At 32.5% G+C, this 124998-nt stretch overlaps 1 protein-coding gene and 6 non-coding genes across 7 annotated transcripts; 5 read left to right on the forward strand and 2 right to left on the reverse strand.

Moving 5' to 3' along the window:
• The first annotated feature begins 60740 nt into the window (after nucleotides 1-60740).
• On the forward strand, nucleotides 60741-60812 carry Trnam-cau. The gene has a single exon. It is a non-coding gene; the product is annotated as a tRNA-Met (tRNA).
• Nucleotides 60813-60896: 84 nt separating this feature from the next.
• On the forward strand, nucleotides 60897-60968 carry Trnam-cau. The gene has a single exon. It is a non-coding gene; the product is annotated as a tRNA-Met (tRNA).
• Nucleotides 60969-61046: 78 nt separating this feature from the next.
• Trnam-cau lies at nucleotides 61047-61118 on the forward strand. The gene has a single exon. It is a non-coding gene; the product is annotated as a tRNA-Met (tRNA).
• A 5013-nt stretch (nucleotides 61119-66131) lies between these two features.
• Trnam-cau lies at nucleotides 66132-66203 on the reverse strand. The gene has a single exon. It is a non-coding gene; the product is annotated as a tRNA-Met (tRNA).
• An 84-nt stretch (nucleotides 66204-66287) lies between these two features.
• Nucleotides 66288-66359, reverse strand: Trnam-cau. Its single transcript has one exon. It is a non-coding gene; the product is annotated as a tRNA-Met (tRNA).
• A 6102-nt stretch (nucleotides 66360-72461) lies between these two features.
• On the forward strand, nucleotides 72462-72533 carry Trnaa-cgc. Its single transcript has one exon. It is a non-coding gene; the product is annotated as a tRNA-Ala (tRNA).
• Nucleotides 72534-83007: 10474 nt separating this feature from the next.
• LOC119832833 lies at nucleotides 83008-121297 on the forward strand. The gene is made up of 4 exons (XM_038356620.1): nucleotides 83008-83479; nucleotides 117234-117293; nucleotides 118762-118836; nucleotides 118922-121297. The coding sequence occupies exons 1-4, from the start codon at nucleotides 83351-83353 to the stop codon at nucleotides 119918-119920; spliced, it is 1263 nt and encodes a 420-aa protein (XP_038212548.1). The 5' UTR covers nucleotides 83008-83350; the 3' UTR covers nucleotides 119921-121297.
• The last annotated feature ends 3701 nt before the right edge of the window (nucleotides 121298-124998 follow it).

Below are 124998 nucleotides of genomic sequence, written 5' to 3' on the forward strand. Positions count from 1 at the left end.
ACAAATTCCTTTCAAGTTTGTACATGTAATCGTAAGATAAATTTTATAATTTAAGAATAATCACCAAATCAGGTTACTTTATTAGATAAATTTTTACTTAAATGACATATAAATCGTTTTTCTCCTATAAAATAATGGTACCTATATGTGATTGCATTTCAACCAATAATGGAATTCGGTTGAGTGTGCAGGATGCGGTTGCGTTGTGGCTTCAACAATCGCTTTGAAAGCCTGAGAGATCATTGGTTAGAATTTTATACAATTTGACGGTGTATGAAACCGATTGATGTATATTCAATACTTATTGGAAGAGATTTTATCTTGATATAGAAATATTGTGTTATAAGTGTACATTTTTTTACTTCGCATAAATGGATCCGGGTGAATTTTTTATTTATTTTTATTTACTTTTTTAAATAAAACGTAACTGTAATATATAGCCTGTAGCATTCAGGGATTACTTTCCTACGTCCAACATATCCAACGGTGAAATCAATATCGGTACAGTACTTAGTTCTTGAGATTAGCGCGTTCAAACGAATAAACAAATTCTTCAGCTTTATGGTATTAGTACAGATTCAATGATTTGACTACACTAATAATTGAACATTTAATGGCATTATCATTTTAACAAAATTTATTCTAGTTATCCAGCTAATATTATAAATGCGAAAGTTTGTAAGGATATGTGTGTGTTTGTTGCTCTTTCACGTAAAAACTACTGAACCGGTTGCAATGAAATTTGGTACATAGATGTAGCTGAACAACTGGAATAACTTATAGGCAACTTTTTATCCCAATATTCCTACGAAATACGAACTTGCGCGGGTGAAACCACGGGGCGCAGCTAGTTGAAACATAACTGTTTCTTCGAAATCTCTTTCTTCAAATAATCTAGCTTTCATAATTAGGCTTAAATAATGACGGTTAAACGGTACCGACTTATGATTTTTAATGAACGGTAATCAATCAAAGCTTAGAGCTATGTATGGCGAATGAATTCGAAATGAATTTAGCGAGCTAGTTCAGTGATTAATCATACGATAAATAACTAACGATTAATTCGGGAATGGAAATGGTATTGCAAAGTATTGTGCTTTAGCCTTCATACGACGTACAATTTCAACGATAGACAATTTAGTATGAGAATAAATTTAAATTTAGGTCATATATAATGATATACAGAAACAAGAAGTTACTATTTTACGAGTGATGAGTTATGATAAAATCATCATCATCATCAGCCCATATATGTTCCCACTGCTGGGACACAGGCCTCCTATAAGGGTTCAGGCCATAATCCACTACGCTGGCCAAGTGCGGGTTAGCAGATGTCACATGACCGGGCGAGCGTGCAGGAAATAAATTGATTTTTCTATTTATCTGCACATGTGGATTACATCACCACTGCTTAAAATGGTGAAGGAAAACATCGTGAGGAAACCGGCATGTCCAAGAATCAAAAGTTATGAGAATATACGTACTATTATAAATATTATAATGATGTACAGTTAATAATGTATTTTATATAAATACATAAAACAACACTAGCTTATCATCAGCGAATTTGTCCGCGTAGTTTAAGGAAAATATAGACAGTCGCGGGGTTTTGTCCGCATCCGTTTTACTCATTGTGGTGTAAAAAAACATGAAACCCCTGATAATATTATTGTCCTTATTGGAAAAGTAAATAACTGACAATAATAAACGATTGTAATAAACGGAAATTAATGTTATCTCAGCTAAAATAGGATTCGACTGCAATCTCTGAAGCAACTGAACTTATAAGAAATTCCTTCCCAACTATTTTATCACGAAGCCAATACAGGCAACTATTTTTTTGTGAGAATAGGAACGCGATTTAAATTGTTTAAAACTAAAGAACGAAGCTGAAATTGATGTCTATATCTAGATTTAACACATGATTAACTAAGCCAAGTAGGCAGTAGATAGGTGTGTCGTAACTGTGTTACTATGTAGTAACGGGTAGTATCTATCTATAACTACGATTATTTCTATCGTTTATCTATTATATACTAACCTCTTGTCACCGCCTCGTCTGTCTTGATCCGTAACCGCAGTGTAGTATTTTCTGTTTTCTACTAAAAATCTCCGCCTTTTGTTTTTGGAAATCGATTAAAAAACAATACTGTTCCAGAATAATCCATTGTCATAACCTTTTGCCAGTTAGCTAGCATTTAAAACACGTCCACCCCAAATTGTTTCTGAATCCAAGACGTAACATTCCACTTCGTAATGTATCATGAAATTAGAGTCATAAAATTACCAGTTGCGTACGAAATAATCAACTGAGAAAACGCGGCAAGGGGTTGAAATTAAAATAAATTGCGTTACACTTTAATTGTATTTCGGGATAATTTTCCAAGCGTCTGATTCCTAGTCGTCCTAGCTATAACCGTGAGGAACAACCAAAACAATGGAGCTGCTTGAGGCTTAATATTTTTTATTTGATATCCATATTCACAAAACTTGTAACAATATTGTTGGGATTTGGCAAGCCGCCAAGTATTTTTTTCCTTGTCTTGAGTCACTTTTAGTAAGTGTTTATTAAAAGAATTAGAATAAAGTTAATATTAATATATTATATAAAAACCAACGCCTTTGATTTATCCAAGCATCATACATATTTTTAATTATAACTAATTTCTTCTTCACTGTAAAAATGTATATAAATATTTAAGGTTTTTATAATAAAGGAAGTCTCTATGCATTATTTGTTCATTAAGTATATTCTAAATTATATTAGTGAAACAGGAGATGCCGTCGGGTAATTGCTTATTTCCTTCCTTATCTCATAAAAAATGTCTTTTTATAAATGCATTTATAAACGCCATAATAATTCTTATTATGGAAATGCCTATGAAAATATTTGTCGGTTTCGGTGACACACGGTACGAAATTCGTTTTTTGAGTTAGGCGTGTTGATTTATTTCCTTTGTTTATTGTAAATGGCTAAATTATTAGTGATCCCTACTAATATTATAAATGCGAAAGTAACTCTGTCTGTCTGTCTGTCTGTCTGTTACGCTTTCACGCCAAAACCACTGAACCGATTTTGACAAAATTTGGTATGAAGATAGAACTGAACTTGGGAAAGGACATAGGATACTTTTTATCGCGAAAAAAGGGTAGAAAGGGTTGAAAGAGGGGATGAAAGTTTGTATGAAAGTTCGTTATTGTCAAACCGATTTTGATGAAACTTGGTATGTAGATGGAGCTAAACGTGGGAAAGAACAAAACATACTTTTTAATACGAAGAAAATATTCCTTACCATGTCGCGCGATATAACCGAATTATACGCGGGCGAAGCCGCGGGCGAAAAGCTAGTTTGAAATAAATATCTTATTTTATTACTTATCTCCATATATAGTATACGACTTTCACCATTAAAACAGTTTATTGAGGTTATAAGATTCTTAAAATGTATTGAAAATTCTGTTAAATGTCTGGAGTTATTTATATATCAACACTTATTATGAATTGTCTGATTCTCAAAAAGTGTCAACTACTGAAAAAGCATGTATACCTATTAAGTTGCAAATTTACTCAAAACAATAATTACGTTTTCTTTTCACTTAATAACCACTTATTTCTATGTTATTATTTATCGAAGGTTTTTCATTAACAGATCGGATTTCATTCCACATCGGATCATTGTCACATATAACACTCGAATAGCTAGTTAAATATCCAATCCTGTGACCTTTTTAATTGAAATATCAATTACAATGCTTAGTGATGTGAAACTTATTGAATTCGTATTGGCACAATTCAATATTCACGAATGAAATCAATTGAAATCATACACCGTTAATAATTAGAATTGGAACACAATGCGGTGCGGGATTGTTTAATATTTCGTATTGATCCTCTGATTAGACGTTTAAGAATTGTAATGTGAAACGTTCGGAGCACATTATTGGCGTAATGGTTATAGCGTAGTGGTTTAAATTGAAAGCAATATTCCACTTATGCTCGTTTAAGATCGTAAATAGATGTAGATATGTAATAATTATTTCATTGTAAACGTGAAAGTTAAAAGTCTGGTTATTTTCAATTAATCATTATAATAAACCTTATAGCTAAACATATTAGTTTTATAGACAGTGTCTTTGCGATACATAAACAAGGATTAAATATGATTGGTTTGTTTTTGTTCACACTTCTATAATATAAAAACATGTATACACATTATTTATTACATTACACTACAAATATTGTTTATTTAGATGTTACATCCATTTAATATTAAAACACCCAAAGCGTGATTTTAAATTCAAACAAAAAGCAACAAAAGTATAAAGTTCAATCAGCGAGTATTTTCTCGCTTTTGTTTCCAATGTTCTATTAGGGATGCTCGTTTCGTTGTAAATTGAAAAAAATATATCCGCACAATTAAAAAACTCATTACTTTATAGCGATATCAATGAAGTGCATTCTGGCTTTACCGAAGCCGACAGGAATTGAATTAAAAAAAGGTGCACTTGCAATTACTCCATTGAAATGGCCTCTCACGTTTCAATCTTTTATAGCGGCCTCTATGAATCCGAATGGAGTGCAATATGAGATGAGAGGGCCAATAATGAAATATAAAAACAGAAATAAGCACTCATTTCCAATGCTATGGCCCGTCGAGTAGTCTCCATTCTTCTCATTCAGTACATTTGCTTTGACGAGTGCTTAGCAAGCGCTTAACTTTATTCTCAAAGGTCAGCCCGATTGGACTGTGTGATGCAAATTGACTGCAAACGAAAGATAAGTCCGATAATTGTGAAGTTTTTATTGAAAGCAGATACGACACACAATGGAAATATTTTAATAGAGTACTCGACGTTGTTTAAATAACATAATATATTGTTCAACTACAGAACAATGCATTCTCGTGAAACGTTTATCGTGTCTGTTTGTGACATTAAATTAAATATTATTTAATTTATTATAATAACGCATACGTCATTTTTAATAAATATCTGACGTAAAATTTTATTAAATAATAACACTACGTACTAACCAAAGCAAGTTCTATACTATAATAAAATTAATCAGCAGTTAACAACGACATCTATATAATACGAACGGTACAGGCATTGTTCACAATCTCAACATTCCATTTCGCCTTTTTCTTATTAAGATACAATCATCGGGACCATTTTAACTGAATGAAACGTTTCATTCATGTTGCTATGGGGGGAACGCAACGCATGCAATGCATTAAAACGAAAAGAAAAAGTCCCATCAAAACGCTCTGTAGAGCAAATAAAACTGTTTCCCGTATCCACTGCGTCCATATTGTCATCATTTAAACGATCTAGCTTATTGTCTAAACGCCTGTATGGAATAAAGGCTAGAAAAACACGGTTTAAATTGTTCCTTTGAATTTATTTCAAGCGTTATTAAAAGTCAGTCATGCATAAATATGTTAAATACTGTATTGAGTATGCATGACATAGAAAATCAAAAATATGTTAAGAACTAATATTGCCTATATGAATTACCTTTAAAATATGTTCATAGGGTGTAATAGATACACCTATATTTAATAAATTCATTCATTAATTTTTCATTTCAATTCTGAGCAAAAAATATTTGTGTATAAGGTATAAATATGTTCGAATTATAGTGCCATTGAATACATTGAAAACACATTTAAAAAAATCCAACCTACAAACATAGACATAGAATTCAAGCCTAAATTTTAGGCCAGCAATAAGAAGAGATGTCTGGCCGTCACACTGGCTTTATTGAGATTCCGCGCACAGCCACTGACGGACTATACGAACTCCAGTCGATTGTTGACATTAGATTTTCACTGGCATTTATATTTGTTTCAAGGCAGATTGATGCAGTTTCAGCACTGTGTATTATTTTGTGTATATATTCGAAAATTAACCACGTGATCCGTGACCACGCTCGCTGTAAAGTGTTCGAAACGTCGGATTAAATAATGTAATGAATAAATCACGTTATGAATCCGTTAAAAAGTCTTAAATTTCTAAATATGTAATACTGGCGTAAAATCAAACACGAGAAAATACTTTTCTTAAGGTATTTTATTATTTTGTAAAGAATTTTTATCAGATATTAAGGTTCAATTATTCACAAGATTCGACCGTCTCCTTGGTACAGGTTAACGCGTGAGCGTAGAACCGACGGGTTCTAGGTTCAATTCCCGGTGGGGACGCCCAAAACAAAATATCTCGGTCTGGCAGGACACAGAAGACTGATCACCTACTTGTCCGTAAAGAAAATCGATCATTGAAACAGATGTTCATAATCTGCCCCATACCCCACTAGGGGACACGGGACTTCACTTTTAATTTACAAGATAGATACAAAATGATCACCATCGAGAATCGCATAATTTACTTTATCATTTAAGCTGTTAAGTCCGTTAAAATTTTCTAGCTTTGTCGTTAGTTTGAACAAATGAAATGAGAGACATTAGGGGTTCACAAAGAGCTTAGTGCCTCATAATTATTACGGGACTAATTTACAGTTGAAATTTAAAGGGAATATCAACAAGCTTAGTAAGGAGGTCGCGACATGAACAAGCGCCTGATGACGTCTAATTAATTTGGGTTTACAAACAGTTTTAATAAATTAGTTGTGGAGGCGTAAGTTTATGAAAATTTTAGCACTGAATTAATTGAATATGTGTGAATGAACATACGTATGTACCTATTGTGGAGAATGGGAAATATGAGACAAATTCAATTATTATTTAGGATATTTGAAATTTTAAAATATAGGCAGCATATAAAGCCAGAGAAGACAGTTTAAAAAATTTTAGAATATAACATTAAACCTTTCAATTCATTCAATTTAGTTCCACGTATCCAAACTAGTATTAGTTGTTAAAGTTGTAGAGCCTTACAGAGAAGATTTGGGAACTTAGTTAGCAGCTAAGTTACGGTCTCAACCAATTTGCATCGGGTCCGTACGAGCAGTAAAGGCTTTAGATACTATGTGGAATAAAAGCACCTGGGGTGCAGAATTGGTAGTATTTTCACCTTTAATACGTGAAAAGTTTTTAATAAAAGAAAATAAGTTCATGGGCTAGAGTAGCGCTTACCATGAAGCGATCCACCATCGCCTTGGCTGACTATGAGATTAGAAAATGAGTTTTCAGGCTAGAGAAAGTATAGTGGACAACTGATCCAGATTGTGATATCGTAAATGAAACAACCCTTTTATTGATTGAATTCCTTCAGAACATTCTTCATCTCATTTGAGGACAAGTATCACATCAATATTACAGTTCTTAATAAAATAATCAATCGATGATGGCAAAAATAAGTATTTTTATCGAATACATTTGTCTCATTCCCCATAGTAAATCAAAATGGATGAATTAAAATTATCACGCAACTAAAAATTTGCCTTAATGAGCTAAATTTGATCTTCATATTAGCATTGGTTGCTGTATATTATTATTATAGTATAGTGTATTGCTACTGTAATTACATACATATAACTGACCTATAAAATAAATTGAACTGAAATTTCTGCTACGCATTAATACTATTTTCGTCAATTAAGAGCTGTACGTATAGTTCAAACGCCCACTTCACATTGTATGTACAAAAATAAAACATCAGAAACAATTTTGTATCGGATTCGTATCAACTAAATAAATCTCTATCTGTTATTTCGTACGGTCTTTGGGACGTTTTTGCGTCACGGGTCAAGTGCTTCCTCACAAAAAAGAAAGGCGAGCCGTCATCAGGGCTCTATCAATAAGGGACGACATTGTTAGGACTGAATGGGGATTTGTAAAATGTCTTAAGAGACACTTTAGTATTTGGAAATTTATTTATTACATCCTTTTTTATTGGAATACTAGTCCTAAGCCTCGCTCCCGTGGAGGCAGGAATTTGTTATATTGAAATTGGAGATAAAGGACTATTTTTGGAAATTGGAAAGGCTAGAACCGTAATCAAAATTTGATATATATATATATATATACAATATTAATACATAAAATAGTAGAAATATCAAATGTACTTGTATATAATTATACTTAACCATACATGCTTTATGATTCTCATTGCCTCTCCGCCACATCCACTTTATTTGCAAACGAGGTTTACTTTGTCTAGACGGCATAATATAATTATGAGGATCGAACGCTACTGAGAAAATGAGCATTAAAAATAATATGGTCATATGGTTGACCTTATAATTATAAAATAAGAAACCAATTAGTAAACAATGAAGCAAAGGCACAATGCTGAATTATTTGGGTAGATTTTTGGATAATAAATTGATGAAAATCTCTGTAAATTACACTTTATAGGACACAATTTAAAAACTGCATAAAATACATTTTAAGAATGTACAGAAGGCGGACTTATCGCTGACACCGATCTCTATCAGGCAACACAAATGACAAAGAAAATTTTTTGTGTTTGTATTATTATTTATATATCGTACATCAGGATAATTCGAAATTTTAAAACGGAAGAAATTAATTACACTAAATTTTAGTTATTACAAAGTATAATTAGTCAACTCCAGAATTTTGTTATCGTGAATTTTAATATAACGAAGGTTCAAATAAACTTATCGTCTGTATAATTAATAATTGTTAATTAATTTCTATTTTCATATCTAACTCATTATTTATTGTAGCTATTATGTTTGAGAAAGTTGATGTTATTTAATTATTACACGGTAAAAATAATTGTTTCATAACTTTATATCGAATTTAAGTTAACTTCAGCTTAATCTATGTATTAATTTATATGTTATTAGTATTATTTTTATTGTTTTGTCGATTATTCTAAGATGTGACTATGGATTTCTTGTATATGTATTATATTGTATATGTATATGTATTATAATAAACATTATTCATCATCTTTAGCTCATACAATATATTTTCACATTTGAATATGCCCATTTCCTCACGTTGTTTTCCTTCACCCTTTGATCAGTAGTGATGTTATCCACATGGGCAAATATTTTTTTTTGCTACACGCTTGCCTGGTCTCGAGCCCTCACCACTGAGCTACCACTACTTTCAACACATTACAGTTTATTGCCTACAACTATATTAACAAATTTTTAGAGCTCACACCTATCTCTAAAAAAATGGCGAATCGTTATGATATTATCATTATCAGTATACAGTATCATTGATAACCTACTGCCCCTTCAATCTAAATACTTTTAAAATATCCTTTTTATATTGCTACAAGAATGAATTTCACGAACAGTCGCTTTCAATTATAAGCATTCCTAACGTGGAGTCAAGAACACTTGCCTTGCTTGGGATATTGAGGGCTGATGATGGATCGCCTGTCTGACATCGTAGGAAAAAAGTTTTGGTCTGGTAAGTAACAAAAGGCCTTACTCGAGCGTAAATAGAAAACGAATTGCAGAAATGCATCTCGACATGGAGCTCGTTTTAATTGATGAACGAGCGTTCAACTACTTCCGAAAAGCAATAAGGGAGACGAATTGTTGGGAGCTTGTAATAGAAAACGATTGAATTTTTGCGTATACAAAAAGGAGTACCTCTTTTGATATAAGTATAATACCTACGGTGTTTTAATATAGTTTTGCAGTACTTATCTTAGTTACTACTTACTGATGATATCATCATCATTCCATATATGTTCCCACTGCTGGGACACACGCCTTCTATGTGGGTTCAGGCTATAATCCACCACTGGCCAAGTGCGGGTTGGCAGATGTCACATGTCGTCGAACTTTTGATTCGTGGACATGCCGGTTTCTCCACGATGTTTTCCTTCACCGTTTTAATATACGTTTTTATGTATTTGATATTTATACAATAAAAAACCAAAGGTATAAACAATAACATCTGTGTTTTATAATTTTATAGGAACAGGACAAGAATACTTATAGAACCGTTTGTTCTATAATAAAAAATATAATATGAAAAGAAAAAACAATGTAATGGATATTACACTTATCAGTTAAATGTTTTCTACGTAGTCAAAATGTTTGACTTTAGAACAGATAGTTCAATAAAAGCAATAAATGGGAAACAGTTCGGACGATAAGCCCGTGACAATTTAAATAAACACACTCCCTTACAAGCACATTTCAAAAATGCATAACAATACCGCCATTCATCTTCATTACACGCGGAGCATAAATTCCCACAACATAGACTATTTACCAAGCAACAGCGTACGGCATTTTAACGAAATTAAAACAGGCGAACCCACAAAATTGTCTTATTATCGCTTATTAGATTTTCCCGATACACGTAGCTTTGTCGAGTCAATTTAACGTCGGCAAGGCGAGGGGAGCTCTCTCAATTAGTTAATTTTGTTAAATATCCTTGATTGAGCCGGCCGGCAATCAGTGATGCAAATTGTACTCCGTCATTTTACGAGACTTCAACGGAATTTCTATTTTGTTACTGTTTCATATTGTTGTTGTAAAGACGTATTGTTCCTTTAATTTTTATTTAATTAAAGAACTGTTTATAAAGCTTATTTAGTATGTGGCTTCGTAGCTTAAGTAGTTGAAATGTGTTTTTCTATTGATTGTTTGTTTATTCGAGGTTTCTTATAATTATGACTTATATTTGGAAAATTTATTTACGTTGTATTGATTTATATGCAAATATTTTTTTTATTAGACGTTATGCGCCTATTATTCAATTATATTAATCAAGTTTTGCTTAATAATATTGTTATTAATAATTCTCCACAATAACCACCGCTTATGCATTTTAGTTTATTAAATATCTTGAATGTATAAAATCTAAACAAAGGCAATCTATTAATTTTAAAAATGTAATCGAATAGCTTCATTCAAACTGATAAGTATATATCTCAAATCTCTATTTTATGTGGTGTATTCCAGAGCTTATCAGCACGTGATTCAAGCACCAAGGGCTTCCGTTTCATTAATTAGAAACTTCATCGTGATGCCGCGGATTCATTTTGAGTATAATAGAGTGTTATAAATTCTCTTATCCGACCCACATCGCGATATTTTATTGTGACAAAGATTTTGTCCGCTTGGTAAATTTGGAATTTCTTTTTGTGTAGGGTAGTTTTGTGTGAATGCTTTTATTATTTAACTAACCTCACAATTAACATTGTATTATTTTGAAAATAAACTATTTAATGTGCTTTTTAAATTATGACCAAGCTTATATTCATAAAATATATAACAGTGGTGGCTCAGTGGTGAAGACCTCGGACTTTAAAAACGATAAGTCAGGGTTCGAGACTAGGGGAGCGGGTAGGAAATACATGATTTTTCAATTTATCTGCACATGTGAATAACATCACCACTGCTCGAAACGGTGATGGAAAACATCGTGAGGAAACCGGCATGTCGGTGAATCCAAAATTCGACGACATGTGACATCTGCCAACCCACACTTGGCCAGCGTGGTGGATTATGGCATAAACCCTCATAGGATGCCTGTGTCCCAGCAGTGGTAACATATATGGGCTGATGATGAAGATGATGATGATGATGATGGTGGTGATGGTGATGATGATGATGACGATAATGATGATGTTGATAGAAACGGTGTGTTTTTATTTGTAAGCAATAAATTTTTAATTAACATACTAAAGAATATCATTGTTTGCACTTATAATATTCAAATTAGAATTTCGCGAATATAATGATAAGTGAACATCCCAAAACTAGGCCGGCCAGAAGTCCACTCGGAATTTTCTTTGTTAAAAAACAAGAGCAATCAACGGAATCTTTGACAAAACCACGGCTCAAAGACTTAGGTAGTTATAACTTTATCGTTATCTACGGTATTTCCGCAATTAATCCTATCTCAACGATAACGCTGTTTCAAGTTAAGGGCCAGTCACTGGGGATCTAAGCAATCTTCACGGGTGACTTGTCAAAGTGAGAAAGGGTCTGAAGAGAGTTTCAACAATGCTCGTTATCTTAGAAGCTAAGAACGCACTTATTATATCATTTTAAATACGCCCAAGAAACCAAAAGAACAGCATCAAAGGATCTGATAGAACTTTTGCACGAACTTTTTACTATTAATGATAGATGTATGTATTCGTGCTAGCCCTTTGAGTACCACCAGTTTAATTACTATTTTACCTTCCATTGTGGTTTGCTATCTTCCATATTAATTTAGAGAGGTTTAGAAAGGTATTTATTATTATGAAATCTTTTCCTTTTGTCCTTTCTCAGATCTCAAATTATCTATTTACCAATAAATCTATATATATGTGAAGAAGAGAAGGATGGACAGACAGAGTTACTTTCGCATTTGTCATATCAATAGGAATTATGTTATCATGTTATGAGCTTCCATAATTGTCAGTGAACATTGCAGAGAAATTGTGGCTTAAAGTATGACAACTATCGCTTTCCATTAGATGTAGGGTACTTGTGTTCTACTCCTCTCCTATGGAATAATAAAATCTAAAAGGGAATACCTTGTTAGATTCAACGGCGCAGTATTGCTATCGTTACAATTCCGTCATACAATCGAAGTCGCACTTACTCCAAGTGGCCGAGCCAGGGATTGTCAACACAAGTGTATAGAAATAAACCGTCACGTCACCTAAAGTTAATATGTTTGAAGCGGAGTTCAATAAAACGATTCGTGCCCGTGACAGATGACGACAGGGGTTGTGAACATTTGCTTTTATTTCGCACAACTCGTTTAGCACATGCCGACTGACAATCAATCTCAGTCAATATATAGGACAAAGGACCGTTGTTTCTGCGTTGTTGCTGTTTAATGAAATTTTTCAGCGATGTGACCGTGTAGCGTAGAAATGATAAGCTTTCATATTTGAGTAGCGTTGTATTTGGAATGGCCCATCAATTTCAAAACGATATAATCGTTCAACGTTATAATTGCATTGTAAAAAATCAACAATCGAGTAAACATAATTCATAATGTTTTCTACAATACACATGAGAGTCATTTTCATTCCAACGATCCTACAAAAATACTTCTAATCTGTTAATATGCAACTCGACGGCAATAAATCTAGAAACTTCCCCCACAACAGGAGAAAAACATTAAAACCTCACTGTCTGGCGAACAAATTAAATTTTATGCACATTGATTTTCATCGGACTGAGTAATTACTTAATTCAGCGATTAGTTTACACAGCGCCCATGCAGGTGAGGGGACTTATCTTCCATTTTCTATCAAGGAAATTTAATTAACTGCTACTTAGTAATTTGCTGTTATTACGTGACGTTCCGAGAACAGAAATGGTTTTATTTACTACAAAATTCACTCTCATTTTTGCGTACTTTTAAAATAAGTATTCAAAAAAAATGGTAGGCATGGTATACTTTTTTGGCACAAGTATTGGCCACTTCACAGTTTTAAGTATTGTTTTGTTATTATAATAAATACTATATATAATATCATTCATTAAGACATTTTTAAAACAGGACCACTTCTCATGATCAATAAACAAAAGTATCGTGTATTAATTTTTTGTATAAACAATTTAGCATATTGAACGCAATAGCCATCAAACAGTACACTACGTCAAAGCTGACGTTGGATTTGTGTACCCAAGTACGATTCACTTTTATGAGGAATAAAAAATAGCTCCCGTTTGTTTAATCTCAAAGGCACTCCATCCTTTTGATGTAAATGATAAACGTCAAAAATGATTCTCTTTATTATGCCGTGAATAAAAAAACGTACTCCGAACTAATGATATCTACTCGCTTTTTTTCATTTTGTGATTCGCGAATTACAGTGGAGCTGTAATATTGGATGGAAAAATGTATTTTCACATTCCTTCATTTTTGTACTTCCACACTGATATCGTTCAAGAGCGATAAATACTCGTATTATGAATGTAGTATGGCCAATAGAATAGTACGATGTTCGTAAAAGTGAATATTTCAACGCGAAATGTATAAGAGATAATAATATAATGGTTTCACATTTCATGTCAATATTATAAGCAAATTATTTTTTAAAATGCGTTTTACACATTACGTGTTAGTTTATGATATTTGGAATAAAACTCAACTTCTTTCCGAATAATAAAAATATATCAATAGTAAATGATCTGTATCATTCATTAGTTTATTTTATGCTGTCTTAAGTGCCCAAACGGTTGCAATTAAGACCCCATTGTTTGAAGTTACACTTGTGCATACTATCCTGTGTGGTCGGTACCTTTGGCGACCTTTTTACATCATGCGGGTTCATTATACTTTCAACCAATTTTTATGGTAAATTTCTAAAGATGTCTTGCCATATTTTACGGTGTATTGCCATAATATTTGGTAAAGTATACTGATGATGCATTGCTAATTTCTGTTATTTACAGAGTGGGTTCTACTTCAGTCATAATTTAGTTTCACAGACATAATTAATTTATATACAAATTTTGTTTCTGGAGATAGTTAAGAGGCTAAGGAGTAACAAAGGCAGTAAGTATTTTTTTTTTTTATGTTATAGCGGACAGCTGAGCTGGTGGTTCGCCTGATGTAAAGCGATCACCACCGCCCATAAACATTCGCAAAGGTAGTACCTCTGTGAATGCGCTGCCCGCTTTTATGGGGTAAGGGAAAAGGAAAGGATTAATGACTGGAGAGAAGGAATGGACTAGGACGGGTGAGGAAAAGGAAACGGGCCTCCGGCTCCCCCACTCACCGTACGAAACACAGTGGCATGCCACTATTTCACGCCGGTTTTCTGTGGGGGTGTGGTACTTCCCCGGTGCGAGCTGGCCCAATTCGTGCCGAAGCGTGCTCGACTCCCACAATAAAGTAGCCTAAGTATCTTACTGCGGTCAAATATATCATTCCCATGGGAATATCTTTTAGTACGAGGGTCAAGCCGAGGAAGGGTACAAGAGGGTGGAAGCGTGTATATAATATATTACTATCTAATGTTAGGGTTAGGCCCTCCTTTTTAGCGAGTAACATAGACATCATAAATAGGTTTCTAAAAAAATAATGCAATAATGAGATATTACACAAGGGATTGTATTTGATATATTGAGGATGAAAGGTTTTATTTAAAGCTGTTTGTTTTTAATTTCTACACAAAAAATCCATATCTATTTTTGAGACTTAAATTTTATTTGTAATTAAATAAAATTTAAGTTGGCTTTTCCCGAGTAGACTTTTGACTTTTTTGATAGTTTTTCAGAGTTTTTTAGTTATTGTCCTAATTTTGAATTAAATCGATAAATCTGATAAAGCAAACGTATTAATCCATTTACCCGTTACCGAGTTACAAGAGATGTAATTAACACCGCTTTTGTATACATAGACTTCCAAGTAAAAATCGCTAACGTAAAACCGAAATTAGGTAAACGTTCATTTAACGAATACATGGTCTTGGGCGGCAGTTAGTGGTATATAATTCTTGTATTAGCAACTGCATCAGCTACTCCACAAAGCTACCTAACTCGATGCATAACTAGCGCCATCTAGTTCAGACAATTATGGCGGAAGTTTATCATTTCAAAGCACGTTCACCTGTTATAGCTAACTTCATTAACACGTTATATTCAACTGGGGATTCAACTTAGTGACTGATAATCAGGTTACTGTACACATTACAGATTACATATACGCATTTTTGTACTTATGAGTCGATTTTAACATGGAAATAATTCATAATGTAAAACTAAATGGGCTTTATTAATTGGTCTAAAATATATCTAAATCGATCGTAAACCAGTATTTTAGGCTCTAGACCAATCCAAACTAAAATGAAGAATATCATATGTTTCATTACCACAGATAACATAATACTGTGCTATTATTACTAACACTAGAAGGGCAATAACTGAAAATAATATTTGTTTTTGTATTAAATATGTTTTTGAAATGGTACAGAAAAATAAAAGAGTTTTTAAATAGAGCTTAGTTACATTCTCATGATGAATATAGGTTTCTAGGCTATGTTAAGTCTTCATAACACAATTTTCGTTTAAACCAAAACTATTCATTGCATAATATAAAATAAAAATATTACGCAAATAATACCAGAATGAAAGCGCTGAAAATGTTGAATTCAAAAATCCATCACCGAAAATTTAACAAAGATGTTGTATTCAGGTTACCAAATTATGGAAAAAGATTAAAAAGAAAAGATCCACAACATGCACTTCAGTGTTTAAAGTTCTCGTTTTAAAAGCGTCACGGGTGTTGGGACTTGGGACTAAAATTTAGAAGTAAAATTTTCGTAGCACGAGTCAAAAGCACCTGAACAAACTGCAACTCGCCTGAGCTATGGCGACGTATTGTGCCGAAACATCGGATCCATTGTTGAATGTAGGTCGCCTGCATTTTAAACTTTAAACATGCCATTATGCGTTGTGTGGGGTTGCTCTAATGCTGTGAAGTTTTGCTCCCATGTTGTTGTCTAACAACGTATTAAGTGACCAGATCTATATTCAGAGATTATAGAGTTTTAGATTTAAAATCAGCTTTTTATAAGCTTTCCTTAGTTCACCTCTATCTTTGTATGTTACGGGTAACGGACTGCTTCAGACTCGATTATGACCCACTATATATAAAGGCATATACTTTTCAGGGAGAAATTTTAATGTGAACAGATATATTTAATATCATTCTGTCAATTAGATTGGGCAAGATTAAATAAAATCCTTACTCTTCAGACCAAGTATATTCATTAAAGTATGCTTTCTTTAATGATATTCATTAACTTAATTCAGTACCGGTATCACTTATTGAATATTGTGAATAATGACAATTAATTTTCAAAAATTACAAATATGCGTCACGTTAAACAATTACAATTCCTTTGATTAATTTCCTAATAATTATCTTATTAGAAACATTTAATTCAATTCAAACATATTATAAAATTCCAGATTCTAGCCCTAAAAAGGTCAGCGGTGCGACTGCAGCTCACTTAATTATATCTGTAAAGATCTAACATTGATATTGATGTTCATTGCGTCATCGCTGTACCACAGAGCAAAGAAAACGATCTTGGTACTTAAGAGTAAATCACATTACTCTCTATCACTCAGGAATCATGTACATATCCTATGGTTAAAGAATATTTGAAATCGATGCCAATAGTTCCTGAGATTAGCGCGTACAAACAAGCAAACAAACTCTTCAGCTTTATATTGTTAATATAAAAAACAAACTCTGTAAAACAAAGTATGTATCCGATATTATTATTCATACAGCAATGAGGATAAATAGAAAATTGAAAAAATAAAAAGTATTCAACCATGTGTCACAGACAGACGAAGCTCCCTACCACGATCGTTTAAAAATATAGCATTAATTTTATACAGTCATGTAATAAGAAAACCTTGGATGAAGACTTGAAAGATGCTTTTATAGTGGAATATCTGTTATTTACTCAAGTAAATTGCTTTACAGAACCTCCGGCGGTTTAAAAAATGTTTTCCTCCGTGAGCGACTGAAAACACAATCTTGTCGACGATGGTACTTATTTAGGCCAGTCCAAGTAAACGTTTATTAATATTTCCGTAAAAGATTGATATGTTTGTTCTTTGAAAATCAAATATAACAATACTAAAAACATAATTTCTTTAAGTAGGTTTTAGAAAAAGGTTTAACATTCGATTGATTGTAAGAAAACAATGAGTTAAATTAAGTATGGATGTAGATAAATAATCATATATTGTGTAAAATAATTTTTTAATAATATAATATATAATATATTTACATTCTTCTTTCATTTCTTTATATGCAAAGATAAATATTCATATTCATAAGTAAAGATATATACATATCATATGTACATTGTGTTTGGATCGAAGTGAAAATTAATATTAAATAAATTCGGTTTAACTATCGCTGCGGTGTAATTGGACAGACAAAAAAGTACTTAAACAAACACCACCATGATCACAACTTTATGATTGTGCTCAGGACTTGATCATTCAGTTTATAATTAAACTTCGGTCAAGTTGTAGTTGACTCCGTAGTTTCTACCCACTTTCTTTGTTTAACTACAGCTACCGCTTTAATTATGTTTCAAGTGCTTTAAAAATTAATTATAAGAGTGAAAGAAATGTTTTAACTGCGAAGTAAATAAAGCTATTTCGTATTCTGATGTTTCTGCTCTTAAACTAATTAAACAATTTTTTAGTTTTAGTTGAAGTGACCTACAATGACTCCGTATATAACTGAGGGCTATGGAAATGCTGGTGGTATCCTAGATGACACAATATTTAGAATTTATGGAGGGACTACGTTATATAATTTATATTCTAGCAAACATTGAAATAGTCATATGAAGTTTACAAATTGTGTATTAATTTTGTTTTATTATTGAAGGTATAAGGATGGATATTAGATAATTGTATTTCACCAGACATAATATGTAGGTATCGAAGGCAAAATACTGCTTAATTAAGTAATGACTTATAGCGAATAACGCTACTAATACCCACTCTATACAACGTCACGTGGTCCCTTACTGCGGGCATTGTGCACAAGCAGTGTTGCTCAGCGAGGTATGCTCGTAGTTTCTTTGCAAGATCGAATCAGAAATAAGAAGGTCCGCCAAACAACTAAAGTCACCGACATAGCCCACTGGATTACTCAGTTGATGTTGCCCTGGGCTGAGCACATAGTCCGAAGAACCGGCCAGTTGGGGCAGAAAGGTTCTCGTGATAATAGAGTCATATAATATATTTATAGCCAATGACCATATAATATCTCAAACATTTCACTCAATAAAGTTAGACAATATATTAATATTAATATATTGTCTAACTTTATTGAGTGAGAATGTGAATTATCACATTTCGTGTTTATTAATCGTTCAATAAATATAATTCAGTAACATAAGGTGAGATACTATATGTGTAAGGTTAGATGTTGTATTATAACCCATCCATTGTTTGAAGTCTTCAACCAACTTGAAGTTTATCAATATCGAATTAGAAAGTGTTTGGAACAATAGAAGTAAATCCAGCTCCCGATGGATACCGAGAACGCTAATTCCAAGGGTATTAAAATTTCCAAAGCCGAAGTTTGGGGTGCGCGGGATGCGTCATGGTATGCACATAGCTATCTACCAAATGTTTGTGAATTGTTAGTCGCATTTCGAAACCCGTTCAACCCGAAATGAAACCATATTCTAATAACCATAAAACTCAATATCCGTTGCTATATTTGCGCATTTTAATCGCTAGGAAGTTGTTGAAATATTAATGAGAACGCTATGCTCAATTTCCTGGCCTTCAACGAATAGCCATTGGTTAGTTCGTCCTTTAAAATGTTAATCGCTGAGCTTTAGCAATTACATGGACATTAATTATGAATACAAGACTGATGTTGAAAAATGCAATGGACCATTATAATTTGATAGCAGTGAGCGATTTATTTGAACTCATCCGGGCGGAGCGCTTGCGGAAAATACGGCATCGGCTCATTAGGAGAAGAGTTCATGCCTTCAAGCTAGTTGTTGATTGAACACAAGTACCTACTGATTCGATCATAGTTTTTTTTTTTCAGTAAATCAATCAGCGTTCGTTCTTAAAACGAAAAAAAAATCATTTACAATTTTGCGTTCAAAACAAAAAAATAGGTATATCGCCGAAGTATTCGTTTTCGTTTACACAGCGTCAGTAGGTCAGCGCGGAATGGAAAATCCGGGCATGTGTTGACCAGGGTGCTTTAAAAATTACATTTATTAAAATTTGAGCGTTATTCACACTGCGTCCGTTGATTATTCCAATTTTTCGCATCGTCCGCTACCGTTAATTGTTTTCGTAGTCCAATTTGTCCTTCAGTTAGCTTTACAATTTCAAAGTGTCATTTGATTCGTGATGGATTTCGATTTTTTTGGCAATTTCACGCTCTGTGGCGATTCACCGATGAATTCCCTTTTGTTTCACACTCCGCGAATTGTTAGAGTAATTCGCGCGAATCTGTCTACTTGAAAAAGCAAATTTCATTTTCGCAAATCGGAAAACGATAGCTGAAAAGCGGATGAAAATGTGAACTGTTGAATATCTATTGAGAAGAGAAGGTACCGGGGATAAATTAACAATAATTTGTTATGGCGACACATCGGAATGGCACAATTTATAAATTGTAAGCGTGATAAAAGCCGTAAATGCGAAATGGTCACTTAAATCACGGGAATGCCACGCCTCTACTGAAATTATGTTTGCATGGTAATGTTGTTCAACGGCGTATGTTATTACCACACATTCCAAAATATATTAAGCTAAATTTTTCGTAAGTGTTAATGTGTAGGTAAACGTTTAAAATGTCATCAATGGGACATAAAGATAAGATGAATATGCACGATTTTGTTATAATACTTTGATTCTTATATTTTTTCTATGTGAGAACTTTAATATACTTTTCAGAGTGTTATAGAGTGGGCTTGTTGCATATTTAGGCCAAATCGTATCAAAGACTTACTTTTGTATAACTTTTCAACCACTGAAGAGATAGGGTTTGAATGCTGAATAAACTCAAGCGATTCCTATTGTGTTATTCTTGTAACTATCTCGAGGTAGCCAAAAAGAGAATTGTTTGTCACTCCCATTGTTTATTCACAACAGCTTGACAGAAGCGTAATCTCCTTAATGAAGAACACTCATCTCAGTTAATCTGTATTATTTTCTTAAAATAATTTATTTTGACCAATCAATAATATCCATTTAAGAAGCTAAGGACTCTAAAATAGGATTTATTATGGACTATGGATTTGTTTGTGTATATTTTGAACTTTGTTATAAACGTATATTATTTGAAATCTTTGTATGTAACATTGTTATATATTTATGTTTTTTTTTTTATAATATGACACGATTATAAGAAAAAAGAATCACTATATCTATGTTAATTTTTTTTTATACTCAAAAAATTACTTGGCTTCAAAAAGCACTACGCATCTAAAGCATTTACTAAGAACATACCAATTCAACGGACAAAGATGCCTCTAATATTAATATATTATGAATAAACTGTGCATTTTCTCATTGTATGAAATAACAATATGTGCAGTATAAAATTATGTTAAGTTATTGCATACGCTACATATTATTTAAAAGTAGGTGTAACAACATTTGTGTTATAATTTTGCAATAATAATTCGTTCCACATAATGCATGCATTAAAAATAAAAATATAAAACAAATTACTACGTCCGATAGTCGGTAACTGTATTAAAATTCAAAGGATATTGCACAGTAGTGGCATTACAGCTCTTATGGTTTGCTGAAGGCTAAAATAATTTGCATATTGTAGTCCGTGTTTCTCTCATAATCATTAGTTGCCAGAGAAAACTAGACCCTGAGGTACTCTTGCACACGACCAGCGACGTTTTATTATCCCTCAAACGCCTTCACTCATGCTAATTCAGGGTCTTTGATGTGGTTTATAGTATCGCTACAATTAAATACGGTGAAGTTACAACACTCATTACCCTCTTCAGTGGATATGAAAAGATCCATTGGGTTTTTGTGCATAATCACGTCTTATGTTTTATGGCAACTAAATTGTCAGTTTCGACTGCCGTACGTTTCAATTACCTATGCTAAATTGGGTTTTATTAAATGTAGGTTATTTGGAAAGTTCTGGAAGTTTAAAATTTGGAAAGAAGGTTAATCCAGCCTCGTTGCTGCGTTACTGTATAGCTTAGATAATATAAATTTTTTCTTACTTTAACCTACATGTGCGGATTTAAACTGTTTTTTCGTCGCAAGATTTTTAAACCAGGTTACCTACATTATACGGATTTGGCGTTTAAAATTCGCTTCTTCGGAATGCATTTTAATAGCGTAATCTCAGAAAATCTGCAGTTTGCGACATGTATGCACGCTCGGTAAAAACTTTAGGAGTTTCGGCTGCACCATTTGCCGCCCTCGCCGACTTTTTAATCTGTTGATCAAACAGACGCCAGCTGACGACAAATTTATTCTTGCATACAAAGATTCTAATCGTTTTGTTTGCTTTGAAGTGGATTTTTGGAGTACTATGCGAAACTTTCAAAGAAGTCTGTCAAGGCTTCTCATAACGTTTATTTTTAAATATGTTGTTATAATCATAAAAGTTTATTCGTAAATAGACATAGTTCGAAAGAAAGAGAATAATATAATTGGAGAAAAAATTATATAACCACAGCTATGAACCTTTATGAGACATCCCATACGTAGAATGTATGGGATTTCTTTTCGGTCTAGCTTCTGACATTTTTTTACATAGAGCAAAATTTCTCACAACAGGGAGACGTGAACTCAGGGAAAATGGGCCCAGTAGTGGGACAGACAATGATAATTATTATAAGTTTTATGTTATGTGTTAAGTTGTATGTTATATGTTATATTGTATTTTATATTATTTTAATACAGATAAACATAGTTTAATTCTCCTTATTTCTTGCATATATTATATATTCAAGAAGAGTATTAAGCTATTAAGTATTTATTTAATAGTAATTCAATGTCTAAAAAACCTAAAAGTATTTTCATGTATTGTATTTATTATGCTTTATTATTGCTATTTTATTCAATTATTATGTGAAAGTATAAAAAAAAAATGTCTCGGTCTGGCAGGACACAGAAGGCTGATCACCTACTTGTCCGTAAAGCAAATCGATCAGTGATACAGATGTACATCATCTGCTCCATAGTCCATACCCCACTAGGGAACACGGGATTTCACTTTATGTGAAAGTATAATTATTGAAAATGTAGTGCTTATTTTATCTTAATTAATTAAAGTTGTCAAAGCGAATGGAATATATATCTAATTCATAAAATTACTATATTCGTATCTATGAAATAATTAAAAGTACAATAATTTGATTTAATTCTTTTTGATTATGAATTTTAGAAATAATAAAGTAAAAAAAATGTAATAATTCGAATGCTTTTTAAAAGAATTTATTTATGAAATACAAGGAAATATTGTGTGGTTCTTTCATAATTACATTCATAACTATATGCAACTTATCTCAAATATTATCCGGCAGATAAGCAAGACTTTATTTAGATGGACTTTAATAATTTTACAACGTTGTTTACACGAGTGTACCCGAATTTTGGAGACCCGTAAACTGTGTCAGGTGGGATTCATTTTAAGCTTGGCAAATATCCAACTCATTGTATTATATTCGTTTTTCTTATGCTTATGCTTTAAGAAATATGAATTTATATTTTGTTTGAAATTAATGGCCGAGACTATTAGACAAGAAAATATAATTGGTTTTACTTTAAAATTCTGTGTAAATTTATCAACAGTAATAATGTTCATTTGTAATATTCATTGCTAAAATATATAAAGTTTTCACATTTTATAATTATGAATATTCTGCGGCGATGAAACACCGTTGACAAAAGGAAGAACGAAAGCCCTTAAATCCCTGTGCGGTTTTAAACTGACGAGCTTTTTGGATAATTTCAACCATAGACATGAAAAAATAAAAAAAAAACATTTTACGTGAAAAATCTGTACACTTGTATATTTTCGCGCCGCGAAGATTAAAATACTACGTAATTCATAATTTCTTTTGGAGAACCGCGATCATTGCACACCTTTATTCGAAATGGAAATTTAATTTAATAGTATTGCGGAACTCAATTAAAATTTTAAATGGATACCTCTTTACTATAATAGAGCCTTCAAATTAATCCAACTTTCGCACGAATAAAAAATAATTGTCGCTGCATAAGCTATATCCTGTTATATAAATTAAATGACTATTATTTAATTTTGTACATGGACGAAATAAAAGGTTCATGGTGCTCAAAAAACTCAAATGCACTATTTAACATGGCGTCTGATTTTTCCCCTTGCTCTTGCATTGTTTAGAATAATTCTTAAAAACTAATCCAGCGTAGTGCTATTAAAACAAAGTACTCTTCAGACCCTGACATTCCCTCATTGGTCGTTAGCTCCCTAGCAAATACACATTGTTCTACAAGTCTAGTATTCCCCCACTATTTTCCTTTATGTGTACTCATTGAGCTGTAACATTATAACCATTTGTATGCAGTCTGCGTTTATTTTTTAATTTATAGTGGATAGGAGCATTTTTACTCTTTTGTTCGCTTTTTACGAAGTGGAAATTTTAACTGTTTTTTATTAATCGTCTATTTTATTACTTGTGGTTGCCCCTAACAGATTAACACTTAAATCCGTTACGATTTTCCACTGCGTAATTATTTTATAGCATCATTTATTAACAAAAATATGTTTTACTGGTATTGCGGGAAATGTTTTTGATAATTATGGTAGTACAACATTTGTAAAATCTATGTACCTATATACATAGACATCCATATTACAATGTTCTTTAATTATTATATCAAGAATAAAATGTATAGCATGTACTTGTGTACTTATTATAAAAATTAGTGCATATATTACGGGCCAAATAATACTTTATTATATCATACATCCACAAAGAAAATAATGGATATATTACATAACAGTATTTAGTTCACACATATCTACATTGAAGTAATATCGTTCATAACTGAATATACCTGCAAAATAAGGCTATTTATTTTGAATAAACAGCCATTGAAAGTAATCGAGTTTGACATATCCAGCAGGCATGTCATTGTCTGCACACGGCAGCCATTTTGGTAACCGATACAGAGGCTCCATGTCTGCAATATGACACCAAGCAGGGGCTCTTTCACTTGAACCGTCGGCCAATCAGGACCCTTTGTTTTGTATGAGTATTATTTTACATGAAAACAATTACATGGAAGCATGTAATTCGGTATGTATTTTATTTAATTATTCTATGTATTACTGGTTTTGTAGCTCCGAAATGTTAAATTTATTAAGATAAAGGTTTTTCACGATTAACTAATGACCTAGTCTTACAATCGGATATTAAATATATATAAGTATATGGAATAATTCTTATCCGCTTTTTGATGTCCCGGTTTAAAATTACAACAATATGATTTGGATTATGACCAAACATTATTCCTGTGTGATTATAATTAACTTCATGAATATTTGATAATAATACTCAGTTTATCAAACAAACATGTAACCGAGCGTGAAAATACGTATACAATAATTAGTGTACTCGTATAGAGCTTTTATTTCCATGACAGGTATTTTTAAAACACTATTGAATTTAGAAGTATTCATAATATGTCATTGCTACAAACAAAATGTATGTATACAATCGGGTATCATTGTCACCTCAGTTAGCAGTTTATAACGTTAAAAATATGAAAAGGTTAACTAGAAAATTAGTCCATAAAGCTTTTATTAGTTCTGTTTTTCCCTAATACACCAACATCAACGGTAAGTATTGATAAACGTTAACAAAATATTGCTTTATAGCTCCCCGTCGAGGATCATTTAACACACACGTGTCTCACTCTGTATAGGGTTGTCCAAACTTCGAATATGAATTTATTTATAGTCTGCGGTTGCAAGGGAGAATACAACAGTTGTTGTTTACTTAATAAAAATATATTACAGCATACTTTACGGTTATTTCGTGTGTTTATTGAGCACTGATTTACATCTCTATACTGTTTACGCAGCGTGTGTTATGATAATGTCTTAAGGGAAGCCTGTTGTAATTGTATTGGTTTGGACAGCGTAAGTGTAAACAGATTTTATTTGAATTAACCGTACGTGATACAAAATTTTTATAAGCAGTATCGTTTATGAGGTGCAACATTAATCATTAATTATTAAATTAGATCATACAATGTTGTGTACATGTTTATATTACACAATATAGTTATATTCTGTTAGTCACGTCAGTTCTTTTAAGATTACAGGTTATATGATATAGCAATGATTAAGAAAATAATTATACGAAATAAAATGTACAATAAGATGTGACATAAGTATCCAAAAGTAGGTGACTATAAAAAGGAATATTTTTTTCTTGTGCTTTGAAGAGAAATCGTTTATTATGTATAATTTAAACAAACTAAAGCTATTATTAGATAAAGTGTTAAATTTCGACAAATTAGAAACACTAGTGAAGCGATCATTGCATTGCATATTAAATACATAAAACAACGAATGTCGTATCATAAAGCATAAATTTAAAAGCAGAATAATATATTCTACCCAATTGTGATATATTTGACTCATAATGTTTAGGTGGCGGTAGTTTCGGTCATTAATAAAACACTCCACCTCAAATTATTACCGGTCCATCGAATATTTTGTTTAGTTTGCTTCGGTTAGCGAACAACTTTGGTTGTTTTGCCCATAGTTTGAATAAATAATTTGTTGACCCTTGTTAAACATTAAAGCGCTGGGAGGCGGCAGGCGAAAATTAACGACTATTAAGGAACAATATCCATGAAACAGAATTTGTGAATGATTTTTGCACGAACGATGTATAAAATACATTGTTTGTCAAAGTTATGTGTTGTTGAGCCATTGCTTGTATGCGTGAAGCACACAAATAATATTAAATGGATTAAATGTGAATAAATTAAACTTATTTTATCCCGTAGTCTGGTTAAAATACGTATCAATTATACCTAACTATACCGTATAATTACAGACATTGTTTTAAATTATGCATTTTTCTAACGTGTCCGCACCATAAACTTCCGCATATTTTATATTCATATAATGTACATTATAAGTGTAAATATAAACAACCTTTTTTATAATGTCTAATAGTTGGTAATTTTAATCTTTCACAAGGTCGTGAAAGATTAAATTACCTTACAGTGAAAAAAAGTACTTTATGACTTATTTTCAGACCTCTTGTTTTTTAGTTGGGAAATAGTAATAACTACTTGGGAAATAGAAATAGGAAATAGTTGGTAAATAGTACCCACGGCCCTCGGGGACAGAGCCTTGTTTGTTTAGTCGGATTCCTACCATAACCCCACTGTTTTCCGTCGAGCCGCTTCAGTGAAGTGACCATTATTATTAGACCGCGACATGACTTATTCTCCGACCTAGTCAATTTCAAAATCCATTTCATAGGAGTGTGACAATGACCACCACCGTGATACGAATAAATATTTATATCAAACCAACAGCACCGCCACAACAAAACCAGCACATCTATTTAAAACATAATGAATGTTTAATAAGCCCAAGATAAACACGACCGGGGAGATGTGAGATGTACTCATTATTTTTGCGACAGTCACTAAAACACCACAATTCGTAATCCCCTCTATTTGCTATGCACATACGCGGTTTTGTGCCTATTTGGAGCCCACGGTATGCGTAATTACAGCGTAGGGACTTTCGGAGATAACGGTGGAGATGTAGATCAAATGGATATGGTTTAACAAGGTATTGGCATTTCCATTACAATGAAAGAACAACAACACTTGGAGAAACAAAAGTGAAGCTCCTTGTCTTGAGAACACTTCAAGGTGCACTTGACAACGACAACTGCAAACAACAACAACAATTGCAACAACAATCACAACAACTGCAATTACAACAACAACAACTGCACTGTCTTCTATGGAAATGAAAAATTAGATAAGTGAAAAGTGATGTTACATAAATATAATTCTAAAAAATTGGAATTTAATATATGTAATACGAAATTACTTCTCCTGTAATAAGGTACTTAGGAAAAAAACTCCATTCTTCTTTGTTACTTACTGCTGTAGAAAAACTAAGATTAAAAATAAAATAGGTTGCAGTATTACATATTTGTAACACGTAGGTACCTATAGTTTTATAATGCACGTCAATGGTTGAAGCTTATTGTTAACGCAAAATCGACAATAATTATATGCGATAATCATTTAAGCCACATTAGAGGCCGTAAAAGTGGTCGGTGTGAATATTTTAATCTAGCTTGTGGTTTCGTCTACAATTTCCACCTTTATATGGTTTCTTTATATGTAATTTATATTACATATTACATTTCTATTTCGTTTGAATATTTACTACATAATAAGTGAAACAAATAATAAAACAACTTTTTTTAAAATAATTTATTGAAATATTTTATCAATTAATTTTCATAACCTGCTAATAATTTACATACGATATCTATACAAAATAATCTAAATAGGTTACTTTTGTACGTTGTTACTACGACAAAAACAATTAAATTAATCTTCTTCTGTCGTATCTAGTCTTAGAAAACTTTAATTCCTTGTAGATCCCATAAACGAACAAAGTCGGTCCTGTTAATTCTCAGCCTACCTTACCTATGTGGCTCTAGGGGAAATAAATAATATACATATCTTAATGTTCCCTTCCCTCTCCTCTATCTATAAACAATGTTGTCGAAGCGTAAGACAATGAAATGTGCCTCTTTATACATGATATAATATAACAATAATAAATATGGGTCGAGTAAATAAAGTTATTTTTGCGACAGTAAAGCTATTTTGATAGAACATTAGTAATAATTGAGAATATCAATAAATTGAAAAAAAAAAAAATTTTTTAAATAGAACAAAGTAGAAGAAGCTTTATAAATTAATTAGCGTTCCTCACTGATTTCCACAAACGATAATACATATTAAAGCCAATAGTACTCTTGGATAACGAAGATGTCCAACGGTGGAAACATTTTTGAAATCGATCCATTAGTTCCTGAGATGAGCGCATTCAAACAACGAACTCTTCAGCTTCACATAATTATTAACAAAGATAGTATAGATAACATACACATAAAAATATTATATTTTTAACAACCAATGTTTTATCTTGATGTAATATAGAAAAATAAAAAATCCTAATCATTTCTAATAGCTTCATTTAATAAAAAAACTGCTTTAAGAAATAAGGTACCTCTGGTTCAAAGTAGACGCTTAATCGTATTACTACCAAATCCCCATGAAAAGGATTCCATCCACTTGTTTGTATCGAATGTTGTTCAATTCATTAAAGCTTTTTCTTCCTTTGGGTCTACTTAAAAGTCAATCCAGCCGGGGCACTCGTTCCAATCAATCACAGTCCAATTGAAATTCAATCGCAATAAGAGATGACTGAAGGTTTACGTGACTACATTAGGGCGGCCAGCTTGAATAAATGAAACGCTTGTAACGCCAATGTACAAAGTAATCTATTGATAAAAAATAAATATAGTCGGAAGGCGGTGCCACACTTGTAAACTAACTTATTTTTAAGATTTTTGGTTTGGTTTGCGCTTCGATTGGGATAATAATTGTTACAATGATGGAACACCTACAAATGGAATCTGTTCGGACAGGAATCTATTGGAGCGCGCAGTAATGGTTTTGTATACTATTTCAGTGTCAAAAATAGGTGTTTTCAACAGTTTTAACACGTATGGATTTGATTGTTTATTAGTATATATTATTTCGTTATTCCATATAAGTAATATCAAATAATAAAAAGGGAATTTTCGAGTAAAGTTTATTACAAGGAGATGAAATCAATATTTTTAAATATAATTGCTTCGGCAAAAGAGTTATGAGCGTGCGAAGTTGAAGCTTGCTTGTTCCCATTGTGTTGTTGTGAACGGTTATATTTTATTAAAAGTTTTATCATTTTTAAAGTACTTAACTTTCAAATGTTTATGATTGAAGCATGAGTACAAATAGTAAATAAGTTCATTGACTGTAACAACAATCTGATTAATGAACTCTTGTTAGATGTAACGATTATATATTCATCAAAGTTTTCTACTCTGATTAATAACATTTCCAGCTATGTGAAATAACATATGTGAACTACTGAATTGAAATTGACTATTGTTGTTGTATATGATATTGATGTTAAATATTTGTAATTCTCTAAGGAATTACAGTCTAAATCTAAATCAGACTATCTAAATAGACACATTTATCAAGAACTCTTTATGTTTTCCATTACTCTATTACTACTACCACTTATTTTACTACTATTAATACTATAAACTACTACTATATTGTTCTACATATTTATTTAAATTTAAGTATCCTCATGGTTCTTCATCAATATTCATCAAACTAAGATTTAGTTAAATATTGCAGAGACGGACAAGTAAATTTTTCACTACAAAACCCGTGTCGTGTAACAATAGCACTAACTCGATCGGTATCGCCCTCAGTCCAAGCGCGTGCGAGTTCGGACGAACCCGATAGCCATCTATGGACGATATGCAGTTAATAATACGCGATAAATAATGCAGGTGGGATTGTAACTTCCTAATGATAGATATAGGGTGGCATCTAGTTCTTTTTTCTGTGTACAGTGAGTTCTTTAAATGATTAGGTATAACTAAATATCTATATTTATAAAGAGATGTTGTGTTTTATGTATTTTGTCAATTGTTTAGGAACTGAAACTATATTCTACCAGCATTATAATATCATGTAAAACTGCGTACGTTCTGTTACCACAAGCATTTTGTTTAGTTTTACAGTTAATTAATCATAAACCCTATCATTTACAAGATATAACAGTTCGATTGTCCATCCTACATGTAGTAATCCATAAACTGATTTAAGTTTGAAATCTATAGATTGAAGATATACTGCACTTTTCTGTAATTTATTTATCAAATCCAGAAAAATTGTGTAATTTAAGTATCAGTATTTAAATTAATAATTGTTTATTGATCGATGTCTCACCATAGTTTCCTATTTGTTCTTATACTGTTCTTAAAACAAATCATAATTAATACACCGTGCAAAAGTAGGAGCAACAAGAAAATATAATTAAAAGCATGCTCTAAGGTCCTCCGTTATATTTTATAGACAGTTTATACATTCTCCGTCCATCTACAAATTATTATTTATTAAAGTTCTCACGTGCCGTATTCGGTAAAGGATTCAGTCCGTTTTAGGAAGAGGTTTCTTCGAGTCTAGCTCTACTTCCGTGGTGTCACCAGAAAATAGTAAATCGCTGTTATTTCATCATAAATTGCGAAAACCGTTATCATCCTTTATAGTTTAAACAAGGAGTTCTGTTATTTTTTACAGCAGTTATTACAGATCAATATACGTGAAAATTATAATATTTTTGTAATTTCAAATAAGTTATGTTTGAAACTGACCCCAGCGGGATTGAGGAGTATTGTGTATTTTAATGTATGTGTATTTTAATTGATGCCATTTTTAAAGATGAAATGCTTCAATTTTCAAAATGAGTTGTATGCTCATTTCTTATGTAGAGTATTTAAAATTTATTCACGAGTGGCAAATTACGGATAAGACCTCTCGATCTGGAACTAAAAAAAAAAACCTTATTCTGCATAATAAATTTTGTGATCTATACTAATACTAGCTGCACCCGGCAAACGCTGTTCTGCCTTACTCTTATCGTTTAGTGGTATGAAAAATAGATGTTAGCCGATTCTCAGACCTACCCAATATGCTTACCAAATTTCAGAGGAATCGGTCAAGCCGTTTCGGAGGAGTATAGAGACTAACATTGTGACACGAGAATTTTATATATGAGATATACTTCCATGATAATCATAGGCACAAAAAAATCAAACGAAATAGCCGAAAAAGGTTATACTACTTAACCCATAGATAAATTGATTTATTTTTGAACGAACAATAAGTTATTCCTATTGAGAAATATGAATAAACTTACAATAATCGTAATTCTTATCATTTAAAGGTTCTCTTTCAGATAACCCGCCTATACTACTTAAAAGATTCCGCCTACTGACTTTGAGATATCAAAGACAGATTCATCATGTGTGAAGAATAACTATACTTCCATAGTTAAATCGTGAGCAAATATTTAGCGAAATTGTGTTTGCCAAACAAATAGCACAATTTTTCATATGCCATGGTACCATTATAGGTGATTCAAGCTTATGCATCATAATAAAAACGCTATAAAATTGTTTTTATTGGCCATCATCCACGCACGAGTGGAGCTCTAAATTAAATTATATAGTGTTTATTAAATTTCAGTTGGCTCCGAAAGCATATTTTGATACTGTTATACTCGTAAACGATATATATCTTCGCCAAATGACCTATTTTTAATTGATTGCCATTAGCTTAAATGGTGATTATGATTGATAGAGCATAGCAATATCTTTTTACCGTTTAAGGACATATAAACGTGGGATGTTACAAGAATATTAAAGACAGCGATAAAATAAAATTATTTCTAGTTGTTATAGCGTTGTATCTTTACAATTTTCAACTTAATTTTTAAATAAATTGCCGTGCAGCAGTTTGACGACTAAATAAAATCTAGGTGGCGCGGGTTCGGACAATTGGTAGACATTTGAATTGATGAAATCCTCTTTTTTAAGTCGATTGAAAAGAGCAAAGAAATACCGACCAATGTATTATTAATATAACGATCAAAATATAAGCTAAAATTTTTACCATGAACTAGTTTATACTCATAAACATTTATTCGTTTCATATCTGTAATTGTTCATGATATTATGACAATCCCTCTGTACCATTTGTTCTAATAATTCCTTTTATAATTATTAGCGACTTATGCATTGTCTTCTACGGCCTGATCAAATACAACAAAGAAATACAGACGCACTACCTTATAACGGTTTTATTGTGTGAAAATTGAAACCTTGCTCTTGACCAGTAGAATTATTTCGCTTGTAAGTGTATGCACGTGTTTTTTAAACATAAGAACAACATTTAATACTTCCTGCGTCAGTTACAAATGATTCCACTTTGAGCTGATCCTTATTTTTGATAGTACAAGTGGGTTTAATGTCTTAATGGTGTTAAGTGGGAACATAACAGTTTGTTTAAATATATTCACATTGAGTGGTAACGGGTTCTTTTATATTACTAAGGCTAAATCTATACTAATATTATAAAGCTGAAGAGTTTGTTTGTTTGAACGCGTTAATCTCAGGAACTACTCGTCCGTTTTGCAAACTTATTTCAGATTTCGATAGCCCATTTATTGAGCAAGGCTTTAAGGCTATATATGTACCACGGGCGAAGCCGGGGTGGACCGCTAGTATACTATAACAGGCAGCAAAAATGTTCACAATGTTTGGTTGATTTCTAAGATTTTGGAACTAATGAATACTTTTTACGTAATGTAATACTTAACGATTTCAATTTATTTGATTTTTATGTCAAAACGGACAACCGAGTTTGTGATTCCCAGGGCGGTAAGAAAACACCACCGCCCATGATCATTAGTAGAGTCTCTTCAAATGCGTCGCCCTTTTGAAGGATAAGGAATCGGAAAAGTATTGACAATTTGGTGGACGTTCCATGTACCCGGACTAAGCGGTTCGATTCCACATTCTTTATTCGAACCGCAAGGGATTGGAACATGCTTCCTTAGTCTGTGTTACAGTACAATGTGTACTTGACGGGGAACACAGAGGTCTTCAAGAGAAGAGTGAGTACAATCTGGAGGTCTTCAAGAAGAAATAATTAAAGAGTAGTCAGGGAAGAGTGAGATTTTCATATGAAACGAACCTCTGGTTCCCGCATTCGTCGCATGGGATACGTTTGCATGCTGTGTTTAACGTCAATCTCGTGCTCGATTTATTTTCATACTACTTATTATTATTGAATGAAATAGAAAGATTTTCGTTTGAAAAGTTATATCCCTGATTTTATTCTTTGTTGAGTTATATGGCAGACGAAGAGAGCAATACTTTGTTAATTATCATCATCAGCCCATATATGTTCCCACTGCTGGGACACAGGCCTGGAATGAGGGTTCAGGCCATAATCCACCACGCGGGCCTAGTGTGGGTTGGGCAGATGTCACATGTCGTCGAACTTTTGTTCTCAGACATGCCGGTTTACTCACAATGTTTTCCTTCACCATTTAAGCAGTGGTGATGCTATCCACATGATAAATTGAAAAATCAATTTATTTCCTGCACGCTCGCCTGGTCTCAAAACTCGACTATGCGATTTTGAAGTCCGAGGTCCTCCCCACTAAGCCACCACTGCTATACTTTTTTTTTATAAATAGGATAGATTGTTATATAATTATCAAATAATTGTATTTAATTATTGTAAATAATTATATAAAAAATAAAAAGAAACCCTTTTACAAATATGGACACTAAAATCTACGACTCAATTTACCTTATTTGTGTTACCCAACCCAAAAATAATTTTAATTAATGAAATAATTAAATCGTTAATTCGAGTGCATTTAAAATACGCATTAAAATGACTATAAACTTTTTTTCTGTAACAAATGTTGGACATCAAGGTATATATTTGAAGTTTTATTAAAGTAGTCCGATACGTATGCCCAATAAAAGTCTTGAAAACAATTCTCATAAAATCGCGAGGTTTATTTGGGTATTATAATCACGTTTGGATTCTTATACAAAATAAGGCGGGCATTATTGTTAATCGAAATCTCGATTAATTTAAATAACTGGTTTAAAAAGGTTCCACTGGTCGTTCTCTTTTCGCTATTATTTTCTTTTATTTGTAACACATCTTTGTATGCTTCTTATATCCATCGGTGATCAAAAATAGCTTTTATTAAAATAGATATAGATGTACGTTTTCTTTGACTAGCTGAAAAGCAAAGCTTTGTATGAACTTCAATTTGGTGATGTAATATTTTTGTTGCTTTCGACTGTATTATAGATATATCGAGGTAGCAGCTCTACTTTTAATATAAGTACTGATATATTATAATTCATATTTATTTCTTGAATAACTTAATTGTATGAACCCATTTTTATTTCGGATTAATTGCTTTTACTTTCGTCTTTTTATCTTTTACATACAGAAAAAAAAATCCAATATATGCAGCCATTACAAAAAACCCTGGCTGTTTAATTAAGAATCAAGGGATACCTTGCGTATACACCCTTTACATGAGTTCTTGCCAAAGCTATAGCATCCGACATTCGTATGTTATTGGAAAAAGTGTATAAATAAATTTTTGAGTATACATAGTGCTATTATACCTTACTTATAATATATGCAGTAAGAAAATCAAACCCTTGTAGGTTATTCCTTTTGGCTAAACATATTAGCAGACTTTATTTCTTAAACTAATTTTCATAACATTACACCTACACTTAATAAAATTAGCTAAGCGAAACGTTGTTTAAAAAGGACATAAAAAGGAAAAAGCAATAGGAGACACGATCGATATACCAAGCCAAGATAAACTTTACATAGAATATCTCCATAGCTATGCTAATTCACCTTGTAGACGCTTTGAGGCGCATAGTGGATTACGACCTTAATAGATTTAAGGTATAGGATACACTGTTAGGGAAGTGACCATATCGCAAGATCTTATAGAGGATAGAGTAAAGGTTTGGATCGATATAATGTAATATTACACCGCAGAGCATTAAAATGTGTATGTTTATTATTATACTATATACGTCATTTTATGCATTAAGTGCGTGTATTAGAGACAAAGTAACAAAGTGAATAACGGATATACTATTCCATCCCAATACCTAAATAAATCTGAGACATGCTTAGTTATTACATTCCTGGCAAAAAGAATCGCATATAAGTATCATCTTCTTTAAAACCACATTTGAATCGGTGCATATCTTTAACATACATTACCTCAGACACATGAAGATACTTACACATGTATTGACTCGTTTGTGAACAAATCTTAGGTTGATATTTTTGAATTGCACACATCGCTTTCGTGTAGAAAATCGATTAGCGAGACGATTGCGAGATACAGTGACCCATACGTCACAAGGGCGAACGGGACTTACCTACACATTTTGCCTACATAATGGCCGGTTTCACAGCTTCTATGCGATATGTTTTGTTCAGCTGATTTGCAAGTTAAAATGACTTATAACGTATGAATATATTGTTCCAAAAGTCAGATGGACTAACAGGAATCAGTAAGTAAAACTGGCACTTAGTGTTAATTAGGCTTGAATTTATAGGAGCTATCTAGAAAAAATTATCTTGAAAATATTCATTATGGGGCGAGGTTCGAACCCACGTCATTTCACCGTAACTTGGCGACGCCTGACATTGGCAATCGAATTATTTCTATTAGTTTTATATAGCCATGGTGCACCCTACGCCATGCCACTCAGAAATACATTTAGCAATACCGCTCCATGATCCTATGTTTCAAAATAATTGCGAAGTAAGTAATTATTTACTTTTTTGTCATAGCGGGCAGCTGAGTCGGTAGTTCGCCTGATGATAAACGATCATCACTATAAACCTACATCTTTATAACCGCTTTTAAGGGGTAAAAGATAAGGAAAGGATTGACAATTGAAAATAAGGAATGTACCGGCATGGGTGAGAAAAAGAAACGGGTCGAAATGCGAATTTATTTCCTATTATTGTGTTATAACTTATGAAAAAGATCCGTTAGACACAGATCTTTTTCAAGCGTATTTATAACGTAAGATTTCTTTTTATTTCTAGCATAACATAATAGAAGCCCACCCACGACCAAAGCACTACAAATCTATAGATCCATAAAAGTTTTCAGAAATAGCTTTCGATTCCCGTTTTCAGTTGTGATAATAAATATATCAACAACAACAATCCATTCTCTTTACAAGCGTTTCGTAGAATTTTTATTTTAGACGTTAACCTAGTTTGTGACTGTACAATATTTTTGGAGAACAGTTGAAACAAATATACTTCATTTCAGTAATGTTTGTTTTAATTTGAACCTATCTTCGTATTATGCATAATCATATGAATGTGGAAAAATAGGTATATGTATGTATTAATATATTACAATAACAGATTTCAACAAAATACTGTCATTTATATATAAGTTGTGATTAGATTCAAGACGATAACAGAGTTTACTTAAAATGGCTTTTAAGCAAATTTCTTTGTAATTGCTTACTAATTTCCTACCACAATTTTTGATAATAAACTTATTTACGACATTATTATGCCTAAATCAAAGCTGTCATTGTTAGCTACTAAAAGTAGCAAATAAATTATATTTATTAATCGGGTATCAATTCGACTGTTATTTTTTTTTTGTTACTTGATAGTTTCGTAAGTTTTGAAACGATTACAGTTTTTTTGTTTTCATATGAATCTGGAGTGGAAATCTCCCTCCCAGTCAATGAAGTTTTTGGACAAAAAAAATAACAAAACATATTAGGTACCTACACGTAACAATGCTTAAATGTAACCATTGGTATTAAAAGATATTCAATTTTATTGGCATTATTATTTCATTTCAAAAACAAATATTAAGTATATTATAGATATGCATAGAACCATGTCAATATAAGTAACGCTATAAACGATTAAAGTAGCCTCAACAATTCATAGAATGAAAAAACACGAAATTTTTTCAAACAATGTTTTAAAAACGTAGCTTTACGTGCCTGTGACTTTACTCCGACACGACGTATTCAGATTAATCTTATTGCCCATTAATCCAACAATATTTGAGTGAATGTTTCCGTCGGAAATAAAATATTGCGTGGTTGAAGAATAGAAATTCATTCGAAAGCCACGGAATACTATTGGTTCTGTTTTTAGCTTGGCTCTACTGTAGCTTAATGCGATTGCTTTGAAGCGAGTTACTATGAACCGAAGTATTTATTTGTGAGTTTTTTTCTTATTATGTATGTTTAGTTATTTTTAGTAAAATAATGTTCAAGTAGCTGTTGGCCGCAGCTTTTCCAGCGTGTTCAGAATCATGGTACAATCTTTTATCCCCTTTTCCCCTTGGGGGTAGAATTTTTTTCTAAATCCTTTCTGAAGAGATGCCTACATCCTAAGCCCTATTTTTATACCAAATTTCAGCCGGATAGGTCCAGTAGCTGAGGATGTGTGTTGATATCTATTAATCAATCAGCCAATCAGTTAGCTTTGCGAATTACATAATATTATGATTATTAAAAGCGCACTCTTTATCTTCAAAAACATATATTTAGAAAGATTGTAATTATTGTTTAGGTCGATATCAAACTGACGACATAATAAATAATCCGTTATGTATATGCGTTTATTTTAAATGTTTATAGTAAATCGCAAGTGCACATTCACTGGAAATTACGACAAAAAATATAAATGTATGTATCCATTATTTGTACTTCCTATTTGTCATACAGCTTGCTGGCTTGTTAAAACCAAACAATAGTTAATATGGATACAATAGAGTTGATTGGATGTACGGTCAGCATCGAAAGCCGCTTAAAATTATTCATTTTTACATAACACATGTAAGCCAAAAATACATTTTCATTTTAACATTTTTAATAATGTATAACGTTTTATCAGTCACTTTTGAATATATCGCTAACTATAATACAAAAAAAAAAGTGTGTGTGCGATTCACACATGATAGAAGTGAAACTTCAATAAATCGTCAAAAGAATGAATAAAATAGTATGTATATTTCTGTCTCATTCTTTGCTGGCTTCATTCTACACATTTTTGTATTTCTGTCTCTTACCTGTCGTTTTTCCATGGCATCAGGTTTGTAATCACAACGATTCTAAAGAAGTTTCACTTCAAAAAGATAAATTGAATAATTCTACTTTTCTGTATCGTTTGTATCCTAACAATATATTTTATCACAACTGCTGTTTCAATCCATTTCGAATTCCTGTTGTATGATCGAGAACCAGTGTTAACGGGTGACAGGAAGCAAGGCCCTGTGTCCCCGAGTACGCTGAGATTAATTCACTGAATAAATAAAAGTCAGCGGATTAGGCCAAAGTCGTTTCCTCCCTCTTAAGCTGACCTCGCGTGCTTTTGTGGAAAAATGCCCTACACATAAATCGGGACAGCTCTGAATCAAATATATTACTCAATAATAAAATATTATGAACACAAGTTGAGCAACAGTTATATTTTTCGTGGTAATTTTTAGTTTGATTATTTGGTCAAAATAACAGCTTTTTATAACGTATCCATATGTCGGAATATAGCTAGAGAATATGTCTATTATTACACAATACAGTGTATTAGAATAATTAAAAATGTAGTTTATCTTATCACTTAAATAATTATATAATTAAAGAATACAAAATACATAGTTGATCATGATGTAGAATTTGAACTCGCGTCTTTGGCCATACCCTAACAATGCTTGACAGCTCGATTACGAATAGTACGAATATCGGGTAAAAAGTTGCCTATATGTTATTCCAGTCGTCCAGATATCTACGTACCAAATTTCATTGCAATCGGTCCAGTAGCTTTTGAGTGAAAGAGCAACAAAAACACACACATCCTAAGAAACTTTCGCATTTATAATATTAGTAGGATAGTAGGATAGGATGAGAAGGACCAGTAGGATAGAATTTAATAATTTTGTTTGTATTAAAACTGCCGTCGACATATGGCTAAAATGTGTCAAGGTTGTGCTGACACCAAGGTCAATTTAGACCATGTTGTCCGGATGTTATTTTTTATAGAATTCCAGGCATTAGAGTAGACATGTCATCTCATATTAAGCATTAGACGGAAACTGTAAGGTTAAGCAACTAAAAGGTGCTGCCATTTTTAAAACATTTTATCTAAACCAAAAACCATGGAGATTGCTATTAAGTTGTCAATAAATAGATTATCGTTACATTTAATCAACAATTAATATTTGCTGTTGTAAAATATAGTTTAGGTACACATCAACACCAATTAATCTAATCGTTATTAAGGTGACTTAAAAAGGATTTCCTGAAATGACCTGACATTTAGAACGACATTAATTAGTCATTACAATAATGAAATACTTATAATTATGCAAAAGATCTCTCTAGAAGTACTTACCTTAATCTCTTTAGTACAATTGAATAACGAAAACATTCTACCTACTTATGACTGTAATCTACGTTTCGATATCAGCTGCCTTCTAATATTGTTCTACTTGTCCCGGTAGGCTCAGGAGAAAGGAGCTTCCTGAGCAACTTGGCCCCTAAATATGAGAATTATTCTAATCACATACTAGGAGATCCGATTACTCGTTTATGTCTTATAGGCATTTTGCTTTTAAAACTTAATCTGATAGAAGGTCTGGCAATTGACCTTACAAAAGTATAATAAGCATTAAGCAGTATTTATAACATATAGTAAAATATCAAGATTTTTCTTCAAATCCATAACATAATAGAGCAATAAAAGCAATATAATGTTAAACCGGCTTACATTAAGAGATCGTAAACCCAATGGGATGAACGTAAAAATATTTCGAGTCTACAAATCCTTTAAGTTGAATATTTATCATGTGAAATTGTATCGTGAGAAATTAAGACATATTACAGTTATATTCATAGAAAATATATGAAATGACTTGTATAGACACTACAAATATCAAATAATACATATTTGTGGGATTAGTGATTAGAATGAAATTTTAAACAACATCCCGGTATAATAAAAATAACAGAATTTCCTTCCAACATTGTTATTAAAACAAATAATGATATCTCAACGCAATTACGCCATAACTCCGTGCATTGAATGAGTAGCAAGCGAAAACTGATCGTAAAATCGCATTATTACTTCAATCCAATAGGCGTGCGTTCAATTCCGATATTTTCGAGAGAACTACGAAATTGTAGTGACGTGTGCAGTCGTCGGCGCCGTATCGTGGTCGTGGATACATTACCGCAAATTGCATTAAGGCTCATGTGGATATTATAAAGTATAGAGAGAAATGACAGATAGAACGGACGATGTTTGTTCGTTTTGTATACAGTTTTTGAGATATTAATAGCTGGTCCAATTTTAAGTGATGAATTGTCTTACAGTGGAGAATCAGGAGTAATTGCATTTTTATTTTTAAATAATTTTTCGTATACATTCGTATACATTCGATTATAATTTCTTTTAAATTTGAATATTACAAAATGCATCAGCTTTTTTCATTATATATTTAAAGTATTGGTCTTACTAATAAATTAAAACTTTGTAAAAAGTAATAAGTTAAACTGAAAGAACATTGAATGTAGTACATTAAACAAATAAAAAAATCCTCAATATTAGATGGATGAATTCGAAATCAACATGAAATATGTTTTTTCTCAACAAGTACCGAAAACAAATTACTCAGCCCCTTGTTTATAGTCTTATCGTAAACATTTAATGTTCAATTCGCGCACATACTATATTATTAAAGTTAGTGATTGAAGAAGTAGAACGGATCATAAAATGCACGTCGCTTGAAAGACAAGTCGCTTCAATCAATCACAGACTAATCGAAAATTCCGACTCAATAAGAGAAGAGGCGATCGAGGGCGGCTTATGTGTCTCATTATTAGATATTACTCGGATCAATCCCATCGTTCGTTGGAAATCCTTTTATTTCTCCGAGATCAAAGCCAACTAGGAAGGAATAAATTAAGGCATCCTGAACGCAATGTACGCCAAGAGAACAGGTCGAATTGTCTTTCGAATTGTCGATTGAAAACTTTATGTTCCATTTCGCGATTGCAAACAGAGAAATGTATTGTACTAATCCAATGTTTCAAAAGTGCTTTTAACTATTTGAAACAGGTACTGTTATCAGGAACAATTTATCGTGGATTGGAAAACAATCTTATAAATATTGTAGGTGTGGTTTAGATAGCGCAGAGTGAGTTCGCTTACATTCTTAGATACGTGAAACTAGCTTTTGCTTAATAATAGAGTGGAGTCTTGTTTTGTAACTTCATTAGTTTTGAGTTGGGTAAATAAGAGCTAAGATGGAGATCATGAATTAAACATGACATTCAATTTATTTGAACTACACATTAGAAATTCAAGTAGATTGATGCTCCTGGGATATTATTTCTAATTTAATAGTCTAACACTATTGTACTAACACATTCTAAGCAAAACATAACATTCATTTACATAGCATGTATTACAAATCGAATTCTGAGGAGGGAATAGAAGCATCCTGAATCCTCCCTCAATTCTACATATATCTAACATCTACTAAATCACAAATATGAAGAATTTATTGGATTTCATTGCTTAGAAATATTTTTGTATGGGGCAATTTCAAAAATCATGTACATTTCCCTAAAATTACTTCCACCATTGTTAAGAGTGAAGAGCTAGATTAAATATTTTGTATTACTTTTGGTTATTGCTACAATTTAAAATGAAGATAGCTTAAATTTAATTTTTTACAACCCGAGCACTTTATACTTCACATATTAACTACCTAAAATAATATTACCTAAAATAATACCTAGCAGTCAGGACAGATGTAATTAAGTTTCAAATTAAGAATTCTCGCGATCCCTATTTTCTTTCACGCAATTGTTACTCTCCCACGAATCTATATTTAAAGGGCTAATACCCGGACACAAGGGTACGAGTGTGACCCCGCACGGAGTATGGGGGCGACATTTTATTGAATAACGACCAAGGAGCGTACAGGAAGATAAGCGGTCAGAGTATCTTGACAACCACACGTTGTAAGAAGTGATATATTGTGTTTGGAAATACTAAATCCAGTAGTGATATTACCTAAAAGAAATATAGGACGGAATAAAGTTGAAACAGATGTGAATAAATTCGTGCCTTGACGAAATGTTTGAATGACTCAGCATTGTATATACATTCATAGTTTTAAGAATTTGTTATTTAAAAATGATTTCTAATGCGGTAAGAAGAAAAAATCTTTGGGTCGACAACATCCGTCTTTATTATAACATAAGGATAATTATAATTTCCCGCACTGATGATTTCATACAAAGACAGTATTAACATAATTTGTATCTTTAGAATCGTGTAATTCATTTTGTTTTAATTACTCGAAACGAAATAATTATAATTCAGCGAAATAAAAAACCTTGTCCGTTATTATGTTCAGTTTATTAACCATTATATTAATATACTCTGATTAAATATGCAAAAAGTAAACGACTAAGATTTTAAATAAATAAACAAACTTGAAATTTTATTGACTATCTCTATTAAGCTTGATGACATTTTATATGATGTGAACTGAACAAACAAATAAAATATTATGTATTTTATATTGAATAAAGAACTTTAAATAGTAAATGTATATGAAAGATTTTCATGAAATATTACCACCTCTAAGATCAAAAACACTTAATAAACGTAAACACAGACTGTATTCAATTGTTCTTTTTTCAGACAAAGACTTCGAGTTATTATTAATTAATGAGCAGCACAGACCGATAAAGATATTCATACTCATTAAGCGTTGATTATTGCATCCACAAATTGGTTGCCAAAAATAATATAATTTTTGTTAATTCTGATTGTGTTTTCGTGCATAACCGATATCATATTAACTTTGATCGAATTTTACAAAATTAACCACATTTACAATGCACGTACATTACAGTATTTTAAATGGTCTGTTTCAGCGGATTTAATGGTGGATTTAATTTAACTTAATTATTAGAAGTAGCCCAGCCTTTATAGCGGTCAGTTAAAAGCTTAATTTTCATTATACCGATAATGTTGATTTTGATTATTATATGATTATATGCGTATGAGTCATTTATTAAAATAACATTTTTGATGTTTTCATAAGAAAGAGGAAAAGAGATAAAGGAACTGTACTTACTGATTTATCAAATTGTAGACGAATTAATATAAAAAATAAAACGCAATAGAAAGCTGTATTTTAGGATAATTACGTATAGGTGTCAGGATAAACATTGAAATCAAAGGACTGTTCTAAGAACCTTTTACGGCCAGTGTCGTTCATAAAGCATATTAATGCGAAACAATTTGAAAGCGAATGAAATTTTATTCATCCCTGAGGACAATTTCCTCTTGTCAAGTGGCGGCCACCCGGGCATTCGGAGTAAGGAGAAAACGACGAAATCAACTTGGCCTAAATTAGACACAAGTGATGCAGTGAAGCGCCTACATGTTGATGTTTTCAAAATATTTTTAGAGCGTTTTTACGTTAATGTGCTGTTACTGTTATGAAATGTAAACAACAATATGGAACAGTATATTCATTATATATTAAATGATAAATTGAAATTATAGCTTAGGTAGTTTTGTTGAGCTTTTACTACAAAATTCTATCAATAATTTGATGATAAAAGTATATATGCTATACTATAAAAGTAAATTTAATATTCCGAGCATTTATAATAAAAAAATTAAAGCAATTAATGCAGTAATAATTAATGCAGTAAAATAAAATGTGTTTAGAAGGGAAAACAATAACTACAAACAATAAGGTGTTTAATAAAACGATAGATATCTAATAAATAAGTATCATTATCAATCGACAGTTTCAATTATCTTACATTAGGTCGCACCCCTTTTAACTGTCTTCCTTTGTTAAATAACCCGTGACACCAAACAATCGATGTTGGAGTTACAAAAGTTGGACGATTATCTGAAATTAGTTGCCTCCATTAAAAGCAACTTTCTATTCTATTTGTGTTTTGCTGTAATGTAAATTGGGTAATATTTTATGTTTTTAATTTATTTGATAATAAAAATGGAATAATTTATTTATGTATAAGGTTGAATATTTTTAAACATGAAATAATATCTTCTTTTGTGGCGGTATATCTTAATTGGTGCGAATCGCATTTATGCGTAATTCAAAAGGTTTGAATAAACATAAATTTCAAATATGTTTCATATCCATCCGAGAAAAAAATTATTTTTAATAAAAACAAAAAATAAGACATTCCATCTTAAATTCAAATCAGCATTTACTCGTGGTACCAATTTTTAAAATTAAGCATCAATCAAAACGTTATCATAATTGGAAATTTACTATTTCGAATTTATCTGCTTCCTGATTATAATAAAAAAATATATTTATTGAGTTTGTTTATTTATAAGTTTTCTCGTACACAACTGGGTATTAAAAAAAATACCGTTAATTTATGGTTAGCCATGTATTAGCGTCATGTAATCCCAAGCCAAAGCCACTTGTAGATGAAACGTTACGTTAGCGCCACGTACAATTAAAGTCACGATCAGTATCTGTTCGCTGAAAGTCCCTGGACTTTCATAATGTTGCCAGACGAAAATAATCGTTGACTGTCACCCGTACGCGTTAAACGATTAAACAATGGTGAATAGTAATGATAATTGTATATGATAGGCACAATTCACGCTTGGTAAGAAATGTCAGGGTGCAAGATATGCATCCGAACAAAAAAAAATATTGCAGTTGTGCAAATGTATCTAAGTGTGTTACAGAGACTACGTATGTATTTTATAATACATGGGGTTATCTCCAGAACTGATATTAAAGAGGAAACGATTAAAATGAAAAAACAAATACTACTTACACTACTATTAGTAGTAGTGAAGTAGTAGTAGTACTACAACTTATGTTAACTTGAATAATAGTATGCTTTATACCCGGGAGAAACACCCCTATTCAAAAAATAATGTTTTATATTGAAGGCGAATTCAAACATTTAACATAAAATTAACTTTTTAATCACATTTTTGGCTCTCAAATCAAAATAGTACTTTACAATAAATAAGGCATGCAAAGTAAGAGTTATTCAATTCACAATCACGAATATCACAACCGTTTATACCTCAACTATAAATTAAATAAAATTAAAAAAATATCTGTCACCGTTAGATATTGTTTCGGCGTCAACTCTATATGTGATCCAAATCTATTTTGAAGCGTTATTCAAAAGATTAATACGCCATCCGTCGTATCAATGAGCGATTTGTCACCAAAGGTAGCCGGCGCAATTAGTGGACCACCCACGGCCGCGGCTGTCGAAACCCGTTCGCCGAGGCTGCCATCCTTTTAAGTAGATTCACTGATTGATAGAACGGAATTAATTGTTTAGTACTGCAGATTACGTTCACATTGACATATCTTTGAATTTGCTAACCGACTTCAAAAAAGAGGAGGTTATCGATTCGATTGCATCTTTTTAGCAAAAAGTTATTTTACCGAACCGATTTTTATGATTATCTCTTTATTTGAAAGCTGGTGCCTTTCATGTGGTCTCATTTCAATTTGGTCTATTTCTGTGATTTTGAAGGCGGTGAAGCGAAATTTCAGTTTTTTTGTTAATTTACATATTCCTATTATTCTACTTATTATTGTGGTAAGACAAAGACCGACATGAACGATAACAAACGATTTGGGATATGGAATTTCATGTGATATGAAAGAACACAAGAGATTCATTTGACGTATTCTTGTATCCTAATAATTTGTGATTTACTTTGCCGCTTAGTTATTTTCAGCGGTTATTATTATTTGTTTATCGCAAATGTGATAAACAATAACGAGAAAACTAATAAAAGAACTTTACTCTGAAAATACTCCACTAGATACGAAGTACCGGTTGTAATTACATTTGTCCGTAAAGATCGAGAATTCTTTGAAAAGCCAGAACAGAATATCAGTTACGACTATTAAAAGTAATTTAAATTAAATGTAATTATAGTACACGAGTTGATGAGACACCTTGAAGCCTCGAAGAACCTTTTGAATGACATAAATGAAATGAGAGTTTCTCATTATTTCAAAGAATAATAAAATTGCATTATATACACGAGCTGTGTAGTTTGCGACATTTGCAATTGAAGTATGCATTTTCTTGTACGCGACATTTTCTTTCATATCATTTTTGAATGCAAACCTCAAAGCAAAATGATCATACATTAGCTAATTACCTACAGCGAAGTCAAAGCAACATCGAGATAAAACAAATGATGTCAAAGCGAAACTAGTGCCAAACTGTACAAAAAACCGACCAAAGTGCGACGTAAATCTTCTTATCCGGAGCAGATGTTATCTGTAGCGTCAAGAATAATATCCCCATGAGCGATTTTCTTAATTTCGTGAGTCGAATCAAGGGATCGATCCGCCCCGATCGCCGGTTTGTGATAGCGGTTGAGGCACATTTTTATATACGATTACGATACGATGATTATTATAACAGTTTAACGCTCGCAACTCGATCGTCTTTTCTATAAAATCACACAGAAGTTTTATAGCTTTAAATACATTTAGATCAAAAAACATTACTCATGGTCTGAGCAGTAACAGCGATAGACATTTCATTTATTTAATTCATTCCCTATACATATTTTCATTATAAGAGCGGCATTACTATCCAAAAATTATAATTAGTTACAACAGGAACCTTAATTGTATATTATGAATAAAACAATTCATTGTTGAATAAAACAATATAAGGAGAGACTACCTTAAGCATAAGTATTGTATAAAAAAAAACACTGCAAATGTACACAATGTTTTAATCAATTAACGTGGAATTAAAACTCGCAGTTTATTATTACCTGCCGTATTGCGATGCTACGATACATCGCATCGTACGGTATAAACTGCTGTCGCAGCGTCGGTGCGAGAACAGCAAAAGATCCTTCTTTCATTCGATCACGACGTAGTATGGTATTCGTGTCTGAATGTCAATGCTTATGTGATTTTAAAAGTGTTGTATATTAATTATGTTATTTATATAACCATACATATTTGAAAAAATAACATTGACAAGTTTTATTCTATGTAGCCATAATTTATAAACGAAATTAATGCTCGTCGATCAATACAAGTTTAAATTGACCGTTGGCTATCAACCTTTTCGATATCAATTTTAAATAGGAACTCAAAATATATCACAACATAGTATAAAACAAAGTCGCTTTCTCTGTCCCTATGTTATATACATATATGTATGCTTAAATCTAAAACTACGCAATGCATTTTGATAGTTTTTTAATAGATCGAATGATTTAAGAGAAACGCTTTATAATATGTATAACAACGCGGCCAATAGCTAGTTAAGTATAACTGTTTGTTTCTTGACATATCGGATGAAATAAAGGTTCAGATCCAATCGATACTATTTAAATAGTCAATTGTCTTGACAAATCCTTGAGAAGACATCGTGCAATATTTTGACCTTTCTGTACTCGTAAAGTTTATAGTTCAAGAAATCATTAAACTTTATGTGACTGAACAGTGAACGAGCGAGAAGTAAATGTTTGGAAATAAAATGATTCACAAGAAGCACAGCAATAAAGGATCATTCGGCATACTAACTAAAACTCAAATTTGTTAATTTATTGCGATAGAAATGAACTGAACTGAAAATGAACTCAAAAATATGGATTAACATTAAAAGAGACTAAAGGAGTTCGATGAGAAATCTGTATTTACGATATGCAAAACTTCATCTTCACAATATATTAAAGGCACTATTTTGAATAGTGCGACGTGTATGGTGTAATCCTATACGTGAAGTGTGGGGTGGCACAACCAATCAGCGACAAGTCCTAATAAGGGGAGGCTTTGTGTGAATATCAAGATAGTTAGATGCCTAGGCTTGCTTTGTTCCACTCTGTTGTAAAAGCCCTTAATTGAAGCCCTTTAACGCCTCTGTCATAAAGTCTGAAGCGTTACCTACGTTGATTTGAGCAAAACATTATTATGAATTTATACCGGACAAGAACACTGTTTGTTAATAAATACCAAATGAATTTGTCCTGATTTCATTGCTGTTTGAAATAATATTTTGTAATGACTACAAGTTTAGGTCTCAATCTCTCTAAAATATTATTTTCGTTAAGAAAACTTACTAAATATTATTATTTGTCTTGGTACTCATGTAATAAAATAAAACGTATTTTTGTGTTTGCAGGCGACTTCAAAAAAAGCACTACATATTTTGTCTGGCTATATTCTTAAAGCTATATCATTGTTATCATAAATACATAAATCACTTATTAACACAGGCTTACAAAAATACTCCGCTATTCGTAATAAGATGGCAAATTTATGACTTCGAGTTTTGAGAGTTTTGAGACAAGAGATTGTTATTTAATAACGTGACTTTATTTATCGTTTTTACACGACGTCTTTCATCTCAGAGGCCATTATCTTATTATATAAAACGCAATGGTTACTGACTGACAGATGTACAGATGTATGAAGATATAGCTCATTCTACTAGACCGATCGGGCTGAAATTTGGCATGATTTCGTTATTTGCTAAGAAAAGATTTTGATAAGTACTGCCCCAAATAGTAAATTAAATCTTGTACGATGAAAATTGATTTTCACCACGCGATCAAAGCTGCGGCAACAGCAACATAATTTTATAAGGTTGCAGTGACTGTCTACTTAAAAAACGTTTTTAGTTATATTTGACAGCATACGGTGTAAATTGCTTCCAAATACGACAATAAAATGAACATTTCATGAAGCAATTAACCGCCCAAATGCTGATGACTGTCAATGCTAAAGGGCAATTCTCGATAATTCTGTCGTCGTTTTCGGAATGAGCCCACCCAGTTCTTTGAAGCTAAAAGGGGTCAATGGTGAATTAACCATGTGTACATTCAATGTGAGATGCATGGGAAGTGAGATTTAGCTTCTTTTGCATGGCATGTTTGTACATGTTCCTTTCACGCAAAGATTTTTTGATAAAAGCTTTTGTTGCCGTTACACTGATCGATTTTCCGATATTAACTTAGGTATTAACAGTTACTCTTTTAAATGTTTGTCTACAAATTATTTACTACAATGTATTAAATAAAAAAAAATCATCTTAATTATCAATAGCAACAATAACTTATGGTTTTATTTTCTTAAACGCACTTTACCAATAAAAAATGTGCGACTCAAACGACTTCCAACAGCTTAATAAAATTATTAAACAAGATATCAGTACAACGCGTGTCAGGCTGAATACACAAATCGATTGCATCTGAAGGTGACACTACTGGATATGGTTGCGGAGACGTATACGATTTGCATAAGAAATACTGGAGCGAATAGAAATCTGTACAAACGGATCGCTTCGACGACACAATCTTTATTTAATAAAATGATAACGGAGTCTGGGATTGCAATTGAATTACACAAATCGTTGGTGGATTATTCGTTATTATTGGGTTTTCAAAATGAAAGCAAAATGAAATTAAGAATGTTATACTGTTTCATTCTTATCTTGAAAATTTATGCAACAAAATAGATTATATTTAAGAGTCTTAATAAGTCTTAGCAAGAACAATTCTAGTTTGTAGTACCTAATTTGTTATGCAACTTATTATTTACTAGTAGCGCCCCGCAGTTTCACCGCAGTCTGTGTCCCGTAGGAATATCGGGATAAAAAGTTGCCTATATGTTATTCCAGTTGTCCAGCTATCTACGTACCAATTATGTATTACGTAATCTTATCGCAATCGGTTGAGCAGTTTTTGCGTTCAAACTTTCGCATTTATAATATTTACATATTTACAATATAACACAAGAATTTGTCCATTTCGTCTCTCTATTTTTTCGTAATCGATTAAAAGAGTATATATACAACATAAAAACACTATGTAACAATATAGGTAGTCTAGTACTTATAGAAATAATATGCGGAGCAAAAAAATACTAGATATTGGAGAAGTTTTGGTTCTAGATACGAGATAACATATTTTTATACGCAATAAAATAAGATCAAGAAAATCTTACGTAACTTATATAAACCATCGACATATCATGCCTCTTACGATAATAAGGTCTCTGTTAGTGGTAAAAGTTTGCAACATTCGATTGAATTAATGACAATAGTAAGTTTTTAATCATTATGATATGTATTCTATTTAGTCTAGCTTAGAAAAAAGTAATTATCTTTACTTAATATTATTAACGTTATATGTCTTTTTTTGTTTTCTTTCACATCGGAATGGAGCAATTTTATGATATGATTTTTGTGCTTGAAGATAATTACGAGTCTAGAGAATGACATGTAAGGTTACATTTTATTACCATTACATTCCCATATTTATTTCTTTTGGCAATGTTAGTCTTTAGATTTATAAAAGATAAAAACAAAAATAATATTTGGTCCATGGTTAATGTGCGAGGCGTAAAATTGTTGGGTCCTAGGGGCATATAGCGGTGGAGGATAAAAAAACAATTGGCCAAAAATATCTATTAGTAATTGATAGAAAATCAGCTAGTGAACCAGATGTGCAGCTGAGCTACATGATATGGAATTTCACATCCATAAATAATATAAGAAAGTATAAAATTTCATTAAATTACACTCAAATCGAAAGTAGGTTTCATTTAAATATATGGCAAAACATATGTAAAGGATACTAGATGTATTATATAATTACAATTCTACCACTTTATAATAATTTCGATTTCTACTAGCCTTATCGTCTGAATTTGTCTTAAAACAATAAAAACTAGCATATAAATTATATAATGTAAACATAAATATAGTTTCATCACTTTCCCTATATATGGGAGCTTGTATTACATTTACATCAAGACATCACATTAACTTTGAATATAAATTTCATTTTTCATTACGAATCATAGCGCGTAACAAGAGACCGTGGTATCTGATGAACAGGCCATACTTGTGCCGTAACATTATAATTTAAAATTCCATATATGAAGAGAGGATATATCGACGTCTTTTCTTTCCTGTGGAGATAATTATTTTAGTAAATATTGTGCTTTTAGCAAGCGACTCGGCAATCTATCAAACAGCTGGTCACAAGGCTGCGTAATATGATACACATTGGAATGTCCACAAACAAAATCACTTAGCTGTGGAGTGGCGTCCTGCGGTGTGCATTTACTGGACACTATATCAAATAAAAGCTGATTTTTAAGTTAATTTAAAATGAGAAAAGACGAATGACGTTATGTATGCGTGTTCTATTTTAATAGTGGTGAAAAATAACTTCTTAGAGCTAGGAGGCAAATACTATATATTCGTTGATTGGCTTGCGATATAGGTATGTAAAATAAAGAATGTTGTTGCTAAACAAAATCGTTTATAATCTTATCAATTATATAAATACAAATCGTTATATCACACTGTTACACTAATATTATAAATGTGAGAGTTTGTCTGTCTGTCTGTTTGTTCCGGCAAATCTCTGAAACAGCTGGACCATTTTTTGACGAGACTTTCATTGGGAAATAGCTGATGTAAGGAGAAATGACTCAATTTTTTTTGAAATACTTATTACCATAGGAATATAAATCCCATAGGAATATAAATCCCATAGGAATATAAATTGAATACAAATCTCAATAACTATTTGTATTTTCATGTTAGATAATTTGAATGTTTTCGTTTAATTTGTTTTTTTTTTATTTTGAATACTAGCAAAATTATGATAAACATCGAAACTGGGACGTAAAATTTCTCATTTTAAAGAAAAAGGACGATTTGCGAGTGATATCTTAAGCTTGTTAGCGAGTAAAAACAAAGAACTTTCCTCAAAGTCGGTTTAATTCTTTGTATTTCGACGGAGTTTTAAAGAATACATATTATTCTATGAGCATAAGAATGAAAAATATTTTCCAAACTCATATATATCTTATTTAACAATATATACTGCAATTGTAGATATAAGTAAAATTAACGCACGTTGGTCTCGAAATAATAAAACTACAAACATAAAAGACAATATTATTATTGAAAGCGATTATTATTGAAAGGCTTCTATAAAATACCTCAATTCCACACAATTTATCGAACCTATATAAACACTTTATGAAAATAATGAACATTTATCAAACTAATATCAACTAGAAACTCAAATAGTCAACGATAAAATTCAAAATACAAAGCCCGGGCGGTTTTACGGTCGATTTTCAATTGTGAAATTTCGTAGGAATAAAATAGGGCGTGAAATTGTTCCACGAATGGCTAGAATTTGTTTGTGAAAGCCGGTCGTATTGTAAAATTTAGATGTAATACGCTCCTACGTTACGGGAAGGATAAAAATTGAATCCTATTTGTTTTAGTAGACGGCACTACGGTACCTGTTGTTTTTGATGTTTTGTTCGCTATGCAAGAAACGTATGAGAGAATTTACATTGGGTTCTAAGAAAAATTTACGAGCTTCTGTTCGGATACAGATTAAATATTATTTCTGTTATCAGAAAATGCTTTTGTGTTGTATTTAGTGTGTTTCGTTATTTAATATTAACGAAATGAAAGTCGTTTAAGTTATAAATGATATTTATTGGAAAATACATAGCTTAATATATTATAGATTTATAACTAAAAAGCAATTTTATAGTAGTAGTATTTTAACGTCAAAATTACATATTTAGAAACAGTAGCCTGGTAAGTTATGCCTATAAAGTAGTACTACATCTTACTAATCCTACTAATATTATAAAAGCGAATGTTTGTAAGGATGTGTGTGTGTGTGTGTGTTTGTTGCTCTTCCACGCAAAATCTACTGAACCGATTGCAATGAAATTTGGTACGTAGACAGCTGGACAACTGGAATAACATATAGACAACTTTTTATCCCGATATTCCTACAGAATACAGACTTACGCGGGTGAAACCGCGAGGCGCAGCTAGTACAGAATAAATCTGATTCGCGCTTGCATGCAATCATTAAATTGATAAACAGACTTATAAAAATATCATATTATTTCGAATTAAAATTTGCTGGTTTATAAATGTCATAAACAAAGTACCGTAAAATGTATTTAGCCTCCAGAATACAGATGCACATTGACAAATAACGTAGTATCTTTTGAATAAAGTGGGTTATATATCGCTCCCATACTGTAAACGCTTATTGAATAAGTAAGAAGGATTTTATTAAGTGACCTGACTTATATTACACGAAGTTTTTATGAGCGTCATTCTTCACGAGTGTTTATGATAATTAATCTTGCTTAGAGGATTTTATGAACAACTGTGGAATAAATAAATTGAAACTTGAAAGTTTATGATAAACTTTGTCTGGCTGATGAAGAACTAGACGCCCGTCCCGGCTCCAACCGGATATCAAGATTCCTGCTTTATCCCAATACAGAATTTAATCAGGATTAAAAGTATCATATCACTCAAGTCAGTATATACCCTGACAGTATGCGAAATTTCATCAAAATCCGTTCAGTAGTTTCAGCGTGATTGGCAGACATCCAAACAAAGAAATTGTCACATATGTGATTATAAGAATACTTATTACAATCTGTATAGTTTTCTAAAGTTAACTTCGGCTGTGATTTTATGAGTAAGTAACGTGCAAGATTGACCGCCTCCTTGGTACAGTGGTTAACGCGTGAGCGCAGAACCGAGGGGTCCTGGGTTCGATTCGATTCAGTTCTGGGCACAAAAAAAAACGGTCTCGGTCTGGCAGGACACAGAAGGTTGATGACCTACCGATGTATATCATCTGCCCCATACCCCACTAGGGGACACGGGACTTCACTTTTTAGTGTGCACGAACCACACGTTTCGGATGAAATTGCTGATTCTAAGCGTGAAATGTACCGTGCTTAAATATTGACAGAAGAAATTAATTTATTATTTCTATCATTTTATTTATTAAAGTACTCGTAAAATGTGTAACAAACTGTTTTTTAAATATAACGTTATAACATTTTACTCACGTTTATTTCCTAACAGTATAGCGATGTTAACGTAATAACCGAATATGTATTCAACTCTAGTAAAACGCCGCCTAGACAAATCAAACTCCAATATTCTTACAGCATTATAGACTCTATTGTATTGCAATACAGTTCAAATATGTACTTCTGTAGCGCACTTAAGCTTACGAATTGTCGCACGTAGGTAGTGGCGCCTCGTAGTGGTATAGACTCGAGTCTAACAAGTACATTTATGGATCGAGTTCCTTTTTAATATCTACATAATATTATGGAACTATAATTTCTATGAAGTGAAATCCCGTGATCCCTATAATTTCTATAACTTAATATAAAGTTATATAAAGCAGAGGTTGCTGTGTGGTAAGAAACTCGGACTTAAAATCGATAAGACGGGGGTTCGAGACCAGACTAGCGTGCAAGAAATAACTTGATTTATCAATTTACCTTCGCACGTGGATAACACCACCACTGCAAAAAACGGTGAAGAAAACATCGTGATGAAACCGGCATGTCCAAGAATCAAAAGTTCGACGACATGTGACATCTGCCAACCCACACTTGGGCAGCGTGGTAGATTATAGCCTCAACCCTCATATGAGGCCTTTGTCCTGGCAGTGGGAACATATATGTAAAGATTCTTACATAACAAACTCAAAGCTTTCTAGCTCTTCTTTTTATACGGGACGCTGATAGTAGAATTGGGTATTCATTATTGTAGTCATGAAATTATTATGCTTTGCTTTGCTAAGAAAGGGGGCTTAAGTATTTATGTTAATATAAAAGAAAGTTTCGATTTTTGCACTAAAAAGATTAAACGCAGATTATAATTACTCCGAACGCACCTGTACAAAAGGAACCTAACACACAACTGAGACGTATTAATAATTTCATAATCCCGTAATCCGGTCCATCCGACGCGACAAGCGTTAAATAACTCGTCCCATACATAACTCGTTGAGGTTATCAGCTGGCGTATCTTCGCCAACAATGGTACCTGTAATGACCAACATCATAATACAAAGTTGAGGGGCCATGTCGCCGCAGCATGATGCACTCGCAACACATAATTATTTTTCAAGTGTGACACCTTACTCGGAATCTTTGGGTGCGATTGTGGTACTTATAAATGCATTTATCATGAGTGTAAATCATTTTGTAATTGTATTAACATCTGCATTTATGAGAGAGGTCGTTGCTCAGGAGTTCTGAATAGATGTAAGGTTTTAGAGTTGATTCGTAATGGTTTTCCGCGTCCTTAACACTTCTAAAGTGTATTAGATAATTGTGATGATTTTAAACTTAAATTACGTTATGAATTGTATGGAATAGAGCTAACACTAATAGCACATACAAGCGACAAACGCACACAATAGAAATTGTACAAAAATTATTTTTTTTTTACCTGCATTTTTCATGTTTAATGAGATTTTAATACTATGTTTTTTTTGGTTGTTTAACGTTATATAGAAGATTGAAAGCTAATTATATTTACCTAACCTCATTAATGCAATACACACGCCACCAATCAAATGTCGCTAACAAAGCTAGATCACCTTTCAATGCCCACACAGCTCACTGGCTTTGACATTGACAGGTGTCCTAAACTTTAAAGTGATCCCAACGGACGTCAACGTCCACGATGGTCGAATGAACAAAACAAAACACGTAAGTCTTGTCAATGCCCACGCCTTTGGTACCGTAACCTGATATAAGGAGATGTGTGCGTTTAACACTGAGGCCCTAGCGGTCGGCGATAGCGTGCTGTCATAGTGGCGAGAGACGCGATTAGTTCGATGCATCAACTTCTTGTCAGTGATGCGGAATAATTTATTTACAAGGTACTAGTTGTATTTATCAAAATTTTCGTTGAAAACTACGTACGTACGCATTCAATATTACATTTAAAAATTCTTCAATAGTGAAATAGACTTCTAATTATCATGATACAATTTTAATTTAATTTTAATTTTTAAGTACAATCCGATTAAGAATTAGTTAATTTTTCAATAAAAAAAAATATATAAATAATGTTTCAAACTCATTTAATATGCTATAAATGTATTCATTACAAATGTAATTTATTCAGAAAAAAATTGGAAAAGTGTTAACAGAATTGCAGTTTACGAGATGAAACAATACCAAATAATAGCGAGTATCATGCACTGAATCCATGCTCGTTGATAGTAAGCTTACATTTAGATAAAATATAGCCTGCAATTTTCAAGCCCATGATATTACGCTATGGATTTATGGATAACCAACGACCGGTTAAGAATCATATAGATTATTTATTAAGCTTGTTTAAATTTATCGCTTAATGTATCATTTACAAACATACCGCGTAAATACAACTTCATTAGCAGCGAATAAATCGTCATTTTAATCACAGTACGTAATTAACGGGCTATCTACAATTACTTTCGAATGACCACCTTGCAATAACTCTTGCAATATTGGTACTAGGATTTCAATGGCTATTATTGGTTCTTAGCATTATACGTATTAATGTTTCGTTGCTTTTCGTTATTGTTCTTTAATATAATTATATTAAATTTGCCACTTTAAAGCTATCATTGTATATTTTGATTTATGATTTATCACAATGTTACGATTCCAGGATCGAAGCCATGCGGTTTAATATTTGAGGCTGGAAGAAATAAACGTTCGATTGACAGCAACGTGTCCATAGTCTAAAATCCCATCCGCTCGCCCGTGTCATGAAAGAAGATACTTTAATATCCGATTCATTGTTCTGTTACAAATTTGTCAGTGATCTTTACATTAAACTTTTTCATTCAAAACTTGAGACGGGTTATAATCCCTCGCCGCCACTTGTAAGTAAATCTTCGTCAGAAATGATCAGACCACACAAAAAAGTATGAAATTCTAAAAGTTTAATGGATTCGACGCGGACTTTTGGGCAATTGAAGATTTGCTCTCCGAATCGATTTAAGTTTGGTGAGTCTTTAGGAATGAGAACCCTAGGGTGTGGGTAATGGGTGAATAAGTTGATGACGAGTTTCTGACGTTATGCAATATAACAGTGCCACCGTAGAAGTAATTTTCTTCTTTTATAATAACATTATTTTCCTTGTACATAAGTCCATTTTTTATTGGCAGCAAGGATGTGTTTACGTTCTTATTTAATTGTAGTAGTGCTTGTTATATTTGTTGTTGTGTGCTACAATTTTTTCAAGAGATCTAAAACTCTAGATATATACTAGCAGAAGCATGTCATAAAATATATTAGGAATATTTTAGGCTGAAGGTATGTAGAGAAATTTCCAGAAAACAGATGTTGCTATGGAGATATACGAGATAGTTAATATACATTATGATGGACAGAAGTGTTGTAATCTTTTCATTAGGATATAAACATACATTTTCCCAAAACCAAGCGCTACCATAAACATGCCTTGCGTTATGGCGACAAAACAAACATATTATAGGTTGTAAGTTTTCATTTATTTTAGTGAGCATTCATTACACTTCGTATCACAGGATCAGTGGTTTCCCGTTTCCTTTTGTGGGCTCTTCTAATATGGGTGTTGTTTTGTGTGGACATATCTTGCGACCATTGTTAGAGTTCAGAGAATGTAACAGAATCCCCCTGGCTAAGGTCTAAACGTATTGTTTTATTTTAATTGACGTATGCGCAAATTATTGTGCGATTAATTTGATCGGATGATGACGGTATCAATCGAATTGTTATTTTTCTGTGAATTAAAGTACAATATAAGGACTTGTAGAATATTTCTTCATTTAATTACTTGTAAATATATCGAATAACAATCTGTTTTCTAGCTTTTCCAATGCCAAATGTCGCATTTTATATTCATTTACCTAACTACACTTATTGATTTGTTCATTTATTTAAAAAAATAAGTTTAACTTCATTCTAATAACGGGCATGATAGATAAAATCTGTGTCAAAGAATATCGAAATTGATATGAAAACCAATTATTCCGATAGAGAAACACGATATCGCTCGCAATTAATACGCATACTCGTATCAATTTTGGTGAAGTTAATGATTTATTTGCATAAAATATTCGTTTATTTTGCGTAAAACCCGAGCCTTTGTAATTATTAGTGAATATTGCTGTTATTTTACTCCTGTCACGCGAGGTTCGCCGGGAGGCAGAACTTAATGTTTACTGACGATGCTATACGGTAACCATCTTCGATAATTCCACTAATTTGCGTAATTTCACTCAATTTCCATTCGAAGTGCATGTTCCATTCGGGATCATTATGAATTTTTCAGAAATACGTTGGTCTAATTCTAAAGACCCGCAAGCACGATGTTTAAAAATTACGCGGTTAATGTGACTACCTGAATTATTTCTTAGAAGTTGCTTTTATAATGTGAATATTCAATTCCACGCATATTTTGATTTAGCATATTAAATTTATAACAATATTTGATATAATAATTTAAGTAGGTACTGACAAATAATAACCGCAATAAATTTTATTTTTTATTCCTCATTTCATCAGCATATTGATTGTTAAAATTCATTAAATCACCTATTTGTGTATGTTGTCATAACATATAAATAATTAGCATTTAACAGATTTAAAGTTTGGTCCAAATGATTACTTAGTACGACGTTTCGGTGTGATTTTTATTTATAAAACAGTAAACAATTATAATACATACGCATATATATTTACACATTGATAGCTTACGAATATTCCCTATAAGACAATTGCTTGTGCAACATTTTAATAGTGCATTTAAATTATATCTCTTACAACCCACAGACTTGCTCAAATTACTAACACAAGGTCTTCGCGTGTAAACAACAGAGATTGCATTTAATATGAATTAATGATATTTGTAAGTGTAAATTCGTGGTGACCATCGGAACGAACATCCATTATGCGATGTCGATTCTAGGATCGGCTCGTAAAGACACGCAGGGATATAGGCTAGTGTTGTTTAGAGTATTATTTATGTAGTGCGTTCTGCCACGTGCTTTTTAAGTAAGCTTTTAATAATACTTAGTAAAATTTGGATTGTAAATGTAATTAAATATATTTTACATGTAAAGAGACAGAATTTACTAAGTATTCGAATTAAATAAGTATACTAAAATACTTATGATTATTAATATTAAGGTGCAATTTCTAGAGTGCTAAGAAGGGAAACACAGAAGATATTTAAAATAAATGAAAATTTGATTCATTACCCCTTCCTTACACAATTAGACTCTTACTAGACGTATTTATTAAGTAAAAAATATTATGACATCACACTATTATTATAAATGTGAAAGTTTGTTTGTTTGGATATTTCTCCATCCATCAATCAATTTGGTACACGACAGGGTATGAGCCGACTTGGGTGATAGGATACTTTTTATCTCGATTAAATGCTCCTTTGGGATAAAACAGGAATATCGATATCCGGGCGGAGCCGGGACGAGCGCCTAGTTATTCAATAATTTAAGTATAATGCTAGTAATATATCATTCCACACCGAGATTCACAAATCGTGAACTACCAACCGATGCGCACCCAATGTACGATTTCAGACAATATTTTCTTTCGTAATTTATAGCCCAGCCTCTCAACTTAATTATCCTGTAGCTGCGCTTCGTTCATCAGATAGCGAGTACATTTGTTGCGTGCGAAACTAGAATTCCATTTTGCACGAAACATTTCGCATAAGCATCAAAAGCGAATGCTAACTCAAGCCGACTCGATAAATCATTCGTTTAGTACATTCTAACACCTCATTTTGCTGATCAGCTCGATGCCACTTAAGGTTAACCCATTAAGAACAGAGTTTTAAACGGTTAAAGGTCTGTCCGTTGTTTTGCCGTGGAAAATTATTGAAGTCTTGATATATGGGGAAGGGAATGATTTACCGATTGTAACAATGGTAATCGAGTATTGCTTATTAACTTATTGGAAATACTTATTCCATAATATAAATAATGCAGAGGAAACAGTTATTATAATACTTTGTCTAGGACGGAAACAATAAACAATAAATGTTTTTTAAACTAATGCCTTAATGAATAATTAAGGCATTTATAATAAGCGACGGGATGTCGCTAGCTGTCAATAATGAGAATTAATTCAAACACAAACATATGTATGCAGAGAAAATGTATTTCAAAAATCAATTATGGAAACAGTTTTTCCACAGTTCGAGCTCGCGAGTAGTTGTTCTAAAAGAAATAATATTGGTTATAATGAAAGCCGTGGTATTTAAGTAGTTCGAATAAAATCGCGTGAAGTGTTGCATTACTGCAATAATATGAATCAGATTAAAGGCAAAGTATATTGCCTATTGTTTATCGTTTCTTCCCTTAGTAATTATTGTTGGATATACTTTTAAAAAGAGGTATGGTGGAAAATAATTACTGTAACAATTAAATTATAAATTATACGATCCAAGCATTTAGTAACGATAGACGTACAGTTTAGGTTAAAATTAATGCGAAATCTTGAACAATTAGATTTTAACAAAGTCTTAAATAAAAACTTGTACAAGTAATAGAGGTCCTTGGATCTAAATCACGCTCTCAGTCATTATTTCTGTTTTTGTTAATATTGTCAGCCTAGCTGAAAGTATAACAAACTCCTTTTATTCAAATACACTGCACATAAGCAGAGTGGCGCAGTGGAAGCGTGCTGGGCCCATAACCCAGAGGTCCGTGGATCGAAACCACGCTCTGCTAAGTAATTATTATTTCTATTTTTGTTAATATTGTCTGCCTAGCCAGAATTATAACAAACTCCTTTTATTCAAATACACTGATATAAGCAGAGTGGCGCAGTGGAAGCGTGCTGGGCCCATAACCCAGAGGTCCGTGGATCGAAACCACGCTCTGCTAAGTCATTTATTTCTTTTATCATTTGGTCATCCCAGCTAAGAATATAACACAATCCTTATTTTCTAGCATACACACACAAGCAGAGTGGCGCAGTGGAAGCGTGCTGGGCCCATAACCCAGAGGTCCGTGGATCGAAACCACGCTCTGCTAGGATTCTATTTGTCTTATTTTAAAGATATGCTGAAGCGTATAAGAAAGTTAACTTCATCTATCTTTTTATCTGCTCTATACACATAATAATATTTTTACGTTATAAATAAATTGAATATTTTTTTGAAGTGAAACTTCTTTAGAATCGTTGTGATTTCAAAGCTGATGCAACGGAAAAACGACAGGTAAGAGACACAAATACAAGAATGTGTAGAATGAAGCCGGCAAAGAGTGAGACAGAAATATACGTATTTTATATTTTATATATATTCATCTCATTCTTTTGTCGATTTACTGAAGTTTCACTTCTATCGTGTGTGAATCGCACACACACCTTTTTTTTTATTAGTTTTTATTGAATTTGCCATGTATCCAAATATTGGGGTCAGTGTGGGAATTACAGCTTTACAATATAACTTTTACTTCTCCAGTTGTAACATAGATATAATTTCCCAATAAATATCTCACAATATACTATGAACCCTGAAGTCCAGAAATAGTTCTTGGTATACTCGTATCAGTTAGGACTAAAATAAAATTAACGAATTTCTATACGCTTTTATTAAGAAGTCTCAAGCGCTCCAGAGATTTATAGTATTTTAATATCCTGAAAATTCCTATTATAATAGGTAACAAAAGCGTTGAGTTACTGAATGGACGGATGCAACAAATACTATAGTAATTCCGAGGAGTTTTGAATGCAGTCCAACACTATTTCGGTCGTCGAACAGTGATCTTTAATTCTTGTTTCGTTTTGTTCTAAGATTGCTTCGGGATAGAATGGCGGTTGGCTATACGATGGGTAGATGAGGGTATTGATAAAATAGCTGTTGGACAAGCGATGAATAGCTGCAGATTTTCCAAATAGAAATGCATGCAATGCTTGTAATATGCACTTTGGGACGGAGTTTTAAGGTTTAGATTTGAATGCGATATAGGTGCTTATTTTTTACTTTTATATGAAAATCTCGATGTAGATTTGTTTAAATAGAAATGAATTTTATTAAAAATAAATATAGGTGTTGATAAATATTGAGAAACTGGCCGCATATACCGAAGAGGATAAATTAAATATAACCATAATCGATAAATGAAATATAACAAATATTTCCTATTATTTTCATTGTTAAAACTTTATTAACAAAACAATTCCTGATTTATCTTTTTTGTACACTAAAAGGTGTATTTATCAATAATATAATAAAATAGAATGATAGATAGATAAAGAGACTGCTTCAAACATAATATTTCAATTCGAATTTGAATCTTAAACATAACATAACGACATAACCAGCCCTAACTTTGTTCCACGTCAGCATAGTTCCGAGTAAATTGAAGTCTAAATGAACAGATGCGACGCATAATAATGAATGCATTGTCGGTCAAATATATTCAAGACTATTTTCGCTGAAACCTGTCCATGTCCATCACTAACTGGATTGTGTAGCGTGCAGCGGAAAATTGAAAATTTATCACATAACCCAAACTGTGTAGAAAAAATTTGTAAATCCAATATAGACGGTTATGGGTGTGTTAGTTCTTGACGCTGCACGAATGAATTTCGTTAAAATATGGGGCATATATCTAATGTTATGTTATATCAGATTCAATTTGTTTTCACACTAGAGTCTAGACAGGACTTAGAAGTGCTTTTGACCTGTCGTAAGGAAATTATTTACTGCGACTTCGGAAAGTAATTTAACAGGACTAAGTAAAAAAAAAATAATTCCCTATCTTGACTTATTTTATAGTAGTTATTTTTATTTATGTCCGTTTTGCAGCAATCGGGAAAGTCATATGTATATGAATATTAAGTATTAAAATTGTGTATTTTTTTAAACGACGATAAGTTAATTTCATCTAAGTCTTGATTCTTATGAGAAACAAGATAGCAATATTATGTGAACAACAGATACGTTAGTTAATATAATAATAGCATAGAACAAGCATATCTGCAGACAGCACTAGAAGAATCCGGTCATTCATGCCACTGCTAAAATTAGCTGTATTGAAAGCGTTACAGTCACAAACTCGAGTATTGTTCTTTTCACTTATTTCATCCATTCACATAGACTTTAACAAGTTATTTCTAACAGTCATATTCTTATGAATCTTATTTTATAATAAAATATATTAAAGCGTGTTTTGACACATATTTTAAAATACTTAAAAATAATTTTATACAGTTTTATAGAGTTGTGAAGTTTCTTATTAAAACGGTTACAAAGGTTGCAAGTTTTATAGAATTATTTACTTCAGTTGTTACATAATGACTTATCGTGCTTTTTCTGCTCTCAAATAGATAGATAGTTGTTAGGTAACAGTTTTCAGTACCAATCAACACATTGTTCTGTATGTTAAAATCTGCGCATTCCATTAGATTAGTTGCCGCTCGCCTTCCTCAAAAGGCCTAAAATATGGTACCATTAAAGACATATTCCGCTCCAGATATTGCAAACACTGAATCATCTCTACAGCTTTCCGATGCAACGCGCTATCATGAATGAACACATTTGCCAACGACAGCGGATCCAACGTTATTTGATTTATCTCGAGCACGGCTATTGAAAACTTCCATCACAATTTTATATAGATGCCGTAATCAAGTTGCTGCCAAATGTACTCCTTCGAGATATAAATAAGGTTAGTCATAGAATTGAAGTTTTATTGCCAACCCGTACCAGCCTTGTATTAGAACTGAATGTAATAATTGAAGATGAATATTGCTTATCGTGCCCTAAAAGATACAGTCTTGGATATTATTTTTCAAATTTACCAGTTCGATCGTTTTTAATCTCCAAAAAATAATACTTTTCTATTAAAACTTTGTTCGTTAGGTTACATTGAGCAATGGTAACATGAATCTGTAAACTTTGTTGTACGAACATCTTATAAATTTTCTGAAAACCGTACATTAGGAGTTATACACCAAACTAAATCTTGGAAGTCCCAAAACCAATACTTAATTACTTTAATCCGTTCATAGAAATGATCGGTAGATACAGACTAGACGTGAGACGATGCGATCTGCTATCGTTGGAAGAATTTTGTAATTTGTAAAATATTTGGAATAGTCTCGACTGCGGCCACCAACGATCCTGTGCCACACAGGCTGCGAGGACTGATTGCTAATTCATGTTATATACCATAAATATGTATGTGTTTATGTGGTATTTATTCAGTTATTTTCGAAAGGAGTGAGTTTAGGATTATTCAATAAGGATCGCTAGTTTTTTGGTTCCGTGTGGTAGCCGATTCGTTTTGGCGACATCTGTTAAACATATTTTATTATAAGATTTATTATTCAGTTACTTATGCATAATCACCATGCCAAGAATCATCAATACAGACCAAGGATACAATTTACCTTAGATACTTATTAAAACCCCAGATAGTACATAAAACGTTATAATTATAAGATGTGTGTTGAGCTTGAATTAAATAATTTTCTATTGAAGGAAAAAAACTTGGGTAAGTGAAAAGTCCCTCTTTATCAATAAATTCCATATCTGATTATAAATTTCTTAAAAAAGGACTAAATCGTTGTATTAATAATTCAACTATATTTAATCTAATCTACTTTGTCGAATTGTTACACGCCACATGATTTTTTCGGACCGTGTCTGGAATACAGATCAAACGAATTACGAAATTTCAAGTCTATAATTTCTGGGCAATCACTGCTTTCAAAAAGAGCGAAAATTTTCCATTCTATATATTTATAATTCTTTAAGCACAGCTTAAGCTTAAAATTACTAATCTATTATGATTTTCTTTATTCTCAGTACACTGTATTTACGTTATCTATACAATTATTTGTTCCTTAGTATTCGTATAGTATTAAAAGGATTTGCATTATACCATTTAAAGAAAGGTGCATTAAAGGATAATCCATAACTACATTTAACAAGCTTTCTCAATTCCTCAACCGTATGTCACGGGTGGTCTCGAAGTAGACATTTCAATAATGACGGTTCTCCGATACAAGCCCTGCTTCACAGACAACATGAAAAAAAAACTTGCAGAAGGCGGGTGAAATACAATAAAGCCGCATTTAAAATATGTCAAAACCTTCCATGAAATCGCTTACGTAATCCCATAGAACATCGCTATTGTAAACATTATTACCGGTCTAATAAAACTGCCGATATTGTGCTCCAGGTATGAAACTTGCGTAATTGTGAGAAGCCGACACAGAAAGTAATCAGTTAGTCCAAATATTGGGCCTTGTTATGAGAGTTGTCTCGAAATAATGGTTATATGGCGTTTTTGTGTATGGTAAAATCCATTAATTTACGTTTGAGCTTCTTTGAAGTTTTCCCGATAGAGATGTTGCATCTATAGTTGGTGTTATGAAATTTCTAATAATATCCTTCTTGGTTAAATAATACATACAATTATATAATTTTTCTTATTTAATACGCACTTTTCTATATGTTGAAATATAACAAAATATTTATTAAAATACTTAAAACTAGCCTTCATTTCAAAACTGTTTATTATATTTTATGTAAAATCCTTTGGAATAAGAGCCTACTTTAATTACAAATGTTTTCAATTAATTAATATAGAAATACAAATTTTGGCTTCACTGATCGATTTCTCCGGAAGATTATTACGGACTGTATCTTTACGGAAAAGTAGGTAATCAACCTTTTGTGTCTCGCCAGATCCAGACTTTTTTAGCTATTCCCCAGCATGAATCGCACCAAGGTTCCCTAGGCAATAAATTTTAGTATTGTAATCACTAAGTTTTTATAAAATTATATGATTAATTATAGCATTTCATAGTCACATTAAGTGGGTTATGAAATAATATGTAATCGACTGCTTTCTTGTAACTGTCATTTTCTATTTACTACAGGAAGTTATTTCATTGTCAGAGAACTAAAGGCTCATTCCAATCCGTTCAAGGAGAGAACAATGCTCAGATAAATTAAATTGTGTTTTTTGCACTTTAGCAGACAAAAAAAATAATTACATTTGTTCATAGATACTAGAAAAATTGCCGCCTAGCAGAGCGTGGTTTCGATCCACGGACCTCTGGGTTATGGGCCCAGCACGCTTCCACTGCGCCACTCTGCTTATGTCAGTGTATTTGAATAGAAGGAGTTTGTTATACTTCTAGCTACATTGACATTATTAACAAAAATATAAATAATAATGACTTAGCAGAGCGTGGTTTCGATCCACGGACCTCTGGGTTATGGGCCCAGCACGCTTCCACTGCGCCACTCTGCTTATGTCTGTATCCCTTAAAATAAGGACTCCTGCATATTAGCTGGAGTAGAAAATAACTTAGAAAAGCACGGATTCGCACCACGAATCTTTGGGTTATGCATGCAGCACGCTTTCGCTGCGCCTTTCTGTACTGCAGTTCTATAATTCCAAAATGCTTTATATTACTTATTAACTTCGCTTTAGCTATCAATCTTTCAATATAGAATAACAAAGTATTGAAACCCAACAAGAAAATATGAAGTCGCATTACCCCGTTTCTGAACTTAAACATTTTATGGCAATCACATTTAAGTTCTATCAATCATCAAAACATTCAGCTTGAAGCAGGCGATACGTTATTGATAATTTACGTTTATAAACGTCGGTCTTGTTAACTCGAACTGAAATTGCGAGCCATGATAAATAATTACAGCCTTTTGTCTGTAGAGTTTGTTCAGCGCATGCTGTGTGAACGATTTGCGAGACCAATTTCCGTCCTTGTAAGACCCGAACATCGGTTCTTATTAAGCCATCAAATTGATGACCCCGCGTACACAGTTTTTGCTCTGATGAATATTTAAAACAGAATTTTATTGATGCTCTTTCGATGCACGGGATTACTATTTTTGCCCAACAAAGAATATATGCGGGTTTCATTTTCAATCAAATTTCTAATTCTCTATCAAGCTTGTTAAAGTGTGTTCTGTTTTATAACATCGATGTCAAATCTGTGTGAACTTGAAAGAACTTCATGGTATATCAAACGAAAATAGATCAAAAGAATTTTGTGCTCACCGTTTTGTAATCGTTCTAATAAGGCTCTGGATGGGATATTCGATACCGGATAAACGAAATGTGCGTTAATTAAAAGTAATTTGTAAGACAAAGAAACGCGTTCTTGTATTTGTAGTACTTATTAGTGTATCGGTGTTTACTGACGGTGAGAAAATTTTGAACATACAATGCTGCGCGGTTTGAATTTAAAACAGGGAATAATAAACGACGTCTATGGGAATTGGAGATTAATTGATTGCTCATATAGCTCGTTGTATAATATTGATAGTGCATATTCTTTACTAGATTAGTAAAAAACTAAAATACAATACCATAATCTTTAACAAAACTTTACATAAGTGCTTGCTCCTAACATTGTATTTCGATCGTAGCCAGCTATTCAATAAACATTCCTAATGTTCTCATATCGGACTAGAAAATGCAAAACCCACCATTCCCTCGATCGAAAGCGAGTTTTTCTACGGATTAAAGTGCGGTGACCGGGGCTATAAATCTGCGGATTAAACTAACCTATCGAGATTGCAATCTGGTCGCGGGCTATCGATAATTGTACCGATATTGATGTTCTGGATGCGAAGAAAAATGTGCCACTAGCTCCTAGCGAAATTGAATTTGGTTTAAATGGTTTTATACTCATTGTATTGTACATAATCATTTAATAGACATACAAGTGTATACTAAATGTGTGAATGTAGATCGTAATTTTATATGATATAAGTGAACTTTGAATGCCCGTGAGGAAAAAAATTAAAAGGTTTTACTTCACAAAGAATGCAATTAAAAACTCATGTTAATAACCAGTACGGTTTATTACCGATTTTCCTTAGTGCCTTTTTTTGCCCAATATACAATTATCATCAATATACAAACACAATAATCTAAATAAATCACCTGTAAACGTTAAAATCGGGCAATAAGAAATACATTTGTAATGGTCGTTTAATAGCATGTTTGCATGCAAAATTTGCCCTATTAATTTTTTTAATTGAAAGTGACACTGATTTAAAATAAAATTGAAAAAATATAAAAGAAAACTATGAAAAAGCTGAAGAATAAATTTATAAATAATTAATTATTAAATATTATACTTACAATTTTGAAGTATTTCTTAAAGAAAAATTTATTAATTAGCTTAAATTACATTACATTAAGTGACTTGTATGCCATCTATTTGTCAAAGGAACGGAATTTTTTAAATTATATGTAATTCATTTTCATTTTCCAAACAATGAACTGGGTTGGTACGATTGAATAAAAATTATACCATGAAATGTCTAAAATTCAACCAAATTTTAGCATAATTTGTGAATACAGTCTATGAAAATATGTATAATTTAATGGCAACAAATAAAAACGCAAATAGTTACAGTTCTCAATCTAATTTTGAAAGGAACAGTATAATATAAAATAGCAGCAGTCGTTTAGTTTTATTTATATTGTTACGGTTTAAACACAAGCCAAGGGTATTGATTACAAAGCCAACATATTATTTGTCCGTAATAAAATCTACTAGAAAGGCATAAAATAATCGTCAATCAAAATTTATTGTGGTTAAACATTACCTTCATAATATTTTGTTCTATCGCAAAAACTTTATTGACTTCTGCAAGCGAATGCAGGCAAAATAAAGGATAACTATAAAATACTTCTCAAACTGTTTGAAAGCTTCGCAAATTCAATTGCCATATTGAAATAAATTGCTTGTAATCTTATACCCAAACAGCCGGAAAACAACCGAATAAGCAATATCAAGTTACTCCACAGAATGCTCTCAGCTTTGCTCTTTTTTCGTAAAGCATGTCATACGATTTCTTTAGAAACGTGAACATGTTGTAGACTATGGATAATATCTCTAAATCTTACTTATTTATAATATTTGTATAGGCTTGTTTTTTTTGTTTTGTTCGTCGATCGCGGGATCCTACTCGAGCGCAATTTATAAAACATATCAGAACTTGTTTACACTCATAAATCATTATTTTTTACGAAATGCGTATTGAAACCTATAAAATCTAATAGCTTAATTAAAATTACTATATAAAAAGTTTTCGATTTCTATAAAGAAGTCGATTACCGCCATTAGTTTCACTAATTACGAGATTTTAGAGTTACGATTAAATTTTATTGCCATTGGAATATTTTCTATTGAAACACGGATCGTAAAGGAATTATTACGTACCCACAATTTAACGTAATAAAAAGTCACTGGGCATAATGAAAGTTTTCCGTGGATTTTACTGAAAAATTAACTTCGAGCAATTAAGTTATAAAGTCTAGCAATATAAACAATGATTAAGTTTCTAATGGATTTATAAGGTCTAAGGCAAATTGTTTCTTATGGCACAAATAAAACTAAATTAGATGAGATCTACCTAGTAGGTAGTTTTATTGTAGGCGGTTCAATTGATGTATTTTTGGTACTTTTTTAGCGTACATAATTTTTTTTATAATATTATGTTCAATTAAGAAACTGGACTATTTTGCGTCAAAAGAGTGTAAAACATTTGTAGTGTGTAAGTGAGTGTAAAACATGACACTACATGGCTGCGGACTGCTTCAAGAAACCATATTTTTTTACAGCTAAAAATTATGATATGTATTAAAAATTTTTTTCTGCCTAAAAATAATTAATTTGCTTATCTTAATTATCCATGGTAAAAAAAATATATATTGTTTTTTCGTGCCATTTATTCACAAAACTTGTTCATGTTTGATAAACTTTTATTTTCCATCTCTATCTTATTACCCTAAGGCTCTGTTTATTTGATAAATAACTTCCTGTAATCACATTTCAGCTATGTCTACAGCGTCTTTATAAAAATGCTCAATTTTTAGTATCGCACTTTCGCTTTTGTAATTATAAAATATAACACAATAATTTGATACAGGAATACATAGGGTATGTTGCTTATATAAATAACAGATAAGAAGCTAAGGGCATAGCGAGATCTAGATTTTAATCTCTTCTGGGGTTAGAACCCAAGACCTCTGGGTTGCCATCATGTTAATTACCGACAAAGGTTTTATAAAACGGTTCAAAACGTAAGTACTGAAGCGAAACCGTATCAATGGCATTAATAAAGAAATACGTCAGATACAATGTGAAATGTGATCAAAATCTATGAATGACGCTTATTAACGAGCACCGCAAAGTCAATTTAAAATATTTAAATAAAAAACTGCAAATCTTTGAATAAAGTGAACCTTGGGCGTTCCGACAATGAGCATGTCACTGACTGCCCTTTGAGCTGTCAGCCCCTTGAAGGAACCAGGGCAATTATATTGAAAACTCTCGCTGTGCTATCTTTTAGTAAAAATAATAAGTCTTCAGTTCAGTGACGTAAGGATCTTATTAGCACTTCGGCGTCACGTCAAGTAGGATTGGACTTTATCGAACTTTTTTTCATCCGGAAATGTACACTCATTTCAACTTCTTCATTTTATTGAGATTTATAGAAAATGTTTCACTTTTGATGAATAATATATAGAATACAACTCTCCACCGCGATGTTTCCCCGTCGTAAGAAGTAGGCGTCGTTTACGTTATGAGGACCTTCAAGAAAAGAGCTTACTCCTTTCTTAAAGGCCGGCAACACACACACTTGGTATTGTGGCTGCAACTGGGCGACGTGGAGCACTTAACATCAGGTGACCCATCTGCTCGCTTACATGCTATATCACATAAAAAATAAAAAAGGCTATGTATGCTCTATCCACAATCGCTCCGTTGCAAAGAAAAACAATGACAATGAAACTTACGCATTTATAAAATTAGTTAGGATTCATAATATATAAAAAACTAGTCCGACAGAGTTTACAATACTGTATTTTAGACCATGATTGTAAGATTAAGTACATATCTGTTATAATATGCGGAATTAATGTTTGACTGCGATTTTTTAACGCACGAGTGATAAAATATCTGGATACATTTAATTAAAGAAATATGGCTAACAATTATAAAGTAACTATGATAACGTCATGTTGACGTGAGCGAATTGCGCTGGAGGCGATGTTTTTAATAGCGAAATATTTTCGTTGTTTTATAGAGGTTATATACCTGTTAACTAATCAAGGATAAAAGGAATGAATTCAATAATTATACTAAATCCAACCTTGTATACAGATAAAAAATTTATGACCACACAGTGAAACCGCTCAAAAGTACCATACTTTTATATAGTTCTACTTAAGGAGATTACGGTACAACTGAATCACTCTAAGTGTAAGAACTATGAGTCAGTGAAACCTTCTAAGGCGTAATGCTTTTTGTTTGTGATTGGTCGCTCCAGAGTGGGAGGTAGGCTCGTAGCCGTAAACCCATTAAGTTATCAAATTACATGACGCCCAAACCACGGATCGTGTGACTAATTGGCATTAAGGTGCTGTTGTGTTTTAATTAAATTATACTCATAATTCCCTTACACTGCTGCGGTACGTTTCTACCACGTTACAAATTTCGGACAATGGAGCAATTTCTGAGGCGAATGGGAAATGGTGTACGTTAATTAACGGTGTTACACAAGAGATAGCGTTTACTACATCGTGATTGCGTCTTCGTTTATACAGTGCCGTCTAATAGTTTTTTGTAGGGTTATAGTAATCAATGTATCGTATTATTAATATCTTCTTTTTAGTATCAAACAGAACTGATGGTATTTTAACTGTACAGAATAATTGGCAAAACGATTATGAATGATTTTTTATTTACGTTGAAAGGTGGCGATCATAACATGACACAATCCATCGGTAATCGTTCAGTCACTGTAGGTAGGTACTTATAGCTATAGCCTTTCTTTCATACGACACAGCGTCATAACTTTTTCTCTTAAATTTATCAAGTAAACGGTTGTTTATCAAATGCAAAGTTATTTTATTTTTGCGGCAATTAAATTTTGAATCAATTAATAGTTGGAAATAATATCAATCTATCAATATCTGCTTTATTCAAATTACTCTACAAATTGTAAAGATAAATATGTTTCCATATTTAGGTCCTTAACTGTGTTGTTAATATACACTAAGCTTTTTTTCAATTTGTTCCTACTTAAGTTCAAATAGGGCTGTCATAATATGCAATATACGTAGACTATATCGTCGCAGAAATGTTAATTGGCTCTTAACTGGTCGCCGAACTCCTTGGTCATTGGTAAGACAAGGAAAGCAATACATAATGATGACGTCACGACACTAGTGGTCAATAAAGTTTATTATATACTGCATTGAATGCAACCGTTGAATGGGTTATAATATTCACTTTCATTTGACTTCATGTTAATAATTTTGTTCATGCCAATTGTAGTGAATAATTTCGCAACGTTTTATAGCGGGGGTGTAACTCAGTGGTAGAGTGTCTGCTTCGCATGCTGAAAGTCCTGGGTTCAAATCCCAGCTCCTCCAAGTACATAAATATGTATTTATTTTTAGGTGTGTGAAATGACGCATGTGTTTATTTTGATTATCCTAGTGAGTGACGTAACTAATCTTTGTAGGAATTTATTTTAAAAACACACATTTACTTTTTATTATAAAGGATAAAGCTGTCCTATTTTCTGAAATAAAAATAAAATATTTAAACACAAGAACAATTCGCAAAGAATGTGGCTTTCTGTAACGACAAAATTCACTTTCAAATAACACTAAAACTGCGGCGCGTTGCATTAATAACAAAACTTTACTGTTCCTCATAAAGGGATAGTTGCTAACATGCGAATAGCCGAGGGAAATAAGGAATCCTTCGGCCGTTAAATTTACGACTTGTTGAAGAAAGCCTTGTCTCCTTCCAGATCTTTTTATAATTTATTTTGTATACGGATGCACGTTCCTGTTTCTCCTAGGATAATATATGTTCTGTATTACTTGACGACGAGGATCCGGGCAAAATTCTATGGCTGTGTTATTGATTAGTGGCCGCTTTCGCTCTTTGTACTATACCGACGATCGGCAAAAGGAGAATTTTTATATAAGTTTTACGATCTCACATTATAGTATTACAAGCTTTTGCCCGCGGCTTCGCACGCGTTAAATTCGGAATAGTTTAGTAGATGCTATTATACGTTGCGTAGTTTTAAAGATTTAAGCATACATAGGGACATAGAAACAGAGAAAGTGATTTTTTTATACTGATGTGATAAAGCAACATTTTTCTACGTTGTATATATATCTACATGTATAGTAACCTAAGCAAATTTGAAGTAAAACTGTATTATTAGGTGCTTTGAATCGACTGACCTGGAGCTTTCACATAAAGTGCATATGTACCTACATCTGTAATACTATTATTTATCGTCAGCATTCTATTACGATAATTAATTTTTATCTCATTATTGGTCGTCTTTGTTAATTTTATGTTATTTTAATTTTTGGTTTAAACGTTGCCCATGTCTGATACGGTACGTTTATCTATGTTGACAATGACGTTGAAGTCGAAGATCTACTTGCAAATGTGTTATCGAAATTAATGAGTTTTAATACGAATATAACCATTATATTCCCAGCTAAAGAATTCCAATGAGTTGATCTGTGAACCACTTTTTAACCAAACTACATTGATTAGGTGTGATTAATCAAATTTACATAAAATACATGATTTTACAAAATATTCTTCCCTTATGTTGTATTTTTGGCAAGATAGAAATCAACGCTGATTAGCATTTAATCAAATGTTGTGAGAAGAAAGGGTCATTGAACCTTTTATATACTTACAAGGTAAATACTTTTATTATGTTTCAATAGCTCTTCAAATCATTCAGTTTAAAATTCAAGTGTAAACAAAAGCAATGTAAATAAATTGCATACGAATAAGACACATGAAATCGCATAAAAGGACAGATGTGTTTTTCCAATGCCATCAATCTCATAACACAGGCATTACACCGTCAGCCATAATCATGCGGTCACGTCCAATCTTTTCGGTTGGGGACCATGCTCACGGTGTGTAAAATTTATGGAAATTGCATCCGCATTATGTCCGACACAAGGGCGAATTTTCTAGAAACTGTAGGATCGGTTTTGGTTGTCTGACATTTGGTACGGATGGAGCTGGGCGCTTCGTTCATATTTACAATAATATATTTGCTATGAAATTTTCCACTATTCCTTATGACACGGGTGTCAGGCGATATTATTCTATAAATCATTTTCGTTTGGATTCGAGGGGAAAAAATGGTATTTTAAACAAAGAAAACTGTATTGAATTATGTATAAGTTACACGTTGGTACATGTGTAATTATTGTAATAACTCGCGACGGCTGTACGGATTCTATATAAAACAGGTCATAACTTTTGAGTATGAATAGGAATTTAATATTGGACTCTGCATATCCAAGTCGTCTAAGTATGCTCCACAGCTCAGCGTATAAAATTTTTCGTCTTCCTCCTAATGAAGTGAGTGTAACTTTGAGTGGGTATTTTATAGTGACTTTACCATCGTAAAAATTAAAAAAGGTACGTATTATATTACAATAGTAGTATTCACAGCAATTATTTTTTTCTTACCCCCTTTTTTCTTAAAAGCGTGCAGCGCATTCGCTTTCCACCAGGCGAACTATCAGCTCACTTGTTTATTGCATAAAAAAGTATCTTATTAATACAAATGTTGATTCTAAACGACCACATAATGAAAAATATAAAAACATGTTGTATTATTCTCTACAACATCGAGCTTAAAAAAATAAACGCTCATAATGCATTATATTGTCATACTTTCTAAAGCACATTTTAAATGAGGTTTCCATAATGTGCTCCTGAAAAGTTCACACATTAATTATGCACTCGCTAAGAAGGCGAACAACTCGAGTCAAAATAAAAACCTCTAAAACCGTTCTTGTTATACTTATAATAGGATAATAAACACAAAGATCCTTGAGGTAAAAACTTCTAGTAATAAAAAGAAACTCCATTAAACAAAGCCGAAGATACTTAGAATACCGTCCGATGGTTACTGTGCTGTGCTCTTTTTATTATCTTTATTTAGTGCAACGCGAAAATAGAATATTTAAAACATAAATACAGACGACCTATTATACTAGCTTCACCCAAGAATGAAATTTATATTTAACCTCCATATTTCGTTGTCTTATTTTCTTTGAAGAAACTGATATTATTTCCCAAATAAATTTATGTAGCCTATAGCTACTCTAGAGTAAATTGAAATCTTATATATTTTAAATTAAGACCAAACCCAGTTTAGCGTAATATTAGGTTTAGGTTTTAAAGGCAGACGGGATCACATTGCTGCTGATTATAAAACATTCCTAATCATTACGTGTAAAGCTGGAATTATAAAATGAAAGCTTTAATAGATTTTCTATCTGAATATTTCAAGACCAATTATGTACGATAAAACGATAAAATCATAATGGATCAGTTTCAAGTTGTTGATCTTAGTATTATTAAATACCAAAAAATTAATTTAAATACAACGAAATCCTATATTTATAGCGTATTAAAATAGTATCCTTCTGTTGTCTATTTAAAAATAGCTTAATAAGGATCTTTAGGAAGTTAAACTTCGATGAAAAATATACGAATACAATAAAAAAACATGATTTAATCAACTAAATTGTCTCCACTCTGATAAAGCTTACCAGTGAGTAAATTTATTTAATCCTGGCGATCCCAATCAGGATTAAAAAACTTATTAAATTATTGTATTGTTCCTCCATAAGTGTACAAAGTTTGCATTAAATGTGTCTGTTTAGAGAGGGTCAAAATTATGGCAATAATACGCCAATAAAAGCGTATTAAAAATGAAGTGTAGGAATTTTAAATTACATAGAAAATAAATGTCTGAAAGTTCATGGTGCTCTATTATATTTATGTACATTACATTCTTGGTTATGTGCATCTATGAACAAATCAAGAACCTTCGACTACGTAATCCAAAGCACATTTGAGCGTCATAGTTTCCCAACGATTCTAACTTAACATTTCACAAGACGTGTTGTATACAATACGTAACGTTTCGCGTCGGTCAAACTTCTCGCAAGAAACTAAGGAAGTTCTAATCAAAGTTAAGTCTTGAGCTCATCGTCTCCTTTGAGGCCACAAACTCTTTTATATCCACAAAGAATACCTCAGAGTAACTTTCGAACTATGAAACACGTTTTTCTTAGAGTTAATTTTCACGGTGGTGAGTTCTAACCGTTGCGTTGCTTTGTACTATAGATTAAACATCTTTATTATGACTTCCAGTCGAAACTTTCTTTGTAATTTATTCGCTTTAACTACTGTAAACTAAAGGCATTCTCAATTCTGCTAAGTGATTGTTTAAGTTTGCGAAAAACGGTATTCGCCTTTGTTCCCCTAAATTGACACTGCTTTTTTAAGTATCATTGCGAAATGAAATGTTTTGTGTTTCTGATCTCTACAGAAACGCTCCTAAAATAATTTGAAGGTGTACAAAAAACTACTGCAAATTTGCAGAATCGTACACTACGCTCATAAAACGAACAACCCCGGGACAAAATGAAAAACCGAACATCTTTTTGTTCTAACTATGAATACGAAAGCTGCAAAACTCGTTCCGTTAAAATAATAAAAAAGTAATAAAAAGGTTAAACAAGGAAAGATTGTTAGTGTTTCATCTTTGCAACAAAACATTTACTTGAATAGACGCTTATAATAGATAGTAATAGAAGTAACATTTGTACTGTTAGTTCTCTCTTTTCTCAGAGAGAAAATACTTTCTTGATGAGATGATAACCTTATTTAACATTATGAAAAGTCAAATTATAAGGCTTCTATAGTGTAGTTGTATGCGTCTAGTGTAGTGTACATAAAATATTTCTAGACAAAAATATTACCAATCAATAAATAATTTATACATATAATAGATAATTTAAGATTTAAATGAACAAATAAATCAAAACTGGCAGAGCAAGTGGTTATGTTCCCTCCGAAGCTATTACTTATTAATGAAACATATTGTTTAACACTTTTATTTATTATTTCCATTTAATATGGAGTTAACTGCTAAATAATAAAGGTCATCATTTCGGCTACGTTTTGTTAATAGATATTAAATACACAAAGGCAGCTAAATAGTAGGTGTTCTGTAAAGTAATTATAAAAATAGGAATCCAAATGTATCAAATATAAAAGAAGTGATCCTTTAAAAACACAATTATTGTTTTCGTTTGGAAGAATTGTTTATATAACCTAGTTCCTCCTTGGTATGGTTTCCAAGATCGATTTCATGCCTGCCACTCTTATCTACCAAATCGGATTTTAAATAACATCATTGAATTCAGAAATATATATATTTGTCCATATTATAATATTCTGCAAGTCTAATATAATTAAATATTGGTTAAAAAGTCATCGAATGCGTTTTTAGATTCAAACGTAACATACAAAATGTGCTTATTGTTTTATTATATAACAACTCAGCGAAACAGTGAAATAATTATGTAAAACGCCTTTAAGTCTTAATAAATACCAGCAAAGAATAATGGTAATTTGTTGCTTCACCGATAATTATTATTATTTACTTATTCATGCCATTTAGTCTTCATTATAACCAGATGGCACAAAACCATTTTTCGTAGGCAAGGGTGATACCAATGGCAGCCGTTCCATGACTGGAGTAATTTAGACTAGACTTTAGTTTCAAGCTTACAAATTTTCTTCATCAAATAATGTTTCTGCAGTAATATTGTGTTTTAGGGATATTAATAAATATATAGTTTTGTCAGACAGCTTCGCAACTGAAGAAATAATAGCACGCGTAGTGAAAGCACCAAACGTCGCCATAAATCGTCCTGTAATCGAAGCACAAAACATACCTACCTACATTTATGTGATACCGATCTTTTATGTAGGAGTAACAGTACCATGCTAGATTCTCGATTTAAACAACTTATACATTACTAGCTATGCCCCGCGGTTTCACCCGCGTAAGTCCATATCCCGTAGGAATATCGATATAAAAAGTTGCCTATATTTATTATTCCAGCTGTCCGGCTATCTATGTACCCAAATTCATAGCAATCGGTTCAGTGGTTTTCTGCGTGAAAGAGCAAAAAGCACACACACATCCTTACTAACTTTCGCATTTATAATATTAGTAGGATAGTAGGATAGGACTATAAACCCAATCTTCCTATTTTTTGTTGAATGACATTTCTTATTATTTATTCGTATCGTCGTCGTTCGTCATATTATAATAGATATTAGATAAATCAATAAAAAAAAAAACAATCGAACTTCGTCTTTTATAAAAAAGTATTAAAACTAATTTTGGAAATTGAAATGATGATTATGAATGTGAACATGTTTATAAAAAACATGTATAAAAGTAATAAGAATCTGTGATTGTATTTGCAAATATATATATATATATATATATATATATATATATATATATATATATATATATATACATATCTACATTGCAACCGTCTGTAGTCTGCACTCTTCAGAACTCGTGAAATAAAACGCTGAGTCTGAAGGAATAAACGAAAGAATGCATTATTATGATGACAATTCTGAACAGAAATCCAAAGAGTGGCTCTTCTTCGTATTTTATCTAATAACTTTTCAGATAATTCGATTGATACTTAATTAATACAAGGAATATATTAATTATTTAAATGTATAGCTATTTATCCAAAATTTGTAAAATATATACATAACAACAATGCATATGATATTATTTTATTCAAAATAAAGCATTTGATGTGTACCATATTAACTCCTGTGACAAAAGGATTATTATCACATGGGAGTATATTTCACATTCCTGATCAAACAATATAAAAAAATATTTTTAGAACAAAACTTGCTTCGGACGTGTTATCATTTTTTATAAATCTATATGTACGATCCAGACATGGATAGATTTCAATAAAAATTGAACAAAAACTCACAAAGAAACACAGCAATCTTCATATCTTATACAATCAATGAAGATGCCGAGGAGTCTGGTTTTGTATTCCCCAGTGTATGCATTAAAGAATAAAAGATGTTTTAAACAAAATATGCAGAATGTTTCAATTTTAAAAATATAAACAGAATTATAATTAGTAATTAAAATTATAGTAGCAGTAATTTAATCATTAATCCCAAATATTAAAATATATTTTTTTTACATTTTGCGATAAGTATAAGTAAAATAAATACCTAGCCATGTACTTTGTACTGTATATGTAATGGTCAAAATATCACGCGTTAATTGCTGTACCGACATCACTATATTATTTTTTGTTGTTTGTTACTTTAAGGGAAATTTAACTGTTTCTTAATCTTCATACGACTGACAATTCGCCCCAAGTCAGAACGTCTGTCGGGCCAGCTGGTTTATTATAAACTAGCTTTTGCCCGCGGATTCGCAAGCGTCAAATTCGGAGTAGTTAAAGAGATGTTATTATACCTATAAACCTTCCTCTTGTAACAGTCTATCTATAAAAAAAACATCATAATCCGTTGGGTAGTTTTAAAGATTTAAGCAAGCATAGGGATACAGGGACAGAGAGAGCGACTTTGTTTTATACTATATAGTAATGTCGCCTTACATGTAACATAATAATATGTTGAATATTTTACAGTCTGTCCCTCACCACGCTCGGTGTGAAGGGTTTGATGTGTCAGGTTCTCAAATCAATTTTTTGCGATATAATTAACATAAATTTAAAGATTGTCCTAATCAATCAACAACAAGCACCTCTCAATTTAGCTGTAATCTCACGCACATGTATTTTAAGAGATGCAACTGTTTTTTTATTCCGTTGATGATATAAGAGTTTATATAGATTTATGGAACTTATATTCTATGCAGTTATATGTTTCCAAAAGAGGATAGCATAACATAACTTTTGTTTCATATTGGTAATGTTTGAACAATTTAACAACCGTACATCCGCTAGTTTATTTTTAGATTTTATGATTTCATTATCTATAAGACAGTAAATTGTCTATCAAAATAAAAGTTACAAGAACAGTTTCATTACAGTAATAATAACATAGATTGAATTTATTAAAGCACTAAAGCACAAACAAGTTTGAAGGTAGTATGCTCTTGGAATGATACCAAGTTCTACTAATTTAGTTAATGAATCGAAATTTATGAGGCAAGTCAAGCTGCACTTTCAATGTGAGGCGCTGTTATAAAACTTCTTTGATAATGTTTAACTTATAAGATTATTTTGTAATAACGATTAGTTGGTTAAGTAGGTTCAGAGTGTATCAATTAATAGTCTGCTTATTTTTATTTTACAGTTTCATAAATGCCATTATGTTAATCTTAAACAACTTGTTATTCCGCAAATAAATACAATCAATAATGTTATCGTACAAGAGCCAGATTTAAAAACATGGCTGTCATATTTGACATAATGTTTCACGTTGCTCTTGCGCACTTATATTCTCTTATGAAAAAAAAAATTACAATTATACGTATGAAATATACATGTAAGGGATAGTAGATTAATCTATTTAGTAAACAATACTGCTATGAGTCTATCTCACTATGTGTCTGCTTTGTATTAAATTCCAGTGCATTCTCGTAACTGATACTCGTCTAACAGAGACAAACAACGAAGACAAAGCACAATCAGATTGTGCAAAGAAAAGTAATTTCGTCTAGAAACAAGGGAGCTAATTAGAGCTTTCGATGTCCCGGCAAGTAACATGTAGAGCTTAGGGGCAAATGGTTGTACTTACGCGACATGTTACGAACTAGATAACTATGCCAACGGCGCGCTTGCCTGAAAACTGCTTCCCCTACACTGTATACAAGGGCCATTATGTATATTTATATTAAGATAATATAAATAAAAAATACAACCGCATAAATAATCGAAAACTGTTTTTGTTTATTTTAATCTGTTTAAAATGTTTAATTTTATAACAGCACTCAATATGTGTTCAAAGAAAAAATGCGAGTTTTAAATTACGTGATTAGTTTTTATATTTCTCGTGCAGATTTCTATCTAGTGCCACTCAAACGAGGAATGATGAAGGCGAATTTAAGGACACCTCTCAACATAAAATCCGTCAAGCTATTTAGGCTACAAAGCGTGCCAAATATACATAAAAGAATCTATACACAAAAAAGTAATTATCGAAAAACGTTGATTATACAGTTAAAAATATGTAGTTTTTTTATGAATATACTATTATTTAGTCTACACTTACCCTTATAAAAATATATAGTATTAAATAACCTTTTACATAATATAAATACGTACAGAATCAAGAAGAAATTAAGAAAGTAAATATGCATAAAAGACTCATACTACCAAATAATGCATAAAAGACTCATACTACCAAAATATGCTTGATTTTTTTTGTAGATAAGTGCAGGGTTGGGCTCCATAATACGTCTTTAATGTCTCCTTTATTTAATTACTGATCTGTCCTTGACCTCCTGTCTTTGTTGATTTTATATCGTCATAAACCTTTCGACATTTCGTACAATTGCGGATTGTCACTAGTAGCCTATAAACCGCTGTACAATAAACGTGATTGTTTAAGGGAACAAACGAACTATGCCGTTCAAACTTTATTGCTGTTTTCGTGTTCAATGTTTTATGGACCGTTTTTCGTTGGGCAATTTTCGACGTGGTATATATTTTTTGTTTTAATCGCGTAGGCACAATGCGTGGAATTTGTCTATTTTTAACCTTCGACGAAAGAGAAAATTTATTTATTTATTCCTTTTTAGACATATGTTAAAAATAATTAATATACAAAACATTAATTAACCGCATATCTCGTATAAGGCAGTCTTTTTGATCATAATGTTGTGAATAAAGCTCCATAATACCTGATAGATTTTTAAAGAACGTATCGGCAATATGAAGGACACAAATTATTTCGCTTGACTGATCTTCTAAGAAATGCGTCAATAGCAATTAAAGCAAAAACCCTTATAAAAGGTCAATAGTTATCTATTCAAGGATCAATTTTCGGACAAAAAATAGGACATGTGAAATCGTATACGAGTATCGATGAGGTAGGTCCGATAAGTATTCCTTGCCCTGTTCTTATGTGAATTGTGCAGTCTACGTCCGTTAGGCTGTCTAGACAAAGTCTGGCTTAAAACTGGAAGATTAAAGACAGCGAGATGAATAGAAACAGCCTAGAGATACAGAAAAAGAACGAAAAATGCCTTTACGAAGAAAAGCTTGTGCGCTGTCACGTACACTGTATTCTTATTTAATCTTTTTGCAAATGGTTTTGTCTAGAGTCCTTTGGTGCTCGCGAAAATACTGCTCTTGGACTGAAGTTAATGACTATTGTGCGGATATGTATGTTTACTGTTCTGCATGAAAGCGTAGGAAGATTTTTGGTCCTTTTCAAATAAAATGTATACGACCTCGTTGTGTTATTCAGATGTTGATTCATAAATCTCCGTTAGTGCCTACTGCCTGTATAACAAATTAAGAATTCATAAACCTCTCTCATAACAAAATAGCGTTATTGTTGATGCGGCAGCCATTAATATTATTAATATGGCTTCACGACGCGAGAACCATAAACTTGAACAAATGAGAGAGGCGGGATACTTTTTACCGCCCGAGCACACATAAAAACTCAAGCCCTGAATTAGCCCGATTCTTTGTCACCCCTTTTGAACAACCCTAAATTTTTACTACCACCGTCTTTGTCTAACAATAACCACCACGTTTCTATCCGTTAAACTGCATCAAGGAAAAACAACGTAAAACCACCCGAGATGAAACGAGATAGAATAAAATATATGCACTAGTAGAGAGGACAGAGAAAGCGTCATACGTAGTAGCCATCTACGTGTTTTGCGTAGTAAGAGTGAAAGAGAGGCGGGGAACCCTCGTGTTAGAGCGAGAAAGGTACAAAAATTAACTATCAGAGGGGAGAGGAACAGAGCTTCTTCAAGCGGGGTGGTTAGTCCGCATTCGACCGCGGTGCTGTGTGTATCGCTGCACGGGAAATGATTATAGCGAACTATTAAGTTGTGAATTTTTATTTCTGATCGTTTCGTAAATTATTAGTTATATTTGTTTGCACTATACGTTATGTTTTACGGTGTTATAGTTATTATCATGAATAGTAATAACTTTTAAAAACTTAACGTATTTTCGGATAATGTACGTGCGTGATCTTTAATTAGTACGCGAATTTTTATACTAGATTAAAGGACATTATTATGCCAATATCACTGTTTGGATTACTGTGCTGTTTATGATAAGGAAGGACTTTTTTGGACTTGAATACACCGGGGATACCAAAGAAAATGTGTGCCAAAATGTTATTTAGTTTTTCCTTGTTTTCTGCTTTAATATCATGGATTGCCGTATTTGCTGAAGAGGAGGTTTCATCTCCTCTGAGAGTAGCGCAGTGTCGGGCGACGTGCTTACAAAAGGTTAGTGATGTAATCACATTCGCATTATTTATTTGCTTAACAGTGTAATTTTTCACACATCGAATCACTATCCATCAATTTGATTATAGCCTTGCAATAGCACGCAATAAATAAATGATCGTTGCTAGATCCGTTCGCAGCCGGACCAACCACGGCGTCAAAATCAATGGTTAGAATATTGTAAGTAAATGGTATAAAAAAGTCTATCCAATTTCATAATAAATAATTCTTGTGTATTATAATAGCTATAGCAGCAAATTACGTATGATATTGGATTCTGTTACCATCAATCACGTAAAGTTATCAATGCCCGGAGTCCCGACGGACTGCTATAATTTGAAACAGTAAATTATGGTTTTCAATACCATAATATTGCAAATTGATATAGCTCCGTGTTTTATAATGGAAGACGAGGTACTCCTCTAGATAGTAGTTTTGAATAAATTGATAGTGTAATTTTTAAACCTTTCATATTTACGTGTCGCTTTAAATTAAGATGTGTAACATAAGGAGTATTTTTTTATTTATTTGGACACATTAAATGAACGAAATACTGAACTGTTCTAAGATAACCTAATTTTTTTTAAGTCGGTTGAGAAATAATATGAAACAAACACTGTAATTTCTAAAACTAATATGGCTTACTTTATTCTATTTGTATTTATATATATAACGTTATGGCAAGTTGCAATGCATTGTAGGTAAATAAGTAGTTTATATTTTTTTTCTTTCCTTGCTGTAACTTCAAAGCATGTGTAATCATATGAGGTTAAAAAGATTTTTCTGTACGATATAACCTCGTATACTAATACTTGAAAATTGTGTTTTTTATTAATTATTACTTGGTGAATCCGCTTAAAATTGGTCTCATGCATTGCTTTGTGTTTAATACGTAATCTTATATGTTATATTTTGTAGGCGACTCCACTTAAAATTCGATATTTTCATTACAATGTTGCTGACTCCTAACTGACATTATTTTACACTTTTTTTTTAAATACCACATCATATTCAGAAACGAATAAATATTTTTAAGGGCTGGTTTTTATTTATTAAAAAATAGTTTGTTCATCATATTTGCTAAAGCTAGACATTTCAACGGAAACGCAATTAAGTGAGAAATGCTATCACAAGGATAAGTATACAATTTATTCTAACTTTCACGATACTATTTATCTAGACGAGTTACGGTATTTATTTGAGCCATTCGAAACAGGTTGGTTATCTGTGGAAATGCAACTATAAATGTTATTCGTAACTCAAATTGGAATAACCATTAGCTTTTATTTGACTTTCGAAGTAGGCAATAATTTCATATTATTATCAGTTATAGTTCTTGGTCATTTTCTATTATAATCAATATCTAACTATGTAGTTATTTTAGGTTGCTTGTAATAATTTATTTCTCTAGAACTAGCTGTGCCCCGCGGTTTCACCCGCGTACGTCCTTATCCCGTAGGAATATAGGGATAAAAAGTGGCCTATATGTTATTCCAGTTGTCCAGCTGTCTACGTACCAAATTTCATTGCAATCGGTTCAGTAGTTTTTGCGTGAAAGAGCAACAAACACACACACACACACACATTCTTACAAACTTTCGCATTTATAATATTAGTAGGATAGGATGTAGGGTGGTAGAATATGCAAAAATAATAGATAAATATCCACAACAAAAACCTCCTTTTTATTGAAATATAAGTAGATTACTGATATATACAAAATGACAAATAAAAGTTGTTAATGCATAGATATGTAAATGACTTACAGAGAAAGAAATATAACAAAGAGAGAGTTGCCTACCATTGCAATATCTATCTAATCATCTCATTTTGAAAATGATTCATAATTTTGTAAAATCATATTCAATAGTTGGAGCAATTATCATAATCACTATCATAATCATAATTGCTATAACTGTTTAATATCATTTTGAAATGGTCAAACAGGGTGAAAAATAAAATCAAATTAAAAGAGATCTTGAGTGCAACAACAATGAGTAGAAAAACAAAGGCCCAGTGTTCAAGTTATTGACGAAATAATTCAAGAAAAGGTTAAAGAAAAATAAAAATTTGAATTGAGAATTGGTCCTTAAGTCGGGAGATCGATTTCAATGGGACATAAAGTATCGGCTATCGAGACGGCTAACGTTGTAAATAAATTAGTCGTTGTATTGAAATTCCCTCTAAATTGACCTTTTCTTGAAGTTGACTTATGGAGTACGTTTCAGTAAACAGGAATGTTATTGAATATCAATTTTAATATTAAACATTTCTAGGTAATATCGACATTAGGTCGACGACCAATCTCGATAAACTTTTTGATTTTCTTTTCATCTATTCTGTTTATCAAAGGATCCAACTTATTTATTATTTATTTCATTTATATATTCATAATTATAACTTTGGGAGCTTCCAAGAAATCTCGTTAGAAACTGAGTAAAAATAGCTCCAAATTTATATCAAGTTATAAAAACATTCCTCACAGTTTGTTCGACAGAAGATCGTCAATTGATTTCACGACCTACCTGATCCGTCAGTTTACGTAAGCTATCGCTGTTTGCAGATTAAACATCGTACGTTGCTAACAAAGGAATCCATATCACGCACGTTTCAAAAATTGACATCTGCTGATAATCCTTATTTCCAACACAGTCCAATTTTTTTTGCGTAACGCCTTGCTTTTAGTGGCCTTTTTTGTTCGTCTACCTGCTAAAGATTGAACACAATGGCTTGGCATTAGGTTTTTTACTCTATTTGTGAAGGGACGTGCGTGATGTATCCGAGGGCGGAAGGATAGGCAGTTAGTGCTTGCCTTTTGTTCGCATGATGATCCTTTCGTGAAATACACCAATTATCTGAAAATGATAAGAAGTGACGTCATCGATTTTTTAAGGGATAAAATTTCAAAATCATTACTAAGCCATCGTATATTTCACATATTGATGCTTATTGTATGCACTAACTCGCATGTCGCAATGCATGTTGGATTAAGTATATTTATAAAGTACGCAGGAACCACGTTCGGCAAATATTTAATTATGAAACAAAATTATCCACGTATTATATAACTTGTTGGACTTGATTCAAAAATTCACTCAAATAAAACAACATCTGAGATTGCGTCATTGTCATGCACTGTCGTCAGTTACGATTTTTTTCTCGTAACTCTGTCCTTTTTAAATATGTTCACTTGTGTTTTTCTGGTTCTTTTGTAAGCTTTTCGAGAGTTTTTGTTAGAACGTGCCTCCATGGCAAGTCTGAGTACACGTGATGAATTTTAAAATGTTCTCATAAGTAGTAAGATAAAGATATGCTTATGTCTACGAGCTGACTTGTCATGTTAACTTTGAGAATGTCTTATAACTGAGATAATGTTAATTGTATAACACAGGAACGCCATATCTACTGCTTAAAATAACAAATTATAAAATTTCTATAATGTGCGAGACTTGAAATGAGAAAGTTGAACCGCCTTGCTAAATTTACAATCTAATAAACAAAATACAGAATTACTTTCTGCATAACGATCTACCAAAATATAATTTTTACGATTTTTTTTTATTTTCAGCTATGCTTTCGACTTGTCCATTTAATATTAAATTAAATCTTAAAAAACACGAATGGTACGAAATGTCTTGAATATATTCAAAATAATCAAATACCAAATAAAAGGGCTGATTTATTCGATTCATAAAATATCAAAAGGCTATCAGATATCGAACTAGTCAGTTATGCAAAACCGATCGAGGAGAATAATATCCGTTTCACCTTGAAGCTTAAAGTATTGTAAAAAGGAGGCCATAAAGAACGAACCCGGTGATCTCAAAACATAATCCCGATTAGAAATTTAGGAGCGTTCCGGCATCCCCTTATGGTCCCTTTTCGAAACCACTGAGACTCGAGCATTATTATTTTATCGTTTCATATGAGAGGAATGAAATTCGGCTCTGAGTGGCCAAAAAAACCTTAAGGTTTCGGATGCACGTCCTCTGGGCGCTTAGGGGAAAAAAACAAGTCCACGCCGAAATGACCCGCGTTTTTGTCCACGATTTGTTTTTGTTTTTGTTACGTTTGAGTTCATTTGGAAGTAGCCATGTCTGTTGCTTACTGAATTAACTTAAATTGCCCTCGCTTTTTGTTACATCGCAGCTGTTGGTGAAGGTAAAAATTGATATTGAAATATTCAATACGCGGTAATTATTTTGATCTCTGTAGAAATTTTTTTTAGTGATGGCGAAAACTTATAACATTTTTGAAGCGATCCTTTTTGAAGTTATAAAAAAAGGATAATTTGTGTTCAGAATGAACCGGAAACTGAGCCGACATTGATGGGATTACTTAAGTGAAAAGAAACGATTCAACGATCGACAGGTATTAGAGGAGATGAGTGATGCCGCTCCGAGCTTTTACGTGTTATTTTTGATTGGCGAGTTGTTTTCCTGCTTCTTATATTTTTTACTTTGTCAATTTTAACGATCGATTATAATTTCAAAGTCTGCGCTGTCAATACCTTATTTTTATATGAAATGAGTTTATTTTTAGATGAAAGATTAATTTTCTACGATTGTATTAATAATAAAATCTATCGATTGCAACTTGAACTCGCAATACGAAAGGTTACTTACGGATTTGCAACTGCAAAAAAAAAAATGGGCATCCATCCAATTTATGACCGTGCCAATCGTTGCTTATCTTCGATCTTTATTATTTGTTGTTGTAAACGCAACAGAAATACATCGTTTCTGTAATTTTAATTTGTCTAACGATCGCGGTTCATGAGATACAGTCTGGTAACATACGAACAGCGAAGTCTTAGTAATAGTGTCCCATTTTAGTCTAAGTACGGAACCCTTAAAATTTACAAATCTAAGTAATTTGTTGTCAAAGGAATACATTTCAGTCCTTTTTTTTTGAAAAATCTGAATAGATCCTACTTTGCGAAGGTCCTTGCGGGATGATGATAAAATTCACGCTTGAAAAGCCACGTTTTTAGAAAACATGAAACCTAAAGGTGCTGAGAAAGACGCGCCAGCTCGTCATAAAAATATGCGAGTTCATAATTTATGGAGAAGGCAAGTGTAAGAGGTGTACGTGTTGCAACGAGCTCACCTCGTGAAGGGTGGCTTATCCGACGAGGCAGTCGTAATAGAGCTATAGAAGAGACCGGACGATTAATGATTCATGACCCCTCGTAGCGGAGTGTCATCAATATTATTCTGTTTGTATCTCGCGTTTGGGCCACCCTCGCCCGCGCCCCGTTCATACATAAATAAACGCGACACGTCGTCTTCTCTGATTACATCGCACCGAAGTAGTGAGAAATAGTGTAGTCGGATGCTGTGCCCGTCTTTTGTTCAATATATTCCCAAGACACGCCGAATGAATAGTTAACACTGTGTGCTCAGCGCATGTTTACGGTTTCGGATTTCTCCTAAAGATCTAAGATAACGAAGGTGATGGAATTTATTTGTCTCGTGGTAATAAGCTGATGTTACAATCCGCTTTGGTGTGAAGTTGTCGTCGATATATATCGATAACTGGTTCTGTTGCTGGATTGCATTTCCATTGAAATTTATCGATGTATTCTATACATATTTTAACATAGCGTGGAAACAACGTTCGTTTAATTGTTTACAATTTATGTGCTTAAAAGCAGTAGTATAATAAGTTTTTACACATGAACCTTCTCTTGCTATTAAAATAAGTCTCGTCAAATATGTCTGTTTGGAATGCCGCGTTATTCTATTGAATGAATAAGAGTTTGAGTTTGCTACCGCTACATATCATGAACATGGATAATAATCATATGAAGATGAAAAGTTGCAAATGAGCCGATATTTAATACTAAATACGACTTAACATTACCAGTTAATGGTTAACAGGTCGGCGCTATGTGACAGTAAAAGAAACACATCGTTACTGGGAATTACATGACGTACCGTTGGTTAAAACTTGATGTAGTGTATATTGTCACGCAATTCGACGATAAAGCTCTGTAAAGTTTGTGCTACATGAGCAAGAGTAGCTTTGAGCTATAGTTATATGAAGGAGTTAGGACACATTTTCATTTCCATGAAAAAGTGTTTGGTGCATTTGCAACATAGATTTGTCATGTCCTTCGTCCATCTGCGTCTTGAAAACTGGTTTTAATAGTTAAACTTTTCTTAATCTAGTTGAACTTGGTGACCAAATAGTTAAAGACAATCATTTAACGATTTAAATAAATAATTTGAAATTGATTTTGATGCTTCACAAATTACTTAAGAAATATATCTCACCCTTCTCAATTAATTCCTATGTTCCCATCGTCAATTCTTTACTGATTCCCTCTGTTCTGTTAGTTTAGCTGGCAACCCATTTGTAATATTCTCTACAAATGTTCATGGGCGGTGGCGGTAGCATACCATCAGGCGACCCAGCAACTCGCGTGTCCGCTTTGAAATAAAAAAAACGTAGTTTAACGTACTTATACCAAAACATGCAATTTATTTTTTTTCGTTAATCAACGCATTATGTTTGACATGTGTCAAATTATTATTGTAGGCAACGGATGCGGTTTTGCCTGAGTGTTTACCAGTGCAAATAACAATAAAACTTCGTATTAGTAAAATTATAACAATAAAACAATAAAATTTAGTGTCAGTTAAAAAAACGGTTTTTATCTGACACTAACTCTTTTATTGTTATTATTATATTTATGTAACAAAATGTCATACTAGCGCCATCTGTTTGTTATGAGGAAATACTTACCCGTGTTCTTTTGTCTTATGTGAAATAAAAGCCAGTCTGTTTGAAGCCACACGTTTGTTTAATCACTAATAACACCTTGTCAAAGAAGTTAATGCAGATCATGCATTATAAGCCCATAGTCTATTGTTATATACTTATATGTCTATATTGTATCAATGAATCTTATTTTAATAGCTGTATGGATTTAAAAATTGGGAACAACTCTCCTGGTGTAAACTTTTACATCTGCCTTTAAACGGTTAATGACAGTTCAAAAAAAAAAAAACTCACAATCTCCACAGTTGTAGTATCTATCTACCTATGATATATCAGAAGTTATAAGTTTATATACTAATTATCTATATAGCTTGCTGCTTTGTAAACAAGGACGAAATTTCATTAGCATTACGATATTTCTGAGATTGTGAGAATGTTCTACGTAGAAAAAATATGCAAAATTAAATATATACTTACTTACTTACCAAATTGTTTCGTAAAAATTAAACTTATATCCTTCAGTGATTTAAGAACCTTAATGCGGCCGTGACTGGATTCCAATACACAATCGCTCTCGGCCCGCAGGTTTTTGATAAGTCACCTAATTATCTGTACGAAACATGCTGATTTGAATTATTGTTCGTTAGCGTGTCATTGGTTTATTTCAATACGAAATATAAAAATAAATGATTTATGTCGGTTTAAATGTTAAAAGATTAAATTACACCTGACTTCTTTTTTATGTAAATATTTGTAAGGTTACCGTTAAGTGACGTGTGAATTAAATGGATGAATAAAAATATAATGTATGTTTTGATTATGTACATTTTGTAAATAGGAATGCATATTGTGTAAAACCGCGAAATCAAATAAATAAAAAATAAAAGACATATGCATTCGGTATACTGTTATAGTACGTAGATATTTTAAAAGTACAATTCAACTTGAAGTCAGTAGGACTCTTGATAAATGATGTGCCCGCTACTGTTACAGCGATTCGCTTTTAATCCTCCTTCTTCCATTGTGTCGCTGTCCAAATTTTGACATTACCGTTTTCTTAGTCCACGACACCTACGTTGTTTTAACAAATTAATGATCTCCCCTTATCTCTCACGATCGATCGGGCACGATACCGAATGGCCTGTCTCACTGCCTATCTAAATGGATCCGTTTTGAAAACTAATAAAAACTATCACTTTATCACACGTCCTATTTGTATATTGTTAAACAGATTATCTTATTTCTCTGTATTTGACACTTTTTCTTTAACAATACTTTTTGGTTTTAGAGGTTATTTATAACATCGATACATTGTTCACTAAGCGAACAGCTTAACAATTATAACACCGAAGCCAGATAATGAATGTTTAATCATTATAAAAACTAATCAGCATCGAAATTACAACCATAAATAACACAAACATGAGCCGTATTGCTGTGATTATTAACAAAATATATAATAGTGACTATCACATTAATAGTTCGAGCGCGGTAGTTTTGATTACATATTTTATACATTTAATCTCGTACCGAAGTTGATTGGGATTCGATTAAAGGCAGCTGCCCTGCAAAGGCATAGACTAAGCCTTGAAGCTTGCGATGAAATGGAGATAGTTTTAATGCTCGTAAATTTTGTTCCCGACCCGTCCGATCGGCTAATCGCTCTTGCGTTTGCCCAACTTTGAAATGAAAAATTTGAATCATTTATTACGGGTTCATAATAAATGTTTTTACAAACTAGTCTACAAGTATAACGATTTATTTGGTATAAATATTGGGGATTGGATAATGGTGATGGGAAGTTTATATACCTTAATTTATTTAATAGTTGATTGAGCTTACATATTATGTAGAATGTTTGTGGGTCTTTTATTTGATTAAATTTGTCTAAATTATATCTCATGGCATAAAACGTAATACTTATATAAAAACAAATATGTTGAATTGTTTGCAAGAAATAATGTCAGTTAAAACAAAAACTATAACTTGAGCAAGAAAAGGTTATTTCAAATTTGTCAAGCGTTATTATTGTGTCACAACTCACAAGTGTCTGAAATGAATGTACAGCGAATGTTCACGCATCGGTAGTTTCATAATTTTAAACAAAGACCAGTAGGATGTCTGGAAGGCGGGGCCAACACGCTGCGTATACGCATAACGCCATAATAAACTTTATAAAGGGGTGACCGAACGTAAGTGGGGATACAATATTTTCTACCTAATTAATCATGTACGTATCCGGCGATAAAACAAACGTTTTATTCTCGCAACCAAATAAGGTGTCACAATTTATTGTCTCCGAAATTCCATCCAGTCTTAGTCGCCCCAAATCTTTTTATCTCCGCATTAATCTTTTAAAAGCTATAAAAACGATTCGATCTTAACAAATATTTTGTACGAAATTGATGGAGGGACCGTCACTTATCAAGAGCTGAGATCTTACGATCAAAATTCCTAGAGGTGTCGATACAAGAAAAAGCTATCCATAGATTTGAATGATTATTTTAAATGTTCGCGTTTAATATTCACATGGTGACAAAGTACCAAAACGTAGGTACATTTACATTTAAATACATTTCGTATTAACGCTTAACATGCTCTACGATCATTTTAAAATTCAAATAGCGTAGTCTTGTATCGTGTCTTGTAAACTAACAGCTTTCCATAGTAACGTTACAGTTGCAGTTCAAAATGTTCTGAGCAATACATAGTATAAAACGGCCGCTGTCTCTGTCCCTATATCCCTATGTGCCTAGGTATGCTTAAATCTTTTACATTAGGCAACGGAATATGATTGTTTTTTTAATAATAAGAGTAGTTCAAGAGGAAGGTTTATATGTATAACACAATTAAACTACATAAAATTTTACGCGTGTGAAGCCACGGGCGAAAGCTAGTCTACTATATACTTAGGTATAGATATGGTTGTGATTTATGTTTCCGTATATTTCTTGTAAATCGTAAAATGCATCACGCTATGTCGAGCATTTATATTGTCAGGTTGCTTCAATTTAGATGCGACATTATAAACATTATACTATTATAATAAATGTATATCGAAAAATAAAATTATTGGAGTTGCAAATCGTGTAGTCACTAAATGTATTTATGTATGTATGTATGTGTACCAAATGTATCTGCAAGAAGCTATTCGGGCGCAAGCCCAACTACTGTGAGTTCAGTTAAAGTGTGAACGATAGGAAACCGCGTGGGACGGGACGAGCATTCAACCTACAAAAACACGGCACCCCGTTGTTTTAGAGAAAAAAATAATGAAATATGCCCATTTGGAAGGTTTTTTATTAGTTTTAAGTGTCGTATTTAAAATGAACAACCCGCGGTGAACAATAAAATTTAAATTTGAATGCCGTTTTGAGTTGTGGCATTATTTTTGGAAATTGTTTAGTACATCGTATTTTAATTGAGATATACAGTCGATATTTATTGATAAAGATATAATTACATGTGTGTTTAATTTAAATATTACATACCACGACCGCTGCAATGCTCTTCAACTAAACTTGACATATCTGTAGACTGTACGTACTTTACTGGTAAATATATGTGTATAATTTCTATGATAAGTACGTAGCGTACGCTTGTACGAGTATACAATCAATAGCTGTATAAATAATTATACTGTTGCTAATTTTAAAGTAAAACTTCAATAGAATATCTTCTGTGTTGTTTTATGAATAAGAAGCATAAGCAATCAATTTTTTAACCGGACCTTTGGATCCTGAGATTAGCACGTTCAAACGATCAAACAAAGTGTTCAGCTTTATATTATTAGTATAAGAGTGTAAATAAGTGTAGATTTTGTTTCATTACTACAAACAATTCTTTAATGATTTTGTAAAATTCAACTATGGCATAAAATATGAAGAACATTTATAATAAGTCCGTTAACATTATTCTTTTAATGTGAACCAGATGAAGCTTGTTAGTTTTTTAAATATAAATGTAACTTTCTAGAAAGTTTAATGGATCGCAAGAAAAGGTCTTTGTTCACGGAATGAACAAAAAACGACCCTACCCTCGTAATGGATTACCCCGTTAATTGAGATCGAAACATGCTTTATATAAAAAATAGAACGAATGTATATAGTATATATGTGTGGTACTAGCTGTACCCCGCGGTTTCACCCACGTTATACATCATGTTATATTATATTATACATGATATAGCCTATATTAAGGTCTAAGCTTATAAGTTTACATTAAGTCGTCTTTAATATAGAAACTATTCATCATTTCATGAGATTTGCGCTTTCAAACAATGTTATAAGAGTGATTCTCTCTCTCCTCTGCGATAAAAAATGTTATAAAATATATTGTTTATAGCAGAGGATAGGTATACATTTAAGTAATTTTTTATCTGTGTATGTTTATACATACACATTGCCAATATTTTTATGCCTTTTGCTGCAGTTTGTAGATAGGACCAATTGAGTAAGGTTAATTATTACGTACACCAGATATAAGGCATTTACAATGAAGTAAAATTCCATAGAAAATGACTATTGTTTGTACTACAGAAATAGTAAAAGACAAATAGTTTGAATATAACCGGCATTATTTAGTCGTATCTCAAGTCACTCCGTAATTCATGGCGGAGCAATAAATTCATGACTAATTTCGTTTCCGAATTCTAACCGAAATCACCGCCGTCGACGATAACGCTTATTTTAAAGTTTCATCTGGGTAAACATGGACGAATGGTGACAGGCAAGTGGGGATAAAAATACGTACAGCGCGTTCGTGTTTGTAGACGCAGTTGTCATGGCCAATAACACATATCAATGTTGCGTGCATTTGGCCACGCCACTCAGGGAGTAAACACTAATTTTGGAATCCACCCTAGTCGTGCATTGTCTACCAAAGAACTTTTTTCGTGTCACGCTAATAATGACGGGAGATTTCTATAGACAAAAAGGGGCTGATAAGGAAACGACACACGCATCGTAAATCAGTGTCTATGAACTTTAAAATTTGATCAAATCTCTCGTATTTCTAGATTACTGTGACACTGTAATATATTTGCTTTAAGTACCTATATATAAAACATCTTTTTTATTATTTTGCGATATAAAATTCACAGAAATTTCACGGCTTACATAAAATCGCAAAGGTTATGTTTTTCAAGTCACATTCATTCTTACAATTTATGGTACTATAAAATGGGACCCACATGTATAAACAAACATAAAAGTTTAAATTGGTTTTTTGGTGCCCAATTTTTTACACGGTGCAATATACTTGACCGTATTAATTATATACGCTGTTCCCAATTGACGACGGTAACGATGCGATATAATTCGAAGCTATTCAACAACTTTGGAATCGATTTACAATCGTTAATTCTGACTTTATTTGTATTAATCAATAATTCATCTGTACCATCGCTATTTAGTTACAGTCGACATATTTATTATCTGTTCTGAGATATTTTAACGAAGCTGATACGTCTAAAATAAAGGCGGAACATACGAGTACACTTTTTTTCGTTCATCGGACATACCATTTAAGTCAGAACCGTAAATTTTATTGAAATGTCGCAACAGCGATCGCCGCACGAGATGTCTTGTCTTCGGGGACGAATTTATGCGTAATTCGTAAACAAATTGACATTTTCGTATACGCTCTTTGAAGGGAGTCCCGCTTGATGATTTGACACGTCTTTTGAGATTCTCTTTAAATATTTACGACACGACTCTCCCGGTGTAAATGTTTCGGGTTTATTTCTATTTTGTTCAGTTTTTGAGACAAATTTAAGATACACGTCTGTATATGGAGTGGAATTTATGTATCATGTCACAAAAGGCTTAATAAAATAAATGGTTTGGATTCGTGATGTTTTTTCTCGAGTATTTTTAATATTGGATAGGTATTTGTGCGATAGGTGAATGTAATATTTTAATTCATACATTTCTAGCTATATCCGTTTACAAATGTACTATATTAAACTTTTGTAGTTTACAAAATATACGTAAACAAATTGAACTAAAATACTTAATCTAGTTTTAAACTTGGGTGATGTAAGTATATTCGATATAAATAAAGCCCGACGCGGTTGAAATCGCAAAACCCTGCGCATTATTGTTACTTAACCGCAACTAATCAATGAACAAGTTTGTTGTTCCAGATAGGTATCATGTGTAAGGGAATCGAGTTAATCTTGTCATTGGCTTATCCAGTGTTATCTTGCTAGGCTTTACATAAATATACATGATAATCGGAGCTTGTTTAGGTACTTGTAAATCTTTATCTTTTAGTCAAAACGGTGTGAGAGATTTTTAGTTTTACTAACATGTGTTTCTTGTTGTGTAATTTATTTTTATTGCACTTTGTTTTTCTTGTATTTAGTGTGAATGTTTATTTGTATTCATTATTATTATATTTGTCGGTAGCTTATGATGTCTCTCAGTCATTTAGGTCGTGCTTTTACAATATGCCTAATCAATTTGTCTCTAAAATGTTAAATAAACTTGTAATGATAATATTTCGATCTTTTCGTAAAACTTCTGTATCTCAGCTTTATATTTTTATAGCGACTTAGACGTGTCTCGAAATTTCCATTCGGTAATCGCTTGTCATACGGGATAAAGTATCCTGTTTTTCAAAATGACATACCACAAGCGTTTTCGTATTATTTGGTGTTTCGAAGCCGACACCTCAAAGCGCACTGAACTACTATGGCTGCTTAAGTCGTATAAATATCGAATTACACAATAGCTGCTAACGACATTTGAAATCGTTCGTTTTTTGTTTTATTTCCATTGAATTTTTGTTATTCTATTGTTTGATTATAATGAAATTATAAATACTCTTAATTTGATTGGAAATCAATTTCAGAACATTTTGCAATAATGAAAAATACAATTTATTTGTTATGTAACAAATAGTGCAGAATCAGTGTATAATCGAGAAATAAACGAAGAAAAAATATTAATATCCGAAGATATATTTTTAACACCGACATAGCTGTATTAAAGTGATAAAGTATTGAAATTTCATAAAAGTCAAAAATTAATTTCTAAATATGTCTTAATAACGTAATAAAATTATGCAAATCATTAATTATTGCTTATAGGGACGACTTTATAAAACTTGCAAATAAATATTATTTATATCGCTATAACCATATAGATGCGTAAAATATTTTAATTTGCATTGGATTCAATTAGTAATAGCGTTATAAATTCGCTTGACAAATGTTTAAATACAAATGTATACGAGACTGCCCGCTGTTTAGGCACGAAGCAAGCACCTTTTAACTTTATTTTACGCGGAGCCTGCCGTGTTTCTAAAATTCCTATCTATAATTGACTATTAAGCATGTTCCGAGTTTTTACTGTGATAAATTGACATTTTTATTATTGAACACATGATACGAGTGTGATGAAGAAATGTCTGTTAAGCTACCTATAGCCCCCACGTGTCTAAAACGCTTCAAATTTAAAGCTGATATTGCCCATTTGTTACTTTCAAATAGGTACTTACATGTAGTAATTATTTATTTACCTTGCTGTTGATTATCATGAACAATAATTGTCGCTTTTTTGAAATAAATTTGATACAATGGTATTTTATTAATACGAATCAATATTCAAGTCATGTCTCGTGTCGATGGCGCATAACACTGACACATCTGTACAATTAAATGGTACAGTAATACACCCCCTCCTATTGTTTTCGTTCCGCCTTCTTTCGTGCTATCGAACAAAAGGATTGTCAATTGAAATCGTCGCTTCGTGGTTGTCTTAATTGTAAGATTAATACTTGTCCTACCAACTCCCTTCCGATTGTTATCTAGGAGAGTAATGGGTTCTTAAATAAACGAACCGCGCTCTATTTTCCTAGTGGCATTTGCAATTTTATAAATCCTGAACGGAATAGGAGGCAGCCCACTGTTCCGTTCCTTGTTAATTAAGGCTTGGTGGCCAATGTTTATGGGCCGCAGTAGTCACAACAATAATACGTCTCGAACATTGCGTTTCCTTTCCGAGTTGCTTGGGGACGTGATTATCTGATGCCGTAACTCCTATCAGAGCAATCGGACTCTGTCGTACTTATCTAGAAAAAAAGCAGTATGAATGGCACTCGTTTAGTGATCGTATCACAAGTTAGTTTTATTTACACTATCAATTTATATTGCGGTATTTCTTGGAGCTGGTAAGAACTAGAGCACTATACCCGAGACTTGAACAAGATGATACAACTAAATGTATTCGTCTTCTGAATATATACGTTAAAAGTTGGAAATTTTGGAAATACGCAGAAAACACATTGTTCTCGACATAAATTACTGGCGGGGTTCTTTCGGCTGCATCACATATTGTGTCCTTAACTTTATTCACAATCGTTTTGCATTCCGCCAGCTGCGTATGTTCATTGTCTGTTTGCTTAAATTAAAAAAAAGATACTTGTTCCTTTTTCAAACTGTCTCTTTCGCCCACAACTTTATGTGACTTCAACTTTGGAATGAGGTATTCTTATTGTTATCCCGTGCAGCGTTTACGCAACGTTGCATAAATTATTTGAAGGTTTTATTTTAATTAAGGCTTTAGATCCCGTTTCATGCGAACACGTTTGTTTAGGTATAATTTGCACGGCTTACTATGATTTACATTTTTAATCTCAACCTCTTAGTCCCTGTGGGCTTTTAGTTTACGTTCCTTTCCATGGTTTTATGTTGAAACATTCATTGTTTAATTTTAGTGAGTTTGAAGCATTTGAGTTATATTCTGCCTTTTATTTTAAGTATTCTTATCTTCTCGATTAATAAACATCTAAATACTCTTATGTTTACACAGTAATCAATTTAGAGAGTTGTTATTCATAAAAATAGGTTGTAAATGAACGATTACGAAAGTAAATGCATACTTATCTTGTTTGACCCTTTCACCAAGTCTCAGTAGAACTGGTTTACTACTTAAGCTCCTCACATATTAGCGGTTATCATCAAAAAAATTCCATTAACGATTATGTTAATAATACATTATGCGGCTAATTCGAATTGTATTGCGGGCACATACATTCGTCAAGTCACGCGCAATCGTCACGTTGGTCGAATTGACTGCGTGCTATGCTTACAAATCGATTATTTGGGAAACTATTTGTGGCGCTATTTACCTATATATTACTTGGAACTGATTATATATTCAAATTGTTATGTGGTTTGTTGTAATAGGTGCATGTTTCTGAATTTATTTATCAAATTTGCTATTTGAAAAAAGGTACTTTTTAATTTTTAATAATTATTATAGAAAATATAAACTGTTGTTACGAATATGCAGAAATAAAAATGAATTAAAGAGTTTGCTTCGTTTAGCTACGTTATATTAAAATACTGTAGCAAAATATATATTTGTTATACGTATATTTAGTTTTGCATATAGTTTAATTACAAAACAACTGAAAAACAAACACTCCTGCCCTTTTGAACTAATTGTCCTACATCTTCGATTTTAGTGTCCCGACCTTAGATAACGGTACAATGGGTTCGTTCACCTCTCGTTCATCATAGCCGCGAATAAGTAGCAATGGTTATTACATATGTATAATGATCGGTCGACCTGCTATACCATGCTATAGGCGTTAACGACTTCCTAAGTAGAGACGCTCTTTACATACTAATCACACACCAGCAAAGAATAGTAGTGTATGTCATATGCTTTATGGGCTTTCGACACTTCGTTAACAGGAATTTCTTGTTAAATCTATGGGAAATAGACTTTTTGACTTATGTTTTTGTAACGTGTTTATCCTTTCTCTAATTGCACATCTGCTTAGTTGTTAACAGGTAATAACCATTACACGAGCGTGAAATACGTTTCAGAGGTATCTTAAATGTTATATGAACTTGGCAGATGCATTTTTTGCTTTATCTGTGCCCGTACGTGTATTAATAAGTGTTTCATTGTTGCAGGTAAATTCCGAAACGGCCGGAAGCGTTCAGCAGTTAACTTTAAAGGTATACATTAACACGGCCATAATTGTCAGACAATATAGGTATCGATCAGCACACGGTATATTGTATTCGGGCTACCCGAAAACATTTAGCAAATATTTCGTTGACGCCCGCACCGTTCCTTTGATAGAACGGAAATCGTAATTGAAATTGGCTCCAACAATGTCGCATGAACCCACAAATAAAATAGCCGTCTATTCTGGCAACAGCGTCCTAGGATCATTTCAATAAAAGTTATTGTATTGAAAAGTGACAATGGGTGGCACAGGAAGTGATGCGAGTTCGTGTATTGAGGCAAGTGGACTGTTTATAATTTGTACATTGTATTGGGTATGGAACGCGTCCAGTGTCCGCTAAGCCTTTGTTCAGCTGTGGTACGCTCGTTTATGATTGACTTTTTACACCAAATATCGGTCGAATGGTTGTGGCGGCTGTGTTTATCCGTATTATTAACACGTATCATGTTCATAGTATTGTGTACTGGTTAGAGTATTTAATAGTTCAAATGTGTCGATAGAATTGATTCGCACGGTGATTAAATAAGGGTTTGATCCAGGCATAAGTATCTATGTAACATAACTTACTCGTAATACATATATTATAGTATATAGCTCTGTGATAAATATTGAAGTCGGTTGAGTTGTCTTTCAATACAGCCTTTTTAATTCACGTAAATTGCAATCGAGATAAATCATTGCGCTTCCTTACAAAATTTAATTACTTTATTCAATTATATCCAGGAATTCACTTCACACTTATTACCACGTCGATAACAAGGGAACATGCGTCTTAGATATATTTTATGAGCTAAACTACCGTAACATATATTACCGTCACGATCCATGCGATCATATATCTATAAATCTCGGGATGTACAAGACTTAATATGCCGATAATGATCGTACTGCCACTATTTTCTAATGATATAAAATCTGCCGCGAGGTCACCAGGGTTACTCCAACATCGAGTCTGGCCATGTACCGGTGCGCGGTAAGGTAATGCATCTTACGGTTACATCGCTTTAATATTATATTAGCTTCATAAAACTTAAGCAAAATGCCCGATAAGATTTTGGATAAAGTGCTTCATTACCTCCGGTCGTTAAATTATCCTGAACGTTTTGCTAAAAATATATAATTGTGTAATAAATAATAATTATACATGTGTATAATATGCTGTGGTTTATCTTTGATCAGTTTATATTATTTTTCTAAGAGACAGACACCATATTTTCAACTACCAAAAGAAGGAGATTCTCAGATAGATTTTTTCTGTGAGTGTTGCTTCAGAACTTTCGACAAGCTGAACAGATTTTGATGATTCCTATTTTCTTAAACCTGGTATCTTCCTTATGTTCCCATTTAAATTTGGTCCAATTCTCGCATTTGAAGAGGGTTTAATTTTTGTTTTAAATAACATTAACAATAACAATAATCGATGGGTCATTTATCTATAACATGGAAAAACAGTTTGATACCAAGTCTCAATACACGCAATTGTGTTAAATTTTACAACCAATTTCCCCAATAATGACTCAATAATGTTCAATCATTCATGTAAAGTATATTCTCAATCAAGTTTTAAAATCCCATTAAAATACCAAGTGCAAGAACTTGACTTGACTAATGCTTGTTGTATATTTAATTAAACTACAGCTTGAGGTTTATTGTCGAATAAAACTTTCATTATTTTGATACGTGACTTTACCATGTTATCGTGATGAGGCAGGACCTCCTGGCGGACAGCCGTTAAACGTTTATTACGATTTTATTATCAGTGTGAACTTTATTAAAAACTCATTGGCATTGCAGTCACGCCACATGAGTCTAGCAGATGCTGAAACGTGTGATGTCAGTGACGATCTACGAAATGTGTTTTGATATTATATATCTTTGAGAATGGCTATGAAAGGGTGTCATTGACAGTCGCGTATAGTACGTTCTTTTATATAAGTGTTTCTTTACGAAATAAAAAGAGGATTTATGCTTACACTAGACGCTCGTCCCGGCTCCGCCCGAATATGAAGGTTCTTGTTTTATCCCAAGGAAGCATTTAATTGGGATAAAAGTATCTTATCACCCAAGTCAGCTCGTACCCTGTCTGTATACCAAATTTTATCAAAACCCGTTCAGTAGCTTTAGCGTGATTGACGGACAAACAAACTTTTACATTTATATTAGTGTGATGTTTTCTTCCTTTGTACCGCTAGAAGAAAAAAAAACACACACATACTCAATTGATAACATGTGAGGGATAGTAAAAGTGTTATTTATAAATTTTACCATATGAATATCGATACCATTACGAAAATAACTATTTCATTTTATATTTAAATTCAAACTATCGAAAAACAAACTGTTTACATTTCGCATCCAACAACAAACTTCACATTTGTCTATATCAAACTGAATGAAAACAACGTTTCTTACAAACATTCTTATTTCCTTAGCGTTCCCAACTGTTGTACTAGATAGGGCCATTTGTCAGGCTGAGTCACATTGAGCCCGCCTTATCTAAGAAAGCTGGGTTTAGTTTTGTTTGGTATCAACTGAATATCACTGATATCCTTTGCTACGGGATATTATTTATTATCTACATTGTTAGTACGTATATCTTATCGTATAAGTTGCAGCGGAAGAGAGCAAATAATGCTTCGGATTGTTTGAGGCGTTTTGATTTAATACCGCTTTATTGGTGACTAGATGCGCTTTGCGGTTTCACCTGCGTCTAAATATAACCAAGATCGCCGATAATACAGCTCCTTCTGAGCGAAATACTATAATGTTCGGTTCCCTTTTTTTAAGTTTTATAATCTAATCTTTTCTCTCAAATATCTGATATATAAAATTCTCGTGTCACAGTTTTCGTTGTCACACTCCTCCGAAACGGCTTGACCGATTTTGATGAAATTTTTTGTGCTTATCCGGTATCTATGAGAATCGGCCAACATCTATTTTTCATACCCCCAAATGATAATGTGCAGCTAGTAAATAATATAAATTTTTAATATATACATATTTTAATAATATAAATGCACGATACTATATGCATTTAATATTAATATTTACTTAAGTGCATGCTTTTAAAACAAATACGTAATTTACTTGGAAGTGAAGCTCGCCTGATATTTTGCAAAAGCAATAATGTTTATGAGTTATAACGGATAAGTAAACCTAGTGAGTAAGCAATATTAAAACCAATTCCACCGAATTTACTATCCAGTAAGTATTTCGAATCAATCATGTTTAATTTTACTATATGTTTTACAATATGTTAAAATAGACACAAAATGTATCTACTTTTCAGTGTGTTAAATGTTATGAAATACGCACACAATTTAAATAGGCTAGTGTAACCTTTATACCGGCCCGGGCGGAGTTCCGAGATACACAAGAAAGCCAGGCTAACCGCAGGGAATGCCGACTCTATTGTTTTTGCTGTTCTCTAGCATTTACTCACAAGTGGCTTAACTATAAGCATGTTAATACTTTAAACTTTCCTCCTGAAGTGGAGTAATACAAGTCTTGATCGTTTTTATGATAACGTGAGTGCCGTACTACATTTTTTGTTCACGTTTTAAACTTTAAAATGGATTTAAGTAAATTATAAGAGTGTGTTTTATCTCGAAAATTATTAGTGAGATAATTTTAATGTAAGTACAAAAGTGTTGGAGAGCACATTATGTTTCGATAATATTTGCATGTTATTGTTGGCTTAAGAGCTTATTTTATGTATTAACGGTATAAACAACCATTAAATAAATGTATCAGCTTATCAACGTTTTTATTACGCAGGAGAATTAAGTCTTATTCCCATAAAGAACTTATGAGTACTCGATTTTCACATTACGTGTACAGATAATTAAATACTAATTAAAGAAATACAAATAAAAATAAACAATGGATAGACGGTACAATTTAAATCTAGCTTCCTGAATGACATCACTAATTTGTAACTCAAGCACTCGCAACCCGCTTCACTTGTCACTACACCGTTATTTCTTTTGCCTGCCGTGTATATTGATACTTAGGATCTTAATTCGAAAGTGTTTTAACATTACATAGTTAAATTTGAAGCACATCATAACTAGTATACTGTACAAATAAAACTGCTGCTGAAATTAGGGCCTTCACACATATAAAATTAGTTAAAATGTAGTGTGAAATATATATCTTTAATAGAGATGTATTCACTCGTGCATTAAATAATTTAAAAAGTAAAATAAAAATGTCATTACGCATAAATGTCATTCTAATTCAAAGGAGGACATTCCAGACAAGTAAAATATTAAATATTAATTTAACATTTCCTAAGTATGTGCTTACCTATAGACAATTAGGTATAATTATTTAATTATGTATTTAGTACAGCTGCGAGAATCCATTGTTGTCCGCATTTTAGTAATTTTAATTAGAAAGTACAGACGCACTTGCTATCTCAGGTAGAATTTGAGCGTGACCATGCGACAAAGAAGGCTTACGGTGGTCTTCCAATAAATTGGATCCATCGTACCGTAACGATTTCTTTCAACAAAAAATCAAACCCTTCCTTTCTATGACTTTAGGTAATTTTGTGTACACAATAGGAGAGGTAAAGTATTCCAATGGTCACTCGTTTATCTTGAAATTACATTTCGTTATATGAATCTTATTTCGAACATTTTAAATTGCTTTCTGGTAATAAATTGTTTATCTCTTATGGTCTTTCGAAATTTGGTTTTAAATCAAGTTCGGTTTTTAGCCTTTATGTGAGCTAAAAATTAAGGTAATAAAATATATTGAAAGCTAGATATTTGATATCTTATATATAAAATTCTCGTGTCACAATGTTAGTCTCCTCCGAAACGGCTTGACCGATTCCTCTGAAATTTGGTAAGCATATTGGGTAGGTCTGAGAATCGGCTAACATCTATTTTTCACACCCCTAAATGATAAGAGTAAGGCAGAACAGCGTTTGCCGGGTGCAGCTAGTTAAATATAAATAATTATGAGAGCACATTATAAATTGTGAATTGAATGTGATATAAAAATATGGTATGGAAGGTATATAACCAATAAAAATATAGCCGTAAATAGCATATAGATTTTATATGCTAATCTTAATTATTTAATTTATTAGCTTGTGGACACGATACAATTTGTATTGATTTGAAATAAATTAGACATCGATAAGAATTAATATCATGCGAATTATATGCAAACAAGTTTAATATATTCTATGACAGAATTTATTAAAATTACCCTGTTTTAAAGTAACGCTATAAAAATTAGTATGTTTAATGTTATGATTATTTATGATATTTCCTGCTATTGCCATTTGGAGTGCTAATATTCGCATAATAAAGATATTAAATATTTTCTAAAAATAATTACCAATGTACCTTCTCATTAAAATAAAATACTATTTGTGAATATAAAACTTAATTTTAATGTGTTAACTGTATATCATAAGTCATAATACTTGAACACGTTCGTACAAATTACAAGAAATTAAAAAAAAAGATAAGTGAGGAGACCTAACCTAATTACCTTACAAAAGAAAATGCTTAAGAGCGCTTCAAAAGAAGCATTAACACATTTTAAATTTAGGCCGATATCCTGCCAACCTAAATCAAGTGCGCTCGTAAGTGGTAATAGCTCCCATAGAGGCAACTACAAAGCATAGCTCAGATTTATCGCGGAACCAACGGACATCGCCGTAAATATTCCCTTAACGTCACTTCCTCCAATACCTTTATTGATTTATTACACAGTTTTTAAAGTAAACTTTTTACAGAACTCGCCGCCGCTTGTTGCCAACTGTCTGCGGCATCTGGCTTCTTTGCTGAGTTTTTGGTCGTTATCCCAAACTTTGTCATTCTAAAGTTTATATCTACTCGAAACAGGTGCTTAAATCAAAAACAAATATTCATCCAAAGAAGTGCTGATTGACATGCGAATTGTGTCGGAATTACATCCTCAACAGTATAAGATTATCTCCATGATATAGTATGATAAATTCCTCATTCTATTTCCATGCACATAAATCCTTATTAGACTTATTTGGAAGTCGTTTCAATAAGCAATAAAGGGCCAAGACTCCATAAGAAACTCTCTGATCCCTTTGTTTTATAGTCGCTTCAATCAAGAGCTTTATTTATACCAATAAATTCAGGATTAAAACGAAATTCTTGAATCACTTGCACTGATTAAAGACTTATTACGCTAAGAGATTAGTTTCTAACTTAAAGTAGGCCACTTTTCATGTTGTCCGAGTCTCTGAGGCAAAACTACTGCTTGTAGGAGTATTTTATGTATCTCAGCTAAACTTGGTAGTTCGCTAAACTTGTATTAGCTACTTGAATTATACTTGTGTTTGTTAAGCTTAACACTACCTTAATTGGCCATAAATTAAGTTCTTACAAGTTGGTTAGCTCCCGACTGTAGGATACGCTCTCCCATCGCCAAGATAAGGGGGTTATCGCTACCAGGATGTTAGGAATTTACGTGGGGTCATTTTATTGCAGCACTTAACTAAACCAACATTTTGTTTTGTTTAAGAATCCCATTGTATTCGCTATTGAAGTAATTTCACTTGATTTATTGAGACCGATACCTGAGACGTATTGCTCGGTTTTATTTTATTTGTGATAGAAGATGGTTTATCGATAAAACCTTATTTCATATACGAGAAGATCTTGACAATTTACGAGTCCAGTACAAAATCGTAAATTGTTTTACTATCAAAACTACAACGCACAGTAATTCGTTTTGGACAGATAATAACTTATTACTTTTCGAAACGATTCATAAAAATATAACGAAGTCTTTAAATTGCCAATGACTTGTTGATAATAAGTGACCTTTCATTTTTAGAATATAAACTTACTACCGTTTATTTTAAGATGCAAATCGCCAATAACCATAAGGAGGCTATCACTAAATATAATTTCAGTCCACAAAATAGATAATCATGTCAAAATCGAAGTATTATCGTATATATTTGAATAGAAAAGCTAAAATTTTGGACGTATTATAAAGTTATGAAAATAAATGTCTCTATTAAGGACCGGTAATATCAACATACCTGGGCACACAAACGCTATACATATGCAGATGTTTAATCCTTCAGAGCGTTTCTAAGCAAGTCATTTACATTTGAAGCCGCGGTGCTTCGCCGTAACGTGCCCTAACACGCCTGCATGGAAGGATTACCTCACTTCACTCGCTCTCTATTTACCCTCAAGCAAAGAGACCTAAACGTGTTTGTGTCCCTCTCGTATAATTCTTTCAGCCTGTTTGTCTTGGATTAAACGCATGTCTTTGCTTTTAACGCTACTGTTTACTCGACCGCCTATATAAATATTTGTAAGAGAATGCGGCCATTTGCTCGCTCGGTTATGAACCCTTTAATTGCTCTTATTTTATACTTTTGAAATATTACCGCGATAAAAATTAAGCCGTGCCGCGATCGTAAACGCTGTAATAAAAAGTGTTCCAGATTAGTTAAAAATAAAAGCGTAGTGGAGTCGATATCAGTGATACTGTGAGCTTTAGTTTGATGTGGGTCGTGTGTATCTCATCTCCGATTTCGATCGAGGCACTGCTTCGATATAATGCGTTGATAAACTAACTGTTCATTTCTCTGAAGTCTAGCGATATCGTGCCCGTTTAAGATTGATAATTCCTTAAGTAGAATGTAGACAAAGTTCTATCAGGTAACATAAATTTATTGCGAAATGAAGGACGTTTAGAGATAATTTGAGAACTTATTTGTAATTAAGGCAATTACGATCACCACGGTTAGAATTCTAGGTATGGAACGTTTACCCGGTTTACCTAGATATGAAGAAATACAATTCCTTCAATGGACATTCCATCCACTTTATGTGCAATCTGAAATGTAATATGAAAAACATTAATGATATACTTTTAAGGCACTATTATATTGATTTTTTTTTGTGCAATTATAATAATTAGATAGATAGAAGGAACAAGGAAATGTGATCTGTAGATATTAAGCATATTTACTATATGTATATGACTTTAACTACTGATGTATCCTAATAAATAAAATCGTCCACGATTCATACTAATTATCTTACTTCATTGCCAAACAAAAAAACGTATCTATACAAAGAAAGGAGTTACAATGTAAAAAATAACATTAGACAGAACTTTTTCACGGGCACACCTCGATTATCAAAGCAATTTTTTTATAATCCAAGAATATATTATAAATTGTGAATATCGTTTGTTTATTTGTTATTATACAAGCGAAGTGGGCAATAAATCGATCGGATCTAAGCTTGCTAGTAACCGTAAGTAGAATAAACGACGTGTCACAACTTAAATCAGATACATAGGAAACGCAACCATTTCGACGTCGGTTTTACGCCTTCGTTGCACTTGCTAGGGTTGTCTGGCGATAATAGTTTTCAATAGAACAACTTTCGTTTGAATTTATGATCGTTTTACGTGTGGCTCAACCCTGGATTGTTAACATTTATTGTGGGCTATATATTGTGTATAACAGTTTGATTCTGAATTGTTTTTATGTGTGGTTTGAATGTATTGTTTTTGAATGTATGTCTAAAGTTTTATTTTATGACATGTATTTTTCAATCTTGTATATTTCTAACTGTAAACGAATAAGTATATCATTAAAAAGACGCTTCTCAACATATTTTTTATAAGATATTTTTATCGAGCTTCCTTTAGAAAGACTTCTCTCAATCTGCGACCATGACTTGTAGCTTACCTAATTTACTAAAATTGCTATACATACCAAACTTATATTTTTTCTATTATGATCTAAAACTCCATAGTAACAGTTCTTAAAACCCTAAGCAGATAAATCTAACCGAAAACATAATTACTCGTTATAACAACTCAAATCCACAACAGCGAATTTATCAAATCACAATTTAACCAATTCACAACATTACATTTCTAACAATAACCTAAACAATACTGAAATAGACGTCATGATTAATTCAAATTCAAAATCACGGTTTCCAGTATTATTGAAATATATTACCATAACCCAATTGCATGCGGTTGTTGAAAATAATTTGCACATTCAAGTCGATACTAACTGTACATCGATAATTCATAATGCATTGCACGCATCGTGACCTTAAAGATTAGTTTCGAATTGTGGAATACTGATTTTCTAATATCCTGCAATGAGAGAGAATATTTTAACATCGGTATATCACTTATATGTATAAAAAAGGTGACTGATAGACTAACTGACTCACATAGTGATCTATCAACGCACAGCCAGCACAATGATTTAGGCATCCGCTAAGAAAGGATTTTGATAAATTCTACCCCCAAGGGGATAAAATAGGGGATAAATGTTAGTACCATGAAAATTTAAAATTAGGACCGTACGGTCGAAGTTGCGGGCAACACCTAGTATAAAATAAAATACCTTTATCTATTCTAGCTTTCGGCCCGCGGTTTCGCTCGCGTAGTCAAAAGAAGTTCCCATGGGAATAATATGTTTCATAGCGGATAAAAGTAGCCCATGTCACTAGCCTCCTGCCTTCAGGTACAAAAATTATTTCATAAAATCACTCCGTTGAGACTAGAACGATTAACAAACATACTAAAGAACAGTTTCGCATTTCTAATGTAAAAGAAAGGATGATACGTGTACATTAATTTATGAATAGTTAAATTAGTATTTTCATGTTTGATTTTACGCGAGTATATATAATGAATAAATCGCGTTTAAAATCCGTTAAAAAGTTTTTTAATTCTAAATAGTTAAATTATTTACAAGTTTCTCTTTTATATGTAGGCCCATTTTTCATTATAGGTAAGTTGATTATCGTGTCGATAATGTTAGATAAACACAAGCTTACTAAATCAGCGATCCGGTCACCGGTCAAACATTGGAGATATGATTGATTATCCCAATCGAAACATGGTTCGTTACGAGCCGCATCCAAGCGCACATCTGTCGCATGCTCCATGGAACTTGTGAGACTTACAAAAACTGACGCCTAGAGGGAGACAAAAATATCAATTATGCATAAGTACAACAGAGACGGGGATCTAAATAATCCGTAGCGAGGGTTAAACTGTCCTTCGGCGTTACTACGCCGTATTTTCGGTGATTTAGATCGAAAAGTTTGAATTTGAAATGATTTTGTTCAAATTTTAAATGGTAAAAATAAACGATCTAATTTTGTTAAGTATTAAATAGATATTTGTCTTAATATTACTGGAAGTAAAGTGAGTAATTGATTTACAGTTTCTGCATATCGTTTAACAGTATTCATAGCTATTATAATTATTGATAAGAAGTATGTATATTTGAGTAGATGCCGGACAAATACATTTTAATATCCTCCGTCTGCAACATTTGCTAGATTTTTATCAACAAAAGAAGTTTTTACATTGGGAATATTCTTGGAATTTAACCGGAACATAATAGTTTCTCGTAATCCTTTGCTAGTCTCTCTCGTAAAAGTAACAGATTTGTGACTGGGATTTTATAGAAATATACTCGGATCGAGGCAGCCATGAAAGGATTTAATAATTTGGAACTGAATAATACTCTTTATCTATGAAAATGCTCGGAATATAAATTGCTATGTAATCTTCATCGCTTTTGTTTTATATAAATAGATACCTACTTTTTGTAGCTGTGTCACAAGTTTTGTTTTTAAATTAGATAATGAATACTTAAAATAAATATTGTTTTATTATACTTCCATATTATAGCAGTGCGTTTTAAAGGTGATCGTTCGGCTTTATATAAACTACTTTAATTTATAGCCCATGTCCCATGTGACAGCATGTCACCTATAAAAATATATCGAATACAGCTTTTTGAGTGTGTTTTAAGAGATATAGTCATATTTCGGGGACATTATTGCATGTAATATACATATGATTCGAATAATAAAGTGCGTAGGCGGTATTTGTTTATGGAATAACATTATGAATTGCTACGATGGGAGTTAGAAATTCAACTCGACCACTTAGTTTTTGAAGCGGGTTTTCTTATTGGAAATGTATGCTATTGTCTCCAGCGAGATATAAAATGCCGATATGACCCTACGTCTTCGTTGCAAGAAATATTCAAGGGGATACGGCCCACACTTTTAATAGTGGTTACATCATTTCCACACAATGAGAGCGCCGTCCACACCCATTCTCTGTCCGTATGATTTGAAATTATAGCACCGTTTTATTTGCTCTCAGCGCATTTATATGCGGTCGCAGAGTCACACAATGTGCTACAATATTATATGTTAAGGCACCTACATACATAGAGCTCGGCGGTTGCGGCAAAGTGTCGCGTATGTGTCGCGACGCGCAATTGTGTGGGATGCTGAATGAAGCAGTAATTTAATCCTTGATTGTGTTCGTATTTAATTTATTCGCTGTATGATCAAATTTGGTACGTGTTTGTGCCCATTTATGGTGTTGCAGTTTCAGCTTGATTTAAACGCTTAACACTTTCGCACCCGTAGTGGGCAGAGCTTTCCGATTCCCTTCGCGTGAACAACCTAAATGTGGTTTAGGAATAATAATGTTTTATTTATACACAGATGACTAAATACCTATTTTATTAGAATACGTAATTGCCTAATGAATAGTAACTAAAGTAATAAAGCAGGTAAATTTATGGGCTCCAAGGTGCCAATCATGTAATGCGTACCTGAAACGCATCTATTATCCTTTTATAATAAAAGTGGTTTTTGGACCGAAGAATTTAAGATAGTTAAAGGTCTATCGGGATTGTAATTACATACGTTCGGTCAAAACGGCTTCGGCGATAAAAACTTAATGGCGCTATAATGTATTGAAGCAAATTGGCAGGATGTGTATAATTCAGAACTGATAAACGCCCTTATGATCGTTATTAAGAGACATATAAATATAATTCAACATTTGTTCGATACGAACATTTTGCTTTGTTAGGATACACTAATGAATTCCTACACACGTCTACGATATCGAATGACATTTTATAGCCGTGTTCGCGAGATAAAATTGTAAGGGTCTCGAGTGAAAGAAATCCATATTGATACCAATGGCCTACGTACTTGCGAGCGGGTACCAGTTCATATTTTATGAAAAATTCATATCGTGCCTGGGACTAATGATGTCGATGTCATCTTTTATTGCTTACGGGGACGTATATTTCATTAATCGGTCATATTCGTTCCTGCGCTCTGAGGTTTCTTTGATAAAAATAAAAATCAATTGCCGCGTATATGAAAGATCATCTTGGGAACGGCTGGACAGAATTGACCGCTTTTTATGGTTTTATGTAATTGTGAGGACAAGGTTTATGGTATATTTATTGTGATAATATCAATAACAGCAGTCGTAAAAACTAGTTAGCTAGCAGGACAAAAATCAAATCGACGGAGCATAAGAAATTGTAATACATTTTCCTATAATATATAAGTATAATCAAGTAAACTCTGAGTTACTTATTTCAAATAGTAAATTCGTATCCGAATACGATTTATCACTTTATTTTAGCGACTCGATATCCAATAACCTAGTTTCGAGTAAGAACACGGTTTGGACCAGTAATTCAATTTCTACTTGTAAAAACGCTCTGGGTAATAGAGTTTACCTTCAGATCAAATAAAATAACAAGTGGCGTACGCTCGGCGTAGGACACATTAGGTAATACACTTTTCAAGGGATTTCTCAAATCGGTTAAGTCATTTATATTGAATATTTCGAGTGGCGCTGAAAAGCTTTTAAAGAGATTTATAACTTATATTTCAATTTGTTACCTTATGTTTTCAAATTATATTCACTATTTGCAATATTTGTTGTTCCTATATGTTCTAGGTGATGTTGTAATACAAATTCAATGTAAAATACACAAATTTATAGGCAACTAAACAAAATTTCTGTTAGTACTGAAGATTTCATATATATTTTCACATAACTGTCTTATTTCGAAGTTTGTAAGACGTTAATACTAGTATATGGGGATTCAAATCCTGTTAGAGTTCATACAAACGACCTTTCCTTTCATTTACTTAATACATACCTTGTTCCTATAAAATACTATCTATGTTAGAAACGTAGTCGTATATTCTGCTTGAATTTAATTTACGCTACACAATGTTAACTGACGATCAATCAAATTTTAACAATTAAAGTGCAGGATATTATTACAATCTTAAATCTTATCATTCGAAGTGATGTTACACAATCTTCAAAATTATACCAGCTCGATTTACATAGATAAACAACGGAATGGAAACCAAACAATCACATTCGAATTAACATTTAAATTATAAAATTATAATTTGAATTAGATACGTCGGGATTATTATTTGTACAAAGGTTCCTGCCCTTCTATATCAAACGAATGTTAACGAATGTTCCGATGTAGCATCGCGGTCGGTGTATCACGAGAAAATTACATTTTTTCTTCGCCATTTGGCGCGCTAGCTTAGATTGTATTTTATCTTTATGCGAAATCATAATTCATGATGTTTTTGCTCACTCGAGGCTGTTATACGTTTAACGTTCCCACCCATATCTCCGCACAAAGATATACTATTGTTTATTTTATTAAGCTAGATAAGTTCCATCGCGAAACTATTCAGGGTAAAAAGATTTCATTGGCGACATGCCATATCTTGTTCGGCATAAATTACTTTTACGCATCAGTATGTAGGAACTGTTTGAACGTTTGTTTAGCACATTCTGTGAGGAATTCGGGCCTCGTTGACCCCCAAGAGCGCTAGCTACCCACAAAACAAAATGATAAATGAAGATCATCGGTAGTTACGCCTTACATAAACGTTGATAGATTGATTGTAAACGGCCGTGTGTGCCCATCGATCGATTAATTCTCCGAGTACAGCCTCAGGTCCCTATAAACGATTATATTTAATGGCTTTCTAATTTCAAGCGTTGCCTTATCCTGAACCATTTAAAAATGTACCGTATACATTATGTTCCTTTAACGACGTTAATAGATGACATAGAATATTAACTTTGACGGGCGCAGCTAAAGATCCCTAAAGCAATCTAAAACTTAAATGAATATTACATAATTCAAGAGCGGTTGAAATGTTTAAACCATTTTTCTCGAGCGTCGTCCGCTAAGTCAAACACAGACGATTAATTAAATAATACTCAATAAATGTTTGATGAACAAAGGTAATCTGAGTCGGCATCTAACGTAAATACACCATTCGGCCACACCACACTGATTTCGATCACCGTCATTCATTATTCACTTACTTCCCTTTGCTGTGCCGAAGTGTATTCATCACTTTTGTTTTGTTTAACTTTCATATTTTGAGCTGTTCGAGTCGTGCGATACAATACTGGTAATAATTGAATTGGTTAAATGTTCTCAGTTCGAGAATTTGGAAAGGCGGAAGTCGATCGCTTATCTCTATGCCGCATTTTTGATGGCAAAGCAAATGTCAAACGATATTATTAAAGTGAAATTGTTTATTGCTTCGTAATGAGATCTTTTTTGTAACAAAGTCAATTTTAATCGTGACGGACATCAGAATGTAAAAATGCAAAAAGAGGCATTCGGGATTTCAAAAATACGTACTTCTTGTCATATGTTATCTTTACACTCACATCTTTAATGTTCTTGAATTATATTTACACATCACAATGACCTGTTTGCTTGCCACTCCACGCTAAAAAAAGGTAATGTAATTTTCTTTATAAATAGCATGAGCACTCTCGTACATTTTTTGTTATCATTAGTTGACGTGAAATAACACATCGGTCGCGTAGTATCGTGCTGGAAAAAAATAAATTGTGTGAAAAATTACTTTGATTACATCTAATAACGGACGGACTCGTTTGATGGCCACTGGTAGACATTAACGTCATTAGCTGCAATGATAGTGACCTACAAGTGGATTTTTTTTCCCTTCATTACAGTTCTTTCGTATGAACAGATTTATACTTTGCATTACATGCAGTGAGTTGTGATTGTGTTCTATTCAATAATAGGTTCATATGTGCATATTATGACTAATGATATTATATTCTATCTGAAATCATCCACATTTTCATAGAAAATTAAATTAATTTCACAGAAGACTCTTATAATTTAATCTTTATATTTCTTAGGAACAACAATGATAAATGAAGTTGGTAGTTCTATGAATTAACTATGAATACTTAACATTACGCTTGCTAGGATTATTCTAAATTCAAAACTCACGTTGCCTTCAGATCGATTTGTTAGAGAAAAAATTTAAATGGTCCGAGTCATCTTGACCTTTCTTAAAAGCATTTATAAAACTCTCCATCACATTGATGGCTTTGACAAGATGGATGCCACTGTATCCCATTTTGTCCCCACTGCCTATCAAGCAATTAAAACGACGACGGTAGGCAGATGCCTTTCTGTTATCAAATACATTACCGACTTTTTTCTTATATTAAACCCTCTCGACTTAGATAACAAGTAATGTATTCGTTCTGAGAATAATTAAACGTTCATTTTTATACAGTTTAAATATAAGTGCGATGCTAATTAAGAATTCGAAAGTTCATTATGTTTTTGTATTTGTTAGTATTGAATAGTCATTATGGAGTCAATAGACTTTTTATAAACAATTTTAATACTTGACGCGATGACTTCTAAATTAAAAAGCAACTTTTATCAACAACACCCAGACTGTGATGACAGCATTGTTGTTCAGATATTGTCCATTCATCAAAATGTCTTGTTTTATTTAAAGTCTTAAAGCGATTTGATAAGTACGATTTATGTAAATAAGTCTATTGAGTTGTATGCTAGAACTCCACGTGCGTTTAAAACAACTGAAATGGAGTAGGTACCTATTGTTTGTACGTAAGATACTCGTCAGTTTGAAACACTGGAACTCGAGGGTTCTTATTTTATGTGAGTTGTATAAAGTTCATCTTCTCAAAGATAAAACCGCAAGACGGACTTAAAGGCTAGTCGTGGCACTTTGCGGTTAGAATGTAAGGATAAACTGTATCATATACTTGCATGAGTGCATTGCCTTCTCTTGGTGCTTTTACTTAATGGAGAAATGGTAGCCGAAATGTTAATGAAGTTGAAATAAAAGCGAGAACATGTCATACATAAAATTGCATAAATTATAATGTTTATTTGAATAAAGTATTATTTTATTAGAAGGCTGGATAAAAAAATTTATAGAAAAACAGAAATAACTTGGGACGGATTTATATGAATAGCAAAATACAGTAGGTACCTACTTACTTATAAGAGATTTTGCTTAGACTTAAAGAAATTTGTAATTAATTTTGCTATATATCTACGATATAAAATTTTATAAATTATACTCTTCATTGAACGTGGAGATTCATATTAAAAATAATTATATTTTTGTATTAAATATCCATAGCAAGTGCAATTTACATTTCAGAAATCCGTATCGTTCCGGCGCTTTATGATAATTATTCTGTATAATGCACATTTCAATAATAAATCGCGTTTTAATGGTATATGAGTTTAATATAAATGTCAAGATATCTGTAATTGTGAATGCACTTTTATATTATTCTATATATATTCTTGTATTTCAAATGATTACATTTATATCAATTACTAAATTATTTTCTAAGTGGCGTAATTAAACTATGACAATCATAAGACAATTATGGCTAGTGAATATTATTGTGTACCTTAATTATGTGGCTTTTCAATAATAACTACATGTGAAGGCTTAAGGAATACAAAGAATGATTGACAAATATTTTCAAATACCTATTAGTATACCTAAATGTCTTCTCTGCAATCTAGTACGCTAATAAAACAATTTGATTGTATAAATTAACAAACAAGAATAAAATTTGTCGTATCTTTGTTCCACTTCATTTTTGGTTAAGCAGATTTATAATTCCGTACCAAAGCAACGAATAAAATCGGATCCATCAAATGTATTTGTAATTGTGCACAACAATATTTTACCTGGAGATTCACTTAAACGTTAATTTATTTTACTTTTATGAATTGCCCATTTCACGGGATTTATTTAACACATAACCCTAAATAAAATGCATATAAAAAGATAATTAACCCGACTGAATGTTTTGTTCGCAGTTTGCGGCGCCTCGGCCCGGTGGGGAGTCATCGTGTTTGCAAGGCCCCGACTGTTTTATGGTATGTTTTAAATTTAACAATGAAGATAGCATTGTTCCTTTATTTTTAAAACCGGAGAAGCAACATTAATCATAATTAATAAGCTCCCTTGAACTGCTCCTACCATCGCTCAGATACAACCCGGTTGGGCAGTGTTTGTTGACGATATTTTTATTTACCTCAGGATTGATAAGCCTTATAAGAAAGTATAGTAAGCTATCAATGTACAGTGTGCACTATACCATTTTCTTAATGAAAAGACTGATAAAATTTGGATCTCATCGGTACTTCAAGCAAGATTGTTTAAAGGCCTTGATTAAAACACACAGCAATATTACATTTTGTATTGAGTTTTGATAATTTGTATCAAGTGTTTTTGAAACTCAGTTATTGTTGTCTTTAACTTTATAACAACTGCAACGATTGTAACTAATAAATAAATATCATGTACGTTTCAAAGAAAAAATGTACATATAATTAACCCTAAAAATGTCAGACACTCTTGAAGTAAATTTGCTGTTCAAAGTCGCTAAATAGCTTCAATAAAACTACCGCAGGTAATTATCGTTATTCAGTGACATTAAAGTAGATTTTATAACGTTCTCATATTAACTGATTTACTCCCTCACATCAGAGCAATCGTAACATTTTAATGACCCCACAAACCAATTCAGGGGATCAGCTAATAGCGATATTTTAATGGCAGTGTCATATATTATACGTACTAAGAAGTCGCGCACAAACGCAAAGCCGTCAAAGCAGCTCAATCATAACTTAGTTAAATCAATAAAATTAACTTCAAACGCACCGCGGATTCCAAGCGACAGAACGTTTTGTCAATAGCAATAATTAATAATCGGGGTTTGCCGGTTCTTATAATTATTAAAGCTTACTGAGGCGAGAGTGGGCGTCAAGTTAACGTCAACTCCAACTAATGAGTGTTCCCAATGACAAATGTTTGAGCTAGCCATCACAGGGATTTCTACTAGATGTCACGTCACCCGAACGCTGGCGATTGTCACACTAATGAGCGATATTTGTCATCGACGTAAGCTATTTTATGATTAATTAATCTTCGTTCTGTCTGTAACTCAATAATATCACTAGATAGACTCTTAAAATGTTACATTAATATGCTTTGCTATTAAGAAATTGTGTCTATGAAACAAAAATACGTAGATCTAAATATTATTTAAAAATTTCTTTTGTTTTTGCGGCTGTCGGTAAAGTAACTCTAGTTTTCAACGTTTTGTGGGCTGTAACGAGCATGTCCCAATTCCAAAAGTAATGACAGACGATCGTATCAACACGCGACGCGCGAGCCATCCGATACCTAACAATTTGACAGAGACCTGTTATTTTGTTTGATACTCGAGGAAAAATAACTGATTATGTGATAAGTTTTTTAGTCTTTAGAAAAATTTATAGATTTACATAATTATTGCATAATATACACATGAATAGAATCTCATTTAATATATTGTTGCAGTGCTGGGAAAATTGCGAATTGCTTCAATCCAACTATCAGGTGTGGGGAGCAGTTTGTGATGAACAGGATATTTGTGTAAGTATCTTTATACTAATAGTTTAATTGTTCGGTGACATTGTTCAATAATTTCGCAATGTATTAAATGGATGATTTGTTACAGTTCCCTGGCTGCAAGGTTGCTTGTGAATTCCACGCTGAAGCAGCAAGAGCTTCCCAGACACAACCTGTTATTCACACAAAAGGCGAAGGGGTAATGCGAGTGAGTGGGGCACTTGCTCGCTGGCCTCCGCCGGCTCCAAGAACAGCTTCCAGGCCTACACCATTCGTGTATGTCGTAATGCGCCGAGCAGCTGAAGGCCCCTGGAGGCAAATTATCCAAACGCAGACTTTGGCCACCAGAGTACCTTCCAATAACGAAGGTGCTTTACTGCGTGTACTGGTCGTCGACCCTCTAGGACTCGTCACAATTTATAGCCCAGACGAAACTTGGGTAGCTCACGATAGCAACACGTCTAATCACGATGAACATAAATGGATATTAAAAGAAATTTCACTTATTCACCAGAAAGTTCTTGTCATTGGTGAAATCGCATGGGAACCGAGAATAACGAGAGGTGTATATCTCGTAACGTGGGAGGTAGATGGAGGTGGATTAAAAGGAAATCTATTCACAGATTCTACAAGAGTTACATTATCTTTATGGCCTGACACAATTTATCATATCCAAGTAGAACTGGTTTCTCGTACACCCGGTGTTGATAATGAAAAATCAGAAACGATGACAATTGACACAAGTCGTGCCCAACGTGTTTCAACTGAAAGCGTTCAAGACGTCGAAGTTAGTGAAGGCGATCGGCTGATGTCCGTTCTTGTAAGTTCTATGAGAGGAGAACGTGTCCCGGAGAGGGCTCCTGACTCTGAGCTAGTTCTTGGGTGCTTATCCGCAATGATTGCTTTTGGATTAGCTGTACTAGCGGCTATTATTTGGAGGCGAAGGCGACGCGGTACATTTCCAGGTACCAACGTCTATGTTGGGTCCTCATCTGTTCTTAAAAGAAAACTAGTGGAAGATTTTACTCCAACTTCGCATTGTTTTCAACCAGTACTAGCTCCTGAAACACCCACTAACGAACCCGCTTCGAGGGATGTCGTAGTGTGACGTCATAGCTATGAAATGTTGTCAATAGAAGATCGGGCATTCAGTTCCTAAAGAGTATGGACTTAATAGTTTGAAGAGTAGATGCAACCGTGCTAATGTCAGTAAGTCAAGGATTTTCGAATGTGATAAAATTAAATTAGTTTGAACTTGTGAGAGTTGTGGTGGTGCGGATATCTGTGACTTTTATTTTTTGTGATCTATATTACTCTGTACGTTGACAATCACTGTACCAGCAACTATAAAATCATACTATATAAATTTTGTATGTAGTTTTAGAAAAATTGTAAATTTAAAAATTGTACTTATAAATGTATTTATGAAATCACAGTAAGGAAAACACCAGGAATCTTAGATGTAAATAATATAAGGCTAAGCGATATATCTTTTTATGAATAATAATTGAATTTGTGTGTTGTAAATATTTTATAGGTGTTAAATACTTGCACCGTTTCTTTGTATTGTGCCGTGTGCAAATCAAAGACTATGTAATATTACGTGCTGTTTTTAACTTTGTCTATGGTTCGTAGAAATTTTACGCTGTGGTATGGTTTTCTGCTAAACGTGTTTGATATGCCATAAATAAAACTGTGTTAAATCAGACGCAAACCGAAGGTAAAGCTGGAATGAAATAATTATGTGTATACTTTGTTGGTATTTAAATATTATTGGTAAATTGAAATGAAAGTCAAACAGATTACGCTGTGTTTTTAGCGATAATCGTTTCCTATGTTGTATATTCGAATTATTTATCACATTAGCTGTTTTATAAGTCATTAAAAGGTAAAATTTACGTAATAATCAATTCGTTTATAAACATGACATACCCTCGGTTTGTGTTTCCTTAACATTATATTCTTATCTAATATCAGTATCAGGATCTTATCATCGTTTCAATAGAATAGACGTCCTAATACAGGACCTATATATAGGTCTTCTTCTTCAGCAATAAATACTTGTACGAGTTTGTAAATATGAAGGATCTATTGTAAAAATTGTAACAGAGAAAGTATATTTTTCTTGAAGGCGACAGAAAATTTATCTAATTAATACCGAGTTTTTAATATAACTATATTAAAACGATACTCATATCGTTTAGATTAGCCGGTCAGTTAATCCTTGTATTGTTGCTGTAGGAATTTGTTTAAAGTTGATGTTAGCTTTGACATGTACTTATCTTTGTTTTTTCGTAGCGTGAAAAGTTAAAGCCAAAAGTATTTTGTGTTGTAAACAAATATTTTGGTTTCCCCATGACCAAATTCATATTAGAGTTAGGCTTAGTTAAATTAATTTATTTTAAACTTCATCCGAATTTGTAAATAGTTGCTAATTGATGAAGCTACACTTTAATAAGTATAAATAAATATGTCTGCCAAATTATGTCTACACTTTTATTTTGATCCTATTGAATAAGAATATCAGATTATCATTATCATCATACTTTACGATAATTCAAACCGAATAATTAATTTTCTAATATATCTATCTAAAAAGACCATTTTAATAAGCAAATACTTTTACATACACATTAAAAATTGCATATAATATACCAGCTGTATCGGCAAGCTTCGTTCCGTCGTGGTAGCTGATTCTTTTCTCTTTATGAATTATAATTATCAATTCTATAAAAAAGGGAAAATATGTACAGCAAGTTTGTAGGTGAATAATGATATCTCTACTATAACATTTTAAATGCTAAACTAACTCTTTCTCTACGTCGAAACCAAAACCACTCACGGGTCATCCGATTTGGATTTAAAGTGATACATATCTTAGTTTGCGATTCCAGTGAGGACATAAGATCGACGAGAACGGGCACTAAGCGAGATTCATCTTGCTCAGGTTTTGCCTCGGAAATTCTATTTTTGGCGGACGAAGCCACGGGCGGAAAGCTAGTGTTATTTAACTAGAGCTATTGACACAAATATCGAATCTTGTGTAATATCAATTAGGGCGTAATGTTAATTACTCTTCTCCTATATTTCATTTAAATTATCACTATAGTGAAAGCGAATCTGATAGCAGCTTTGAACTGGTACATGTTTAACAGATTTTGTTATTTGAATAGAAAATCCTATTTTAACTAAATTTAGTTAAAACGATAACTCAAGACTCGACCATCAACCACACTACAAAGACTCTTATTGAATTTCACATAACGTTTAATTGAAATTAAAAATGAACCGAATATTAACTAAAAGGTTTAACGGTACTCAGAAGGGAATGCTTTTGGGCATCATTTGACAGGCCGGGATAAAGCGACCATTGTTCCGGGATTAGCGTCAACGTATTGTCAACAGACGGTGGTCAAACAAAACGTCACGTTATATTACGGAACCCCTTTAATTGTAGACAACTCAGACGTACTTAAATACTTATCCTAAAATGGCTTAAAGAAACGGGGATTTCGTTGATTGATTGTGGAGGGAAAAGTTCCAAAGATTATAATACGATTTTTGGATTACCTTTTTACGTTTAAACACGTGGTAACAATTGTTTTTGGTGTATACTTTATCTTTGATATTCGTTGTTTTAGTTGCATTGTTCTTAGGATAGATAGAATATTGACAGAGAGACAAGTGTTTAATGAATTTTAAAATATTTAATGGGCTTATCATAATCCGAAATAAATAAGCAAAAAGTTAATAATTATAATATTCTAATAATATAATTTCTTCAATCAAATCAAACAATAGAACTAATATTGTATCAATTGAAAACACCGTCAAAGACCACCTATCTTGCGTTTAACTATAGATATAGACTTAAAATCAAATTTTATGACAAAATATCTCTTCAAGAATGTACCCATGCCACTCACATACAAACAAAAACTGGGCCATATCTTCTTAAAAGCCAATTAAAGAGTTAAGGATACATTAAATTGAGAAATCCATTAAGCTAATCGGCGTGAGCCACCGACAATGTGATTATGAAGGTCATTCGAAAATGCAAATGGAAGGAAGCTCTTTTATAAATTACGTGTAAACGGTAGATAACCCGTGCGTTCGTAGTTTAATAGACCAAATTCATGTTCCTATCCCCATAAATCAAGTTCCGAGATTAGATATCGAGATTTTGTTTTTACTTATTTTAATCAAAGGTGAATTATAAAATCAATTTAGATAAGTCTTCGAAATCGACTAACAGCCATTAATTTTCATTAACAAAAGTGGTGTTTGTCTTGTAAATGATACGTATGTCTATTTTAGTTATTTTCTCAGTTCTCGGTCATATAAAGCATTTGCTCATAAATAACGGGAAAATAGAAGGTGAACGCTCCCACAAGGATCCTTTCGGGAGCGGCCAAAGCATTCTTTTAAGATTTATTGCAGAACTTGAACACATTTCTGGTTCCCCATGTAACTTTCGTGCTCAATAGTCCTTCAAATTTGAATACTTTTGCCGCACATTTAATTACGAATACTTTTGCTATATGTGGCCTGAAATGCTGGGTTGAATTCTATTTGGACAGCTTTGAACTTTCCGTTTTAGGTTTTCAAATTCTACATTATAGATATTTTATTTAAGAAAACGCAAAGTTGTCTTTCGCTATTAACCTTTAGCTCTAACCTCTAGTCATAACATGCAGTCTGTCAAAGTTAATTATAAATGAGACATGCGATTTAACGTAGGTTATAATAAAATGAAATCTTAGTTTTGTATCAGTCTTCGATTCGGTTTAATGAAATGATTGATGGCTCTGTAAAAGTTTCGTAAAAATACGTTTTCGTATTGAGAATGTATAGACATAAATAATAATATGAGCTACATTCGTAATTAACAAAACACTACAACTCTTCCAGTTTTTCCCAATGTAATTTTGTATGACATAAAAAACCCTATAGGGTTGAAACAAAATGGATAGTAGATCGGCTTTATTAATAGCCCGATAGTCCACCAGATAATTTCCACACGTAATACACATGAATCATACAATATCGGCGATATTGTGTCATCGCAAACGCTTTTTCAAACAGATAAATATGATACATACAAGCGATCCACTATTAGATAAGTTGTATACACGATAGAACCAATGTACAGGATAACCCGGTGATTACTAGCTCCTCGAGAGATAGGCTTTAGATATAAAATGCAATCCACATATTTTATGTCAATTTTATCTTAATTGCTGGACCACGGTATAAGACAGTTCTTGTTAACGTGTGTTGATAGTACTGAAATAGTCTCGCTAAGTGACTATTACTTTTATTTGCAATATAAGTACTTAAGAGATTAATTTAATTGCTTTATATTACCGTCCGATAATATGATTAACAATAGCAAATTAATAAGGTCCTTAAATTCATATGTAGTTTATTTCTCACGGTTCTTAAACGATTAACTTTTAATATTCCCTGTTGTGAATTTTATTGTATGTTTTAAGTGGAGTATATATTCAATTTTCATAACGTAATACTAATCTATTGTGTGAAAGAATAATGAAGATATCTTCTTAAAATTATAAAAAACGGACCGTCTTAATTTGAATTGTGTTGGATTCAAACGAAAAAATGATCGTAATACATGAAACTCATAACCAATTTTACCTCTTATTTTACAAACGGTACTTCAGTTTAGCTCAAAGAAGGCTTACCAGTTCTTGCACCAGTTTTCAGCTCAAATCTGACAAGCGCCTCGCAGAACCGTAGCGGATTTCTCTGAGCCTGACCATCGGGTTTGTGATGCAATGTCGGAAATATACGTTACGCAATTACTGGTACAGCAAGTGACTGTCAAGAGTGTCAGGTGGACGATGCTCAGTATTTGCGAAGTGCAATGCATTTATCATGGGATATTTCATGACGGCTCGACGGACACTCGCAATATTTATAATGTTTTGATAAATATTATATCATAGACTATTAAGCTGTGCTCTGTTAGCATGAACACATTGAGATAGATCCATACATTGTAATGACTACTATGTGTTTAGATAACAGAAATAGCATAGTGTGGAGGGTCAGTAAATTGAACTGGCAATAATATTGCGCCTAAAATAATACAATCTTGCACTATTATCCTATTTCCTACTAATATTATAAATGCGAAAGTTTGTAAGGATGTGTGTGTGTGTG

The sequence above is a fragment of the Zerene cesonia genome, chromosome 16 (assembly GCF_012273895.1).
Source record: "Zerene cesonia ecotype Mississippi chromosome 16, Zerene_cesonia_1.1, whole genome shotgun sequence".
Lineage (NCBI taxonomy): Eukaryota > Metazoa > Arthropoda > Insecta > Lepidoptera > Pieridae > Zerene > Zerene cesonia.

Excerpts from the sequence above, each read along its gene's own strand:
- LOC119832833 (XM_038356620.1), top strand. The coding sequence starts at position 83,351 with ATGTGTGCCAAAATGTTATTTAGTTTTTCCTTGTTTTCTGCTTTAATA. Across the intron at positions 83,480-117,233 it reads GGGCGACGTGCTTACAAAAG|TTTGCGGCGCCTCGGCCCGG; the intron begins GTTAGTGATGTA and ends TTTTGTTCGCAG. Across the intron at positions 117,294-118,761 it reads AAGGCCCCGACTGTTTTATG|TGCTGGGAAAATTGCGAATT; the intron begins GTATGTTTTAAA and ends ATATTGTTGCAG.